Below are 144,179 nucleotides of genomic sequence, written 5' to 3' on the forward strand. Positions count from 1 at the left end.
CGTGGTATTTTGTGGAAGAGCCACACTCAAGGGGCCAAAGAACCGCATGTGGCTCACAAGCTGGGTTTGCCAGCCACGGGTCTGGGAGAAGCAGCGTGTGGAGACAAGGGAGGACCGTGGTGGTGCGCTGCCCTGGGCCCAGGGTACCACCCATTCTTCCACTTGGATCCCAAGTGCCGGAAGTGGGCTGGTGGGGAGGAGAGAGGAGGGAGAGAGTTCTGGTGCTTCGAGACAGGGGAAGTGATGCCTCCCAGGCAGTTAGGCTTCCACCAAGGCCCTCAAATAAGGTTAAGTTCAGTAATTTCATTATAATGGTGATGAGGTGCCCTAGGAACTTAGCTCCGGTTGATAGCAATTAGCCTGTGTAACAAGGGGTTTGCTATGCCATTTTGCTGAAAGTTGTGGAGCCTGTTGAGGACATTGAGTGAGGACCTACTGTATATAGGTATAAAGTATAAAGAACAAGATTAATCCCCTATGCTTTTCAAATAAGTATTTTTAGAGTAGGAGCAAGAACACAGAAATTAAGTAACTTGACCATAACATTTTGAATCTGTCCTATTGTGACAAACTGCACGGGAATTCTTCCTGGTGGTGCACTGCACCGGGCCCTGGGTGGACTTCGGGGCTGTGGAGCCCTCGGCACTGCTGTTGTCTTTGGATTCTCCCTCTGTAATGTCTCCCCGGGCAAGAGCCCTTTGCTTTCAGCCAATTCTGTTACTCCACCGTGGATTAGAATTTGCCTGTATTTCCAATTTTTGAAAACATTTTGAAAGGAGACTAGTGCTGACTGCGTATGGTCTCTAGCGTGGGCATTTTTTTTTGCAAAGATGTCTACAGAGAAAGCCTCCCAGGCTGTCAGGCTACAGCTACAGCTACCTAACCTTCGTCAGTCTGGCAGGCAAGTCAAGGTGAAGGGAAGCAAATCGAGGAGCAGCCCTAGGAGAGAGAACGAACTCTGACCAGGCAACCACGCTGCAGGGAGAAAATCCCGCTCGCGCGCAGACCCAGGGGAGTCAATGGGCATGGCCTTCTCAGGAGGAAAAGGGCCTGATAAGCCGGAGGGGCTGTTGAAAAGAATGAACTGGCTGCGAATATCCACGTCACGTGCCTCTCCAAACACTGCCTGTGGTCGGCGCTCACTATCTCCTTGAAGCAGTTTCGACTTTTTGGGTCAACACTGGGAACAGCTGTGTGCCAAGGGCTGTCGGTTCTGGAAATTCTTTGATAAGATTTTGCTCAGTGTTGAAGTAGTTTCTATAGCATGGTGTTCAAATACTACTTTCAATTTTTAGCCATGAGTTTATTGTGTTTTGACCAAAGGCTCAGAATAAGAGAAAGTTCTGTAGCCCACAGTCATTCACCAAAGGTGGCGGCAATGCTGAAAGACCATTTACTGATGACTTACTTCTGGTCTCTGGCATGCAAATTCTGTGGAATGTGCCACGGCCTTTCTGCTGGCGGCACCTGACTCCAGTATCTGTGAGGGACAGCGCACTGACCCCTCCTTGTCGTGTCTGTAAGTCCCCGCTGGCCGCTGCCTCTGTGGTCTGCTGGCTGTGAGAGGCTGGGCACAGGTCTGGGAGGCTCCCTGCATCAAGCCCACCTACAGATTCTAATAGATGTGGAGACACTGGGTCCATGACATCACAGTATGACCACATTCCCATCATGCTTTGTTTCGCTGCTGTCCAGTCAATGAAGTCAGTGCTACCTGAAGAGAACACAGGAACCGCCTGTTCACCATCGTATTCCCTCCCTCGCCAAACTCTTGACTGCTGTCCACTTCTGTTTAACCAAATGACAGGGACAAGGAGGGAAATTTTTATGAGAACCCACACCAACCTTTACAGAGCACTTCCTGCGGGCTGTGCTGCTCACCTGCATTTACGGGACGCTTGTCAGCCTTGGAGAGGCGCTGCCATTCTCCCCACTTCATGTGAGCAGTCAAGGTGCAGGGAGGTCAGCCTGCCCATGGCCTCCAGAGACTGCTCTGAACCTCCGTGTGGTCCGCGGGAAGGCCTTTTATTTTTGTGTATCCTACAACAGCACATAATAAAGACCGTATATACCCCACGGGGAGGGTATAACGAAGTGGACGCCCACATGCCAGCTTAAGATAAAGGCCATTACCAAGGCCCTTGCTCGCCACTCCTGCCGGGTGCAGGCCCTCTCATCACAGCGTCCTACCCACACCTGCTCTGCTTTCCCTGCTGGAGTCACTGTTGCACCCAAAAACCAGGCTTATTTTCCTTAAAAAACAAAACAAAACAAAACACACACACACAACAAAAAAACCCTCCTTAAGCCAGTGGTTCTGGGCATATGTAAAAGCAATGAATCGACAAGAGGCCAGCAAAAACCCCCACATACAGAACACTCTGGAAAGTAGTTCAATGTTTCACACATCTCCTAAAGCTACAAGTGACCATGTGCCTGACGTCCACACCAGGACACTGTGGGGAGTAGCCACACTGAGGGGCAGGTGCCGGCTGCGGCCAGCGGGCACTGCTGTCATCGCCTCACGCTGCTCACGGCAGCTCCTACCTCACCAGTGCCTGCTCCTGCAGTCCCGTGGCCCTCTGGCTGTCCCCAGTGCTCCCGCCTCGGGGGTGGGCTCACTGTCTGTTTCCCAGCCTTATGGAAGGACAGTTAACCGATAAAATGGTAACATATTTGAAGTGCAGTGTGACAGTCTGACATGGGTATAAATTGTGAAAGGAGCCCCGGCCCTCGAGTTAATCCACACGCCCATCGTTTCATAGTTATCCTTTCTTTGTGTGTGAGAGGCTTAAAGATCTACCCTCGGAACAAATTTCAATACCACGCAGTATTAACTACAGTGACCATTCTGTATATGAGAGCCTCAGCATTAACTCGCCTTATAACTGAAAGTTTGTACCCAACCTGGAGGGCATTGTGCAAAGTGAAATAAGCCAGACAGAGAAAGACAAAACCTGCATGGTATCAATTATATGTAGACCGTATTAAAAAAACAAGTCAGACGCAGAGGAGGATGGTCCTGCCAGGGGTGAGGGGTGGGGAAACTGGCGTGTTGCCTTCAACAGCTTCTGGGCAGCTCGCGTCTCTGCTCCTGAGCTCCTAGCTTCCCTCTGCTCCTGAACAAGCTCGCCCCTCAGTGTGAAAACTGTGGGCCACTGCCCTGCGGGCAAACAAGTCAGGAGAGGCGAGCTCAAGCCCAGTCCCACCAGGAACTGCAATGCGCTTCACCTTCAGTGGGCCTGGGCTTTCTTGTCCACAAAACGAGGTTACTCGATGGGGATTTGCTCAATGTTCCCTCAGGTCGATATGCCAAGATTCTATGAATTTATACTTCTTCTAAAACTACCTCTGGAAAAGTTTACAAAAAAAAAGCAGCAGACTGAAGCTAACATTTTTATTTTTCAAAATATATTTTATTGATTTTTTACGGAGAGGAAGGGAGAGGGATAGAGAGTTAGAAACATCGATGAGAGAGAAACATCGATCAGCTGCCTCCTGCACACCTGCTACTGGGGATGTGCCCACAACCAAGGTACATGCCCTTGACTGGAATCGAACCTGGGACCTTTCAGTCCGCAGGCCGACGCTCTATCCACTGAGCCAAACCAGTTAGGGCAGGTAACCTTTGCAAAAAAGTAGCATTTGAAAATAAGCTCTCACAACCCAGTGTCTGATTGTGGCCTTCCCCCTGGCCAGCACTTATTGATGTGTGTTCGCCACACGCAGGTGCACGCGCCCCCTCCTTTCCTGGCAATACTCAGCGCTTCTTCCAGGTAAACTTCCTGCGGGCTCCCTCCTGGCCCGGCTTCTTCCGTTCGCGGACGCGCGGATCAGACGTGAGCAGTCCAGCTGCAGCACAGAGAGAGAAGCTGAGATAAACCATGGGAAACGCACTCTTTCAGGATATTTTCCCAAACACCAGCTACATTATTTGGTCTGCTTTCCTTATCGAGTGAGGACTGATTCCTTTCAGGTTTTCAAAACTGTTTAACTTACGCGAAAGCTGCTCTTGTGTGGGAGATTGCTATGCATGGCAGTGGAACTCCTGCTCACATCATTCCAGATGTGAGCGAACGAGTTTACTGAACACAAGAGGCAGAGAAGAAACACTTACACAGGGAAGTAGGAGGTATGTGGACACCAGATATTACTAGTATACAAGAATATACACATACTTAAAATATGATTTACTGAACATATTTGAGGAAAAAAAATCTTAAATCTTATTCTAATTTATGTCATCATAATATCCCTGGTATTTTGTTTCAGAATCTACAGAGTGAGTTTTAGGGTTGCATTCTCACGATAAGCAGTTTATCCCAGAAGAACAGTCTGTGTGAATTAAAGGCTTCCATGCTCCTAGTTAGTCTCCAGGAGCAATATGCTTCCCCCACAATTAAGGAGCTGCTCCTAGTGCACGGCCAATGAGGACCTGACGTGGACGCAGTCAGTATATCAGCAAAGACCACAGATTTCAAAACTTACGGCAATAAGAAAGCGTTTATAAATATATAAACAGACCACAGTGTTTCACTGTTTGTCTTTTTTTAAACTCTTCCAACACTAGTACGTGCTTAAGTATTTCATGAGGGGTCTTGTAATGACCGTCCAGCAAAGAAAAACTTCAAGTGCTTATCATGTACCCACAGCTTTTGCAATTTACTTGTATTTAAATGGCAGGGAATTAAAAATATTTTGAACAAAATGCAGAGAATTATAAGTGATAATGCTTTATTACTTTTCAATATGCACAGTAACTCAAACTAGCAGAATTGTTAAGATCCTATAAAATGATTTTAATGACCAGATATGAACGTCACAAAATGGTGAACTGTTGATGAACAAATGGATTGTGAAGAGGCTGACACATTTAACGAGGCTCAGCCGTAGGTGGCGCTTGTCTGCAGCACTGCTCCGGGAGCCAGGGGCTGGGGGAGGTGGTGAGTGAGGAGCCGCTGCACCCACAGCACTGTCACAAACAGCGTAAGGAAAATCTTCCACCAGAGCCACCTGATTGATTGTAAATGTCAAAGCAGGGCCCTAACGAACAAGTCTAGTGCATATTCATTCTCACACTTGTATCCACGACTATGTGGGTTACATGAAGCGAGAAAGATGAAATTCGAACTTAACATCACCATGGAAAAATGGAAATCTCCAATAATTTTGGAAAGAAATACATAACCTTAAGGGCTTCACCATTAAATGAAATAATTACTATAACTTTCCATGATAAAACAAAAACAACCAATCCATCTGCTAAATACAACTGAGCAGCACTGGATAAACTGGTTATGCCTTGAGATCCAAATAAATTTCCTCTGATGCTGGCTGGCAATGCCTCCCTTTTCTTTTCCCAACTCAAGTTCATTTTGTAGAAATCAAAACTGAGTAACAATGCTATAGTTCTGGGGCAGGAAAAGAGAAGGCAACGAATTGCAATATTGCACAGTGAATTGTTTTCTCACTGAGTTCAGGTAAGTAGCACAAGAATAAAAGAAACACTTCCCTCCCCCAGCAATGCATACCTTGTCTCATCCACTCGACCTCTTCCTCAGTGACAAAACTGCACAAAGCTCTGGCCATTGCCAAGCGTATGGCTCCAGCCTGCGCCGACCTCCCGCCCCCGGAGACGGTGCAGGTCACATCGTGCTTTCCCAATCGGTCCAGGAAGTGAAAAGGGAACATCAACTGTTCTCTAAAGCACAGCACCAGAAATGTGGTTAAGTTCACTACAGCACATGACTTTATAAACGGTTCACATTCTGACCATTTACAAAAGCCATATTGTGCACTAAGTGTTCATACTTCTGGATGAAGCCATTGCTGTATTTTCATCCTTTTTAATCAATCCATTGTGAAGAAACACTAATATTTCTTTTTAAAATATATTTTTATTGATTTTTAGAGAGAGAGGGGGAGGAAGGGGGAGGGGAGAAAGAGAAACATGGATGAGAGAGAAACATTGATCAGCTGCCTCGGGCATACTCCCTCCTGGGGATTAAGCCTGCAACCCAGGCACATGCCCTGAGCTGGAACTTAACCAGCAACTTTTTGGTACATGGGACAATACCCAACCAATTGAGCCAACTGAGCCACACCCATTAGGGATTTTCTTTTTCTTTTCTCTTTTAAAAATCCTCACCGGAGGAGATGTTTCGAGAGGAAGGTAGAGGGGGTGAGAGAGAGAAACACTGATGTGAGAAACATCAATTGGTTACCTCGTGTACATGCCCTGACTGGGAGTTGAACCTGCAACCTTTCGGGGTACAGGACAACACTCCAAATACCTGAGCCACATAGGCCAGGGCCACTGATATTTCTGATATTTAGAATGTTTTGCTAAGAGGAAGGTTTATTTCTCTTTTTCTTGGAAAAAATACTATAATTTACTCAAGATATATCACTAGAGTAGTCCAGGTAAGAAAGAACCATTAAGAAGAATCTAGATAGTTGAGAAATTGGTATATACTGAGGCACAATCCTAAATTTATAAGTAGATGAAAAAATACCCAAAGGGTAATAATAAAAAGTAATTATATAGCTATTGATTTAAATTAATCTGACTACAAACTGGTACATGGCTTGAAAATATTTCACAATTCATCTCTCTACTCAGGAATCCCAGATAAAATCCTGAGTTAAAAGAATCAAATTTATTTTGTTCCTTGTTATATAATAAAAGTTATTCTGGAAAAAAAAAAAAAAAAAAAAGCCCCACAACTTTCTCATTTCTATCTTCTCTGAACACTACTTCTAGGGCATCAATTCTATTAGCATGTAACTTAAAATACATATAATTGCATAGTCCGTTATTTCTCTCCTAAAGGCCAGGTGCATGAATTCGTGCACAGGTGTGGTTCGGCTGGCCTGCCCTGATCAGGGCTGATTGGGCCGGGCAGGCTGGGGGGAGGAGCTCTGGGTGGTTGGCCAACTGGCCCTGCCCCCTAGTTGAACTCCTGGTCGAGGGGACAATTTGCATATTAGGCTTTTGTTATATAGGAGGATAACTGCCTGAGCCGCTAAGTGTATCTCCTTGTCTACATGGCTCATGTCCTGTGAGGAATGCACTCCTCAGTACAGAGTGATGATCACTTAGAGCTGCTTTATTGGTTGAATGACAGAGCAAAGGCCTTTCCAAATCGGAAAGGTATTGATCTTTGCATTCCACAGTGCCACGAATATTGTAATAAACGGTGGTTGTGTGAGTGGATGAATGAATAAAAAATTCCTGAGGCTGCTGGGAAGGCAGCAGGATCAACCTTCCCAGTGATCTGCTGCTGTTTGTGTAAAGGCAGCCTAAAGAAAGGCCCTAGAAAGCAAGCAGTACAACCAACTTCAGCATTATCTTATGATCAGCACCTTGGCTAAGGTCCTGCAGCTGGGAAGCATCAAGCTCACCCTCCTCCGGTTCAGTGGTCCTGCCCTGGCCAGCACCCTCACTGCTGACCTGCAAGCTCCTGGGCTGCTCCGTCAGGAGGAGAGGCAGTCCATGCCAGTGTGGCCGCCGGGAGCCCTCCAGCTACTTACAGATGAGGTGGTTTAGCCACCCATTCCCACCATGACTAGCTTAGCTGTAGGTTTCCCAACAGAGTTTCCTAATGACAGAAATAAGATCTTAGATAGCTGTAAAATCTTCACACTATCCAGAACAAGCCTCGACTCAGACAATCCTTATTAAAAGTCTGTTGAATTCTAAATGAATAAGTTCTAAGAATATATTTTAATTGTGGTGTGTCTGTGTCTGCTCTGACTCCATTTAATGTGAATTAAACTAATTCTGCCATCATCCTCGCAGGGGAACAGATGAGGAAGTTCTTTTTCTCTTCATGAAAAGCCAGAGAGACCCATCACTTCAGCACTGGGGACTGCTAGGAGGAATAACATTTGACCGATATTTGCCTGTTCATTTATGATGATTTAACATACATCTCCTGAAGAAATTACTCTGCCCAGGAGCTTACACTGCATCAGCAGGTCCCCTTTCCCTACTGCACTGACCTCAAAACCTCTCCCCATTCAAGAAGCAGGAGGAGGGTTAGGAAAGGAGGAGCAATCATGCAGAGCTCTGTTCCTTGTGGATGACAGTAAATACTGGAAAGACAATAACAGTCTCAAGAACAGGCCTTTGCAGGAGTTCAGAGACCTGAGAGGAGCACATGTGGAGGCTCTGAACTGTAACACCCACTAATGATTCATGTGATTCGTGTCTGTTTCCCATGGGATACAAAGCTCGAAAAGAAAACTGCCATACTTAGCACTGGGGTGCAGCCAAGCCTCATGGGCTCTTATTTAAGGTGGAAGTGGTTGCTCAATCTATATATACTAGAGGCCCAGTGCACGAATATGCAAATTGTCCCCATGGGATTTCAACTGGGAGACCAATTGCTCGCTACGACGTGCACTGACCACCAGGGGGCGGCCCAGAAGGAAGGAAGGCCCTGGCAGCTGGGGAAGGGAGGCCCCAGCTGGCAGCCAGAAGACCCCGATCAGCCCTGATTGCCGGCCAGGCCTACGGACCCTACCGTGCATGAATTTTGTACACTGGTCCTCTAGTATACATATAATTTATTTCCTCTGAATAGGAAAAAATCTGAAGTGACAGAGCAGACTTTTTCTAATATGCATGATGGCCATGGCTGATTTTTGTTGTTGTTTATGCCCACCCCTAAACAAGGGAAACAGAAAGTGGAAATCTACTTTTCTTACATTTTGGCACAGTCTGCATTTCAGAATGTAAGAGATATCTGTGGAAAAATATTACAAAAGAGTGATAGCTTCCCTCTAGCTAGTCTGATAAATTATATTAGTAAAAAAAGAAAATCATTAGCAAAGACAAATGCAATCAGAAAAATCACAAGCCTTAATGAATTAATCATGATGAAATATATTTTCTTTAAAAACAAAAAGCAAAAGCAAAAGCAGACACTAACCTGTCCTGTAGCACAGGGAAGTAAAGCAGGTAATCGATGCCATTAATTTTTATTCTTCCATTTCCATGTTCATAAACAACTGCCTCTGCTTTGGCACTCTTTCTTCTGCCTTTAAAAAGATAAAATTTCTAATAGTAAAAATCTGAAAGAGCAGGGCTTTGAGACAATAAAGTCACATTAAAATTTTTTCTTCCAAATAACAATATATAGCACTACACAGGAAACTCTACAACTACTATACAAGTCAACCAAAAATAAACAGGTAAACTATGCCATAATCAATGTAATAGAGCTTATTATGTAGTAATTTTGAACACTACAATGACTTTAAGTTAGTTAAATATGAAGTAATTCATATTTATTTATATTACTTTAAAAAATCAACCAATTTACAGTGTTCTTTTATATTCAATAAGAATATATTTAATCATATAATTTTTAAATATTTGAAAAGTATAAGATATAATTGATAGAAATGAAAGTAATGACGAGGCAAGATGTTAAATTTGTAAGAGTTGCAGGTATATCATTTAATACTTTAATTTAAAAAATATATATTTTTATTGATTTCAGAGAGGAAGGGAGAGGGAGAAAGAAACATCAATGATGAGAGAGAATCACTGATTGGCTGCCTCCTGCACACCCCACTAGGAATTGAGCTGGCGACCTGGACTTGTGCCATGGCCGGGAATCGAACTGTGACCTCCTGGTTCATAGGTTGATGCTCAACCACTGAGCCATGCCAGCCAGGCTAGTACGTTAATTTTTAAAAGTCACACCATGTCAAATGTCTGCACACCTACAAGGAGAAGGTGAGTGAGGGCCTAAAGTTCTCAAGTCTCATAGTTTTAGCTTCTGATATGCAGACTGATGGGCACTTTCATTTTTTTATAAGAAACCTTTATTATAAATGTTTTAGTGTTTCTACCAGTTGAAAGTGTAAAAATAAAAAGATTTAACAAAAATATGTGAAAATAAAAAAGGGTTAATATGACTGTGTAGGAATGTGTCCACATTTTTTCTTAGGACATTATAAGGTCTTGCTTTTTAAAATTTCAATAGAATCTTAAAAATGAGGAATTCCAAGGTAGCAATAGCAAAAATAAACAAACAAACCAATCGAATGAGTCCCAGAGAGCAACAGCAAATAAAAATGCCTGTAGATTCACAGCCGTCATGGAGCTCCCTTCTCTCCGTGGAGCGCCATTACCTTCGCTGGTGCTGAAGGCCATTCCCTGCGCGTCATGCTGCACGGGCTCAATCGGCTGCTTCTCTGACTGCACAGTGACACTCCTGCGGAAGCTCTGCACAAACTCTCCGGCAGCACCGCCCTGCAGCAGCCTCTCCATCAGCCGCACGAACTGCGCGTACTGCACACAATACAACCTCATTAGAAGATGCAAGTGTAATTGCATTTGCTAAATTTTTTCTATTTTGATAGACTCGATCTTTCCAATGTTGCTTTCATGATGGTTTTGACAGGATGACACGTGGGCACCTTCATGCTGCTTTTAACGCAGCGTGCAGAGACGCAGCACTTACCCGTGGATCTTCAGGGCTCACTCACTTCTTTGAGAAACAAAGAATATGTCATTCAAAGAAGTCAACGTCTCCATATTTTGAAGACGTGAAATTGAGATTTAAATTCATTTTCAAAAAAATATTTAGATGATCTTCAAGAGTAATTTCTAGTTCTTATTAGAACCGTATTTAGAGGGGCTTCATAAATAATTTCCAGTAAGTTATGTGTAGTAAAATGGGAAGAGTTTGATTTTGAGAAAATGTACTCTTAAATTATATTTCATAATACACTTGGCAAATATATCTTTAGCTGTTCAAGCTGTGTTACTTTAATGTTTATGATTTCCTTTAAAACCGAACAATCAAGCTATTTGAAAATTCAAGAGATACTTGACTTAAAGGGCAACCTCTTGAAATAAATTATCCTTGCTACTCTGTGCATTTTTTTTAATAGTTCTTGAACATGTGATTAGAAAGTAAACAACTTGGTATTAACCCCTTAAAATTAGAAGTCAGAATAATCATTCTAAAGTGTTTTTGCAGAAGGAAACAACTAATACTTGAGATCCTCAGGTATGTGTAGTATGAAACCAATTCTGATCATCTTATTTATGTTTTTGCCAACCCTAAAAGTCACAGTCGTCTTTGTTACCATTGCCTTTAGTGTGAAAATCTGCTATTGGTAACCTGAATTATAGAAGAATCTCACTGGTAAGATCAAAAGCACTGCTTCCATTCCTGCTCCCTGTGATGTTACAATAAGAGAAGGCCATTTTCCGAGTGAGGGTGAAGCACTCAGCCTCCAGTGATGCTGGCCTGATAAAGCTCCATTCTTCCCTCCAACTACAGGCCTATATCCTTGGTCCTCAGCGATTCTCTCAATTCCACTGCACACAGTGTGACTACTGGTGAACCTACCAAGGGGGTAACATAGTCATGCTCATGAGCTAAGAAGTTTAGGAAGCCACTGACTGTTCCTGCCTCCTTCTTCTTGATACCAGACTTCAGCTGATAGCCACTCCCCAAAAGGATAGAAGACATACACATCTATGCACACCTGTATAAAGTCTGAGATGTTTTCAAAATAAAAAACACAACCCTGCAGTATGAAAATCAAAGCAACCAGAAACAGGAAACCATGAAGTGCCGTGTTCCATGGAGAAGCAAAGGGAGATTTCCTATTGAGATCCGAGTTCAACAACACCGACTTGGCAGTCAGGTGGACATTACCTCCAGACCTACCACTCACTCACCGAATGCCCGACACCTTGGTTAAGCAACGTTCTAATTCGTTAATTTATCCAATATGTTCAATGAGAAGAAGGGCACTGTCAGTCCATGACTTAAAATCTACTTGGTGGCAAGGCACACCACTGTTAGCCACTGCCAGGTAAGAAAAAACACTCTTGGAACAATTTTGAAATTAATCTACACTGAAATCTTCCAAAAATAATCTAAATTTAGAATATAAAAATATGTAAAACATCAAATTTCCTCTGATGATACTGGCATATATTAGGACATTTTGTAAACAATCTGACTGCGACCTAAAGCAGGAGTCAAAAGCAATAGGATAGCATTCACCTGGAAGCTTGCTAAAAGTATTGATTCCGGGTGACTCCCCTAGAAATCCCGAGCTACGTCTGAATATGAGGACTGCATTTTGTAAGCAGCATTCCAAATGATTCTGTCACAGGGGTTCTCCAGATCCAGCATGAAAAGTAGTGGCCTCGAGATACTGCACATAGGTCAGCCAAAAAGCAGGAAATTGTATGAAGGTCACCACGGGCTTCACTCCTTTCCTACTTTCCCTGTAACAGCACCTTACACTTATCATGAGCTTATAAAATGAGCTACCTGCTTTACTGAGACAAAACTGGCATCAACAGACCAGGCTTCCCTAGAATGACAAGCAGAGGACACGAGGGCACGTACACAAGGAGGGTCTGGAGACCAAGCATGTCACCTTCCTGACCACAGGCAAGGTCCTGACCCATGGCAGAAATCAACTATAAATATGTTTATCAAAGGAAAACGGTCTTAGGAACAACTACCTCTGAGGAACATCACTATTAGGGTTCTAAATACAATATTGTCTGCATTGTTAGGGCACAGGTGCCCTTAAAGTAAAATGATTAATTACTCACTTTTTTTTGTTGTTAATCCTCATTGAGGATATTTTTTTATTGATTTTTTACAGAGTAATTACTCACATCTTGATCTGACAGTTTTTCCACCAACATTTCTTCTAGTTCCTCCTTAATCAGCCATCTGCTGCCAATCAGGTCTCTGTTAAAATATCACATAGATTCTCTTTTAAATTAACCATGCAATTAGAGTTATATCACAAAGGATCCCACATGTAGTAGCAATTCTTGATTGGGAAACAAATTTTTGTACTATATAGCTGTAAAATTTCACCCAAGTAAACTAATTTTCAGATATAATTTTTCACTTCCTCAATCTACTCTAGGAAAGATACTCAAGCTAGCAAATGTTTTGTTTGAAGAGTTAACATGCCACTGTGAAATTAATTTGATAATTAAAGCCATCATATTTCTTAAAAATTAAAAGTTCACTTGTTTTTCATAATTTACTTCACAGAAGATGCTTTGAGTGCACTGTGAATCTGCCAATGGGCTGAAGTAGTAACACATCCAAAAGAAGGGCCAGGCGTGGTATTTACAACCTCAACAAGATATGCTCAAAGATTTGTGTCTTGTGCATAAGGATAAGTATGTCAATAACCAGGCCGAAATGTAAAAATGGTTGCTCAGGATGATGGATCTAATCTATCACTGTTTGCTAAATGAAAGCTCAAACCTTAAAATACTAAAAAAAATTTAAAGCATGTAACATTTAAGTGTGTAGCTATATACACAAAAATTCTGAGGCTGCCATACTCAAGTATAGTTATTAAATACCATTTAGTATATAAATATGGAAAGAAGTACCATAAGAATATAATCTTAATATTTACTTTCTCTCAAACAAACAAACAAACAAACAAAACAATCACCTACTATTTTGACCTCTAACTTTAATGATAAATGCTGAAATACTGAACCAATTTTTAGGCTTAAGGTATGCTTTAAAAACACCAATGATAAGTGGCATGTTAGTTCAAATTTTTCATCTATTTTAATAGAAGAAAAGAACTTACGTGGTTTTATCTTTTTCTGAAAACAGACCTTTGGCTTGCAACTGATTTTTATGTTTTTCTATATCGAGTATCTTTCCATATGTGTCCTGTGGCAAATAAAATACACATGCTAAAATAAGGGAGATGGTACATTATTACTTTTACTTTACATTTTCCCTGAGCACCCCTTACTTCAAAAGTGACCTCTTCAAATAATCTAGCTGCATAGCAAGTAATACTGAAAATGCTTTGTAAGAATACTATTTCTCATTCAAACTCAAGAATGGAAGAGTAATTTCAATGAGAATTTAGTATAATGCATACATTAACTAATTTTTAAATAACTAATTTTTAAGTAACTGTCAGACACAACTTCAGTGAAGTTGGTAAAAACTATTTTCCTTAGAGTCCCACAAACAGGAACAAAAATTTTCCTTAGAAAAAAATCTTCATTTATATAGCAGCATGTACTTTAAACTTAAGAGAATTAACCAGTAAAAGTTATGGCATTTACAGCTGAAGTGCTTATCTCATGTATATTTATATAATATTTAAGTCCTCACTATATACTTTGTATCTTAAAAATAGTGTTCTATTATATTTACTTTTCATTATCTGTTTTCTTTTATTAATTTACTTTCTAATAAAGTCTGCGAAATGTATGGCACTTGTTAAACTGTAATACAAATAGGGCAAAATTTTCCATTTTGTTAGAACTTGGCAATACAGGTTTACCAACAAAATACATTTTCCAGGAAATGAGTTTACACAAACAAAGTAATGCAATTGTTTTCCAATTTTTTGTTTGAGCAAACTTATTTGGATTCACATCCAATATGTGAGTATTCATCTATAATTACACATAACCTACTTTACTAATACCTAACAAACAAAGAGGCATTTTCAAAGAGTGAGTTAGACATGAGTGACGTTTTTCCCCTCGCTACTCACGACATCTTCCAATGTCATTAGCGAATGTCGGAAGACAGCTTGTTGCTGATAGAGATGCTCACCCAGATCACAGACAGTCTTAACTAATCATTTCAGATTTGAGGGGCAATTTCTTATGGGCTTTGATTATACTGCCATGTTATATCACAATGCTGCTAGTTTGTTCTAAAAGGAAGTATCCCTTTGCCACTGTCTTTGTATTTACCACTGCTTTCATTTTATTATTAATTCAGGAACCTATTTTCAGGAATCCATTTCTCTCATGGGGGACAAAAATGTTAAAAAAAGAAAAAAGAATGTAGCGGGGACAGGGGACATATGTAACATTTTCAATAATAAAGAATTAAAAAAAAAGAGAGGAATGCAAACACAGAGCCTTTGAGTTTCACAAATACAGGTGAGAAAAGCCGAGGCTAACTCTGTGGGCTGAGACTTCCCATGATAAGGATGTAAAAGTTCATTTCTCGTGGCCGGGGAGACTCAGCAGAGCGCTTTTGTTCTGTTTTCAGCAGGACTAGCAGAACTGACAGCTCATGAGAGACAAGAAAAGCAGCAGAAAGGAGAGAAGCAGCAGTCTGAAGCTATGACACGGGCTGAGCTACAGATTCTAACGGTGGACACGAGTATTCCAGAGTGAAACACCTACTAGTTCAGGAATTGTAAAGGTCAGGACAGCAGTAGCATCCAAGCCTAAGACTGGTTAGAAATGAAACTTCTCGCCCTCGCTGGTTTGCTTAATGGTTAGAGCGTTGGCCTGCAGACCAAAGGGTCCTGGGCCCTGGTGGGGGCTCATACAGGAGGCAACCAATCGATGTGTTTCTCTCTGTCTTTCCCTCTATTCCACTCTCCCTAAAAATCAATGGAAAAATATCCTCAAGTGAGGATTAACCAAAATAATTAAAAAAAAGAAATGTCACTTCACAGGCCCCTCACCAGACTTTCTGAAAAGGAACCTGGTAAGGCCAGCGATGTTAATGATGCCCCCAAGAGATGTGTGGTCACGCTTGGATCTGTACACTAGACCTGTCGAGAGCAGGGTTCAATGCGACAGCAAGAGGACAAAGTAAATTAATCTGCTTCTAGTGTCCTATTAAGGATAACTATCTCTACAACCACAGCCAAAGTACAAATCCATCAGCTGTAGCAGCAGCAGAACGTATGTGAACCATCTGTCCAACTAAAGAAAGCAAAACCTAACGTGAACCTTCACAGATAAACATGTCCCTGCTATTCAACTTAAAATTTTACAACTGCCTCCCACGCACTGGTAAGCCTCATTTGACTGTGGTTAGGGAACCTTTGACTCATTTCTAAAGGATCAATAGTGGGTTGTGACCCTAACTGAATAGTATATCAGAAAAACTTCTATGCACTTTTTTTGTGAAAGCAATTCTCAAGTGCCCTGAACAGGTAAAATAAAAGCAAAAGTGTCTGAAGTGGACAGACACTACAAACAGCATCACACGGGGCGCCGGACCCCAGCCAGACTGCCATGTTTGGGGACACTGGTAAAAGGATGGTGCTAGTTAAGATTCTGAGTGCAGGCCTAACCGGTTTGGCTCAGTGGATGGAGCGTAGTCAGCCAGTTAACCGAAGGGTCTGGGGTTCGATTCCAGTCAAGGGCATGTACCTTGGTTGCAAGCTCAATCCCCGGCCCTGGTCAGGACACGTATGGAGGGCAACCAATCGAAGTCTCTCTCCCACTCCCTTCCACTCACTCTAAAAATCAATGGAAAAATATCTTCGGGTGAGGATTAACAAAAAAAGAAGAAAAAAAGATTCTGAGGGGGTAAGTCACAGATGTTGTGTCTTTCAGATCTAGCTAAGGAAACATAAATCCAAGAGAACACCACCAACAGTAATAAGATACTCTCCCCTTTTTGTGAGGGTCTATTTAATTTCCTGGAATAACCAGGCCAACGAAAATAAAAATAACTGAACTGCTTCACAGTAAAGTTTCAAGTCAAAGTTTGGGCTGCTAAATTCATCATCATTTTCAGGTGGCTTTTAAGCAATTTTTACTTTAAGTCCATATTTTTCTTACTGTTTTCTTTCACTATGCCATTACCATCCAGTGTTCCACTTGGCTCCATAATAATTTATAAATAGTGCAAGTAAAATAATTAGAAAAATATGAAAAAATAACAAAGTTCATGTCAAATTTCAAGCACGGTAAATTTTGTTCATTTATGACAAATGTTAACACTTTGATGGCTGCAATCTGTCAAATTACATAATACTCATAACGTGTACTTCTTCAAATAGGGCAATATATGTAAACTAGTTAGCACAGTGCCTGACCTATGCTAATGGGCAAGAAATGGCAGCAGTGGTGACGTTTGACATCTGGGAGCCTAATAATGGAGAAATGATCTTCCTGGTGCACCATTTCTATTTTTCTTTTTTTTCTACATAATACAACCATTCCTGAAATTCTATCTTGGTTAGAAACAACAGTTCTCTGGAAAGTAGACTCTATAGCCTCAACTCCCTGAAGATATGTGTACTAATTTACATAAAAAAAATTCTTGAGGGTATAAAATATGCCAGGAACTGTCAATATCACAGATTATCACTGGTAGCTTTTGGTATACTGTTAAATTTCCACTTAATTTTTAAGGGACACTAGAGAATTAGTATGACACTAAGTTTGTATACTGTATTTAATAGTATCTTTTTAAAATATGACAGGAATAACCCAGATGTGAAATGCTGAATCATTAATCACAGTTATGATTAATATTTCATAAAATCAAAGTGAGCCTATCTACCCTTGTGCCATCAGATTTCCATAATGCATGAGTCAAATTTAGAAGGTGCCTAATTTGAACATACCAGATGCTCAGGTTCAGGAAAGAAGTGCTTAAACTAAACCCTCCTGAGCAGTATGATTTTTGGTCTAAAAAAAGCTGATTTTAGTCTTCTAAAACCTGATTTGGCTGTATTAATCATGTAGAAATTCCAAATTTAGGAAGGGTAAACAAATAACGTTTCTTGGGAGAATGGCATAGGAAAAGTCAACTGAATTTTGACGAACTTATTTCCAGTTAACATACTACTGATAATTACTATCTTAGATACTAGACACAAACAAAAAAGCAACACAGTTAAAATTATATATTTGTGTTTTTTATCACAGAAAATCAATTTCCTAAATAACAGTTTTCTAGATTTTATGGCTACTGGCATATACAAAATCAAATGAGATAAATATAAATATAATTCATTTATCATAGTTTCTGCTATTTATCTAAAGTTCCAAGCAACATAGTTCTTTTGTATGCTCTTGCCATCACTCTGTGAAAACAATATGCTATGTAGTTTACACATCACACAGTGCTAGTCAACATAAAAAGGGAAATAGACTCTTATACATGGCATACAGAAAAGTACTTTGGGAAAGCACACACAGGAGTAATTACATAAAAAAGCTTGTAACTCTCATACCATATACTTTTACTATTCAAAGTAAGGCTTCACCACATATTATAATAACAATTATACCATTATAAGAGTAATCTGATTAAAACCACAGAGGCAATAAGTTGAATCAGCTTTTAAAATTTAATTTTTAATCGTTACATTTAGTACATGCAAGATATAAAATGGTAATTATTCTAATGCATATTAAAGGTACTTCAGGAACAGCAGTTTCTGTTGCCGAGCTAATTCCTGAATTGACGCCTGCTGTCAAGAAGTCTTAGAAGAGCCCACGAAATGCCAGCATCCGTCTGTAGCTTTCTAAAACCAAGCCCTTTGCATAGCGTAGGCATTCCATAACGCCTCACGGTGAGAAGGCTCCCTGTTTTAATTCCATTTTTACAGATACAAGCAGAACATCAAGAGCTTTCAATATTCATCGCAAGGTTACAAAGATGTGAAGGAGGTGAGGCCTGTGACTGCAGGTCCCAGGAGAGGGCTTTCAGAGTCTGGAGTCTTCGCCCGAGGAGCCCCACGCCGCTCCTGGCTGCTCTGCACACGCCTGCACACGACCACAGAAGGCCACGCCAGTCACTTAAAACAAACTGGAGGATTTTTAAAAAAGCCTTCTTTCAAAAGGCAGCAAATCTTGATTATGCGTAAGTTATCGGAATTAGAATTACTTGGTTTTGTTCCAGATTTTTTTTTAATTCAGCAGAGTAGTTTAAGTATATAATGATCTACGTATTCCCTAATTTTATACTTTTATTGGAGTAAAAATTTCATCTGTGACCATGTGATTCCTTCAATTTATAAAAATACTTTGAAAATACTCCATTGTTTACTGTAAAACTTGCCCTAAACTATCAATGAGATTTCTATAAGATGATTATTCCCACTGCAGTTTTTAGAGCTGACTAATCTTACCTTAAAGACTGGGGAGGGGAGCGCATGTAAAATTTCAATGAACTCTTACTGCACTTGACAGCTTAGCGTTTTAATACGCTTTCCGGCCTTCCCCGAGCACTAGTTTCCCTGAATTTTTAAAAGGCGTTCTGGGCAGAACGGGCTCCGGACCCAGCATGTTTCAGCAGCAGTGCGTTAACGCCACACGTTTCTTCACTGAAGGACTTCACAGAGCTGCTCACACTAATAAGTATCTTCTTATTAGTTTCTCAGTCTGCCGCCTTCCCACACTAACTTAACTTCAGAGACCCTTTCTTGGAGATTATTTTATAACCTGTGTGCCTCAGAAAACACGTTGGGAAAGCTGCATATAAACATGGGGACATAATGAATCATATTTTACAAACGGGTTCCCACTTCAGAGTGAAATAATCACCCCCTATAATGAGTTTTAGATAATTTCCAACTCATTGTTTTGTGAGTGAATTTTAAAAATTTCAGAAATGTATGTATTAATAAAATGAGTCAATCTGAATTAACATTTTTCTGAAAATCTAAGGACCTGAGGTCAAACTCAACCATAGTGGCCTTGCTCAGGATTGCAGCCCACTGTCCCCTTCACCACTGGCTCGGTTGGCCCGGACAGGCTGCAACTGCTGCGGACAAGGGCTACCCCTGGCAGGCTGGTGCACCCAAAGAGCACATCCTTCTGGCCTATCCCTTACTGGTCCCTCACCTAGACCCCAGCCACTCACAACGCAGTTGCTCAATGGCCTAATAACATTGCACAGACATCCCTCTTCAACAAGTCTTCCCTTTCCTCTACACTTCTGCTCAGCTGTTCTAGGAAACTTCTTTTCTTCTTCCTCTAGTTCTTCATTCTGCTCCTGAAACCCTAAACTGAAACTCTTAAGTCACGTCTAAAAAGTATACAAGTTCTATTGGCAAGTGGCTGTGAAAGAAACAGAAAGCCGTCCATTTGGGTGAAAAAGACAGATGAGCAGTGCCGTCAGGGCTGGAGCTCCCTCTTCAGTTCTCACCACCCTTCGAGAGACTCTTGAAGTCTCCTGCTTCTTCTTACCTAAAGGACGGTTTATTGCTTAAGGAATCAGCTGCTAGCACTGTTTTATACTTCTTTTCACTACACATGGACATCATATTCGCTACATTATAAGTGGCATGTTACCAACTTTCCCAGGAATGTGAAGCAGTATATCACTGTCCATAGGAAAATGCAGTTCTAACTCACCTGCTAACGAACCTTCAGAAAGTAACACACAAGTCAGAGACCCGATGGATCAGCAAACTTTCCATCACTTTATTCTTTCCTATACTTCATTTCAATGGAACAATAAATTGCTTCTTGCTTTTCATCTTCATCCTCCCTCAAAAATCTCCCTGCTTCTCCACAAAAATTAGATGGTCCAATTATAGGCCAACTGGACAGTGTTCACCAAAGCATTATATATCCTTAACTGTAAGCTGTATCAGGACTCCCTTCTATTAGTTGCTATAATGTAATATATAGGCTTAACATGCAAGCAGGGACTAAATACTAAAAGGAAGACTGGCACAGAGGACAGGATGGTTAAATGGCACCAGAAAGGTCTCCTTTTAGAACTGCACACATGCTCTAGGCCTGTGTCTTTGTGTCAGAAAGCTTGGCCGATGACTGCCATGCTTCAATTGGGAAAACTGATATGGCTCAGTATCTTTTACATCGTCACATGAAAAGCAATTGCATCAACAAAAAGAAATGGAAACAACCAACAATCATTCATTTCCAAGTGCTTAACGCCCATAGGCTCTGGGGCCTACCCCCTTGCTGCAGCAGAGGGCAGGAGTGGACTCACATAACAGAGAATGGAACAGCAGCCCCACCACCAAGAGAGGGCAGAACAAAGGAGAGAGCAAACACGTGAAGCAATTTCCATTTACATTGTTTTACTTTATGTGCAGTAAGCCCACCAGTCCTGTAAGCCCACCAGCAAGCACTGAGTCACATGCTATTTAAAGCAGCAAACCGAATCTGAGATGATGTTGGTCTGCATGATCTTGGAAACGAGACTGGTGTGACTAGAACTGTAATTAATAACAAGTGCCACAGATGATGCTAAAGTGATGGGCATACATTTAGGAAAACATTTATCCTTTTCCCCATACATATAATTACTTTAAAATTCCATAAAACACATTGTTGAAAATACAAGGTTTTATGATAATTTGAATTAAAATTAAAATGCTCAAGTTAACCCCAAATATCTGTAATTCCTATCTGTAAACTGTTCTGATCAGCATTAAACCAAACCTAAACCCCATACAGTTTGGGAAGTTCAAAACACCCAAAAAAACAAACTGACCTAAATTAAATTACAGAATTTAACTGAAATATAAAAGCCAAAGAACTCTCCTATATGTAACAGGAACCACATTACTCAAAAATTAAGTTTAGTAATCAGATATAATTTGACTTTTCAGTCAGAGTGTGCTATTTTATTCACTGAGAAACTAACCAGTTTCTTGAGCAATACCTTTTTAAAAGACATAAACAAAAATAAAGTTAGGCCTCTCTTACAATGTGTAATTTCTTCATTATGATGGAATGCAGCAAAACATCTTGCCCTTGGGTTGCTCAGTTTCAGCCAAAACAAATGCAAATGGCTTGTGGGCTGACAGCTGTTTGATAAGGCGCCTGCACAAGACCTGCATGCTTTACTTTCTCCCGTGAAACTTGGGATGAAAGGCAGGAGGCAGGAAGGGAATTAATGTAGCATACAGTCTAAAGGCAATGCTACAGCCGTGATTAAGTAGAAAAGTTAAAAGGCACAGATTTTCCACAGCTTCGCTGCGTGCAACCCATCCGTGTAACAAGTTGACAGGCCTAGCGCGTCAGCTCCATCATCCCCTCCGACAGCTAAAACGCAGCACTGCATCCCTTTTCAGAGGAAATTTGCGTCTGCACCATGAAGCGTTGTACATTATTTCTTAGCACTGCAGGGGGCTTAAGTCCATATGGAACCTTCACAAATATTACCACAGATCAAACCAGCGGCGTCTGCAGGCAGATTTGACATACCTATTTAAATGAACAGCAGGGGTCCTCGGGCAGCCTCGGGCTGTGCAGAGACAACCTCAGCGGAACGCCTGCGCCTCAGCTCCATTACTCAGCAAAGATACACTCCACATTTATCATTCATTTCATTTCTGCCAGGGCAAGAAGCTCATTTGCCCAAGGTCAACAAAAATGAAAATAAGGTTTTCTTTTTTTCTCCCCCAAGAAATAAATGTACCTGACAAGTGAGGATTTTGTCCTTTGGGTTTCAGTCCTAAAGAGCAGAGGAAATGTGTGCATGGGATTCAAGCAACCTGAAATCAATGGGGGAAGTAGGGGAGGAGGGGACGGGACCCAATAAATACTCTAAAAAGTCATACAGTGAATAAAGTAAAACTTGACATGTTCTAAGAATGAAATGGGTTCTGTTGCTCAAACCTGGATATTGGCATCCAGGTCACCCCAGTAGTTATTCTGGGGAATTCCTGAGTTTACGCACTATCACACACTTTGACTCTGAAAAGGAAACTTCCAGGATACTCCAATGCAGGTGGAAGTCAACGTAATAAAATAATTTCTTGGGTCTATTTTCTAGTCTTGCTAGACTCATACACTGCATAAGTCTATGAGGAGCAACAACTGTACCTAAGTAACAAGTACAGTTAACTGTCTGGCTCTCTCCCAAGGTGCCTTGCAGCTCCCACCACACTCCATAGACATCCACACAGACTCGGCCTTGCCCAGCCTCACGTTTTACCTGGACTGCACTGCACATACACGCACTATGGCTAAGGGAGCATCTATCTCCTATCAGTAAAAGCATTTGAAAGACAAACCACTCTGTTATAAATTCTATAATGTTTACCTTTAGAAAAATGAATAAAATATAAAGCTTTTAACATACTGTCTTACCTCTAAAAGTCTTATTTTTGTCGATTATGAACCATTCTAGGTACACCGTGAAGCTTAGCAAAATCTCTGGTATAATCAGTTACTTAGCTTACAGTTCCTATTATTTATCGTAAATGTAATATACTTACATGCATTAATGAGTAGTATGACTGCTTGCCAGTATAAAAGAGATAATGAAATGGACGGCCATCTTCTCCCCACTGGGTTGCTGATAAAAAGCCAGAGGAAAACAAATAAATGAATAAAATAAAATTCATGGAAAGGGACCAAATAGATGTATTTAACTGCAGTTATGAGACACATTAGTAATTCTGATTAACTTTCAAAGTAACAAAAACATTAATATTTAATATTTAGTTTAGCATGTTTAACATGTAAATATTTAGGCTACTTATTTAATACCCATTGACATAAAACAATGTATTTGAGTAACTATTCTAAATATCTCACCATAAGAATTTCTATAACTTCTTTGAAATAAACACACATAAAATAGCTAAAATCATCCTGTTAGGACAAAAATATTTTGGTGTGACTGCAAATACAATGCACTCCCATATTCTTAAAACCAAAAACTGCTAGTCAATAATGTACTTCATTCAGAAAATTAGAAACAGGCATAATAAAAAAAAACTAAGTGGATTTTTCCATGCCACATGATTTATTTCAACTGTGACGACATACCTCCAAACGTTTAAAATGTCTAAAACTGAAGCGGCCCCCAAAAGGTGCTTTGTGTAATTCCCTTTAAAATACAGATGGCCATTCACCTCTAACAAACACCAAACAAACTGCGAGTGGAGTCCCTGTAGTAAATAAATCAAATACCAACTCCATGCCCTTTGCCCATGTTCCTCTTGTTTCTGTTAACAAGTTGTAGGAACTCTAATACGTTAAAAATTATACTCCTCTGTCCATTACATAAGTTGTAAACTCTCTTCTCCCAATCTGTCACTTGCCTTTTCATTGTGTTTGTGGTGTCTTTCATAATTGAAAAGTTTAACATATATGTTTTTGTAGAATCTGTCACTTTTTCTCTATTGCAGTGTTTCTCAAATGTTTTTTCATTATCAACCCTATTAAGGAGCCTTTTTAGACTTTTTTTCCTAATTGCCTCCTTCTCTATGAAATTTTAATACCAAACATACTGCATATCGGTTGATGTGTATTGTGGTGGCCCTTCAGAGAGCCGAAACCTTGTAATAGCTGAGATTTTTTTCACTTCCTCTGAACCAATTTATTCCCCTTTAGGCTCAACATCACTCCCATTGAGAAAGCATGCCTTTAAGACCGTGTGCTTACTAAAAATTATTTTCCTATACTCTGAAATTTTTTTCATGTTTAGAAATTTAATCTACCTGGAATTTACATTTGTGAGACAGAAATGTAACTATTTTGCCCACCAAGGTGAGTCATTACTCATTAGTTTTTAAAATACTATACTTTCTGTTGAAATGCCACCTGCACAACATATAAGTAATCTTTCCTTTCTGAGGGTAACTGGTATTACACATGGGCCACTTTAAGTAAATACACCTGAAAAGAAGACCAAACTTTCACAGTAACTGGTGAAAAAGAAATCCTGATAGAGTTCAGCTTGAAAAAATAAAATAAGATTCTTATTTGTCAATGTCTTGAGGATGAATTAAATAGTTCTCCAACATCTCTATCATAGATTGCAAATTTTTCAACATTTATAACTTTACTATGCAATACATTTTCACTATACTGTTAAAGCAATCAGTTAAAAAAAAAAATGACCAAGAAAGACAAACATCATGGCTACATATGAGACTTTACTGTAAAGCTTGGAGGAATTTTGAGTTGGGTTTCATTTCATGTGAGTGTTTGAATGTGTATGTGTATATTTGATTTCATAAAGTATGCATGTATATACACATATGTATATACATATATAAGTATGTATCCTATATAATAAAAGAGAAACATGCAAATTGACCATCCCTCTGCTACACTCAAGCCATGCCCACTAGCCAATCAGGAGCAAGTATGAAAATTAACACAACTAAGATGGCGGAGGCCACGGAGCGGGAGCGAGCAGGAGGCTTGGGTTGCCCCCGGCAATGGAGGAAGCCAAGCATCCCGCCTGCCCTGGCTGGCCCTGGGCTCCGCTCAAGGCTACAAAGTTTCAATTATAGAAGATAAATAAATCCCAGATACCTGCTTCCAGCCTGCCCTGGCCTCCACTCAAAGAGGGGCTGGGAACCTGGGTTGCTAGGGGCAACCCAGGCTTCCAGCCAGACATGGATTCCGCTCAAGGCTACAAAGTTTCAATTATAGAAGATAAATAAATCCCAGATCAAAAAAAAAGAAAAAAGAAAAAAAAAAAGGAGAGGCTGGGAGCTTGGGTCGCCAGGGGGCGTGGCCAACCTGAAAACAGCCATCAGCCCATCACCCAGGCTGGCCAGGAAACCCAGCAGGACTCCCTCACACTGAAGGGGCTGTGGGCAGCCTGAAAACAGCCCTCAGCCCCTCACCCAGGCTGGCCAGGCACCCCAACAGGACCCCCGACCCTGAAGGGATTGTAGCCAGCCTACAAACAGCCATCAACCACTCACCCAGGCTGGCCAGGCACCCCAGCGATAACCTCCACTCTGAAGGGGGTGTGGCCAGCCTGAAAACAGCTCTCATCCCCTCACCCAGGCTGGCCACACCCCTATGGGGTGAGGGTCCCCGCTGGGGGGCTTGGCCAGCCTGTGAAAAGCCATCAGCCCCTCACCCAGGCTGGCCAGACACCCCAGTGGGGACCCCCACCCTGAAGGGGCTGTGGCCAGCCTGAAAACGGCCCTCAGCCCCTCACCCAGGCTGGCCAGGAACCCCAGCGGGACCCCCACCCTGATCTGGGACACCCTTCAGGGCAAACCAGCCGGCCCCCACCCGTGCACCAGGCCTTTATCCTATAAAATAAAAGGGTAATATGCAAACTGACCCAAACAGCAGAACGACTGGGAATGACTGGTCACTATGACACACACTGACCACTAGGGGGCAGAAGCTCAATGCAGGAGCTGCCCCGTGGTGGTCAGTGTGCTCCCACAGTGGGAGCTCTGCTCAGCCACAAGCCCGGCTGCCAGCTGCCAGCACAGCGGTGGTGATGGGAGCCTTTCCCGCCTCCTCAGCAGCTCTAAGGATGTCCGACTACAGCTTAGGCCTGCTCCCCACTGGCAAGTGGACATCCCCCGAGGGCTCCCGGGCTGCCAGAGGAATGTCTGCCAGCTTAGGCTCGATCCCCCAGGAAGTGGGCCTAAGCCAGCAGGTGTACATTCCCCGAGGGGTCCCAGACTGCAAGAGGGCACAGGCCGGGCTGAGGGACCCCCCCCCCCCCCCCCAGTGCTCAAATTTTTGTGCACTGGGCCTCTAGTGTATATATATAGACTTGATTTCATTCAATCTATGATGTCACAGATTTTAAGATGTCCCATTATGCATCTTTTACAAAGAGAGAAGAAAACCTGATGGCATGCTTCATAGTTTACATTAATTGTATAATGAATCCTGTTATCAAAGATTAGAGGCCCAGTGCACGAATTCTTGCACAGGTGGGGTCCGGCCAGCCGGCCCCAATCAGGAGGATTGGGGTTGAGCCTGTGGGGAGGAGGAGATGGCGGGAGGTTAGCTGACTGGCCCTGATCAGGGTAGGGGGCCGATCTGGGGGGAGGACCTTCGGGAGGTTGGCCGGCTGTCCCCAGCCCCTATTGGGATGGGGGGGACGATCAGGGGCAGGGCCAGCCAGGGGGAGGTGCTGCAGGCCTATCTGGGTGGTGGGAGCCCATCAGGAGCAGGGCCAATTGGGGGGAGGGGCTGCGGAAGGTTGGCTGGCCGACCCTGCCCCCTATTGGGGTTGGGGGTGCAATCAGAGGTGTGGCCAGGTGGGGGGAGGGGCTGCGGGCCTATCATGGTGGGGTGGGCCTATCGTGGGCAGGGCTGGTGGGGAGAAAGGCAGGGGCGGCGTTTGGCTGCTGGCCCTGCCCTTGATGGGGTGGGAGAGTCCAATCAGGGGTGGGGAAGTCGGGGGGAGGGGCTGTGGGAGGTTACCCACCAGCCCCACCCCCTGATCAGGCCGGTTTGCTGGCCACAGCGGACGTTATAGCGACAGGTCGTTACAGTCGTTATATAAATATATATACATATAACATATATATATATGTTAAAATTTGAAAAACCATGTCTTAGAACTCACAAAATAAGGCATAAACAACTGTTGACACCGAATACTCTAATTTGGTCTTCTCTACACCACTACCGCCATTTAATTAAAATTAGCTTTTTGCTGCATTTTGATACCTGGTAGGCTAAGCTCCTATCATTATTCTCATTTCTTTTTAAAAACATCTTGCTGCTTCTTGCACATTTACTCTTTACAATAAACTTTACAAGTTTCTCCCAAAAGTCCTATCAGGACTTTGATCATGAAAATTATATTAAAGTAGCTTGCAATCTTTTTTTACACAAGCATGAAATTATTTCCCATCTATTTAGATTTTCACTTATGACTGACCTTTTAAGTTTTATAATCTATATATATAAAAGCCTAAGCGACCGTCTGACCAGTAGCTATGATGTGCACTGACCACCAGGGGGCGGACGCTCAACACGAGATGACAAGCTGCAGTGACTTAGCAGCTGCAGTTCTTGGGTGATGCACCTGGAACTAGAAAGGAAAGAGCCCGATTCCGGGGTGCATCACCCCAGAACCACCCTCTCGCAATCCGGGACCCCTCAGGTTTCGGCCCAATCCCCACAGGCCAGGCCAAGGGACCCCCACTGGGCCTCTAGTTTTCTATAATGCTCTTACATATTTTTATAAGTTTTACTTGTATTTTAGTTTTTGTTGCTCTTGATATGGCTTTCTTGGTTATCTACATTTTCTAAAGCATTAACTTTAATTATATAAGTAATACACTCTTTTATTATTATTTAAATAGACTTATTTCTCAAAGCAGTTTTAAGTTCACAACAAAACTGTGAGGAAGATATACAGATTTCCCACATACCACCTCCCACCACACATGCACAGGCTCTTCCGTTATCAACACCCTTCACCAGAGTGGTACATTTATTACAACTGATGAGCCCACATCAACACATCACAATCACCCAAAGTCCACAGTTTACATTAGGGTTCACTCTTAATGTTGTAATATATAATGACGTGTCTCCAACATTACAGTATCATAGAGTAGTTTCACTGCCCTAAAAACCCTCTGTGCTCCACCTCTTCTTCCTTCCCTTCCCACTGAACTCCTGGTGACAGTGACTTTTTTACTGCTTGCATAGTTTTATCCTTTCCAGAAAGTCATATAGTTGGAATTATACATGTAACCTTTTCACTTAGTAATATGTATTTTTGTGACTTGATAGCTCATTAGCGCCGAAAATATTCCATTATCCAGTTATACTAGTTTAACTATCCATTCAACTACAGGACATCTTCCAAGTTTTGACAATTATGAATAAAGCTGCTATAAACCTCCATGTGCAGGATTCTGGGCAGACAAGTTTTCACCTCCTCTGGGTAAATACCAAGGAGCACCACTGCTGGATTGTATGGTAAGAGTATGTTTACTTTTGTAAAACTGCCAAACTACCTTCCAAAGTGGCTGTGCCACTTAGCATTCCCAACAGCAACCTGTTATTTCTTTTTAAAAATCTCTTGCTGCTTCTTGCACATTTACTCTTTAAAATAAACTTTACAAGTTTCTCCCAAACTTGTCAGAACTTGTGTTGTCAGTGTCCTGGAGTTGGGCCATTCTAATAGGTGTGCAGGAAAATTTGGATTTTCCTAATGTGGAGCATCATATGTTTATAGCCTCTGTAGCGAGGGGTTTGTTAAGGTCTTTGGCCCATTTTAAAATCAGGTTGTTTTTCTATTGTTGAGTTTTAAGAGTCCTTTCCTTGTATGCTTTGGATAATATAGTCCTTTATCAGATAGTTCTTTTTCAAATATTTTCTACCATTCTGTGCTTCTTTTTTCATTTTCTTAACAGTATCTTTTTCAGAACAGAAAATTTTAATTTTAATGAAATCAGCTTATCAATTCTATCTTTTATGAATCATGCCTTTGGTGTTATATCTAAAAAGTCATGGCCAAACTCAAGGTCTTCTAGATTACTAATTACTGACTGAATTTTTTAAAAAATATGTTTTTATTGATTTCAGAGAGGAAGGGAGAGAGGAAAGACAGAAACATGAATGATGAGAATCCTTGATAGGCTGCCTCCTACAAACCCCCTACTGGGCATGTGCCCTTGACTGGAATCGAACCCAGGACCCTTCAGCCCTGCAGGCTGACGCTCTATCCACTGAGGCAAACCAGCCAGGGCAGATTGACTTTCTTTATTAGATACAGGCCTATTCAAATCATCTACTTCTTCTTGTGTAAGTTTTGGCAGATGTGTACTGTGGTTTTCAAGGAAGTGGCCCATTTCATCCAGGTTATCAAATTTGTGGTCAGATATTAGAATTCCCTGGCCAGAGGCAAGGTTAGAGTTTATTGTTCTAAACTCCTTTGCTGAACTTACATATGTATACCTATTGAAATATAGAAGATTCTTTACATGTTTTTAAAAAACAGGTTTTAACTTGTGTTTAAACTATGTACTTGCTATAGACCAGCGGTTCTCAACCTGTGGGTCACGACCCCTTTGGCGGTCAAACGACCCTTTCACAGGGGTCGCCTAAGACCATCCTGCATATCAGATATTGACATGACGATTCATAACAGTAGCAACATTACAGTTATGAAGTAGCAACGAAAATAATTTTATGGTTGGGTCACAATATGAGGAACTGTATTTAAAGGGCCAGAAGGTTGAGAACCACTGCTATAGACTGAATGTTTGTATCCTCCCCAAAATTCATATATTGGGGCCTAATCCCCAATGTGCTGGTATTTGGATGTGGGGTCTTTGAGAGGTAATTGGGGCTCTGCTCTCATAAATAGGATTAGTGTTCTCATAAAAGGAATCCCCAAGAGACCCCTAGTCCCTTCCACCATGTGAGGACACAGGGGAAGACAGATGTCTATGAACCAGGAAGTGGGCACTCAGAAGGCACTGAATCCCCTACTACGTAGAAGGAAGGAAATATAAAGGTCAGAGGGGAAATAAATAAAGACAAAAGGAACAATTAAAAAGATCAATGAAACTAAAAGCTGATTTTCTGCAACAATAAACACAATTGACAAATCTCTAGCAATACTCATCAAGAAAAAGAGAGCCCAAATAAATAAAATCAAAAATGAAAGAGATTACAGTTGACTCCACAGAAATACAAAAGATGATTAACATATATCAGGAACAATTATATGCCAACAAATTGGACAATATAGAAGAAATGGATAAATTTTTAGAGACCTGCAATCGTTCAAGACTAAGCCAAGAAGAAAACAATAATCTGAACAGACCTATTACTAGCAATGAAACTGAAGCAGTAATTAAAAAACACATAAAACTCCTGCCTGGCTGGTGTGGCTCAGTGGTTGACTGGTTGATCTATGAACCAGGAGTGCACAGTTCGATTCCCTATCAGGGTACATACCCAGGTTTGGACTCAATCCCCAGTGGGGGGCACGCAGGAGGCAGCCAGTCAATGATTCTCTCTCATCATTGATGTTTCTCTCTCTCCATCTCCCTTCTTCTCTGAAATCAATTAAAAAAAAAATCCCAACAAATAAAAGTCCAGGACCAGACTCCTTCACAGGTGAATTCTACCATTCAAAGAAGAATAAATACTTATCCTTCTCAAACTGTTCCCAAAAATAAAAGAGAAAGGAACTCTTCCACACTCATTCTATGAGACTGATGTTACCCTGATACCAAAACCAGACAAAAACACTACAAAAAGAATTACAAGCCAATTTCCCTGATAAACATAGATGTAAAAATTCTCAACAAAATACTAGTAAACCAAATTCAACAATATTAAAAAGATCATACTCCATGATCAAGTGGGATTTATATCATGAATACAAGAATGGTTTGTTATCCACAGAACTATTACTGTGGCACATAAAATCAACAAAACCAACAATAAAAATCTATGATCATCTCAATAGATGCAAAAAAGAATTTGACAAAATACAATATTCATTTATGGTAAAATCTCTCAACAAAGTGGGTACAGAAGGAACTTATTCATGATGATAAAGGTTATATATGACCATCCCACAGCTAACATCATACTCAATGCTTTTCCTCTAAGATCAGGAACAAGACAAGGATGCTCATTCTCACCACTATTATTCAATATAGTACTGGAAGTACTAGCCACAGCAACCAGACAGGAAAAAGAAGTAAAAGTCATCCAAACTGGAAAGAAAGAAGTAAAAGTATCCCTATTTGCAGATGACATGATACGATATAGAGAAAACCCTAAAAATTCCATACAAAAATGTGATTAGAATAAATGAGCTTAGTAAAGCTGAAATATATAGAAATCTACAGAAATCTGTCATTTCTATGCACTAATAATGAATGATCATAAGAGAAATTAACCCCATTTTTAATGCATTAAAAAGAATAAAATAATAATAAAAAAAAACCCTAGGAATAAATTTAACCAAGGAAATGAAAGACCTGTACTCTGAAAACTGTAAGACATTGAATAAAGAAACTGAAGAGGACAAAAATAAATGGAAGAATATACCACACTTAGATTGGAAGGATTATTTTCATTACAGTGACCATACTACACAAAGTAATCTACAGATTCAATGCAATCCCTAGCAAAATACCAATGGCGTTCTTCTCAAAATAAGAATAATTCTAAAATTTATATGAAATCACAAAGGACCACAGTAGCCCAAGCAGTCTTGTGAAGAACAAGGTTGAAAGTATCACATGTCTTGATTTCAAGCTATTCTACAAAACTATCTACACTAATAAAAGACAAACATGCAAACTGACCGTACCTTCGCTATGCCTTAAGCCACACCCACCAGCCAATCAGAGCAACTATATGCAAATTAACCCAACCAAGATGGCGGCAATCAGCCACGGAGTTGGAGCAAGCAGGAGGCTTGGTTGCCCCAATGATGGAGGAAGCCAAGCTTCCCGCTTGCCGCGGCCTGCCTCTGAGCTCCACTCAGAGCAACAAAGTTTCAATTATAGAAGGTAAACCCCAGATACCTGCTTTCAGCCAGCAATGGCCACGGAGCTGGAGCGAGCAGGAGGCTTCCCTCCCAACAACCCTGGCTGGCTCTGAGCTCTCAAGGCTACAAAGTTTCAATTATAGAAGGTAAATAAATCCCAGAATAAAAAAAAAAAAAAGAAAGAAAAGAAAAAAAGGAGAGGCTGGGAGCTTCCATTGCCGGGGGGCTTGGCCAGCCTGAAAATGGCTCTCAGCCCCTCACCCAGACTGGCCAGGCACCCCAGTGGGGACCCCTCCCACCCTAAAGGGGGTGTGACCAGCCTAAAAACAGCCATCAGCCCCTCACCCAGGCTGGCAAAACCCCCATGGGGTGAGGGTCCCCACTGGGGGGCGGGGGGGGCCTGACCAGCCTGCAAATAGCCATCAGCCCCTCACCCAGGCTGGCCAGAGACCCCAGTGGGGACCCCTACCCTGAGGGGGTGTGACCAGCCTGCAAACACCCATCAGCCCCTCACCCAGGCTGGCCAGGAACCCCAGTGGGACCCCCACTCTGATCCGGGACACCCTTCAGGGCAAACCAGCCGGGCTCCACCCATGCACCAGGCCTCTATCCTATATAATAAAAGAGTGATATGCAAACTGACCCAAACAGCAGAACGACTGGGAATGACTGGAACTATGACATACACTGACCACCAGGGGGCAGACGCTCAATGCAGGAGCTGCCTCATGGTGGTCAGTGCGCTCCCACAGGGGGAGCTCTGCTCAGTCACAAGCCAGGCTGACGGCTGCCAGTACAGCGGTGGTGGTGGGAGCCTCTCCTCCCTCCTCGGCAGCGCTAAGGATGTCCGATTGCAGCTTAGGCCTGCTCCCCACTGGCAAGTGGACATCCCCCGAGGGCTGCCGGACTGCCAGAGGGATGTCTGACTGCCAGCTTGGGCCCAATTCCCCAGGGAGCACGCCTAAGCCAGCAGGTGGACATCCTCTGAGGGGGTCCCAGACTGCAAGAGGGCATAGGCAGGGTTGAGGGACCCCACCGAGTGCACAAATTTTTGTGGACCGGGCCTCTAGTAATAATCATAACAGTAATGTTGTGACACAGAAACAGACACAGCCTTAAAATAAACCCTTGTTTATATGGTCAATTAATCTAAGACAAGGAGGGAAGAATATGCAACAGAAAAACAGTTTCTTAAGTGGTGTTGGGAAAACTGAACAGATCATGTAGAAAAAACGAAACGGAACCATTATCTTATACCACATAGAAAAATAAACTCAACATGAATTAAAGACTTAAATGTAAGACCTGAAACCATAAAAGTCCAAGAAAACATAGGCAGTAAACTATTTGACATCAGTCTTAGTAATATCTTTTTTGATATATCTCCTCAGGTAAGGGAAATAAAAACAAAAATAAACATATGGGACTTCATTAAACTAAAAGCTTCTACATAGCGAAGAAAATGATCAACAAAACAAAAGGACAACCTATAAAATGAGAGAATACATTTTCAAATGACATGTCCAATAAGGGATGTTGATATTCAAAATATATATCCTTTGAAAAACTAAATCTACCATAAGACTCAGCAATGCTTCTGTGTATGAAAGTGAAACCACTAATTCAAAAAGACATAGGCACCCCTATGTTCATTGCAGCATTATTTGCCAAGATGTACAAGCAACATAGGTGTCCATCAACAGATGAACAGATAAAGAAGTGGCACATATATACAATGCAATATTACTCAGCAATAAAAAACACCCCAAACCTGCCATTTGCAACACCATGGTTGGACCCATATGTAACATATTAAGTGAAATAAGTCAGACAGAGAAAAACAAATACCACATTATTTCACTTACATGTGGATTAAAAAACAAACAAACAAACAAATAAAACAAAACAAAAACAGACTCACAGAAACAAAGAACAAACTGATGGTTGCCAGAGGGGAGAGGGGTGGAGGGATGGGTGAAGAAAGTGAACGGGAAAAATCAACAATACAGTTCTGAGTATGCAAAACAGAATTTATTTTTGTATTCTTTATTTATTAATAATTATATTATTTTCCATATGAACAGTATAAATCTACTTTTGCCCGCTCTGTATTTCTAAATAGTCTGAAATAGTCTGAAATCTCAATTTTGGTTTACTCTTTAACCCAATATTTTTATGGTTCTGCTAAGTTTTAAGTTGGAAAAATCTAATCTATACAACACCTACTTTTGAGAATTTGTTAGGTTTTTTCTATCACCTATTACCTGGTATTTCTATTAATATTCCATTGGCATCTGCATAGCAAATGTATTCTTTGCACTTGTATCTGTAGCTATAAAATCATGCTGTGTTATTCAAATTCTTTAGAGATTTAGTTAACAGCTTTTGCTTTAAACATTTCAATGCTAAATGCTTGGTGCAAAAAGGTTCATGGTCATCAAATCCACTTAATAGATATTAGGTTTTATCAACATAAACTAATGTTCTTGTCTCACTGAACCATTCCCCAGTATCCCTGAATTCCATTTTGTCTAGTATTAGGTACCACTCCTTGCTTCTGTCATCAATTCATATATATCTTTGCTTATCCTAATACTTTTGTCATTTGCTTTAAATAGTAAAGCAGGATTTTTATGTTAACTCAATCTATAAGCTTTCGTCTTTTAACCAGGGAAGCAATAGTGTATTATAAGTGTAATAATCTATTCAACTCTAAAATTCACTCACATTTTTTAACAGAAAAATCATTTTGTCCTATTATTCACAAAATAAAGCAAAATTGGTACGTAGGTAGGTGGCAAAAATATTTTTCTGATTCTATGGGATTCTATGTTTATTGTTTTATTTTTCTTTTTTGTTTAATTTATTGGGGTGACATCCTATATAATAAAGACACAATATGCAAATTGACACACAAGATAGCCGCCACAAGATGATCAGCAGGGGAGGGCAGTTGAGAGGGACCAGGCCTGCAAAGGAGGGAAGTTGGGGGCAAGCAGGCCTGCAGGGAGGGCAGTTAGGGGTGACCGGGCTGGCAGAGGAGGGCAGTTGGGGGGGACCCAGGGCTACAAGAGAGGGCAATTGGGGGAGACCAGGCCAGCAGGGGAGGGCAGTTAGGGGCAATCGGGCTGGCAGGGGAGGGCAGTTAGGGGCGACCAGGCCTGCAGGGTAGGGGAGTTGGGGCAACCAAGCCTGCAGGGGAGGGAAGTTAGGGGCAATGGGGCCGGCAGGGGAGGGCAGTTAGGGGTGACCGGGCCAGCAGGAGAGGGCAGTTAGGGGCAATCGGGTCGGCAGGAGAGCAGTTAGGCGTCGATCAGGCTAGGAGGGGAGTGGTTAGGGGGTGATCAGGTTGGCAGGCAGAAGCGCTTAGGGCAGGGGTGGGCAAACTTTTTGACTCGAGGGCCACAATGGGTTCTTAAACTGGGCCAGAGGGCCGGAACAAAAGCATGGATGGAGTGTTTGTGTGAACTAATACATGTTAACACTGCTGCTGGTGAAGGAGTGGAGGGGAGAGCAAGAGAACCCTCCGCTCTTTCGGCTCCGTGGGCCGGATAGAACAGCCGAACGGGCCGGATCCGGCCAGTAGGCCGTAGTTTGCCCACGGCTGGCTTAGGGGCAATCAGGCAGGCAGGCAGGTGAGCAGTTGGGAGCCAGCAGTCCTGGATTGTGAGAGGGAAGTCCGACTGCCCACAGGGACCGGGCCTAAATGGGCAGTGGGATCAGGCCTAAACGGGCAGTCGGACATCCCTCAAGGGGTTCCAGATTGGAGAGGGTGCAGGCTGGGCTGAGGGACAAGCCCCTGCCCCATTCACGAATTTCGTGCACTGGGCCTCTAGTCTATATATATAAAAGGCTAATACGTTAAGTGTCCATCTGTTTGCTATGACATGCACTGATCATCAGGGAGCAGATGCTCAATGCACAGGCATGGAAACATGGAACAGACTGATGAATCTCAGAGGGAAGGGGGGAGGGGAGAGAAAGGAGGGTGAGAGGAGATTAACCAAAGATCTTATATGCACACTAGAGGCCTGGTGCATGGATTCATGCACTGGTGGGGTCCTTGGCCTGGCCTGCGCCCTCTTGCAGCCGGGGATCCCTTGGGGAATGTCAGACTGCCAGTTTTGGCCCGATCCCTGCACACCCTCTACTGGGGAAAGAGCCTGCAATTCGGGCATGTGCCCTAACTAGGAATCAAACTATTCATGGGTTGATGCTCAACCACTGAGTAACACTAGCTGGGTACCCCTTTTACCTTCTGTTACTTCCAGTTACCCTCCTTTCCCTCTGGTAATCACCACACTGTTTTCTGTGACTATATTTTTGTTTGTTTTTGCTTAATTCCTATGTAAGAAAATCCTACCAACACTGACATATTCTAAAATAACATATGGGCACTTGTCAGGGACGAACAGAAGTTCATAGGTTGATGCTCAACACTGAGCCTCACAGGCCAGGCTAAAAAAATGATTTCTTGCTTTAATAATACTTTTTAAATTAACTGACAACTACCACCCCAGTCCACTCTAAATAAGAGGTTTCAAATGTAAAGGAAAAAATAGTAAATGTATTACTTCCTGGCAACCATAAAGCCTGTGTTTTCTTTAAGATTTTATTTTATGGATTTAAAAGGTAAAATCATAAAGAAGCCAGAGAAAACATTGGCCAGATAAAAATGACGGTTAAATGCTCATTAGAAACAATACCTGACAAGAGATGATGGAATCACATCAATAAAGTAACGAAAGACCAAAAAACGGAGATGGGGGATCTATATTCAGTGAAAATATTCTTTCAAAATAAAGATAAATGTAAAATTTTCATATAAACTCAGGAAATCTGTACCAAACTCTTCCTCACAAAGTCATATTAGAATGCAAGCAAATTGGTATGACATTAGTATAAGCATAAACTCTAACCTGGTCTAATTTTAGTATTTTTTAATTTAAAAAAAATCAGTTGTAAATTCCATTATTAGTTATAAAATATTTTTGACCTACCACACAACCACCATGATATACAAGAGTTCATTTCCATACTATGTGAATGACTGCTGACATCCTAATATATAAAAAGCTAGAGGCCATCGAGCCAAAATGACCGGATGGACGATAGAACAGCAGGGGGTCCGCAATGGGGGCAGGGCCGTGGTGGACGCCTCTCCGCATGCCTGCACCCGGGGTCTGGTTCAAATCCTGGATTGTGAGAGGGTGAGTGAGAATGACATAGGCTAAGGGACCAACAGGGGGCTAGTGGGGGTGGAGTTGATCTTGGATGAGCAGGTAGGTGAGACTGAGTCTCAGAGGGCAGAGCCCTGGCCAGGAGGCCTGTGGTCTGGGTAAGGCAGCCATAGGAGGGATTAGTCTTGGGGATGACACAGGACTTTGGCATTGTAGAAAGAGTAACTTCAGCAATCAACTGTACACCCCAAATGCTTTTTCTTCGATGGTCCAGGTGGTAGTGGAAAAACGTTATCTTTATAAAACTTGAATACATTGTATTAGAGGTCGTGGTGGTACTGTTTTACCCACAGCATCTACAGGAATTGCTGCAAATTTATTTCTCGGTGGAAGAACCTTTCATTCCCAATATAAATTACCAATTCCATTACATGAAACTTCAATTTCTAGACTTGATATAAAGAATGAAGTTGCTAAAACCATTAAAAAGGCCAAACTTCTCATTATTGATGAATGCACCATGGCATCCAGTCATGCTATAAACGCCATAGACAGATTACTAAGAGAAATTATGAATTTGAATATTGCATTTGGTGGGAAAGTTCTCCTTCTTGGAGGGGATTTTCGACAATGTCTCAGTATTGTGCCGCATGCTATGTGATCAGCCATAGTATAAATGAGTTTAAAGTATTGTAGTGTTTGGGGATGTTTCAAAAAGTTGTCTCTTAAAACAAATATGAGATCAGAGGATTCTGCTTATAGTGAATGGTTAGTAAAACTTGGAGATGGCAAACTTGTTAGTAGTTTTCATTTAGGAATGGATATTATTGAAATCCCCTGTGAAATGATTTGTAATGGATCTATTATTAAAGCTACCTTTGGAAATACTCTATCTATAGATAATATTAAAAATATATCTAAATGTGCGATTTTTTTGTCCAAAAAATGAACACATTCAAAAATTAAATGAAGAAATTTTGGATACACTTGATGGAGATTTTCACACATATTTGAGTGATGCTTTCATCAATTCAAAAGATAATGCTGAAAAGGAAAATTTTTCCATTGAATTTCTTAATAGTATTACTCCTTCGGGAATGCTGTCTCATAAATTAAAACTGAAAGTGGGTGCAATCATCATGCTGAGAAATCTTAATAGTAAATGAGATCTTTGTAATGGTACTAGATTTATTATCAAAAGATTGCGACCTAACATCATTGAAGTTGAAGTATTAACAGGATCTGCAGAAGGAGAGGTTGTTCTGATTCTAAGAATGGATATGTCCCCGTCTGACACTAGCCTCCCATTTAAATTAATTCAAAGACAGTTTCCCGTGATGCCAGCATTTGCAATGCCTATTAATAAATCACAAGGACAAACTCTACAGCAGTGATGGCGAACCTACGACACACGTGTCAGAGGTGACACGCGAACTCATTTTTTTGGTTGATTTTTCGTTAAGTTGCATTTAAATATATAAAATAAACATCAAAAATATAAGTCTTTGTTTTACTATGGTTGCAAATATCAAAAAATTTCTATATGTGACACGGCAGCAGAGTTAAGTTAGGGTTTTTCAAAATGCTGACACGCCGAGCTCAAAAGGTTCGCCATCACTGCTCTAGAGAGTAGGAATATTCCTACCTGAACCCGTTTTTGCACATGGTCAGTTATACGTTGCTTTCTCTTGAGTTCGAAGAGCTTGTGATGTTAAAGTTAAAGTTGTAAATACTTCATCACAAGGGAAATTAGTGAAGCACTCTGAAAGTGTTTTCACTCTTAATGTAGTATACAGGGAGATATTAGAATAAGTTTAATCAATTTATCAGTCATTGTTTGTATCAGTGTTGTTTTCACATCATGTTTTGTTGTTTTTATATCATGTCTTTGTTGTTGTTATATCATGTTGTGATTATTAATAAATTTATGCATTATTTTCATATACATTTTACTAATTTTTCTTTCATCTCTGACACTTCTATTATAGAAAAAGGGCAAATAGCAATATTAAAATATTTCCTCTAATTAATTCCCTTTTAATGTGCATGAATTTCGTTCACTGGGCCACCAGTATAACATAACAATATAGCAACAATAACTGCTTATTTCATTCTTAACAAACTTACCTTTCTGTTTTGGAAAAATCTGTTCAGGATGCTGTAAAATAAATTTAAAAATGCATTAGATAATTATTGCAACATATAAAACTAAGTGAAATTTTTAAAAATATGAATTAAGATAATTACCTTCATTACTGGTCTGGCTCGCTTCTCAAACAAACCACTGGGAAAAAGATAAGCAATAGCTCTCTGAAAATACACATAAAGGTTAATTAACAATTGTTATAAAAACCAGTTAATGTCACGATTAACAGTTATTGAGTGCAAATGTGCCAGATATCACATTAAGAGTTTCATATATATTATCTCATTTCAACATAATCAAAATGAAAGAATGTTACCACATACACATCCTCCAAAAGAAAAATTGTAAGGAAAGTAGTCCATAGTTCTACAACCCCCAGTAGATGCCTGAAACTGCTGATAATCCCCAACCCTATGTATGCCATGCTTTTTCCTATACATACATATATACCTATGGTGAAGTTTACAGCTTCTCTTTGGCATAACTGAATTGCCAGCACCATTACTCTTGGGATCTGGGGCCATTGTTAAGTAAAATAAGGGTTACTTGAACATAAGCACTGTGATACCTCAACAGTGAATTTGATACTAAGTGACTAAGAGGTGGGGAGTGAATACAGCTTGGAGACAGAGGACAAAGGCTGATTCACATGCCGGGTGAGATGGAAGGGACAGCGATTTCTGGAATTTTTCATTTAATATTTTCAGAGTGAGAAAGTCCACAGGTAGCTGTAACTGAGGAAAGCGAAACTGTGGATAAGGGGGCATTACCGTATTAAACTAGTTATGAACAATTTTCAAGTGTCTCCTCAAACATGAAAGTAATAGCACACATACAGATCATCTCTTCCTTTTAAAGGAACCCTAGACTGGCCGCTACACAACTGCTGAGCTAATGTGCTCCAACGCAACCCTAACACCCAGCTGGAAGTGCAAATATCAGGCAGAACACTGAACAGAGTAGGCTGTTCAGTGACACCCACTGATTTTCTGGCTGCTCTTTGAACTTTTCCTAGAAGTTGTAAGTGATTTTAAACTACATATTCCCAGATGAGGATGCTATTGGCACTTTGAGTGTGATAGCTCCATTGTAGGCAACTTTCTTCTACACTGCAGATCACTTAACATCCCTGGCTCTTTATTAAAAATCTGTGCCATGTCATCCCCAGTGCTTGTGACAAATCTCACGCACACACATTTAAAATGTCCTTTACCTCTGAAGGAGCAGCACTGCGGGAAACTTGAGAACGGCTTTAGCCATTTGTGTCTTCTCCAAAAGCCCTGTCACAATTAAAAGCAAAAACACCCCACAAAAAGCACTCATTTTGTTGAGCGATGTCAGGTGAAGTGAGGCCCTGGGGCGTGTGCCCTCTGAACTCTAAATGAACTGGTGGCCCGTGTGAGCACTGTGCTACTCTCCTGGAGAGCCTGTTCTCAGGATGGGCCTGCTCCTCCATCACCAAGGACGTGTGCTGGTCCCAGTTCTCTCCTGAAAGTAGGGGCCTATAATTTGGGGGTACAAATTCAATTATAGTAGGAGCCCAGCTGTGTCTCTGAGTCAAGATTATTCTCATTAAAGCTTTTGCCAATAAAATTGACACTAAAAAAAGTGAAATACCAGAATGTTAATTTTGTGAACTTTTCCTTTTTAAAACCAGGTACACCTGTCCTTTTCTTCTGATGCAGAAAAGGTGGAATTTTTAATAAGCAATGTGAATAACTGCAATAGGCAAAAGATAAACTAGATCCAAACCTCAAACCATACAGTAAAGGAAACTCTACATGAGTCAGAGAGCTAAACATAGAAAATGGCAACAAAATAAAACTAGTACTAAACATCAGTGAATTCTTTATAATGTAGCTATCCAAGTCTTCCTTAACTATGACTCAAAATTCAGAAGCAAAAAAGACTGACCAAATTAAGCTATATTAAAAAATGAAAAAATGTGGCTCTAATGTATTCATAATAAGAGAAGTACAATTAAAACCACTGAGTTAATGCTTTTCACCCAACAGAACTAGCAAAAATTCAAAAGCCTGACAGCACATTGCTGAAGGATAGAAAGCTCTGGCAGTGCCTTGCTGGTGGAGTGTTAAATGGTGCCACAAACATGGAAAGCTTGACACTATTTAACAAAACTACATATTTCTCCCAGCAATCCCATTTCTATGAATTGCTCTTAAAGATACACCCCCTCACAAATACAAAACAACATAAGCACAGGTTATTCATTGATTTATAAAAGCAAAAATTAGAAACAACCAAATCCCCAGAAATGAATTTGGTTGAATAAATGATGGTACATCTATGTGACAAAGTACTTTAGAGCCATAAAACAAAAAAGATTGAGAAAAACAAGATGCAAAAGAAATGTACTTAGAATGAGACCACTAGTGTGAGAAAGAGAAACAGAAATAAGAAAATACATACTGGAATAGAAGAATAACACACACGTTTCTTTTTGGCAAACATAAACACAGAAAGAATTAAGCGGAAAATAATAAAAATCATTACCTATTAAAGGACTAGAGGCCCGGTGCAAAAAATTCATGCACTCAGGGAGAGGGTCCCTAAGCCCGGATTGCGAGGGGGCGCAGGCCAGGCCAATGGATTGTGAGACATTTAGATATCCAAGTCTTCCTTAACTATGACTCAAATTCAGAATCAAAAGACTGACCAAATTAAGCTATATTGAAAAATGAAAAAATATGGCTCTAATGTATTCATAATAAGAGAAGTACAATTAAAACCACTGAGTTAATGCTTTTCATCCAACAGAACTAGCCAGGCCAATGTCTCGCAATCCAGGACCCCACTGGTGCATGATCGGGGCTGGGAGGGAAACGGGAGGTTGGCCAGCCAGGGAGGGACCATGGGAGGGATCCAGTGTGTGTCCAGCCTGTCTTGCTCAGTCCCCATCAGCCAGACCCCAGAAGCAAGCTAACCTACCGGTCAGAGCATCTGCCCATTGGTCAGTGCATGTCATAGCAAAAACGGTTGAGAAGCCTTAGCATATCATTAGCATATCATGCTTTGATTGGCTGAACAGCTGACAGGACGATTGGACACTTACCATAATAGGCTTTTATTATATAGGACTAGATGCCAGGTGCACGAAATTCATGCATGGGGGCAAAGGGGTCCCTCAGCCTGGCCGGCACCCTCAGGGGATGTCTGACTGCCAGTTTAGGCCTGATCCCTGTGGGGAATTGGACATCCATCTCGCAATCCAGGACCGCTGGCTCCTAAGCACTCACCTGCCTGCCAGCCAGATCGCCTTAACTGCTCTCCCCTGCCAGCCTGATCGCCCCTAACAGCCTCTGCCTCGGCAATGCCACCATGGCTTTTGTCTGGAAGGTCGTCCGGAAAAATTCCTGTCTAATTAGCATATTACCCTTTTATTAGTATAGACTAGAGGCCCGATGCACAAAAATTTGTGCACTCGGGGGGGAAGGGGCGTCCCTCAGCCTGGCCTGTGCCCTCTCGCAGTCTGGGACCCCTCGGGAGATAACGACCTGCTGGCTTAGGCCTGCTCCCGGGTGGCAGAGGGCAGGCCCAATCCCTAGGTGCAGCCCCTGGTCGGGCTCAGAGCAGGGCTGATTGGGGAGTTGGGGTGCCACCCCCTGTCATGCACAGAGCAGGGTGGATCGGGAGGTTGCGATGCCACCCTCAGTCACGCTTAGGGTAGGGTCGATTGGGGGGTTGGGGCACCGCCCCCCGTCACACTCAAGGCAGGGCTGATGGGGAGGTTGTGGTGCCACCCCGTCACGCACAGAGCAGGGCCAATCAGGGGGTTGGGGCGCTGCCCCCTGTCACTCACAGAGCAGGGCCCATCAGGGGGGTTGGAGCTCTGTACCCTGTCACGCAGAGCAGAGTCGATCAGGGGGTTGGGGCGCCGCACCCTGTCACACACACAGCCGCAGGGCGATCAGGGGGTTGGGGAGATCCCCCCTATCACGCACAGAGCAGGGCTGATCAAGGGGTTGGGGTGCCTTCCCCTGTCACGAACAGAGCAGGGCGGATAGGGAGGTTGTGGCCCCGCCCCATCACACACAGAGCCGCAGGGCGATCAGGGGGTTTGGGCGCTGCCCCCTGTCACGCTGATCCCGGTGCTGGGAGGCATATTAGCATTTTACTATATAGGATAGAGGCCTGGTGCACGGGTGGGGGCCGGCTGGTTTGCCCTGAAAGGTGTCCTGGATCAGGGTGGGGGACCCACTGGGTGCCTGACCAACCTAGATGAGGGAATGATGGCTGTTTGCAGCTGGTCACACACCCTTCAGGGTGGGGGTCCCCACTGGGGTGCCTGGCCAGTCTGGGTGAGGGGCTGAGGGCTGTTTTCTGGCTGGCGGGTGACTGAAGCTCCCAGGTGCCAGGTGGACGAAATTCATGCATGGGGGCAAAGGGGTCCCTCAGCCTGGCCGGCACCCTCGGGGAATGTCTGACTGCCAGTTTAGGCCTGATCCCTGTGGGGAGTTGGACATCCATCTTACAATCCAGGACCGCTGGCTCCTAAGCACTCACCTGCCTGCCAGCCAGATCGCCTTAACTGCTCTCCCCTGCCAGCCTGATTGCCCCTAACAGCCTCTGCCTCGGCAATGCCACCATGGCTTTTGTCTGGAAGGTCGTCCGGAAAAATTCCAGTCTAATTAGAATATTACCCTTTTAGTAGTATAGACTACAGGCCCGGTGCACAAAAATTTGTGCACTCCGGGGGGAGGGGGGGTTTCTTCAGCCTGGCCTGTGCCCTCTCGCAGTCTGGGACCCCTCGGGAGATAACAACCTGCTGGCTTAGGCCTGCTCCCGGGTGGCAGAGGGCAGGTGCAATCCCTAGGTACCGCTCCATTTTTCTTTCTTTTTTTTTTTTTTATTCCGGGCCAGCTTTAGCTCTGAGGTTTGGCTCCAGCTCTTATGCCTTGGCTGCTGAAAGCAGGTATCTGGTTTGTTTGGGTTCTATAATCGAAACACTGTTTCAATTCCAGCTCTGAGATCCCAGCTGGCTGAAAGCAGGTTTCTGGGGTTTTGTTTAGCTTCTATATTTGTAACAATGGTTCAAACTGCAAGCTCAGAGGCTGGCAGCGGCAGTCGGGGAACGTTGGAGTCCTCTGTCACTGAAGCAAGCAAGCCTCATGATTGCTGCAAGCAGCCTGGCTGGCGGCCGCCATCTTGGCTGGAAGTTAATTTGCAGATCGCCCTGATTAGCCAATGGGAAGGGTAGCGGAGGTACGGCTAATTACCATGTTTCACTTTTATTAGATAGGATAGGTGGGAGCACAGTGACAGGCACAAGGATGAGATTAACACTTCTCTAAGTATACCTTTCATTACACTAAACTTTGTAACATGTAAATGTTTTAAATATTCAAGACTAAAATTTTCAAAAGAAACTAAAGCTTAATATAAACAGAAACAAATAAACCTAACTTCTAACAACAAAAATAACTGCAAATAAATCTTCAACTTGGTGGGCTTACTGTTAGTAGTAATATTAATATTATGACTCTGAAATATTTTGTATATATTATAGCATAAAGGAAGTAAACATATTAATTTTATAACTACCAAAATTTTATTGCAGAAGAGATACTAGTATAAAAGAAATATGTTAAGTAATGTTATGTTTGAATTAGGCAAATCAATATAAAATCACTAGAGGCCCGGTGCACAAAAATTTGTGCACTCGGGGAGGGGGTCCCTCAGCCCGGCCTATGCCCTCTTGCAGTCTGGGATCCCTCAGAGGATGTCCACCTGCTGGCTTAGGCCCGCTCCCTGGGGGATCGGGCCCAAGCTGGCAGTCAGACATCTCTCTGGCAGCCTTCGAAGATGTCCACTTGCCAGTGAGGAGCAGGCCTAAGTTGCAGTCAGACATCCTTAGTGTTGCTGAGGAGGGAGGAGAGGTTCCCACCACCACGGCTGTACTGCCAGCCGTCAGCCTGGCTTGTGGCTGAGCAGAGCTCCCCCTGTGGGAGCACACTGACCACCAGGGGGAAGCTCCTGCATTGAGCGTCTGCCCCCGGTGGTCAGTGTGTGTCATAGTGACCAGTCATTCCCAGTCGTTCTGCTGTTAGGGTCAGTTTGCATATTATCCTTTCATTATATAGGATAGAGGCCTGGTGCATGGGTGGGGGCCGGCTGGTTTGCCCTGAAAGGTGTCCCGGATCAGGGTGGGGGTCCCGCTGGGGCCTGGCCAGTCTGGCTGAGGGGTTGATGGGTGTTTGCAGGCTGGTCACACCCCCTTCAGGGTGGGGGTCCCCACTGGGGTATCTGGCCAGCCTGGGTGAGGGGCTGATGGCTGTTTTCAAGCTGGTCACACCTTCTTCAGGGTGGGGGTCCCCACTGGGGTGCCTGGCCAGCCTGGGTGAGGGGCTGATGGCTGTTTGCAGGCTGGTCACACCTTCTTCAGGGTGGGGGTCCCCACTGGGGTGCCTGGCCAGTCTGGGTGAGGGGCTGAGGGCCATTTTCAGGCTGGCCAAGCCCCCCGGCCACAGAAGCTCTCAGCCTCTCCTTTTTTTTTTTTCTTCCCTTTATTCTGGGATTTATTTACCTTCTATAATTGAAACTTTGTAGCCTTGAGAGGAGCTCAGAGCAGGCCAGGGTGGGTGGGAGGGAGGGAAGCCTCCTGCTCGCTCCAACTCCATAGCCACGGCCAGCTGAAAGCAGGTATCTGGGGTTTACTTTCTATAATTGAAACTTTGCTGCTTTGAGTGGAGCTCAGAGGCAGGCCACAGCAAGTGGGAAGCTTGGCTTCCTCCATCATTGGGGCAACCAAGCCTCCTGCTTGCTCCAGCTCCGTGGCTGACAGCCACCATCTTGGTTGGGTTAATTTGCGTATAGTTGCTCTGATTGGCTGGTGGGTGTGGTTAAGGCATAGCAAAGGTACGGTCAATTTGCATGTTTGTATTTTATTATTGTAGATGATCCTCAAAAAAATTATTTTCTATATTACTTCTGTAGTATTTAAAACATATTAAAAAATGTTTGTATTGATTGCAGAGAGGAAGTGAGAAGGAGAGATTGAAACATCAATGATGACGGAAAATTATTGATCGCCTGTCTCCTGCACAACCCCTACTGGGTGATTAAGCCCACAACCCGGGCAAGTATCCTGACTAGGAAGCGAACCATGACGTCCTCACTCATAGATCAATGCTCAACCACTGATCCACCTCAGCTGGGGCAAAAGATATTAATTTCCTAGTTGTATCCTGAACAAGCACAGAAGCAATGGGACTCTAGGAGCAATGGGTGACCCCTAGCATCTAAATCTTGGTTTCTAATAGTTTCCTGGTATAAGGAACAGAGTGTCAGAGAAAAGGCAGATTCTAGACCTTAGGTAGGAAAAGTACAAAATGAGCCTGAGGCTTCTTCATGGGCCAGAAAACAGGCAAGTGTTCAAAAGGTCACAGAAGCCAGCTTCAAAGGTCTCCCACTGTCCAAACTTGGGACAATGTGAACATAAAAAACAACATTGCCTTATAACACTCAATATATGAGTTTGCATATGTTCAACAGTGTGCATGGACACACTGGCGGGGGGGACGAGGTGGGGAGATGGCAAGGAGAAACAGAAAGCCTCTCTATAAAGCAATACCAGTAACTAAAAGTAGAAAGAATGACAGAAGTAGAAAATCATTGTTTTACAACTTCTAAGGTAATCATTACTTTTAGGCAAGGATCATCAATGGATGCTGAAGTCATCTGATGAAAGGTTATTGGGGAATAGAATATTCACATGGAGTTAAAATACCCCACTAATTACTAGTTTCAAAAGGAAAAACTACTTTTACAGTAAAGAGGTCTAGTGGTCATCACCTTCACCAAGGATCAGACATACAATCAATAGTGAGACAAATTATGTACTTTCTGGTGTGAGGCATGAGAAGGCTACAGTATCATGTAAGTAGTTTCAGTTAAACATCCTAAGATGTATCATGAGAAAGCAATTAGAAAGCCAGAATGTGGAACAATTGTACAAAACCCCTAGCTAGCTATAAAGACATTTTGCAGAAAACTGGGAAAATTTTCTGATACTAAATATATTACAGCATTGTAACTGTACAGATATACTAGTGGTATTGTGGGAGACAATATACATGTGGTTTTATAACTCGGCTCTCTAGTCTGTTCTATTGATCTGTGTGTCTGTTTCCTGGCCAATACCATGCTGTATTAATTATTGTAGCTCTGTAGCATAATTTGAAGCCAAGCAATGTGATACCTCCAGCTTCGTTCTTCTTTCTTTGGCTATTTGGGATCTTCTATGGTTCCACACAAATCTTATGATTTCTCATTCCTTTCTTCAAAAATGACCTTGGGATTTCGATGGGGACTGTATTAAATCTGTATATTGCTTTGGACAATATGGCCATTTTAATTATTGTTGATTCTTCCAATCCAAGAACACAGGATATTTTTCCATTTTGTTGTGTCTTTTTCAATCTCTTTTAATAACGCATTGTAATATTCAGTATATAGGTCTTTCATGTTCTTTGTTAAGTTTATTCCTAAGTATTTTATTCTTTTGGTTCCAATTGCAAAAGGAACTGTTTTTTGTTTTTCCCTCCATTTCTTTTCCTGAAGTTTTGTGATTAGTATACAGGAAGGCAATGTATTTTTGCAAACTGATTTTCTATCTTGAAACTTGACTGTATTTGTTTCTTGTTTCTAATAGTTTTTTGGTAGCGTCTTTAGGGTTTTCTATATACAGATGACATATATGTCATCCACAAAAAGTGACAGTTTGACTTCTTTCTTCCCTATCTGGATGTCTTCCGTTTCTTTCTCTTGCCTTATTGCTCTGGCTAGGACGTCCACCTCTATCTATACATATAAAAGGCTACTAAGCTAAGTGCCCATCCAACCAGTAACTATGATGTGCACTGATCACCAGGGGGCAGATGCTCAATGCAGGAGCTGCTAAGACTTGGCAGGGACAGTTCTTGGGTGACGCACTCTAAAGCCAGAGAGGAGGGACCCCGATTCCTCGCGGGGCCACACTATTCCAATTTCAGCCGTGGGTTATGTTGTTGCCGGGGCACTATTGGTCCCGAATCTGGTTTACTGCATACTTGTGTCTATGTTCCACACCCAAAGTACTACAGCAACTTTGCAGAGTGCCCTCTTGCACTCCTGGACCCCTCGGGGGATGTCGGAGAGCTTGTTTTAGTCCGATCCCTGCAGGCCAGGCTGAGGGACCCCACCTCCCAGAGAGAACCCGCTCACTCTGCAGACGCCCTTCGAACCACGGCGCCACCCCAGGTGTGGCGAGCCAGGGAGGGATCAGAGGTTGGCTCCAGGGCATGTCTGGCCTGTCTCGCCCCATTGGCCACTTTCTAATTAATTTTCTTTCAATGTGCACGAATCCACACACCAGGTCACTAGTGTGGATTAAGAGTGGTGAGAGTGGTCATACTTGTCTTGCTCCTGATCTTAGAAGAAAAGCTTTCAGTTTTTCACCATTCAGTATATTATCCGAGGGTTTACCATATATGGCCTTTATTATGTTGAGGTACTTTCTTTCTATTCCTATTTTATTGAGTGTTTTAATCATAAATGGTTAATGTATTTTGTCAAATGCTTTTTCTGCATCCATTGATAAGATCATATGATTTCTATGCCTTCTTTTGTTAATGTGGCGCATTACATTGATCAATTTGTGTGCGCTGAACCATCCTTGTGCCCCTGGAAAGAATGCCACTGTATCGTGATGAATTATTATTTTTTAATGTACTGTGGTATTCGATTTGCAAGCATTTTGTTTAGGATTTCTGCATCTGTGTTAATCAGAGATATTACTCTGTAGTTATCTTTTTTGTGTGTTATTATTGCCAGATTTTGAAATCAGGGCTATATTGGCCTCATAGAATGTTAGGAAGTAAAGCTTCTTCTTCAATTTTTTTTGAAGAATTTGAGAAATGGGTTTTAAATCTTCTTTGAACATTTCGTAGAATTCACTGGTGATGCCATCTGGTCCTGGATTTTTACTTTTTTGGGGAGGTTTTTGATGGTTGTTTCAATTTCCTCACTGCTGACTGATCTATTAAGATTTTCCAGTTCTTCATGACTTAGTCTAAGAAGGTTATATATTTCTAGGAACTTATCCATTTCTTCTAGGTTATTAATTTGGTGGTATATAGTTTTTTATAATATTCTAGTACGATCCTTTGTATATCTGTGATGTCTGTGGTGTCTTCTCTCTCATTTCTGATTTTGTTCATATGGGTCTTTTCCCTTTTTTCCTTAGTGAGTATAGCCAGGGGTTTGTCAATTTTATTAATCTTTTCAAAGAACCAGCTCTTCGTTTTAAATTTTTGTAGAGTCTTTTTATTCTCTATTTCACTCAATTCTGCTCTAATTTTTATTATTTTCTTTCTTCTGTTCATGTTGGGTTGCTTTTGTTCTTTTTCTGGTTCTTTAAGATTTGATGTTAGGTTGTTTACTTGGGATATCTCTTGTTCCTTGCGATAGGCTTGTAATGATGTAAACTTCCCTATTACTGCTTTCACTGCATGGCAGAAGTTTTCATATGTTGTATTATCATTCTCATTTGTCTATGTCTTTTGATCTCACCTTTCATTTCTTCTCTGACCCAGTCATGTTTTAGTAATATGCTGTTTAATCTCCACACACTAGGCGTTTCTTTACTTCCTTTTTGCAGCTGGTTTCTAATATGTCAAGGCATCATTGTCGGGGAATACGCTTGGTATAATTTCAATCTTCTGGATTTGATGAGGCTCGTTCTGTGACCCAACATATAGTCTATCCTTGAGAATGTTCCATGTGCACTGGAGATGAATATATAATCTGATGTTCCAGATGAAAGGTTCTGTAATTGTCAATTATGTCCATTTGGTCTAGTGCTTCATTGAAAGCAGATATTTCTTTTATTTATTCATGTATTTTATTTTTAAAAAATCTTTATTGTTGAGAGTATTACAGATGTTCCCCCTTTCTCCTTTTTGCCCCCCTCCACCTGGTTCCCACCCTCACCCAAGCCTTCACCACCCGACTCTCTGTGTCCACAGGTCATGCATATATGCAAATAAGTTCTTCGATAATCTCTTCCTTCCTTCCCTCTGAAATTTGTCAGTCAGTTCCATGTTCCCATGCCTCTGGTTCTATTTTATTCATCAGTTTATTTTGTCATTAGATTCCTTGTTCATTTACTTTGATTTTTAGGTTCAATTGTTGATAGACATATATTATTGCCATTTTATTGTTCCTATTTTAGACCTTTATTTTTTTCCTTCTTCTTCTTACTGTTTTTCTCTTGCTGTTTTTAAGATTCTTTGTCTTTGGCATTTTAATTATGATGTATCTTGTTGTGGGCCTCTTTGAATTCCTTTTGTTTGGGACTCTCTATGCTTCCTGGACTTGTAAGGCTATTTCTTTCACCAGGTAGGGGAAATTTTCTGTAATTTTTTCACATAGGTTTTCAATACCTTGCTTGCTTGTCTGCTTTCTTCTCCTTCTGTCAACCCTATAATGAGAATGTTCGTATGCTTGAGGTTGTCCCAGAGGCTACATACACTAGCTTCATATTTTTGGACTCCTTTTTTCTCTTTGCTCTTCTGATTGGGTGGTTTCTGCTTCCTCATATTCCAAATGATTGATTCTCAGAATCCTCTACTCTATAGTTGAATCCCTGTAAATTATTCTTTATTTCAGTTAGTGTATGCTTAATTTCTGAAAGATCCTTTTTCATGTCTTTGAAATTCTTACTAAGATCCCTGAAAGTCTCACTATGTTCCTTGAAGCTCTTATTAAGATCCTCGAGCAATCTTATAACTATTGTTTTGAACCCTATATCTAGTAGTGTACTTGCTTCAATTTCATTTAGTTCTTTTTCTGTACAGTTCTTCTGTTCTTTTGTGACATGTTTCTTTGTCTCTGCATTTTGGCTGCTTCCCTGTGTGTGTTTCTATGTATCAGATAGGGCTGCTATGTCTCCTGGTATTGGTAGAGTGGCCTTGTGCAGTAGGTGTCCTTTAGGGCCCAATGGCTTAGTTTCCCATCACCTGAGCTGGGCACTCTACGTGTGCCCCTGTGTGGGCTTTGGAGGTCAGAGGGAGTGGGACCATATAAATTCATGAACCAGGAACTGCATGAGTCTCCAGCAGCCTCTGTGTCACTCAGCCACAATCCCTGCTAGTTTTTATGGCCCAAAGTTATAGGGACTTCTCTTCCCAGCTCTGGAATCCTGGGCTGGGGATCTGGGAAACCCTTGCTCCTCATGGGAGGCCTCCACAGCTGAGATATCCCTCCCAATTTGGAAAAAAAAAAGGCACATGGGTGTCAGACCAGCCCGTTCCATGACTCCACCCCTCCCACCAGACTCCATGTGCTTTCTTCTTTACTTCTCTAGTTGTAGGCCTTCCATTTCATCAGCTTTCAGGTGGTTCTGAATGATAGTTTATCAGTATTTTAGTTATAATTTTGATGGAGTTGTGGGAGGCAGCGAGTATCAGCATTTACTACACCACCATTTGGCTCTAGGGCTGATATTTCTTAATTGAATTTCTGTTTGGTTGTTCTGTCTAGTGCTGTCAATGGAGTATTAAGGCCCATCTTTGTCTCTTGTTATCTTTAAATCTATTTTGAAGATATAAGTATGGCTACACCTGTTTTCCTGTGGATGTTATTTGCTTGGAGAATCATTTTCCACCCTTTTATTGTGAATCTGCCTTTATGTTTAAGGCTTAGATATGCCTCTTGTAGGCAGTATACGGTAGTTGTTTTTTTTAATCCACTCTGCTACTATTGGTGAATTCAGACCATTTACATTTAGGGTAACAATTACACACCTATTGAAACAACCCATTCTTTCCTGACACAATTCAATCTAGCCTCACAGTAATTCCAATCCTGCAACTGCTTTGTCAGGAATCACCAAGACTTCTTTTTAGATCTCTTCCATTTGAGGTCATTGTCTTCTCCTCTCTTATAGCCATATTCCCCTCCTAGCTCTCTAGAAACACACAGCTAGTGGCAACCATACAGCGCTTGACTATTTTAACCAGAGCTTTCATGCAGTATAGCTAGCACTGTACTGATGTTACTGTTGTATATTTTGACAAGGTTTTTAAATGTCATTAAATGGTTACAAAGTTTGTAATTAAATTGTACTGGTCTAAATTAATAAGCATATACTGTCACAAGAGAGTATTAACAACCAAATAGTCTTTGAATAGAAGATTTCTGCAGTGAAGCTGGTTGTGAGCATTCCTAATTTTGTCTTCTGTGTGAGGTAAGAGGGTTGGACAGTGGCATTCTGATACTTCTGACCTATGACTTGTGGTTCATTGGGGCTTACATGGGTAATGCTATCACAGGAACCATCTGGAACGCTAACTTTCCTGACAACTCTCTTGGCACTATTGAGGCCATGTGCTACTGACCAGACGGCCTGAATTTACCATGTCTAAGGCAAGAGAGCTTGGATTAACTACCCCATTTCAACCTGAGTTTCAAAGCTGGGGCAGGAGTGGGAAACATTTATATACTGATAGCGCTAAAAAATGGACATGCCCACAAACATACATCTGGCTGAAAATGAGGGTAACATCCCCAAAGTCTCCAGGTCCCCAGTGAGCCTTCTTGTAGTTTTAATAATTCAAGGGTCTTTATTGGCACAGCTCCAGTTGTCCCCCCAACCTTCTGTTCTTTTCTGTAGTTAATTTTAACCTGCTACTGGAAAGAAAAAGCTGTGTTGCTTTTTTGTTGTTGTTACTGTTGACAAACACTGAAAACTGCTTCTGCATGTTTTTGTAACTCCTTCCTCCTAGAAACAAAGCACTGAGGAAGACACAACCAAACACAACAATGACAAAAATGACAAGTGTCCAGCTACTCGTTTCCTAGGAGGCTCACCTGAAGACACATGATCCTGCAAGAACAGGGCTTTGTTTGCAACATGCCCGCAAGGGAGTGCCCTCCTCGCTCTCCATTGTGACTTTCAGTCTAAGTCCAGAGTAACTCTTTCCTACCACCATCTTCAAAGTAGGGATGGGGATGGTAGGAGGAGGAAGGGGCTTATCATCTTTCTTTCCAAAGCCTGCTGCTGGTGGTGATGCAGCTACTGGAAAGTCTACATGTCTACACAGCATGAAAATACGTGTACTGCAGTCATCTGTTTCAGCACCAATGTCACCAGCACGATCTTGTTGGAGTTACTGCAATCTCTTGTTACTGGAAGCTCTGTATGAGCTACAAGGGCACTGATCCCAATTTGCTTTGTAATGGGAGGAAGACCCACTAAAGGAGTACAACAGCTTTTCTCTTTTCCCACCCCACAAGTCCCAATGTTAAGATTTCACCTTACTTGACCAGGATTACTGGGCCCTAATTCAAGGCCAACCTAGGAGAAATTAGGTCAGTGGCAAGTATACTCCATGGCCCTAAGTTGGCTTATTAGGGCATTGACATTTATTTTAGTAGAAAGGAATTTGTTCAAGCCCTTCCAAATATAATTTTAACTCTCCACCTCTACCCTTACCCCTAGTAGTTTGCCCCTTTGGCTACCTCAAGCAGTTCCTCTCAAAAAGCTCAAGAGAGTTCCCAAGCTCTGCTTGCAGATGGTAGACAACTCTGCCCTCACTCCTTACACCGGACAGCCTCTGTCCCACACTGGGAAACATTTCATGGAAGATAAAGTTTTCCACAGGCTGATTTCTTGAGTCCTTGGGGCTTCTCAAAATTACAATTTTCCAATTCAACATAAAGTTAAAGAGAGTATTTCAGATAAGAATTATAATAATGAATAAGTAACATGGTTGGGAATAAATGAACTATTTCATATATAATTTTAAATTAAGGTAAAGATTTGGTTAGGAAAGGTTCAGAAGTACAGCTGGAAAAGAAAATAAGAAACAAAGGTAAAGAAAGTGTAAAAATATTTGGGCTTTTTTAGCAGTTTTCTGGCAATGTTATTCAAAAAGACCTATCTCAGCACAATAAAAATGCAGAATTGAAATAGTATGATAGGTAAAATTAAGTCAACCAGAAAGCCACTGGAGGAAACACTTGACTCTTTGCTAATGTTCACCTATCTGTCAACTGCTCTGTGTTATCACACCCTGGTTCATATGTGGCACCTCCCAGGCACAAGGGGAAAAGAATCAGCAGGAAACAGTATAGGCCGCCAGGTGCCTTAATATTACAGGAAAATTGGCATTCCATATCCGAACTGGGGTTTGGCCCACTTGGACCAAGTTTATCAACCATGACAGAATTAACAGAAATTTCATAATTATCTGAAATAAATACTTTTTCACTTCTGAACAATCTACCCAATCTTTTCTTTAGACTAAGAAACCTAATCCTTCCACAAAAATAAAAAATATGTCTATCAGTTGGAACTCAATGATTTTTCAAGAAGCTTGAACACAGTATTACTAGCCTAATATTTTTGTTTAAGAGTTATCATTTGTGTGTCAAGAGACCTTTTCTCAGCTTAGGAACCAGACTTTAGATGTGGCCTGCAGTTAACACACTGGTATTCAAATATCAACATCCATGAACAGGTAGAAATATATACAAAATTATTACTTTACTCTGATTTAAGGTTGTTGATGCCTTAATCTTTCAGCTTTAAATTCACAGAGAAAAAAATCTGAGCCACAGAAATAGAAAACAAAGGATGTTTTCCTATAATAAGTTCAACCTTAATAATTCCTATATTAAGTTCTTCAATTTTTATGGAATTCAACTTAGCAAAGTTCTTTTAAACTTTTCTCACACTTGAAAAAATTGTTAAATACATGGCTTTGGTTGATGACTAGTTAGCACAAAAACAAAACAAAACGCAAAAAAACTCCTTCTTCTGAGAAAAAAAATGGTGAAGTTCAGATGGTCCCCAACTGATGATGGTTTGACTTACAATTTTTTGACTTTACACAGGTGCAAAAGCAATACACATTCAGTAGAAACTATACTTCCAATTTTGATCTTTTCCCAGGCTAGCAATATGAGTATGATACTCTCCCCTGAGGCTGGACAGTGGCAGTGCCCACAGTTCCCAGCCAGCCAGACCATCACAAGGGTAAAGCTAACACACTCCACAGTATGTTCACTGTGTGATCTGATTTTGCCCAACTACAGGCTAAGGTAAGTGTTCTGAGCACTTTTAAGGTGGGCTGGCTAATAAGCGATGATGTTCGGTATGTTAGGTGTAGTCAATGTCTTTTTTTAAAACATTCTATTTCTGACATGATATTTTCAGCTTATCAATAGGTTTATTAAGATGTAACATTATCTTACATTGAAAAGCATCTATATACATTTAATGATAAGTATAGATAGAATCCTTTAGAGATTTATTAGACTACAGTAAGACTTACTTGAATCTAAAACAAAAAGTACTGACAAACGTAAAGAATTTTAAAATTTTTGTAAATTAATTCGAATAAGTCATGGAGTAATTCTCATTTGTAAACATAATTCTTACTTTTTTAGATTTTAACTAGAATATTGGTAACTGAATATTGGTTCCCTGAAATTAAGACAAAATATTTAACTATATTCTTAGTTTTATGTCAAAGTATAAAAGGACTGCAGGCTGAACCCAGGAGAAGCTCTGGGTCAGGAATGCAATCTCAATTAATTAGGTATCCCAGCTGGGCAGTGGGTTTGCAGCTGTTAACTTGATCAATGACTTACCTAAATGTCATCTCTACTGATGCGCTTATAAATTACCAGCAAGTGAGACTAATGTACAGGTGCTAATTTATTTAAACTGTTCTCTACATTTCTACATTACTTTATAAACTGCATCTGGCACCTAATGTTAGCTGTCAGTTGTACTTAGACATGCCTGTCCTAACGACTCTGTTCATTAGAAGTGAGCACAAATTATGAAATATTGTGAAAAATGATACATCAAATGGAATGGGCACAGCAAATCAATTAGGGAAACTTCATACAGCATATTCACACTTAGGAGAATAAAACATTCTGGTTTCAGAATGAGGTCTACAGTACCAATTAAAAAGTAATTGGTAGACTTCAACAGTGTTATATATCAATTTGCTGGCTTTTTTCCTGAAATTCTGTAGTAATGTAGAAGTTAACTTTTAATTCCCAAATAAAGACATTAGTATATGTAAATGCAATTCTGCATTCACATTATTTAATATAACTGAAATGTCTCCAAAATATTTATAACTGATACTGCCTAATTCAAAAAAGAAAATGCAAATATCAGTGACCCTCAACTTCTCTGTTTACAGCATGATTTTGAAAAAAATGATTTTTGATGGTACATGTGAAAGGATTAAAAGACTAAACAATACTAAACATGTTAGCAATCACTGTAACCTGGAATCTACTCTAGTATAACAATGAGTTATAATGTCTATAAAATTCTATGGACACTGACTATTCACTGGCCAGTCTTTAGCCTCGGTCACTCTTTAGCCTCGGTCACTCTTTAAGGACAAGTGTTTTCTGCCCTGCCTCTGTGACAGACTATGAGGCTTATTTCTTTACTAGAGGCCTGATGCACCGAATTTTGTGCAAGGGGCTCAACCCTTGCAGCCCTGGCTTCGTCCAAGTTTGTGTAGATCAGTGGTTCTCAACCTTCTGGCCCTTTAAATACAGCTCCTCATGTTGTGACCCAACCATAAAATTATTTTCGTTGCTACTTCATAACTGTAATGTTGCTACTGTTATGAACCGTAATGTAAATATCCGATATGCAGGACGGTCTTAGGCTACCCCTGTGAAAGGGTCGTTTGACCGCCAAAGGGGTCGTGACCCACAGGTTGAGAACCGCTGGTCTAGATGGTTGTCCAGAATGTCATCCGGACGTTCTGCTGTTCAGTCTAATTAGCATATTAGCTCTTTATTATATAGGATGGTTCTTGTTTTGACCAAAGTGTAACGGCTTTACATTGAATTACAAAACCCACTCAGCTCAATGTTCAGTTGACAGGTTCCCCCTCATAGTAATATAAACTGTTACAGCCAAAAATACTTCTTTTATATACACTAATCAGCCTTTGGCAGTTACCAGTGAACAGTTTATAGAACAGGAGTTGAGAACCACTGTATTACGATCTATTTTCAAAATATTTAGCTTGTATTTTAAGCACTTCCAGCAAGACACCATATACACTACTCATTGTTAGAGGGACCTGTGTTTTCTCTTATTAGATTTTCTGAAGGTTATCAGTAACACCATAGTGGTTTACCGTGAAAGAGCAATAAAAATGGTTTCTTTCTTTTCAATATACTTCAAAAAATCAGCCAAAAATTAAACTTTTTGAAATGGAGAAAATCTATACCTGTCCATGACCAATTTCTTTTTAGCTAATTTGGTATTTTACCAACTAAAAATATTTTTTTCATATAAATTTAATATCAAGATTGAGCATTAAATATAGCAAATTCTGCAAAAAAATTGTAGCAGATACACAAGCTGTAGGTTTAATAATTTAAAATCTTCTAAATAATGTAACAACTCTTTTTAAAGCCTTATTAAGTTAAGGCTATACTAGCATGTAAGATTAGCTAAATACTGCCAAAACCGGTTTGGCTCAGTGGATAGAGAGTCGGCCTGTGGACTGAAAGGTCCCAGGTTCGATTCCCGGCAAGGGCATGTACCTGGGTTGCGGGCGCATCCCCAGTGGGGGATGTGCAGGAGGCAGCTGATGGATGTTTCTCTTTCATCGATGTTTCTAACTCTGTTTCTCTCCCTTCCTCTCTGTAAAAAAATCAATAAAATATATTTAAAAAAAATAAAAAAGATTAGCTAAATACAATTTTCAGATGTAAGTTATATACGCTACACTCAGTGAGGCCAGAGGCCAGAATTCTATCCAAGCTCAATCTTCGGGAACAAAGTTGTAAACTTAGAAATCAACAACAAAAAAGCCAATGAAGAGCAGAAATAGCTGACATAAATTCATGATTTTACTTCGCAGGAAGGTCACAGAGGTCCTCATGCTAAGGCCGATGGCCCTTAGTTTTAACTCACATACCTAACAAGTCTAGTTACGCTAGAAGGCTGGAAGTCATGAGGGAGGCTAGAGGCAGACACACATACATGGACATTTTGATAGGAAAGGAGATGGCAGGATCCAGAATAAAGCACAGCCAGGCCATTCAGTACAGGAATAAACATTCACTACGAGCCACAGTCGGGTGTCATTGTTTAACAACCATACTATAAAGGAAAACCCCAAGGCACTGGAAGATTAAGTTATACTCACTAAACTCTACATATAAGGTTGGGGAAACTACAACTTATCTTAGAAAATGTTACCCAAAACAATAATCTTTGAAAGTATAGAAAAATAGCCTTGGGTTCAGAAAGACCTTGTATAGCCTTGGTTTCTTCAACAATGAATACTTACTACCCCACACGGATTTTATAAACATTAAATGTGATAATGTGTATCAGGTTCCCAGACAGCAAACTGAACATGTATAAGCAATGTTTAGTAAGTGGTGGCATTTTTCATTACAAATCATTAAAAATAGGATTCCCTTTTCAGAAAAATTCCGTTATGTGGACTAATTTCATGATCATATTAAATAAAAGAAAAATTACTGAACCTGGTTTTAATTTATATGTTAAAAGCCAAACACATTATACAAAGCATTGTAAATTCAATATAACAGCAATTGCAATGCTCTTCCAAAAACTATTTGGAGGCTTAACGTATTTTCCTGATTTTGGATATCAAACCATTTATTTTTGTGTTCAGAAATAATTAAACATTATGTCAGTATGGAAATTAAATAAGACTCATCAGTTATGTCTTTCAAGTTATTACACACAGCCAAAACCTCTTACAAAAATAGTTTTGAAAATAGGAACCATAATGGGTGTATAATTTTAATGCCTTGATAACAGTTGGTTGTCACTGTCCTCTTTGCTTTCATATCTACTCAGATGCCAACCGGGGTCCACTAAATTTAATAAAATGCCAAGAGTTAATTGATATAATACGTGAGACTTAGTGAGGCAGATCAATCACTTGAGGAAGGTCTAGCACAGCAGAATTAGGTCACTGGTGTCAGGAAAATGGCAACACTCCCTCACACGGGCTTTTAGTGAGGTGAGACAAAATACCAACCCATTATACAACACAACCTCCAGTTTATGTCACTCAGCGATAAATCAATGTACTCAACAGTATTTCAGATTATTCTCCCCAACATTCAGTGTCAGATGGCATGGAAGATTTGTGTTGCAAAGGAAATTAGAAAACTAGGAAGTGATTCAGGCTATGGTAGATTTTATTTATTTATTAATACACTGCATTAATCTCACATTCCTATATTCTTAGTTAGGCAAGCAGCTGGTATTACTTTAGAGACCAGAAAAACAAGTGACAGAATGCTGTGACTTGCTAATATTACAGTGCTAGTTAGTGACACCACAAAAAAATCTCCTCATCCCAGGTTTTGCATCTTCCTGCATCACTTCAACAACAATGAACTTATTTTTTAAAAAATCCACTTAAGTTGCACATGTTCTGCATCTATATTCTTCACAATACAAGAAATTAAGCTTCATTTAAGAAGATCCTCTATACTGTACACAAGTAGAGATTTTTTTCATATTAATTCATGATTTCATTACTTTTTTTGCTAAATCTAAGGAAGATTTTTAAAAGTTATATTCTATTAGCACAATGACACAAAATTACATCAACTTACTTTCGCCATATATACATACACACACGTGCAGTTTTAAAAGTATAGAATAGCTAACATCTACTACATTTACATAGTGATGTTTAACATGTCTTCTCTGGAAAACAATTCTATATTTTAAAAACCAGAACTAAACATATTGTCTCTAACTGAATGATAGAATCCTTTAAGATTTCTCTAAATAATATAAAAAGTATACTCTAGATGGAAGTACCAATGTATGTCTGTTGTAAACACCTTAACAAAAAAAAATTTAAAGATATTTTCATATATGAAAATAGATACTTAAGAAAACCTTTTTTGTTGTTGTTAATCCTCACCCGAGGATATTTTCCCCACTGCTTTTAAGAGCCAGTGGAGAGGAGGAAGGAAGGGGAGGGAGAGACATACACACCCAGGTTTGTGCCCTTGACCAGGAATTGAACCCATAACCCTTTGGTGCATGGACCGACACTCTGACCACTGGCCAGGGCAGAGATTTTAAATCTTAAAAATATTTACTTAAATTCATTTCATAGATGGTTTTGGCTATCATTACTTTAGCAATTGTTAATAAGCAGTATAAAAAAACTTGCCAATATATAAAAGAATAAATGGTTTAATCTAAATACAATGGCACCTAATTTACCTACATGAACATTATACAGTGAGCCTAGACGTTTAATGAGTTAACTGAATTGAATTAAATTATAGATTATGTCTACTTTGTAGAAATTAAATTCTCAGGAATTTTAACACCCCTAAGTAATATTCTGATTAAATATCCAAGCAATGAACTAACCATTCCAAACAACCTAATTCATTTTTATACTTAGGTTGTGAAAATGTTTATCCCTTCAGATAGAATTACAAACCTGTTGACTGATTCTGTTTCTCTCAGTGAGCTAAATATGCGATTCGTACATCCCAAAAGGTTGTAAAGGCGGGTAAAGTCAGTTAGATAGTAGGATCTTGCAGAGGACTCAGGAACACAGAGGCCACAGGAGAGAGGGGAGGACCATTTTAAAAAGCAAACAACAAGCCCTGGCCAGTGTGGCTCAACTGGTTGGAGTGTCCTCCCCTGCACTGAAGGGTCGAGGGTTCAATTCCCGGTCAGAGCACATACCCAGGTTTTGGGTTTTATCCCAGTTAGGGTATATATGAAAGGCAACCAATCGATGTTTTCCCCTCTCTCCCCCTCTCTTCATCTCTCTCTAAATTTAATAAAAACATATCCTCGGGTTTAAAAAAAAAAAAAGCAAACTAATTTTAAAAGTAACTTTAAAACCAGTTTTATCCTCCCTACAAAACTGCCAGGTCCAGATAGCTTCACTAATTAATTCAACCAGATATTTAAAGAATTACTACCAATTCTTCACAAACTCTTCTAAAAATGGAAGAGATCATTTCCCAACTCATTCTATGAGGCCAATATTACCCTGATGTCAAAATCAGACAAAGACATTAAAACTACCGACCAGTATCAATTAGAAGTAAAACTTAGCAAAATGCTAGCAAGCCTAATCCAGAAACACATAAAAAATTATTATCCACATTGACAGACTGGGGTTTATTCCAGGAACACAGAGTTAAACACCCAAATCAATCAACGTAAAAAAAAAACCCACCAAAAACCCAAATAACCTGTATTCTTTAAAGCAGCGATTTTCAACCATTTTTATATCATAGCACACATACTAGTAAACTAATTACTAACATTGTGTGGCACACCAAAAACCATATTATATTTTTTGCCAATCTGACAGAAAAAAAAAGGTATAATTTTGATTCTTTCACATCGGACAGCTATTGTTGTGTTGGCTGTTGTCATTTTTTTTTAACAATCTAAAGGAAAAAGTCAGTGCCCCTGACTAAATAGTCAGATATCATAGGCTTTAAAAATTCTTGTGGAAAATCACTGTTTTAAAGTATTAATTAAGTTTGATACAGAATAAAAAAGAAAAGAAGGTAAAGGCAGTCAAATATATGGTGACAGACATCATATAGTGAGCACACAATGGAGTATGCAGATGCCATATTATAAATTGTGCACCTGAAGTTTATATAACCCCAAATACATTTTAAAAAATCTAATCTAAAAATCTTCTTGTTAAAAAATCCTTACATGTTTATGAATAAAATGTCTAATATACGTATATGAGCAAAAAGTTTGATTCAGAATAAAATATGATTCTTATGAACCTTAACTGACATCCTATACTTTGTGTTAGGTCCTATTAGAAGTTTTACTATTAATAAGTAATGTTTCATTGAGCAATGTTAAAAAACAAACAAAAATCTAGATTTGCTTCTATCATTCCTAGAACAAATCTATAGGTAACAACATAAGACTGTGCTTTATGACTGACTCTATGATTTGTTATGTCATAAGCTTTTGGGGGGGCTTGCTTGTCTCTTCAATACTAACAATATGAAAGTAATTGATACTATTTCAATTTAATAAAGATAAAGAAAAAATCAATTAACATGATATACCATACCAATAAAAGAAATGATCATCTCAATAAAAGCAGAAAAAGCATTTGGCAATATTCCACATCCTCCTATGATAAATATGTTCAACAAACTAGATATGGAAGGAATTTCCTGTATCTGATAAAGAGCATCTACAAAAAAACCCCTGGCACATAATATTTAATGGTGAAAACTGGAAGCTTTCCCCTAAGATCAGAACAAGATGAGGATGTCCACTCTCACCATGTCTACTCAACATTGTTGGAGATGCTGGCCAGGGCAATTAGGCATCCAGACTGAAAAGAAAGAAAACTATACCTATTTCTATTTGCAGGTGACATTTTGAACACATAAAATCCTAAGGAATCCACTAAAAAACTATAAGAATTAGTAAATGAATTCAGCAACGTTGAAAGATTCAAGACCGATATTCAAAAATTAATTGTATTTCAATCACTTGCAATAAAGAATCCAAAAAGAGCCCTAACTGGTTTGGCTCAGTGGATAGAGTGTTGGCCTGCAGACTGAAGGGCCCCAGGTTCAATTCCGGTCAGGGGTATGTACCATGGTTGCGGGCACATCCCCAGTAGGGGGTGTGTAGGAAGCAGCTGATTGCTGTTTCTCTCTCATGGATGTTTCTAACTCTCTATCCCTCTCTCTTCCTCTCTGTAAAAAATCAATAAAATAAATTTAAAAGAAAGAAAAGAAAGAAAACAATTCCACTTAAAATTTTAAAAAAGAAATTAATGATTTTAATTTAAGCATTAAAAAAACAATGCCAAACTTAAACTCTGGAAACTTAAAATATCACTGAAAGATATTAAACATCTAAATAAACTGAAAGACATCCATGTTTACAGATCAGAAGATAATATTAGGATGGCAATACTCCCAAAATTGATCTGCAGTGATGGCGAACCTATCACACGAGAGGTGACACGAGAAATCATTTTTTTAGTTGATTTTTCTTTGTTAAATAGCATTTAAATATATAAAACAAACATCAAAAATATGTCTTTGTTTTACTATGGTTGCAAATATCAAAAAATTTCTATATGTGACACGGCACCGGAGTTAAGTTAGGGTTTTTCAAAATGCTGACACACCGAGCTCAAAAGGTTCGCCATCACTGACCTAGAGATTCAACACAATCTCTTTAAAAATACTAGCTGGCTCTTTACAGAAACTGACAAACTCATCCTAAAATTCTTAAGGAAATTCAAGGGGCACAGAATAGCCAAAATGTTCTTGAAACAGATGAGGAAAGTAGGAGTACTTCCTATTCCCAATTTCAAAATTTATTACAAAGCTACAGTAATCAAGAGAGTGAAAACTGGTGTAACTATAAACATACATATCAATAAAATATAACTGCGAGTTCACAAGTAAACCGTTATATTTACAGCTAAGTGATTTTCATTAAGGGTGACGAAACAATTCAAGGGCAAAACAACAGTCTTTTCAACAAATGCCACTGGACAACTGGATAGCCTCATGTAAAAGAGTAACACTGGACCCCTATCCCATACTACATATAAAAATTACCCCAAATGAACCAAAGACTCAGGTGAGAAACTAAAACTATAAGCCTCTCAGAAAAAAACATGTGTAAATCTTCATGACTTTGAATTAGCAATGGTTTCTAGGTACATACCCAAGAGAACTGACATGTGACCGCCACAAAAACTTTTACACATGTTTATAGCAGCATAATTTAAAATAGCCAAAATTTGAAACAATCCAAATGCACATCAACTGATGACTGGATTTAAAAGAAATGTAGTATATCCAGACAATGGAAAAGTATTTGGCAATGAATAGGAATGCATAACTGACACATGATAAAACATAGATAAATACTGAAAACAATATGCTAAATGAAAGAAGCCAAGCACCAAAGACCAAGAATTATATGATTTTGTTTATATGAAATGTCCAGAGTAGGCAAATCTATAAAGATATAAAGTAGAAATTAGTTGCCCAGAGCTGAGAGGAATGGAGGAAGTTGAAAAGTGGTTGCTACAGGTTACAAAGTTTTGTTATAGGGTGATGAAAACGGTCTATACTTAGACTGTGGTAATGGCTGTAGACCTCTGTAGACAGACTAAAAACCAGTGAAGTACACCTTGAGATGGTATGTGAAGTATGTCTTGATAAAGCAGCCACCAAACAAAAAAAACACACACACACACAAAAAACAAGTAAACAGCAAAAGTTAGCTCAAGAGAGAATATCTAGAGGCGCAGAGATACGGAAGTGTATTTCTCTTTGAAAAACATAATTCTGTAGCATTACTACCATGCTAAGATGCTCATTATTCCCTTATCTTTTAGAAGGACACATGTTATTAAAGGCAGAAGAAGACCTTATTTAGTTTTTGGTCCTTTAATTCTTCTTTAAAAATTAAAAAATTTTTGAGTATACAAACACTAGTTACTTTTTGCCCCTTTTTAAAAATAAATCTTTATTGTTGAAAGTTGCCCCTTTCTTCTTGAAAATCATATTTTGAGTATGTAGCTAAAAATTACGTAATACATCTGGATACTGTCAGCTATCCATTATCTATGAAATGAGGCAGATATGAAGGAAGAATAGAAGGTTCACGGTTTGAAGTTTTAAGTGTTTCCCCTTTATCCATACTTAGATATTTAAATACGATGCTTATTTTTTGTGCCTCAGTTTCCTCTTCTAAAAATGGAGCACGACCCTTTGATTAAAATCACTCTTATAAAAATACAGGTTTCTCAATATCCCTAAATACTGTCCAGATTACCATAAAATTCAAAAAACAGGACAGCAGCTAAGAGGTCCATAACTCTAAGTCACCTGGACCTACAAGGGCAATAAGAAATCCCTCTAGCTTAGTCAAACATGTTGGTCTGGTGCCTCAGAAAGATACTGAAGTACCATTTACAAATAATTAAGAAAGGCATACAAAAAGATGGGAAATAAACTAAAATGCCTAAAAACACAAAATGATTAAAATAATTATATATTTGAAATAAAATAAAATGTTAAATTTATACAAAGATGTTATTCTGTTAAATACAGATCACCATTGGATATCATATGTTACTTTTTATAAAATTAGAACAATCTTCAAAATTGTTAAATTGTTAAGTTCTTTTGCTAGCTATTTTGGCATGTCTAGCAAAAAGATAATATTATTACTACTTTTCTCAGGATTATAATTCAAGAATGGCATGTGACTAGCATTCTAACCTATTCTCAAATCACTTAGGACATGCTGTTACTTTAAAAATTCAAATATATAGTTAAGTTGATAAAAAACATTGGGCTTAGATTTATTTATGGAATTTCCTATAAACCTGACTCTATTTCCATTACCATTTGTTTTATCATTTTGTAAGAAAGCTAAATTTCAGACTACCTACAGGATAAATGTTTCCAAACTCTGTATAAGCATTCATAGTGGCTCCGATGACCTTAAATCAAGGAAAACATCCATTTCTAGTTGAAATCTAAAACTCACCACACTTTATTATGCTTCAAATACAGAGTAGAATCTCTCTTTGAAACCATAGTTTCCACTTGCAAAGTACTTTTCCATATTCTGACAGTTTGATTAAAATTTACACAGACCTAAAGGGCTCCGGCTAAAGAACAGTGCCGTCAGCATCTAAAAGTTTACAGCAATTACTTTTCCACAGAGCAACTGTACTTACATCAATATCCTCTTGCGTAAAAGTTTCTGGATCTTCTCCCATCATGTTGGCTAAATGTCTCTTCCCTATGTTGAACTCCTCAATCTGCTTTTTAATAAAATCCACTGTGTAGGTTTCACGTCTTAAGGCTTTAACGTTTTTCTTGGTTGTTACAACTGTGACATGTTTTAGCCTCAATATCTAGCAGAAAATATATGTGGAAAGAAAAGAAAAAAAAATTATATTAAACAATGATCTGTAGGCCATTGTCTCTAAATAAAATGGGATATTCAAATAGTTGTCTTCTTTATTATAGTACTCAGTTGGCAGGAATCTGCAAACAAGGTAAAAGGCCTGTGAAGGAAGCTGTCAGAATTGTCCCTTGCTCAAAAGCTTGTTTTTTAAAGCCTATGCTTACAAAGTAGTTTAAATTATTAGCATTTTAACGCAATAAAAACAAAAATACTACCCACATCCGTATTTGATACTGATCCATCAACTTCAGCTACTTGTTCATGGGTTCGATTCCGGTCAAAGGCACATACCTCAGTGTGGGCACCTCGGTTACGGTTACCTTGGTTATGGTTCGTCCTGGCTGGGTGTGGGTGGGAGGCAACCAGTCAATGTGTCTCCCCTCCCCTCCCCTCCCCTCCCCTCTCTCTCTCCTCCCTCCCTCCTTCCCTCCCTCCCTTCCTTCTTCACTCTCACTTTCTCTAAAAAGCAATGGAAAAAATATCCTTTGGTCTGTGGGCCACTAACCACTGAGCAAACAGGCCAGGGCTACTTGTGATACTTGACATACACGAAATGAAGAGTGACCGTGCCACTTACTTAAAAAGAGGCAAAGGTACCAGCAGACAGGAACTAACGAGCAGAAGTGGGGGTAAAGGGACATGCACCCTTAGACCAGCGGTTCTCAACCTGTGGGTCGCGACCCCTTTGGCGGTCGAACGACCCTTTCACGGGGGTCGCCTAAGACCATCCTGCATATCAGATATTTACATGACGATTCATAACAGTAGCAACATTACAGTTATGAAGTAGCAATGAAAACAATTTTATGGTTGGGTCACAACATGAGGAACTGTATTTAAAGGGCCAGAAGGTTGAGAACCACTGCCTTAGACTATAGGCACTCACCTTGTTTAGGGTACAAATGCAGCCTATCTTTAAATGCCTTAAAAGTAATAGGTTTAGCTTAGTTTGAAACTTTATTCCATGGTCCTTATTTTAAATTGACACAATGAAGAAACTGCTTCACTAAAAATAAAGACAATTTCTTAGTAATAATTTGATTCAATATGCTCTGTAGAAATAAGGGCTTTCACATCCTTTTAAACTATCAGTAATGATATCACACTTGTTGCTGTGAATCCTTTATGCTGTGGCAATAGGAATCCCCCCCCCCCCCCGCCCCCCGGCCAAAGGAAAAGAACCTGAAAAATGTTTTCAAATGGCCATTCAGTTGCTGGAGAGAATTAGAACAGATCTTGTCCTGGCTTTTCTCAAAATCTTTAATCTGTGGTTCTCAACCTGATTCTTGCCTCAACAATTTTAAACACTCTTAAGCAATATTTAGACTTAGTAACTCATTCATTCCCTTTTCATAAACATAAAAATCTCTTTTTAAAGCCTGTGCTTACAAAGTAGTTTAAGTGACTAGCATTTCAACACATTAAAAACAAAAATACTACTCACATTCATATTTGATACTGACATATCAACTTCAGCTACTTGTGATATATGTATGTATACATTTTAATCCTCACTGTAGGATAATTTTTTCCATTGCTTTTCAGAGAGAGTGCAAGGGGGGAGGAGGAGGGAGAGAGAAGAAGGGAGGCAAAGAGGGAGGTAAAGAGAGAGCGAGACAGAAACAGAGACAAAGATGTGAGACACCACCAGCACCATCCCTCCCTCATCCATTCCCTAACCCTTTGAGAATCAGAGATTCAAATAACTCTATAGTCATTTGTCACCACAGTTACAATAGAAAAGGAAAAAATATTCAGGACAAATATTAAAATATCCAATTAATAGAAAAATTATGTTCCAAACTCTCACAAATTTAAAGTGATAAAATAGTTTCTTATTATTCTTTGATGAGTAAGAAAGAGCAATTTAAAATTCCATGAAACTTTATAGTTCACTTTTCCTTGGGAAAGCACAGAGCAGTTTCTCTTGGTGTTATGAATAGACAACTGTTTTCTTACAATGCTCTATGAAGACACAATGTTACTACCAATGAGGAAAACCATGACCCAAACTGGCTTATGTATATATATAGTTAGACTGCCCTTTTATAGAGAGCCTGTTTTCACACCCCTGCTGCCTCTCCCCACAGCCAAGTGCCACCAGCCCCAATTCCCTATGTCAATAGTTTTATCATCTTTTCCCAGGCTTTTCTTTAGATCCCACTGTCTTCTCTGAACAGTGGAGAAAGTTACTTCCCATACTCAAAGTGAAAATGCTTCTCTGCCCCAAGAGACATGGTAAAAGGTATGAATTTGGGGAATAAAAATAACAGTCACAGAGTAGAGCTAATTCTTCCAAATGTTCATTGCCAAAATGATGATTACACTGCTGGTGTTGTAAATAATATGACAAATGCTTTTGTCTATAGCTAAAATAATCCATTCATAATACAAACAAATCCACTATGGCTCCCACCAATCACCAACCACAACCCTCAGGAGGAGAAAAGGAGTCTTCCAGTGAACATGGCTCCATTCACTGACATAATGAATGCTAGAGGAAGAACATTAGGGTGGAAAGGGATGTGTTCCATTTGGGCATGATGGGTTCCAGATGCCTACGGGCATCTCAGGAGAGGGGTCTAGGAGGCAGATGGCTCTGTGTGTGTGTGTGTGTGTGTGTGTGTGTGTGTGTGTGTGTGTGTGTGACACAGGAAAGATCTGCGCTAGAGATGCGGTCTGTTAATCACATAGGACATGAAGCAGGGGAAATGGCAGGCATTAGTGTTCCAATGAGAAACATCTCTTCTATGCAAAGAAGCAAAATAGTTTGTGAGGGTGAGCAGGTGGAGAAGTAAGGTTACTTATATCTTCTGGCCACTATTTTCTTTTGTGAGATAGGTCATGAGGTGTCTATAGGGTAAGAAGTGATAGGTTTGATGGGCTGCACACTTCATATCCAAAGAGTGGCTGTAAAGGGTAGACAGAGCAAGGGGGAAAAAGTAGGAAAAAAAACAACAACAGAACTTATATGGCTATTTATACTGAATATTAGCCAAGGGAATAATATCAAAGAAACAGAAATCTACATGGTTTACACTATGTGCAAATTTTTTTCACCAGTTATATATTTGTTTCCTATATATTTCCTTTGTTTCAGTGGTATACTCAATGCACTACTTAGTTGAGGAGAGTTTTATCTGAAGGCAGACTGTACCCTTCAGCATTATAAAGTGTGCCATTCCCACATAACACTTCTCTCCTGAACTCAGTTCTACTGGGTCACAGTACTGCAACTCTATTTTAAACTGCCATTAGCACTACCCTTGAATATCATTGCCCATATTTTTTATTTAAATTTAGTCATCTTAGTTTTTGTTCTTTTGGCCCAATATGAGTTTTTTAAAAATATGAGATTATCCCATTTAAATGGGCTTTAATAGACATTGTCTTATTATCTTATTTTATCTTTACATTTTTTATGCTTCCTTCCTGTTTTCATTCTTTTGCTATATGGTCTGTGCTTTTTAAAATTCATCTTTTGATCTGGAAATTTAGACAGTACATAACCTGCTTTTATTTTACTGGTTTCATCTACATCTCTGATAAAATGTTTACATGTATTTGTTCTACCAACTTCAGCAATAAAATACCCAATGAACTCTTCACCTACTTAATCTCCTTTTTCAATCACAGTAATTATCTATTATTCTGTCTTATTTCTTGTCCCTTTTTTCTGCATTCTGTATGATTTATAAACATTTACTCCTTGGTTTCTTGGTGTGTGTTTTTCCCCTTTCTCTGCAGTGCCAATTCTGCAGTCATTCTGAGTTTTTTAGCTTCTTACTATATATCATTAGTCCATCTTCAAAATTCTTTCCATAACAGTTTATTTTAATCATATCTGTTTCACAGAACTCTCCCTCACCCAACATTTTAAAAAATGTTCTCGGTAGTGTTAAGTAATTAAAATAACTTCCATTTTGTTGAGTAAATATTCCTTTATCTTTTCTTTATCTCTTTTTCACATTGCTCCTCTTTTGTTCCTACATTTTAGCATCATCTCAAATAAAAGAGTTGATTGTTGGCTTGAAAACTCAATTCTTCACTTGATTTAAAATTACTTTTTGCCCTGGCTGGTTTGGCTCCGTGGATAAAGCATCAGTCTGTGGACTGCAGGGTCCCAGGTTTGATTCCTGGGTTTTGGGCTCAATCCCCAGTAGAAGGCATGCAGGAAGCAGCTGATCAATGATTCTCTCTCACCATTGACATTTCTCTCTCTCTCTCTCTCTCTCTCTTTTCTTTTCCCGTGCTCTCTCTCTCTCTCTCTCTCTCTCTCTCTCTCTCTCTCTCTCTCTCTCTCTCTGCCTCTCCCTGTCTGGAATCAATAAAAATATAAAATTACTTTTTGTCTTTCTCTATTCTCTGAAGTTTGTGACATGAGGTAGTAGTTTATGTACTTTTAACATAAATGAGACTTTAAAAAGGTCTGTAAAGTGTTTATTGTTGTTCATAGAGGGTTTTTTCTTTAACATGCTCCTAATTTGATATTTTTCAAACAATTTCTTTAGGATCTTTTAAAAAACATTTGTACATATTGCTGAAGATTATGACGAAGTTACAAAGCCATCATAGCATCAGCACCAGACTACTAAATATATTTATTAAATGTTGTGAATTATTTCAGCAACGAATTCACACAAAAAATACTTACATTCAAAGGCATCCATTATTCATCAGTACAAGCCATCAAGTAAGATGAGGCTTCAAGCAAACCGACTAGACCTTTAGCTGAGGACAGTAAGAATCCCTGGAGAGATTCTGGTTTGCCACTAAGTACAACTCCCAACAAAATTTTCTGCAGGTTCTATTTCCATCTGAGAAGCTATGACAGAGAATTTCCCTCAGACTTTGTTTTCATGGAGCTGTATTGATACAACTTGACAGATATGTTTCTTTTTAAAGATAATCAGTATGTCAGGCAACTGTAATTCTAATCCAGCAGGTTGCCAAAAAAGCAGACACATCCTGACAAAGCAGTGATGTCCCAAATTTGGCCAAATGCCACATTACCTTAATGGTATTACAGAAGTATTAAGTATTTTTTTCAATTGGATAAACATGGAACAAAAAGAATCTGTTGCTAATTTGAATAGAAAAGGCAAAAAAATACTTTGAGGAATAAAAGAAAAGGTAAAGGACATATACAGATTAAAGAAAATGTGTACAAATATAGGATATTACAACCTCCAAGAGGCCCTAAGATGAGAGATGAGAAAAACAGATACTTAAGACAAAGATAGCAATGATTCTACGATAAAACCAAAATATACAAGATCTAAGCAACCATATGCCATCGATCATTCTGGCAGACAGATCAATTCAACAAGAGCATACTGGCTCAGTAAAAATGGAAAGTTCAAGCACTAAGAAATTGCTTAGTAGAAAATAAAAGTAAGAGGGAATATTACCAAAATTTTGTAGTAATATTTTTCAAAACAGAAATTGGTCTACTGCTTTTTCTTTTTATAAATAATAAATATTATAGAAAGCTAAATTAGCATTCCTAAATTATATTGATACATGATTTAAGAACTGATGGGTAACCTTTATAGGACACCATGACTGTAAACTGCTTATAATATACTAGAGGCCCAGTGCACAAAACTTGTGCACCGGGGAAAGGAGTCCCTCAGCCCAGCCTGCACCCTCTTGCAGTCCGGGAGCCCTTAGGGGATGTCCACCTGCAGGCTGACATCCCTCTCGCAGTCTGGGACCCCTCGCTCCTAACCACTCGCCTGCTTGCTCCTAACCACCCGCCTGCTCACTCCTTACCGCCCACCTGCTTGCTCCTTACTGCTTGGCTCGCCACTTTTCGACGCTGCTGCACAGGCAAGAGAGGTTCGCTGCTCTCGCCAGCCGTGAGCCCGGCTTCTGGCTGAGGCGCTCCCACTGTGGGAGAGCACTGACCACCGGGGGCAGGTCCTGCGCTGAGTGCCTGCCCCCTACTGGTCAGTGCGCATCATAGCAACCGGTCATTCCACCGTAACGGTCGCTTAGGCTTTTATTACATAAATAAAAATCTAATATATGAGAGAGTTTTAAAAATTTTCAACTTCCTTAGTATAGCAAAATAGTATGCCAAACATTCCAATCCTGTCTCTCACCATTATATCAATTATAATTGATATAACAAATCATTTGTTGTTACGAGAATCCAATGACTCTGTACAACTCTGTCCCTTGTGTACCTATTACATTCCTAGAACAGAATACCTCTTTTTTCATGAAACTCCTAATTGCTCCTAAAGACTCTACTCTCACCTCCTCTGAGAAGCTGCCCACCACTCTATTGATCACAATTCCTTTGAATTAGGCATTGCACTTCTGTGCTCCCCTGTATTTACCTCTGTAAATCTTACAGTACACTGTATATAGATCCCTGATAATCATGGGTTTATAATTCAAAAAGTTTAGCCACTCACGAACAAGATTCCCTCCTCCACCCAAAATTTGGGACATTGAGATATTTGCAATTATATATTGGAATATGAAACATGCGTGCCACAAGATTGGTATGCAAGAGGAAATCTGCTAGTGAGGTCCCAATTGAGCACTCAAAAGTCACTGCTTAACGAAACTTGTTTCTTTTTCCTTGTTGTATCAGTGTTTCTCACTGTGACCCACAATATTTACTGTTTATATCACCACCTAGTATACACCAGCACATTAAACAAATGTAAAAAATATTTATCCTGTACAAGAAGCACTTTACTATTATTATGCTAGAGGCCCAATGCATGAATTCGTGGCACGGGTGGGGTCTGGCTAGCCCTGTCCGAATCAGGGCAGATCGGGGCTGAGCCTATTGGGAGAAGGAGATGGTGGGAAGTTGGTTGGCTGGCCCACGCAGATCAGGGTCAGATCAGGGCAGGGCCAGCTGGGGGGAGGAGCAGTGGGCAATTGGCCAGTGGGCCCCTCCCCCAAATGGGGTAGGGGGTGCTGATGGGGGCCAATGGCCTGGGGGAGAGGCCATGGGTGGTTGGCTGGCTGTCCCTGCCCCTGATCGGAGTAGGGGGGCTGATCTGGGGTGGGGCCGGGCAGGGGTAGGGGCTGCAGGAGATTGGCTTGCCAGCCTGCCCCCTAATGGGGTGGTATTTAGGAATCTGGGGATTGCTAAGGGTCCATACTGTCTGGTATTTGTTTGATTTTTATTTATTTCACAGTGTCTGGCTCAAGTAAAGTGCTCAGTAAACATTTTCCATATGGACTAAGAAGGCTTTATTTCAAGAATAATCAGGGAAATGAGAATTACAGTAACAAGGAGAAATTGTCACCCATCTTATTGAAAACACAGTAATACCTAATGTCGATAGAAAAAGGGGCACACTCATAGTTCAATGATGGAATGTGAATTGCTACAGCCTTTTTGAAAGCTATGTAAGAATATCTGTTAAAATTTAAGATGTAGCCTGGCTAGTGTGATTCCGTGGTTGAGCACTGACCTATGAACCAGGAGGTCATGGTTTGACTGCAGGCTCAATACCCAGGAGGGGGCATGCAGGAGGCAGCCAATCAATGATTCCCTCTCATTACTGATATTTCTATCTTTATCGCTCTTCCTCTTTGAAATCAATAAAAACATATATTGCAAAAAATTTAAGATGTATACATCCTTTGTAGCAATAACCTCAAAACTCGAACTCTCTTCCACTGAAATAAAAGCATCAGTCAGTACCTAAGAACTGTACCAGGATGTTTACTGAATACTTTGCTAGTGGAAGAAAATGGAAACAAAGCAAATGCCCATCAATTGTTAAATTAACACTGACACACTCACACCAAGAATATTAGGCAGCAGTTAGATCCATAATGACTTGGAGGGATTTCTACTATATATGTAAGTTTAGAGAAGCAAAAATACAATGAGATCCAGTTTTTAAAAAGTATACATATGCATGTATGTTTGTGTATGACTAAAGGACACAGAGAGGCCAGAGAAGACCACTAGGTTCAGGAGTCCCAGGGGAGGAAAGTTAGCAACTCCCCCACATGGCACACACATGAAGTGCTAACGAATAAAAATATTCTAATATTCTGTATGCTTTAGTCCTTTTTAGATACTTGTGTTTATAACAGTAAAGACATACTCAAAAGAGATGCAAGAAAAATTAACTCCCAGAATATTTTCCAATAAGAAAAATAAAGAAAGGTTGGTGGATAAATGAATGGATAGATGGGTTGATTTAGGTTAAAGCAATTTAAAAAGATAGAAAAATGATAGTCTTCTTTTTCAACATAGTTTTTAGGCCATAGTACTTAACTTCACAGCATTTGGTAAGTTAAGCACTCTCCTTCCGGAAACACTTTCCGTTTTCCACGCCGCCTCGCTGCCTTCTCTTCGGTCCGCGCTGATCCATTGGGGTTCTTCTGCGCTGACAGTCTGCCTTCGGGGCCCTGTCCTGCTGGCTCCCCGTCAGCACCCCGGCTCGGCGACCTACCGTGGCCCGGCCTCACTCACCCACAGGGCGACTCAGGGCCCGGGGGCCAGTTCCCTCCTGAATAGACTTCCCCACCTGGCCCTCCGGTCACGGCGAGAGCCCAGGTCCGCTCACCGCCCGGGCCGGCCTCCTCCCTCGGGGCAGGGCGCGCGGAGGCCGGGACCGCCCCCACCCACGCAGGGACCCGGCGGGCGGGCGGGGGCGCTCCAGGTAACTCTCCTCACACCCCGCGAAACCAGAAACCACCTCGAGAGGCCGCGGGACCAGTGCCCGCGTCCCTAACCTCACAACTCCGCGGCCAAGCACCGGGGACCCGAGGTCGCGGGGTGGCCCGCGCGCGCGACAGCAGGGCCCGCTCCCTATCCTCGCGCTACAGGCCCGGCACTCCCTCCGCCCAGCCTTACCTGGGGCCCGGGAACCGACTGCAACTCCGCGGCTCTCCAGAGGACCTGCCTCGGGGCCAGGCTAACCCTTGGCCGGAGAAGGAGCCGCTGGGAAACCACGGCACCGCAGGACACACAGGACGCCGCCATCTTGGCTGAGGCGGGCCCGCCGGCGAGCGGGGGCGGGGCCCGGGGACTGCGCAGGCGCCGGGGGCGGTTCAGGGCTGGTCGCGAAGCTCCAGCCAGAAGAGACAGGGGGCGTGTCCTGCGGCCCGAGGCGGCTGATAGGGCGCGTGAGCCCGCGGGGCGTGTCCGGCCCCACCCCTGGCCCACGTGGAGCCGGGCGGGGAGGCCGTGGGTGGTGCCTGCAGTTGCTTCTGCTGCGGACCTCGGCTTAGGTCGCTGGCCGAGTCTCCTCGGTACCGACTGACTTCCCGGCGCATCGCTGCACCTTCTTCCCTGCGCAGCCGCCCGCACCGCCCTCCATCCCGTCTTCCTCACGCAGGAGTGGGCTCCAGGTTTTGCTCCCTCGCATGGGTTTTCCCTGCTCTCTGCCTTTCCCATTTCCCAGGGTCCAGGGTCTCCACCTCCTCCAGCAACCACCAGACCGCTAGGTCCAAGGCATTCGCTCCTCCGTTGTTTTTTGACTGTAATCACGCTACCAGGCCCAGCCGGACACCGGTGAGGACGAAATGCTGCCTTACTCATCTTTGCACGTCACTCCCCATAGTGTGGGTACTGAGCCTCACCTGAAACCCAATCAGAATTGAGTAAGTAGGTGTTAACCAGAGATGAGTATGCTTTTCCTTCTGGGACACCGGTCCTCCTGGCAGTAGCTCCAGGTTGCTTTACACGGAATACATAGTAAATGATGTAGTCAAGGGCTCTGAAAGGATTCTTAAACATTCAGATTTGAAGGACCAGTAAAATTAAAACACAGACATACAGAAAATCTGAAGTCATACAAAGTTATCAAGTAAATAAATACCATCTATTATCATTTCTTAAAACGCAGAGCATTTCAACATTAAAAAGGTAGAAATGACAATCTCAGAATAAAGAGCAGTCCTTTAAATGGAATGCATTTAGTTGTACAAAAAGCGCACTCTGTTGTTCTTTCTTTTGTTACCTTTTTTAAAAAATATATTTTATTGATTTTTTACAGAGAGGAAGGGAGAGGGATAGAGAGCTAGAAATATCGATGAGAGAGAAACATCGATCAGCTGCCTCCTGCACACTCCTACTGGGGATGTGCCCGCAACCAAGGTACATGCCCTTGACCGGAATCGAACCCGGGACCCTTCAGTCCACAGGCCAATGCTCCATCCACTGAGCCAGACTGGTCAGAGCTTTTGTTACCTTTTAGGATAGTGAAACTTACATCCAATTGGCAGATGTCCAGGAACCAAAGGTTATAGGTTATTGAAGTAGGTGTCTTAACCTAGCCAGTTTGGCTCAGTTGATAGAGCATCAGCCTGAAGAGTCCTGGGTTCGATTCTGGTCAAGGGCACATACATACCTTAGTTGCAGGCTTGATCCCCAACCCCATCTGGACAGGGGCGGGGGGGAGAGGGGCAACCAGTCCATGTGTCTCTATCACATCAATGTTTCTCTCTCTGTCCCTCCTTCCCCCTTCCACTCTTTCTAAAAAATCACTGGAAAAATATCCTCAGGTGAGGATTAACAATAACAAAAATAGATGTCTTTTTTTTTTTTTCAATTCAAACATCAGACTTTGTGGTCTGAATTTTGAGCTAATGATTGCTCTCTTTTTCTGATTTATTTTATTTGTTTAGTATTATTTATTTATTTATTTTTGTTCTCACCTGAAGACTTTTTCCATTGATTTTTTTAGGGAGAACGGAAGAGGGAGGGAAAGACAGAGAGAAACATTGATGTGAGAGAAATACATGGATTGGTTGCCTCCTGCACCAGCCCCGACCAGGGCCCTGGCCTGGGAGGAGCCTGCAACCAAGGTACGTACTCTTGACTGGAATCGAACCCAAGACCCTTAGGTCTGCAGGCCCACGCTCTATCCACTGACTACCACCATACTATTATGTCTGTGTTATATATATATATTTTTGCTTAATCCCTTTACCTTTTTTCATTCAGCCTCTCCCCCCCACACACACCCAATATATAGCTCTAAATAACAGTTTCTATACATTGTAAACATTTTTTAACCTAATTGTGGAAGTTTAAGTAGAAACAAACAAATAAGTTTGTAGAAGCAGAATTTTTTTTTTTTTAAATATATTTTATTGATTTTTTACAGAGAGGAAGGGAGAGAGATAGAGAGTTAGAAACATCGATGAGAGAGAAACATCGATCAGCTGCCTACTGCACATCTCCAACTGGGGATGTGCCCGCAACCAAGGTACATGCCCTTGACTGGAATCGAACCTGGGACCCTTCAGTCCGCAGGCCGACGCTCTATCCACTGAGCCAAACCGGTTTCGGCAGAAGCAGAATTTATACCATAATTTTTTCAATTGGCAAATGAGATTTATTTAAACAAGTCAACAGAAACAGGAAATGGTTCAGCAGCCCTAGTGACAGGTTTCTCAAGTGTGCGATGGGCTGATAGACGGGGCCTGGCCATCACTCAGGCAGCTCAGTGTACCAACTCGGGGGAGGCCAGTGGCTATAGCTTCTGGCTCAGCATGAGCCCGAAACGGATTAGTCCCTGATCTTCAAACCTAGCATACTTCCTCCTCTGGTCGCCCAGCACGGGCAGTAATGCTGCATGAACTGCTTCGAAGCTCCATTTTTTTCCAGGATTCAAGGGGCTCTATTCTGCTGACTTTGGTCTGTAGTAATCTGCTGCACAATTCCAGAATATTCATGGTTGATGCTGTTTCCCACCCATTCAACAGGAGCCATTCTTTTTGAGACTTTAAGGCAGGGGCCCTCAAACTACGGCCCGCGGGCCACATGCAAATACAAATATTGTATGTGTTCCCATTTTGTTTTTTTATTTCAAAATAAGATATGTGCAGTGTGCATAGGAATTTGTTCATAGTTCTTTTTTTAAACTATAGTCTGGCCCTCCAATGGTCTGAGGGACAGTGAACTGGCCCCCTGTTTAAAAAGTTTGAGGACCCCTGCTTTAAGGACTTGCAGGTTTCCACCCCTGCCAGGCCGCACTACTGTCTCCGCAGGTGTCCCAGCTGGTCATCCATGTTCACCTGTTCATAGTTTATGACTGTGGCAGTCCCAAACTGTTGGCTTCCTGCTTGATTAGGTTTGCAGACCACCCCGGAGTCTTGTAAACCAGCACATGTTCAGTTATGATGGCAGTCACAATTGTGTATTCATATTACTTTTCTTTACTTTCTCTTCAGTTAAGGCAGTGGTTCTCAACCTTCCTAATGCCGCAACCCTTTAATACAGTTCCTCACGTTGTGGTGACCCCCAACCATAAAATTATTTTCCTTGCTACTTCACAACTGTAATTTTGCTACTGTTATGAATCGTAATGTAAATATCTAATATGCAGGGCGTATTTTCATTGTTACAAACTGAACATAATTAACACATAGTGATTAGTCACAAAAACAATATGTAATTATACATGTGTTTTCCGATGGTCTTAGGCGACCCCTGTGAAAGGGTCGTTCGACCCCCAAAGGGGTCGCAACCCACAGGTTGAGAACCGCTGCTATAAGGTCAATCTTGAAGATTTGCTCCAATTATGGCACATCTCTTTGAATCCAACATGAGTCCATCGATTTGAAATGTGTCCTTTGAATGTAATTCTGAAATGGGTTTTGATAGGAGAGGTTTGAATTTGATTCTGTGTAGCTTTCTTGTGACTGTCATTGGAAAGTCACCTTGAAAATATTTCATGCCTGTATAAATGCCTTTGCAAGCTGACCAGTGCCCTGGACTCAAGCAAAATAACTGTTAATTTCAGGGCCCTTCCTTTCTTTAAACAGTCTCACAAAATGCTGGATGAAAAGGTCATCCCAGAAGCCAATGCTTACTGCAGACCTCTTGCATGTAGACACATTTTCACTGATGCCACGCATCCCCTCATCTATTCTGTGAAGGAGGAAGAGCAGGAGTTGAAAGTGGGCCTCTTGAGTCTAGTGGCCACGGGCATGGAGGTTCAAGGAGTGCTGTGCCCACCATGACATAGAAGCGGGGTTGACAGCCACTGGGGGACGGTTATACCATTTTTTTAAATAAGTATGTTGGAACATGTAAGAACTATGTTAAGTACTGAAATTAGGTTAAAAATTTTGCAGATTTTATTCTTTTTTTTTTTCTCTAAAATTCATGTTACAGTTTTTTATTAGATTGCAGTAAAGCAAATATAATACATTTCCCACTTCTATGAGCAACACATGGACTGTTGCATTACATTTCCTGTGTAGCCTTTGAGTTTGGGGACAGATACACCGTTAATAGGTTGATATTGGGTACATAATTAGGAGAAGAAGGAATGATTAGAATAATAATTTGATAAACATTTAAAATATGAAAAATCCATAATTTTACCAAACACCTAAAACTTAGATTCATTTCATTTTTAAAATATATTTTTATTGATTTCAGAGAGGAAGGGAGAGGGAGAAAAAGAGGGAAGCATCAATGATGAGAGAGAATCATTGAATGGCTGCACATACCCTACTGGGAATTGAGCCTACGAACCATTCATAGGTGTGCACTCAATCACTGAGCCACACTGGCTGGGGCTAGATTCATTTAATTTTTCTGTCATTTACTGAGCATCAAGCATCAGATCCCTAAAGTCCGATATGGTGGAGTCACGTCCAATGTGAGGATTTGGTTCTAAAGTCACCTGGTAATATATACATAGGAGAGTCAAAATGTTGGGCTAACAGCAAGTGTTGCTAAGATGTGTGATAGCAGGAACTGTTAGATGCTGCTTGTGGGGGAATAAATTGGTACAGCTCTCCTGAAATCAATCAGTGAATCAATGACCTAAAGTTAAGATGAGCAAACCCTACAATCCATCAATTACATTCCTAGGTGTATACACTGTAGAAATTCTTGCACAGAAATTTTGCAACAACAAACATATCTGTCTGTGGATAAGAGGATGGGTGGATAAGAGCACCATAGAGAAATGACAGTAAATGGACCAGAACTACAAATATGAATATAGATGAGTTTCACCAGGAAGGAAAAACAGACACATATACTTACATAGTATGATTCCATTTATATAACGTTCAAAAACCAAGCAATATATTGTTTAAGGATTTATTTATATGTAGTAAAACAATAACGAAAAGCAAGAGAATGATACACCCAAACTTCAGGACAGTGAATATCCGGGGAGGAGGGGAATGAAGCCATGAACAAGGCACACAGGATGGCATCGCTGCTCCTGCCAGTGCTCCTCATCGTTAGATGACTGTTCTTTTTGTGCCTGGCTTATTTCACTTAGCATAGTGTCTTCAAGGTTCTTCCACAATGTAGCATGTATCAGAACTTCATTTCTTTTTAAAGCTGAATAAATATTTCTTTGTATATATCACATTTTGCTTATCCATCCATCTGTCCACAGACACATGCGTTTGTTTCCACCTTTGGGCTATTGTGAACAATGCTGCTATGGATGTGGGTGCATAAGTATCTGTCCAAGTCCCTCATTCAATTATTTCGGGTCTATACCTACAAGTGGCATTGCAGAATTCTTGTTTTTAATGTGACAAGGTTTCTAACTTAATCTACACAGGCAGGTGCCCACAAAAGATAACTTGAAGGGAATTTAAATATGCAACTTGAAAAGTCTTTAATTATCTAGACCATACCCAGCTAAATAAACGGTATTCATGGGTATGAAAAAGAGTAATGTAAATTTCACTGGAGTTTGAAAATATTTATGCGAAGTAATTTTAGTACATAATTGCTATATATCAAGCTTCCATAACAGAAAACCCTCTCAGCCTACAAATTAAATCTATTCTGCCAAGATGCATATATTTTACCATATTAGTTGAATTTTAATAAATAACAAATAGAACAAATATCTTCTTTGTTTTTCCCCCATTACGGACTCAATCTATCTACATGTGCTCTCCACCTACAAGCTGTCAGTTATGCTTGCTGTGAAAGAGACAGCACCAAGGGAGCTGTCAGTCAAAGCTGTTATAATGCTTCAAGAATCATTTCTCCAAGCTTCGTTATCAAAAATAAAACAAATTTACATGGAACATAAAGATGGGTTGATCACACCATTCACTGTGCATTGAAAATGACTTCCAACATGCACAAGTTCAGGGCAGTGTGCTTAGGGCTGGTGTGTTCCTCACCACACTTATACTTACTTTGCATAGATTCGTTTTTTAAAAGTTGCATGTAGACAAAGTAATTATTTTCTTAGGGTGGTTGGAGTATGAGTGGTTCCCCTATTTGAAATAATAGTGTATAGGAAATATTCTGTGACATTATGGCTATTTCTTTTACCCATGCCCTAAGCATAGATTTGGGTTCAAAACAGGAGCCCCTGTGATGGATGCTGCATGGAGGTAAAGAAGATCTAGAAACAGAACTAAATAGTCAAAGTATAAACTGAAGATAGTCAATGCACTAGGTCTTCAGAATGAAAAAAAATATACAATTGAAATCAATATAATCACTAAGAGCCTGGCTAAAATAAACAGACTTAATAATTCAATTCCATAACCCTAGACCCAAAGTGAACTTCTGGAGGCATAAAAGAGACTATTTTAGGACAGAGGAAATATAACTTTACACATTAGGGAGACTCCAAAGAATGACACAGCCTGAAAAATGTAAATAAGGAGAAGAAGATTGTGATCTGACCTGAAAAATGAGAAGTGTGATTTTCATTCTTACTCTTTTATGGAAGGAAGTAATGGTAAGAGCAGCCTATCTCTAGTGTCCCTATTAGAAAGAGTCTGGATTTAGATGCATCATGAGATACAAGTCTAAGAAATAGAAATGAGAATAAAATTCTGCATGCATATATACACGAACACATATAAAATATTTAAAAAGTCAAAGCACTATATAACATTAATGGCATTAATTGAGCGCTGTTCGAAGTTTCATCTTATTTAATCATAGCAAGAGCTCTATGAGGAAGACACTACTATTATCCTCTTATTAGGAGGCATGGAGATGTTAAATGACGTGCATAAGGCCCCACAGCCAGGGAGAGATGGAGCCAGGCAGCGAGACTCGGGGGTCCACACACTTGGCACCACTGCTCTCTACCATGCCCAAGACCACAGAATTGTGAGTTAGGCAAGGGTGTCTTAAGAGCCTTCCCTCTCGCCTGTGCCCATGGCCTCTACTCACTATTCCCACTCACTTCAGGACCCAGCGCACTTGTGCTCTTGCCTCAGCACCCAACCCCACTTCCCTGTGTCTGCTGCTCTCACTGTCCTCACCTCTCCCATCTCCTGGGTAAGCACAGGAGGTCACAGCTGTCTACGTAGCTTTGCAGAGGTCCCAAACTGTCCTTCAGGAAAGTTTTCTTTGGCCGGCACAGTGTGTGTGTGTGTGTGTGTGTGTGTGTGTGTGTGTGTGTGTGTGTGAAGTTTAAGAGTGCTTTAGGTTGACCGCACCCCCATTTATTATGTCCCCATCACTCTTGGTGCCCTACTTCCACTTTCCTGTTATATCCCAGCTCTCATGGTGCCCACTCTGAGTGCTACACTGTGCACACGACAAATACTTCCTGATACAAGCATGAGCCCCAAACCATTCCACCTTCGCCTACTCAAAGATGGCTATGAATGCTGGGGCTCTAGTACCCAAAAGATTCTTCCAGAAAGGCTAACCAGGGACTTGGGTATTTCATGACTCAGAGACATGGTTCAACCTGCCCAGCATTGCTGCTGAATTTGTTGCCCAGCTGGGACTTGAATTTTGATACTTAAGAGTTTAATTTACATAAAGACTGTTTTATCTTTATCATCCAGTATTTATTGATACATGCTTTGCAAGGCTCTGAAATGGGTATTCAGAGGGTAACTCTTTCAGCAGCTTATAAACTTAATAGAGGCCCAGTGCACAAAATTTGTGCATGGGGGGAGGGGTTGTCCCTCAGCCTGGCTGCACCCTCTCCAATCTGGGACCACTCTGACATCCTCTCACAATCTGGGACCACTGGCTCCTAACTGCCCACCTGCCTGCCAGCCTGATTGCCTCCTACCCGCTCCCCTGTTGGCCTGATGATGCCTAACTTCTCCCCTGCTGGCCTGATCACCCCAACTGCCCTCACCTGGCCTGTGGACCCCCCCTGGGCCTGTGGTGGAGGTGTGCAGACCCCTGGGCTGGCGCAGGGGGGGGCGGGGACGCGAGCTTCACATCCTGGGGCCCATTGCCAGTGTCGGGGATGTGAGCCTCATGTCTCCGAGCTGGTACAGGGGACGGGGACACGAGTCTCACATCCCAGGACCCATTGCCGGGGTCGGGGACGCAAGCCTCATGTCCCAGGACCCATTGCTGGGGTCGAGGATGCGAGCCTCACATCCCAGGGCCCATTGCTGGGGTTGGGGATGCGAGCCTCCTGTCTCCGGGCTGGTGCAGGGGACAGGGACGCGAGTCTCACATCCTGAGGCCCGTTACTGGGGTCAGGGATGCAAACCTCATGTCTCCGGGCCGGTGCAGGGGGCAGGGGGCAGGGACGCAGCCTGCTGATCGGTCATTACGTGACGGCACCCCGACCAATTTGCACATTATCCTATTATTAGATAGATTAGATAGATATGGGGGGGGGGGAATACACAAATATGATTATTTTAGAAAGACTGTGATATAGTCATGAAAGCATTGTAAAGTAATGTGGGAGTTTGAAAAGGAAAACATTACTACTTGCCAACTGGGTCAAGAGTTCCTACAAGTTTTATAGAACTGAAAATCAAAATAAGGAAACCATCTAACTCATTTATTTACCATCTTGCAGAACCACTTCCAACCTTGTTCTGAAAGCAATTAACCTACCCCATCTTATAATACCTACAAAGTTGAATTTTCTATCTCAATTTAATGAATCAGGTGATTTAAAATTATCCTATATAATAAAAGGCTAATATGCAAATCGACCGAATGGCAGAACGACTGGTCACTATGACACACAGTGACCACTGGGGGCAGACACTCAATATAGGAGCTGCCCCCTGATGGTCAGTGCGCTCCCACAGGGGGAGTGCCTCTCATCTAGAAGCCCTGAGCCGGGCTCACGACTGGCAAGCACAGTGGGAGCCTCTCCCGCCTCTGTGGCTGTCGGACATCCCCCGAGGGCTCCCAGACTGCAGGAGGGCGCAGGCCGGGCTGAGGCATGCCCCCACCAGTGGATGAATTTCATGCATTGGGCCTCTAGTTCCTAAAATTCTTAAACTACAGGCCCAGTGCGTGAATTCGTGCTCCAATGGGGTCCCTTGGCATGGCCTGTGGGATCGGGCTGAAACAGGCTCTCTGACATCCCTCGAGGGGTCCCAGATTGCAAGGGAGTACATGCCAGGCGAGGGACCCCACCAGTGCATGATAAGGACCAGGGAGGGACATGGGAGGTTGGCCAGCTGGGGAGGGTCTATGGGAGAGCTCCAGAGCATGTCTGGCCCATCTTGCTCAGTCCCGATCAGCCAGACCCCAGCAGCAAACTAAGCTACCAGTTGGAGTGTCTGCCCCCTAGTGGTCAGTGCATGTCATAGCGACCGGTCGACCGGTCGAATGTCTGCCCCATAGTGGTCAGTGCACATCATAGCAAGCGGTTGAGAGGCCTTAGCATATCATTAGCATATTACTCTTTGATTGATTGAATGGATGATTGGACACTTAGCATATTATGCTTTTATTATATAGGATGACTCTTAAGGATTTGCATTCCACCTTTTCTACTTTCACTGAAGAAACGTTCTTGGCCCATTTTCCAAGTGTTTTACAAAATAAAGTATCATATTTGAAATCTGAATTTTGTCCAATTTCAACAAGCATGTCACAGCCTCGTGTGTGATTAAAGTATCTTATCTCTTTATGAATAAAGCTTGCTATGATTAACTTGTAAACACCTGCATGGTGTTATTTTAACTTTAGACTTAAAGGAATATTTTATCCTGCAAAAACAGATTCCTAAAATAAAAACATCAGTTTTCAAATGAAGCTATAAGAGTTACATTTTTAATGACTTTTAAAGCTTAGAAATATTTATGGCTAAATGGTATATCCATGATTTCTTATCATTTCATTTATATAGCCAGCTCTCTTTAGATACAGATTTCTGACCTCAGGCATACACTTGTCAAATAATCATAGTCTTTATAGCTTACTAGTGGCCTGGTGCACAAAATTCGTGCACATTGAAAGGGAATTAATTAGAGGAAATATTTTAACATTGCTATTTGTCCTTTCTCTATAATAGAAGTGTCAGAGATGAAAGAAAATTAGTAAAATGTATATGAAAATCTCTCTCTTGTCAGAGTCTGGGCTGTGCCATGGGACCCAGAGTCAAATCCCTGCCCATCCGCGCGCACCTCAAAATTGCACAAGACCCAGACCCGGCTGGCCCCAACCCCGTCAAGCCCCGCAGGGCAGGGGGTGCAGTCTCAGGTCCCCAGTCAAGCCCCACCAGGAGGGGGGTGCAGCCTCAGGTCCCTTGGCCCAGTGCTGGGTGGGGGGCGTGGCCTCAGGTTCCCTGGCCTGGCACTGGGGTGGGGGGCGCAGCCTCAGGTCCCCCTGCCTGGCCTCAGGTCCCATGGCCCCAGTGTGAGGGCGTGAGGCCCCAAGGGTGCAAGAGCGTGAGGGTGTGATGACCATTTGTATATTAGCTCTTTATTATATAGGATTTCTTTATGTCGGAATCAAGAGTTCCGTTTAAGAATTCAACAATTCATGCAATTCATAACAGGGAAGGTAAAATTAATAGTATAAGTTTCAGATTTTAAAAAATACATTTGGCCCATGTTGGAAAGAGAAAACAGAAGGGAAAAAATGGGAATTTAGTTTTCATCTTATGTCTTTTGTTACGTGAGCAATCAGAATTGTAGGTTCATACCTTCCTATCAGCAGGGAGGAATTTCTGCTAAACAGTGGGCACAAATACTGGGTTAGGAATACTGTATTCATCTGTGCTCAATTGCACAGGGATTTTTTTAAACCAGGCATTAACTAATTTATAAAATGATTGAAAGAGTAGATGGGTCAAGCTGTAGCTGAACCTGGAGGAACAAGTGGATGCCTCATGCTCTGCCCATCTGTCCCTACTTATCCAGTTACAAATTTATGTCTCACGTGGATACCTCTGATTGGCAGAAACTAAATCCCACATGGAGCTCTAGCTGCAAAGGAGTCTAACATTCTAGCTTTAGCAGTCAGGAGGGAAGTAATTTTTTAACTGTTTTGCTTCCTGCTCTATTCCTAACAGTTTTCTACACAGTACCCAGTGTCTAGAAGCTGGACCACACATGTTTATTGAAGGAAAGAAATAGAAGGAATGCTGAGAAAGCTAATCCATGGTTTTTGCAACAACTTAATGAGGATATTGCTTTAAAGGGGCCTTAAGTGTCTGGTAAAAGCTTATATGAGATAAATTTAAAGTCCTTTTCAAATCCCGTGAGAGCAGGGTCCTTGTCTTTATTGTTCATATTGTATCCCCAGCTGGACTGTGCCTGGCACAATACTAGGCAATCAATAAATGCTTGTTGGTTGAATGAATGATTACATAAGATGTAAGTTGTCTTTTCCTCCTATCTCCACGTTTCTTCAGTGGCCAAAATTTATATACAGATTATTCTCCAATTTTGTTGATATCACATAGCTATTATATGTGGTAATTTTATCATTTGATTTCCTTTTCCTAAATTTAGAATGTATACAAATGAGGATTTGTGAGTATGTTGTGTGCACAATCTCATCACCACAAACACTAAGCTCAATTTATTTTCATGCTCAGTTAACTCAGTGGAAAGCTGGTATTCACAAGAAGAGTGTAGTTGTCTAAGGGTCCATTTTGATTTTTGTTGCACAGAAAGTATCATTGAAAAGTTATCCCTGCAGAAGATGCCTTCCTTCTAATCACAGAAAATAACATGTTAGCTTTAAAGCAAGGCAAATGCAACATGACTAATCAGAAAACAAGTCATATCAGTTTTCCAAATATCACGTTCTTGATGCGGCTTTATTTCTGTGGTTTGGGGTGAAGGACAATAAGAAGAACCAATAGTTGTTTAGCAAATGCCTCCTTCTCTTGTTTCCATATTAATAATAGGGGTTTTTCACTTATTTTTGTATTCATTATTTTAAAAACTCTAATTTTTCTTTTCCTGAAAAAAAAATCATTGCTGTTTCATTTTCTGTTCAGAATTTATAGAAACCTCAATTTTATTTTATGTGTAGACCCAGCACTTGCATATTTTTATAAATGGATTATTATAATAATTACTTAATTGAAGTAAAATGAAAATTAATTTATTGTGCATTATACCCAACTCCATACTTTATTTTACAAATTTGCATTTTGTAAGACTTGTTTCTTCCAAAATTAGATTTATAACCATATCTATAACAAAATGTATACCTTGTATTTATTCAGTAATTTATGTTTTCCTAAGTGTTTTAAATGTTTTTGCCTTATTTGATTCTCATAACAGCCTAATTACATTTTAAGCATCCTAGAAACTATGTCGAGTTTGGATAAACTGGCTTGCATATTTTTTTTTCATATGTTATTGATTTTTTACAGAGAGGAAGGGAGAGGGATAGAGAGTTAGAAACATTGATGGGAGAGAAACATCGACCACCTGCCTCCTGCACACCTCCCACTGGGGTTGTGCCCGCATCCAAGGTACATGCCCTTGACCAGAATCGAACCTGGGACCTTTTAGTCCAAAGGCCAATGCTCTATCCACCGAGCCAAACCAGTTAGGGCCTGGCTTGCATATTTTAAATGCTAAAATCACATATTAACAGTGGAACAGTGGTATTTTATCTTAAGAAAGAAAAAAAGTGTTAATACCATGAAAGTAAAATACTTCAAAGGAAAAATGAAGTATCTAGGTAGATTGGTTTTGGAAAACAGAATAAACTCTTAAATTTTCTTAAATGTTCTTAATACCTTCACACACACACACACACACACACACACACACACACACACACCATAAATAAAATTACCCTGAATAATATTTTTTAAAGTCCTTTAGTGATTTTTGAAATAATCTTATCACCACAAACACTGATTTGCCCTACATGTTTATATACAGGTTTCATGAAATTCTCCTTTGGCCAGGGCCTCAAGCTTATTCTCCAAATTCAGAGTAAGAGTGACAAAAAATAAAGATTTAGAAAAACAGCTGGCTAAGATATTCCTTCTATCACAGTCTTGCCATTTCCCTTCATTGATTTCATACTCTCCACATCAGCCTTCTCTCACTTAGCTTGGTAGGGATGTCCCTTCTTTTCCTATTGTAGTAAAATACACATTATATGATGCTTGTCATCTTAAGTATTTTAAGTCTACAGCGCAGTGGCATTAAGTCCATTCATATTGTTGTGCAGCCATGACACCATTTGTATCCAGAACTCTTCTCAGCTTGTGAAACTGAAACTCTGAACTCACAAAATAATAGCTCTCCATTCCTCTGTCCCCCACCCCTGACACCCACCACTTTCTTTATGAATTTGACTACTTAGGGAATGTCATATACCTGGTAAGTAGAATTATATACTGTGTCTTTTTGTGGCTGGCTTATTTCACTAGGCATAACATCCTCAAGGTTCACTCATCTTATAGCATATGTCAGAATTTCCTTGCTTTTTAAGGCCAAATAATATTCCAATTTGTAAATATACCACATTTTGCATAACCATTCATCTGTCAGTGGACCGTGGGTTGCTTCCACATTTTAATGATTGTGAATAATACTGGTATGTAGTTACTATTTGCACGGGATATTTTTTACCATCTTTTCACCTTCAACATATTTGTGTCTTTGATGTAAAGTGAGTTACTTGTAGATAGCATATAATTGGATCATTTTTTTAAAAAATATGTTTTTTTATTGATTTTAGAGAGAGAGGAAGGGAGAGGGAGAGAAAGAAACATTGATTGGCTGCCTCCTGCACAACCCTGAGCCCACAACCTGGGCATGTGCCCTGACAGGGAATTGAACCCTCAAACTCTTGGTACATGCCCAATCAACGGAGTCACACCGGCCAGGGTGGATCATGTTTTTGAATCTATTCTGCCAATCTCTGTCTTTTGAGTGGAGAGTTTAATCCATTTATACTTAACTACTGGTAAGTTGGACTTACTTTTGTCATTTTGCTATTTGTTTTCTATATGGCTTATAGCTTTTTTGTCCCTCATTTCCCATATTACTATCTTTCTTGAGTTTTGTTGATTTTTTGTTGCAGTAAAGTGTTTTTTTAAAATATATTTTTATTGATTTCAGAGAGGAAGAGAGAGGTAGAGAGAGAAACATCAATGATGAGTGAGAATCATTGATTGGCTGTCTCCCGCGTGCCCCACACTGGGGATCAAACCTACAATCTGGGCCTATGCCCTGACTGGGTTTCGAACTGTGACTTCCAGTTCATAGGTTGGTGCATAACCACTGAGCCACACTGACCAGGCTGCAGTAAAATGTTTTAATTCCCTTTACATTTCCTATGGTATATATTCTATAGGTATTTCCTTTGTGGTTACCGTGGGGATTACATTTAACATCCTAAAATTATAACACTCTAATTTGAAATCAAACTGGCTTAAATTCACCATCAGTTAAAACTCTGTCCTTGTATAGCTCCATCCCCACTGACTGTTAGTTACTGATGCCACAAAATTATACTGTGAATTTTTATACATTGTGTCCCAAAAACAAAGACTAATCATTTTTGCATTAGATTCTTAAATTATGCAGAAAACAAAATGTGGAGTTACGAACCAAAGTTAAGGTGATACTGGCTTTTAGACTAATAATTTTTAAGGTATAGTCTCTTAAATCATGTAGAAAACAGAAAGCATTGTTACAAACTGAAGTTACATTAGTACTAGCTTTTACAATTGCCCCTGTATTTAACTTCACTGAGCTCTTTATTTCTTCCTATAGCGTTGAGTTACTGTCTAGTGTCCTTCATTTCAACCTGTAGGACTCCATTTAGCGTTTCTTGCAGGACAGATTTAAAAAGACATGACAAACTCCCTCAGCTTTTGTTTATCTAGGAATGTCTTAATTTCTCTCTCAGTTTTGAAGATCTTGCCGAACATTGGATTCCTTTTTTAAAAATATTTTTAAAATATATATATTTTTATTGATTTCAAAGAGGAAAGGAGAGGGAGAGAGAGATAAAAACATCAATGATGAGAGAGAATCATTGATTGGCTGCCTTCTGCATGCCCCCTACTGGGGATTGGGCCCACAACCTGGATATGTGCCCTTGACCGGAATAGAACCGGGGACCCTTCAGTCCGCAGGCCTAAGCTCTATCCACTAAGCCAAACTGGCTAGAGCTTTTAAAAAAAATCTTTATTGTTGAGAGTCCCTCTTATTTCTCCCCATTGCCCACCTCCACCTGGCTCCCGCCCTGCCCCAGGCCTTTGCCACCCCACTATCCATATCCATAGGTAATGCAGATATACATATAAGATCTTTATTTAATCTCTTCCCATCCCTCCACCCCCTTCCCTCCAAGAACCTTTAGTCTGTTCCACTTCCATGCCTCTGATTCTATTTTACTCACCAGTTTATTCTGTTCATTAGATTTATTATTCATCTATTTTGATTTTTAGATTCAATTGTTGATAATGTATTTATTGCTTTTTTGTTGTTCATATTTTTTATCTTTTTCTTCTTCTTCCTCTCCCTAAAGAATTCCACATTTGATGTAATACTGGTTTGGAGGTGATAAACTCCTTTAGTCTTCTTCTTGTCCAGAAAGCTCTTTATCTGACCTTCAATTCTAAATGATAGCTTTGCTGGTAGAGTAATCTTGGTTATAGGTCATTGCTATTCATCACTTTGAATATTTCTTGCCACTCCCTTCTGGCCTGCATAGTTTCTGTTGAGAAATCAGTATGGGTTCTCCCTTGAAGGTAACTAACTGTTTTTCTCTTGCTGCTTTTAAGATTCTCTTGGTCTTTAGCCCTTGGCATTAATTTTAATGTGTCTTTGTGTGGGCCTCTTTGGGTTCACCTTGTTTGGGACTCTTTGTGCTTCTTGGACTTGTAAGTCCATTTCTTTCACCAGGTAACAGAAGTTTTCTGGCATTATTTCTTCAAATAGGGTTTCAATATCTTGCTCTCTCTCTTTTCTCCTTCTGGCATACCTAAAATGTGAATGTTGGTATGCTTGAAGTTGTTCCAGAGGCTCCTTACACTATCTTCATATTTTTGGATTCTTTTTTCTTTTTGCTCTTCCGATTGGGTGTTTTTTGCTTTGTCATATTTCAAATCCTTGATTTGATTCTCAGAATCCTCTATTCTATTGTTGAATCCCTGTGTATTCTTTATTTCAGTCAGTGTATGCTTAATTTCTGACTGGTCTTTTTCCATTTTCTTGGCATTCTCATTAAGTTCCTTGAAAGTTTTGCTAAGTCCCTTAAAGGTCTCATGGAGATTCTTGAGTAACCTTATAACTGTAGTTTTGAACTCTATATCCAGTAGTTTGCTTTCTTCCATTTCTTTCATTTGTGACATGTTTCTTTGTCTCTGCATTTTGGATACTTCCCTGTGTTTGTTTCTAAGTATTGGGTAGTGCTGCTATGTCTTCTGGAGTTGGTAGAGTCGCCTTGTGTAGTAGGAGTCCTCAGCCTCCCCAATCACCTGAGCTGGCCACTCTAGGTGCACCCTTTGTGGGCTGTGTGCACAGTCTTGTTGTAGTTGAGAATTGATTACTGTTGGTGTCACTGGGAGTAATTGATCTCAAGACTAATTTGCTGTGAGAGCCAACTGCACTACAGTGAGAGAGCTGCTGTGCAGGAGATAGCCCTATGGAGTAGGACTTGCTTCAGTGGGGGTTTGGTGTGCACTGGAGTGTGTTGCTGATAGATATATAGAGTTGCAATCTGGTATGGTCTGATGCTGACCACTGGGTGCACTGGCTCTTGGGTCTCTAGGGAGGTGCAAAGTCACCACTGCCTGAGGCCACCCAGCAAGAGCTACAGAGAGATCTGCAAATTCCTCCTATTTGTATTGGGTTTGGAAGTGCCCAGGCAAGGCCCAGCTGTGAAGCAAGGTAGGCTGGTGCTAGTGCTGGGTTTTGGGGCTTTTATATCAATAAAAGGTTTGGGGCTTTCTGACCCAGCTGCAGCTTGTTTGAGAGATTTTATCAGTCTGAAGCCTGACCAAGGACAGGCCATTCATATGCAAAAGCCGTTGCACACAGGTTGAGTGGGGTTACAAATTGGATGGGGCAGGGTCTCAGGGAATCACCAGGGTGGAGCAAACAGAAAAGGCTGGCAGTCAGCCTGCAACCAGGAAGGTCCCAGCACAGGAACAATGACTCCTGTGAGTGCCTCCCTTTGGAAGAAAGCTGCCCCCTAATTCCTTCCCCAATGCCAGACAATCCAGTATCTCCTTGTATATGTCTGTGTCCCCCCAGAGCCTCGCCCTGGCACTGGAGTTCAGAGGAAGCAGTACCTTGTAAGTTCAGTTCCTGTGCTGGTCCTTTAAGAGAAACAGCTGGCTCTCCAGTGGCATCTGTATCACTCAGCCCCCATCCCTACTGGTTTTCACAGCCCGCAGTTATGGGGACTTCTTTTCCTAGCTGTGGGGAAAAGAGCTGGGGGTCTGGTGTGGGAGCTGGGACCCCTTGCTCTTCAGGGATGGCCTTCGCAGAGATGACCTCCCTCCTGATTATAAAAGCAATACAGGTGGGTGCCAGTCCAGCCTGTTCTGCACCCCTGCCCCTCCTACCAGTCTCAATGTGCTTTCTTCTTTTCTTCTCTGAATGGAAGTTGTAGGACTTTCAGGCAGTTCTGTATGATGATTGTTCTGTATTTTAGTTGTAATTTTGATGTGGTTGTGGGAGGTGGTGAGTATAGACCAGGGGTGGGCAAACTTTTTGACTCGAGGGCCACAATGGGTTCTTAAACTGGATCGGAGGGCCGGAACAAAAGCATGGATGGAGTGTTTGTGTGAACTAATATAAATTCAAAGTAAACATCATTACATAAAAGGGTACGGTCTTTTTTTTTTTTTTTTTAGTTTTATTCATTTCAAACGGGCCGGATCCGGCCCGCGGACCGTAGTTTGCCCACGGCTAGTATAGACATTTACCTACATGGCCATCTTGGTTCTCCAGATTCTTTAAAAGAATACATATTTTATTGATTTCAGAGATGAAGGGAGAGGGAGAGAGAAACATCAATGATGAGAGAGAATTGGCTGCCTTCTGCATGCCCCACTCTGGGAATCGAGGCCAAAACCCAGGCATGTGCCCTGACCAGGAATTGAACTATACCTCCTGGTTCAAAGGTCAACACTCAACCACTGAGCCACACCAGCCAGGTCAAACATAGGATTCTTGATGGATGGTTTTTTCACTAAGTATTTTGAATATGTCAGCCCACTGTCTTCTGTCTTCAAAGTTTCTGATGAGAAATCTGCTGAGGATCATTGTGAAGAGTCATTTTTCTCTTGCTGCTTTCAAGATTATCTCTGTGTCTTGGTTTGAATTTCTTTGAGTTTATTCTGCTTGGAGTTCATTGAACTTTTTGGATATTTATAATCATGTCTTTTATCAAATTTGTGAAGTTCTGGCATTATTTCCTCAAATTATCTCTCTGTCTCTCCTCCCTTCTCCTCCCAGGACTCCCATATGCATATGTTGAGCTATTTATGGTGTCCCTGTGGTTCCTTAGACTGTTCACTTCTTATATATATACATTTTTTCCCTCAGACTCAATATTTTCAATTGCCCTATCTTAAGTTTACTGATTCTTTCTTCTGCCTGCTCAACCCTGCCTTAAAATCCTGCTACTGACATTTTTATTTTAGTTATTGTACTTTTCAGTTCCAGAAATTTTTTCCTTTTTCTTTTGGTTTTCTATCTCTTTGTAATTTTCATTTTGCTTATACATAATTTTCTTTTTTAAAAATATGTTTTATTGATTTCAGAGAGAGGAAATAAGATAGATAGATAGATAGATAGATAGATAGATAGATAGATGAGAGAGAGAAAGAGAGAGAGAGAGAGAGAGAAACATCAATGATGAGAGAGAATCATTGATTGGCTGCCTCCTGCACACCCCACACTGGGTATCGAGCCTAAAATCTGGGCATGACTGGGAATTGAACTGTGACCTTCTGGTTTATAGGTTGATGCTCAACCACTGAGCCATGCCAGTTGGGCTATACATTGTTTTCTTCATTCTTTCTACATCTTCCTTCAATTCTTTGAATATTTTTTTTTAAAAAAATAGATTTTTATTGATTTCAGAGAGGAAGGGAGAGGGAGAGAGAGATAAAAAACATCAATGATGAGAGAGAATCATTGATAGACTGCCTCCCACACACCCCAAACTGGGGATCAAGCACACGACTCAGGCATGTGCCCTGACTGGGAATCAAACCGTGACCTCCTGGTTCATAGGTTGACACTCAACCACTGAGCAACACTGGCTGGGCTCTTTGAACATCTTTAAAACAGGCATTTTTAAAGTATTTGTTTAGGTATTTCTCCAAGTGGTCTTTCTCAGGGACAGCTTTTTTTGGTTTATTTTTTATTTATGGCCATACTTTTCTCTTTCATTGTATGCGTTACAAATTTTTTGTTGTTGTTGAAAACTGGACATTTGAAGCTAATAATGATAACTTTGGAAAGCAGATTCTTCCTCTTCCTCTACTTGTTGAATTTTGTGTTTGTTATTGTTTATTATTTTTGATTGTTGTAGACCATCTCTGCGCTGGGGATCAACCAGAGGTGTAAACTTAAGGTCTTCTCGGGTCTTTTTTTTGAACCTGCGCCTTTCCCTGGGCATGCATGATGATTTCCTAAATTCCTGTATGTGTTTGATTTTGAATGTCCTAGACCTTAAATGCCTGGCTTTTAAAGGCAGGGGGGGAAGGAAACTGAGAAGGGGAAGAAAAACAAAAGAAATTGTAAAAAGACACTGGCCCTTTAAACCCTCTAAATGACATTTCAGCCTGAACAGGAGAGGCTTATGACAGTGGAAGGAGAACAGCGATGATTCTGTGTCACACTCTGTGTTTGCACCTCTATGATCAGAAGTAGCAGAGATCAGAGCACAGGTCCCTGATATTTGGAGGCAGGGTCCTTATTATCACCCTGGATCACTCAGCTGTGTGCAAGCTGCTCCTGAAACGTGTGCACAGATGCCTGTTGTGGGCCCGGGGTTGGGACATGGGTAGTTGTTACCATGAAATTGATGGAAATTATGTGCAATTTACCACCCAAGCCTTCCCCTGGGAGTTGGTAGCCTTCAATTGATTCTAGTTACAAAATTGTTATATCAGACAGATTCTGCCAGTGCAATTGTTGCCCAGTCAGGGAGATAGATTCCTACTGCTTCCTATTCTGCCATCTTTCGAGAACTTGCCCTTTATTAAAAGACTAGAGGCCCAGTGCACGAAATTCATGCAGGGGGTGGGGGTCCCTCAGCCCAGCCTGCACCCTCTCGCAATCCGAGACCCCTCAGGGGATATCCCTCTCAAAATCCGGGACTGCTGGCTCCTAACGGCTCACCTGCCTGCCGGCCTGATCCCCTAACCGCTTGCCTGCCTGCCCGATCACCCCTAACTGCCTCTGCCTGCCTGCCTGATCACCCCTAACTACTTGCCTGCCTGCCTCATCTCCCCTAACCACTCACCTGCCTGCCTCATTGCCCCTAAATGTCTCTGCCTGCCTGCCTAATCACCCCTAACCACTTGCCTGCTGCCTGATTGCCCCTAACCACTCACCTGCCTGCCTGATTGCCTCTAACCACTTCTGCCTCGGCCCCTGCCACGGTGGCTTAGTCCAGAAAGATGTCTGGAATGATGTCAGGAAGTTCATTCAGCTGTCCGGTCTAATTAGCATATTATGCTTTTATTATTATAGATAAACAGTAGCTTATTATTTCTTGAAATAATCCTCTTTGTTTTATATTTTAAAATAGTAAAAATATTTTCTGTATATTTCTGCAAATCTCTTAATCGCTTGTCCTTGCACAGTTAAACAATTTTAAAATAAGTGCACAATAATTATTAATGGGGGGGAAAGGCTGATGATTTTGCCCAAAGCAAGACATTTTCCCATTAACATGTTAGTATATCAAGGAGCAGAATGTTGTGTTTACAAATAAAAACCATTTTAAGTAAGGCAGCTACACCTTTTGGGGGTGCCATTAATATTGTGTTTATACTCTATGTCAAAGGTTCTTTTTTGGGGGGGCGCGAATTACTTTTTTTCTTCTCATTGTTATTGAAATGATTAAAAAAGTGCTGATAGTGTTACAAATGCCCCCCATTTCCCTCCCATTTTCCCCTCTCCACCCAGCCCCTTCCCCCTGCACAGGCCTTCACCACACTATTGTCTGTATCCATGGGCTATGCATATCCTATCTAATAATAGACAAACATGGTAATTGACCATATCTTCTCTACACCTCCCATTGGCTAATCAGCGCAATATGCAAATTAACTGCCAACAAAGATGGTGGCTAATTTGCATACTGCAGGCAGGGTGGGACAGCATGAGCCGCCAGCACGAGCCACCATCCAGGCCCCCGTGTGCGACCCCAGAAGTTGCCTGCCTGCCGCCCGTGACCGGATCTGGTCCCAAGCCGCAGGCCAGCACCTGTGTGCAACCTCAGAAGCCCCGAAAGCCCCAGAAGCCACCTGCCTGCCGCCTGTGACCAGATCTGATCCCGGGCAGCTGGCTGGCCCCAGAAGCCCCAGAAGCCACCTGATATGGCAGTAACTCTATCAGTAAGCACTCTGAAAGTCAGTGGCATAAATGCACCAATTAAAAGACAGATTATGAGGGTGAATCAAAAACAAAACCCGTGAGAAACCAAGATGGCAGCATAGGTAAACACCAGAAATTGCTGCCTCGCACAGCTACTTAAAAAATACAACTAAAAGACAAAACAGACATCATCCAGAACCAAGGAAGGCTGGCTGAGTGGAAATTCTACAACTAGCAGGAAAGAGAAAAGCACACTGAGACTCAGAGGAGGTGCGGTGTGGAAGTAAAGTGCAGAGGTACAGAGGCGCACGTGGAAAGGGCTGGCGACTGAGGACACGGTTGTCTTTTTCAATCAGGAGGGAGTCTCAAGATCCCAACTCCTCTGAACTCCAGTTCCGGGTGAGTCTCGGGGGACCCAGACTCATACGGGGAGAAACTGGACTGTCTGGCATCGGTCGGAACTCGAGGGTGGCTTTCTCTCAGAGGTGCTTGCGGTGATTACTGGGACACTTAGACATGGGGCCTCTTAGGGTAGGACTGAGGAGCAGCCATAGCTGTTTGCTCCACCCTGTTGATTCCCTGAGACCCCGCCGCATCCAAGCTGTGCACAGAGGCTTTTGCATATGAAAGGCCTGGCCCTTTGCAATCTAAAAATTACCTAACAAACTGCAGCTGGGTCAGAGAGACCCAGAACTTCCAAAAGAAGGTCCAAGGCCCCACAGCAGCTTGCATTGCTTCACAGCTGTGCCTCATCTGGGCACCTCCAAACCCCAAACAAAGAAGAGGAATCTGCAGATCTCTCCATAGCTCCTCCCAGGTAGCCTCAGGCAGAGGCTAAATTAGCACCTCCTTAGAGATCCAAGAGCCAGTGTACCCAGTGGTCAGAGTGGGACCATCCAGATTACAACTCCTCAGATCCATAAGGGACACACTCAGGGGGCAGACTCAGTGAGCACCAAAGCCCCACTGATGCAAGTCTTGCCCCAGAAGGGTGTCTCCAGCACAGAAGTTCTCCCACTGTAGACACAACTGATTCTCACAGCCAATTGGCCCAGAGGTCAATTCCTCCCAGTGATCCTACAACAATCAAGGCTTACCTACAACAATGCTGTGCACAAAGCCCATGAAGGGGAGCACTAAGAGTGTCCACCTCAGGTAATTGGGGAGGCTGAGCCACTGGGCCCTATAGGACACCTAACACAGAAAGCCACTCTATCAACACAGGGAAGCATAAAAAATGCGGAGACAAACAAACAGGTCACAAATGACAGAAATGGAGGAAAGCAAACTACTGGATATAGAGTTCAAAACCACACTTATAAGGTTTTTCAAGAATTTTCTAGAAACCACCGATAAATTTAGTAAGACCCTCAATAAGTCTAGTGAGACCCCCGATAAATTTAGTGAGACCCTCAAGAAATCTAGTGAGACCCTCGAGGTTATGAAAAAGGACCAACTAGAAATTAAGCATACACTGACTGAAATAAAGAATATTATACAGAGTTCCAACAGCAGACTAGAGGATTGCAAGAATCAAGTCAAAGATTTGAAATATGAAGAAGCAAAACACAACCAACTGGAAAAACAAAAAGAAAAAAGAATCCAAAAATATGAAGATAGTGTAAGGAGCCTCTGGGACAACTTCAAGCATACCAATATCCGAATTATGGGGGTGCCAGAAGAAGAGAGAGAGCAAGATATTGAAAACCTATTTGAAGAAATAATGACAGAAAACTTCCCCTACCTTGTGAAAGAAATAGACTTACAAGTCCAGAAGCTCAGAGAACCCCAAACTAAAGGAATCCAAAGAGGACCACACCAAGACACATCATAATTAAAATGCCAAGAGCAAAAGACACAGAGAGAATCTTAAAAGCAGCAAGAGAAAAACAGTCAGTTACCTACAAGGGAGTACCCATATGACTGTCAGCTGATTTCTCAACAGAAACTATGCAGGCCAGAAGGGAGTGGCAAGAAATATTCAAAGTGATGAATAGCAAGAACCTACAACCAAGATTACTTTACCCAGCAAAGCTATTATTCAGAATTGAAGGTCAGATAAAGAGCTTCACAGATAAGAAAAAGCTAAAGGAGTTCATCACCACCAAACCAGTATTATATGAAATGCTGAAAGGTGTCCTTTAAGAAGAGGAAGAAGAAGAAAAAGGTAAAGATACAAATTATGAACAACAAATACACATCTATCAACAAGTGAATCTAAAAATCAAGTGAATAAATAATCTGATGAACAGAATAAACTGGTGAATATAATAGAATCAGGGGCATAGAAAGGGAGTGGACTGACTATTCTCGGGGGGAAAGGAGTGTGGGGGTGCGGGAAGAGACTGGACAAAAATCGTACACCTATGGATGAGGACATGGGGGCGGTGGTGGTAAGGGCAGAGGGTGGGGTTGGAATCGGGTGGAGGGGAGCTATGGGGGGAAAAAAAGAGGAACAACTGTAATTATCTGAACAATAAAGATTTAATTTAAAAAACAAACAAACAAACAAAACAAAAAACAAAACCCACTTTAAATATAAAGACACATATAGCTTAAAAGTAAATGAATTAAGCTGCAGCCTGTTTTGCTCAGTGGATAGAGCATTAGCCTGTGGACTGAAGGGTCCCAGGTTCGATTCCAGTCAAGGGCATGTACCTCATTTGCTGGCTTGATCCCAGTTCCTATCAGAGCATGTGCAGGAGGCAACCAATCAATGTGTCTCTCCCTTTCCCTTCACTCTCTAAAATTCAATGGAAAAATATCCTTGGGTGAAGATTAACAAAAACAAAGTAAATGGATTAAGTAACATTAAAGAGATTATAAGAAAAATATATTCCAAATTTTGCTAGTTGTATAATGGTTATGTTTAAATTATTAACACTTAAGAAATTGGGTGAAGAATACATATAATATGCTGTAGTATTTTATGTTTTTTTTACATGTATGAGATTATTTCAAATTAAAATATTAAAAAATTAAAAATTAATAAAATATTAATTGAAATGTATCTGCATTACATGAAAAATCTCCTAATTGCTTCTAGCATAATTTATTAAATTGTGCTAAAATTTACAAGGGTTCAATTTAAAAATATCTTAATTCTAAATCATATAATAGAAAATATATAATAATGCAGTTATAAGCACTTATCTGAAAATAAAAATTTAAAGAAGTGAATTTAAAGAATGGATTAGCCAAAGAAAATATATTCACAACCCATGGACACAGACAACAGTATGGTGATGGCCAGAGAGAAGTGGGGGGCAAGAGTTGGGTAGAGGGGACAAAAGGGGGGAAATAGGGACATTCTGTATAATAATAATAAAAGGCTAATATGCAAATTGACTGAACGGCAGAATGGCCGGTTGGTATGATGTGCACTGGCCACCAGGGGGCAGACGCTCAATGCAGGAGCTACCCCCTGGTGGTCAGTGCACTTCCATATGGGGAGTGCCACTCAGCTAGAAGCTGGCTCATGGCTGGCCAGTGCAGAGGTGGTGGCAGGAGCCTCTCCCACCTCCGTGGCAGCACTAAGAATGTCCAACTAATGGTTTAGGTCCAATCCCTTGGGGGCCTAAGCCTTTAGTTGGACATCCTCCAAGGGCTCCCTGGCTGCCAGAAGGATGTCTGACTGCAAGCTTAGGCCTGATCCCCCGGGGAGTGGGCCTAAGTCAACAGGTGGACATCCCCCAAGGGGTCCTGGGCTGCAAATGGGTGCAGGCCAGGCTGAGGGACCCGCCCCGCCCCCCCCAGTGCACAAATTTTTGTGCACCGGGCCTCTAGTATGCATATACTGTATGTTCTTTGGTTAATCTCTTCCCACCCACCCTTCTTCCCTCTGAGATCTGTCAGTCTGTTCCATGCATCCATGTCTCTGGACCTATTTTGTTCATCAGTTTATTTTGTAGATTCTACATATAATTAAAATCATGTGATATTTGTCTTTCTCTGACTGGCTTATTTTGTTTAGTATAATAATCTCTAGTTCCATCCATGCTGTTGCAAAAGGTAAGAGATGTTTCTTTTTTTTACAGCCACATATTATTCCATTATGTAAATGTACTACAGCTTTTTTATCCACTGATCTACCAAAGGGCACTTGGGCTGTTTCCAGATCTTAGCTATTGTAAATAATGCTGCTATGAACATAGGGGTGCATACATTCTTCTTAGTTGCTTTTTGGGGATTCTACAGATATATTCCCAGAAGTGGGATCACCAGGTCAAAAGGCAGTTCCATTTTTATTTTTTTGAGGAAACTCCATACTGTTTTCCATAATGGCTGCAACAGTCTGCATTCCCACCAGTAGTGTACTAGGGTTTCCTTTTCTCTACATCCTTGTCAGCACTTGTTGTTTGTTGATTTACTGATGGTAGCCATTCTGGCAGATGTGAGGTGATGCCTCATGGTAGTTTTAATTTGCATCTTTTTGATGATTATTGATGTTGAGCATTTTTTCATCTGTCTATTGGCAATCTGTATGTCCTCTTTGGAGATGTGTCTATTCAGGTCATTTACCCATTTTTTAATTGGGTTGTTTGTCTTCCATTGAGTGTATATGTTCTTTATATATTTTGAATATTAACCCCTTATCAGATGTATCTTTGGAGAATATGTTCTCCCTTTTAATTTTACTGATTGTTTCTTTTGCTTTGTAAAAGCTTTTTAGTTTGATGTAGTCCCATTTGTTTATTTTTTCCTTTGTTTCTCTTGCCCTAGGAAATGTATCAGTGAAAATACTACTACCTGAGTTGTCTGAGATTTTGCTGCCTATAGTTCTTCTAGGATTTCTATGGTTTCACGACTTACGTTTAAGTATTTTATGCATTTTGAATTTATTCTTGTGTATGGTGTAAGTTAGTGGTCTAGTTTTATTTTTTACATGTATCTGTCCAATTTTCCCAACACCATTTATTGAAGAGACTGTCTTTACTCCATTGTGTGCTCTTGCCTCCTTTATCAAATATTAATTGACCATTGATATCTGAGGCCTCTGTTCTGTTCCATTGATCTAAATTCCTATTCTTGTGCCAGTACCAGGCTTATGCCAAAGGTTTTTAATATTGGCCACATGTTGAAAAAGCACTGATGTCTGCTCCCATGCCCAGAAATTCTGGTTAAGTGGTCAGGGGTATTGAATGACCTGGGCTTTGGCAGTTCTAAACACTCCCCAGGTGATTCTAATGAGCATGGGAATCTCTGCTCTATTCCTTCTTTCCCTCATGGCAATAAACATGCTATTCAGAATATGACTGCTCATTTTTATACTCTAAGATGGAGCTCATGATTTCTGAATGAGCATTCATTTTTCACTTTACAATTCAGGCATATTGTCTAACATTTAAGTAGGTCAGGTAGTTCAAACATCATTTTTGGGCCACTTTCAGATGGTAAGACATAGTGGGTTCAATCTAAGCACTACTATAAGAGTTGCATATCTTTACACTTTAGGCTGCAACCGTAGCACAGAAGCAAATGCTAGATTAAGGTTAAAAGTGACTTGAGCCTTGGCCGGTGTGGCTTAGTTGGAGCACTGTTCCATGCACCAAAAGGTGCATTTCCGGTCAAGGCACATACCTAGGTTGTGAGTTTGATTCCCAGTCAGGGCACGTATGGAAGGCAACCCATTGATGTTTCTCTCTCACTTTGATCTTTCTCTCTTTCTTTCTTTCTCTCCCTTCTTCTCTCTCTAAAAATTCAATGAAAACATATTTTTTTAAAAAGTGACCTAAGCCCTCTCTTAAGACCTTGTCTCTCTCGTGTGAAATTGAGGCTAATAGTAGTGTGAAGGCAGTTCTTTTCTGAACACATGGATTATAGACTGAATAAAAGGCTTCATTTTCCAGAACTGTCAGTTTGATGCCTTTCTCAATAATTAGATTTACTAAAGAATTTTATAGAGAAAAAAACGAGAGAAATTAAGCAAAATGTCCAGATGTCATCTGTTAAAAATGTTTTATTGAGACAATAAACAAATGACATCAAGTACTAAAATTTTAATTAAAATATGATTTACAATGTTGCTACACACCACTCGAAGCATCCTTATTGATGGGAAATAAGATTGCACTGCTTGTATCCTTAGGACACTGGAACGTCCCATTTGACTTTGTGGCCTCCCCGCCAGTAGAGTGCTCTGATGATGTCTTCTCCATGCCCACAAGCGTGAAAATTTTCAACACTTTAAAACAATAGCAATATCAAACATTGCCTTTCACTGCTGGCTACATCACTAAATAGATGTATGTTATGTTTTCTTGCCTTCTGCTCAGAAAAATCTAAGTATTGCATTTCTGTCAATTCATTGATTGAAGAGCTTCCCCCTCAGAATGTTGACAGCTGTTTCAGACCTTTAGAAAATAATTTGATAACAGCTGAAATGGATTGGCTAAAGAATTTGGAACTAGGTAATTAGCATTCATCAAATGCACACATTTCCTTTGAAAAACCTTTTCAACCCAAAAGTTAACTATCAGGAAGCTGATAATTCTTAAGTCTCAAAACAGGCCTTGGTAATGCTTAATTCTCCATTAGCTGATTTAAAATATAGTGACTCTTGGATAAGTTATTAGTGAGTGCTAACTGTAACTACTGTTGTTTTAATTTTTGCTTTTTATCCATCAGACAAATAGCCATGTGAGAATGGTGGGCCATCTCTTAATGGCACAAGGTACTGATAAATTCCTTGTACTTGGTGAGATGTAACTCCAAACTATAAAGTGGAAATAAACCCAGTAACCCAGTTAATTATCTTTGTAGACATAAAAATATTCTTTGCAAGAAACGACGATGTATATGTGTTGTAGTCACCACTGTGTTGAGAAGTGTTAAAGTTCTTGCAGTAAAAACCGGAATGTTAATAGTGGCTAAGCAGTCTGGTGTGACTGGGAGATTTTCCCTTCTTCCTGTAGATTGTAAATGTCTTATTTGAACATCTAATCCTTACATAATTGAAAAATGCAACTCTATGTTAAAATGCTTTGAATATGTAAAGTAAACTATAGCCCAGCCAGCGTGGCTCAGTGGTTGAACGTCGACCTATGAACTCCGAGGTCAGGGTTCAATTCCTGGTCAGTGCACATGTCTGGGTTGTGGGTTTGATCCCGAATGTGGGGCGTGCAGGAGGCAGACGATCAATGATTCTCTCTCATTATTGATGCTTCTATCTCTCTCCCTCTCCCTTCTTCTCTGAAATCAATACAAATATATTTTAAAAAAATAAAGTAAGCTATAAATGTACCTTCAGAGCCGACTGGGATCACTCGTCTTACTTATCTGAAGCCTCAGTTCACAAAAAGCCTCCCAGGAATGAGGTTCCTGTGGATAGATGAGTAGAAACTGCTGTGTGTGCTGTGTCAACATTCCAGTGACAACAAAAGGGCCTTCAGTGCGTTCTTCATTTTGTTTTCTAGATTCATTTCATTAGCTAGACTGTCCAGAGCAGTGCCGAATAGCACAGACAGGGAGTGCACTCGTCTTGCTCCTGACATTAGTAGAAAGCCTTTACCTTTTCAGGATCGGTCACTATTGATTTCTGATGAACGCTGTTTAAAATATTTAAGAAAACTTTTTAATTTTATTAAACACTTTTAATAAATGGATACAAAATTTTATTAAATATTTTGTATCTATTGAAAAAAATAAAATCACCACAAGTTATTTGGCTTTTATTTTTGGTTCAGTGACATAATATTTTTAGTTTTCTAATGCTGCTAAGTTAAAATGGGCTCATTAGTGTGGGGGTCTAGTCCGATATGACTGGTATCCTTATGAGAAAAGGAGATTAGTACACAAGGTACAGAAGGAAGACCATGTGGAAACAGCGGGAGAAGGTGACCACCTTCCAGCCAAGGAGAGAGGCCTCAGAAGAAAGCAACCGTGCCCACACCTTGATCTTGTTAGACTTCCAGACTCCAGAATTTTGAAAAAATAATTTCTGCTAAGTCACCCAGTCTGTGGTACTTTGTTACGATAACCCTGGTGAACTGTTCTATTTCCCAAACTGTGGCGTGAATAGCTTAGTAGGTGCATAAATCCGTGAATAGTTTATATGCATACATCAGGGCAGGCCAGGTGCAAAGCAGAGGCAGCCCCTACAAAAGCCGAAGTCTGAGCTCAGAGTCATCCTGAGAAACCTTGGGACCTGTGAACACGGGGCAGGGGCTGGACATCCACAGGAAGATCAGGCCCAGGTGACCCGGACCCTGCGCTCTGCAGGCCTGCACGACGCTGCACGTCCCAGGAGACTGGTCATCACTGGCAGGTGCTTGCTTAGCGCACACTCAGGCGTGTGGGCCAAATCCTCTCCTCACCTGCTTTTGTAAATAAATGTTGCTGGAGCACAGCACAGCTATCTGCTTACACATTGCTGTGGTGCTTCCACACGAGATGGCAGAACTGAATAGCTGCGACAGAGGCCATATGGCCTGTAAGATCTAAAATAGTTGCTAAGCATTACAGAAAAGTTTAAGAAGTCTGAAATGAAGTGAATAGTATACCAAAGTACCCCTTTTTCCATGCACATGATGGATTTGTAGACCTGAGTTCAGGGAAGTTCCTGTATACTAGCACTTAACATGAAACTGTGTGAGCAGTGGCTTCTCAGGCGGCCTCATGAGACGACAAGCTAGGAAATGAGAAGAGCCAGGCTTGAGGAACCTTAGGAAAATGCTTGGGAAACCTTGGGAAAATGCTTGGGAAATGCTTGGGGACCTTGGGAAAATGCTTGGGGAACCTTGGGAAATGCTTGGGAAATGCTTGGGGACCATGGTGAAGGCTTGGGGAACCTTGGGAAATGCTTGGGGACCTTGGGAAAAATGCTTGGGGAACCTTGGGAAATGCTTGGGAAACCTTGGGAAAATGCTTGGGGAACCTTGAGGACCTTGGGAAATGCTTGGGGACCATGGTGAAGGCTTGGGGAACCTTGGGAAATGCTTGGGAAATGCTTGGGGACCTTGGGAAATGCTTGGGGACCATGGGAAATGCTGGGGAGACCTTGGGAAATGCTTGGGGAACCTTGGGAAATGCTTGGGAAATGCTTGGGGACCTTGGGAAATGCTTGGGGACTGTGGGAAATGCTGGGGAGACCTTGGGAAATGCTTGGGGAACCTTGGGAAATGCTTGGGAAATGCTTGGGGACCTTGGGAAATGCTTGGGGACCGTGGGAAATGCTGGGGAGACCTTGGGAAATGCTTGGGGAACCTTGGGAAATGCTTGGGGACCGTGGGAAATGCTGGGGAGACCTTGGGAAATGCTTGGGGACCTTGGGAAAATGCTTGGGGACCTTGGGCAATGCTTGGGGAACCTTGGGAAATGCTTGGGGGCCTTGGGAAAATGCTTGGGGATCTTGGGAAATGCTTGGGAAATGTTTGGGGAACCTTGGGAAAATGCTTGGGGACCGTGGGAAATGCTTGGGGAACCTTGGGGAAATGCTTGGGGAACCTGGGAAAATGCTTGGGGACCTTGGGAAATGCTTGGGAAATGTTTGGGGAACCTTGGGAAAATGCTTGGGGACCTTGGGAAATGCTTGGGGAACCTTGGGAAAATGCTTGGGGATCTTGGGAAATGCTGGGGAGACCTTGGGAAATGCTTGGGGACCTTGGGAAAATGCTTGGGGACCTTGGGAAAATGCTTGGGGACCTTGGGAAATGCTTGGGGAACCTTGGGAAAATGCTTGGGGACCATGGGAAATGCTGGGGAGACCTTGGGAAATGCTTGGGGACCTTGGGAAAATGCTTGGGGACCTTGGCTTGGGGACCTTGGGAAATGCTTGGGGAACCTTGGGAAAATGCTTGGGGACCTTGGGAAATGCTGGATTTTGACAAAAGGAAGGGGATAGAGGCATGCTAATCAAGATGAACAGCTGGGTGTACGGCAGTTAACTGAGGAAGGTCTAAGCACTAGAACTAGAGAAAAGAATGTCAGGAGATTTCTACAGAAAGATCCCACGGCACAGGAGCCACTGTGGAGAGTTTTGTTCTGGAAGTGGAAGGCTACACAAACCAGATTTCAGCTATAATGAAGTCTCCCAGGCCCTGGTTATCCAGACAGGGTTGGCTCAAAAATCTGTGGAAGTTCTTTTCTCTTTCCTCTCAAGATTTCTAAGAGTTCTCGGGAACTTACATCCTTTCGGTCACCTCTGGCTCCAAACTCCTTCTTCAAGTGAGGCTGTCTTATCCACGCACACCAATCCAGATATGACTGTTCAACCTCTTCCATGCGTTAGGTCTACACACACTCACACCCACAGAAAGCACTCAGGAGAGTGGTATATTTTACGTTTCTGAAGCGAGGGGGGTTGGGCCTCGGAGAGTAGTTTCCGGAGAACAAAGTAAATCACCTTAGGTTTAATCTTGAAAACTGTGTCTTTAAATATTCTTTGGCTACTTTGCCAATCAGAAAATTTCTTCTGGCTGCCTCTTAGGGCATCCTCTCCAGCCGACTGTCTTGCGTTATCCACCACTATCTTCTCTCTCTACACCTTTCTTCTCTTCTTTTCCTCTTCTTCAGAAGCAAAAAGAAATTTCTTCCTATGTTTTATGCAGACTCACTTAGCTTTCCTCTTTGGATATCTTTAAATTCTCACCACTGTCTTCGTGATGCCAAAGATGCTGCCGAGAAGTCTGATGTACTTTGGTTCTCTGTATGTGATTTGCTTTGTCTACGTAAGTTTTGAGAATTCTCAGTCATCATCAGTGTTCTCCCATGTGTCCTTCCCTGTTTTTCCTTCTCCTTCTGGCACTCCTATCATCAGCATGTTGACTCTTTATTACTTCCTAGTGCCTGATGGGAGGATTTCTTAATCTTATCTGATCAAGAAGCCTCCCCCCCCCCCCGCCCGGAGAATACTCTCTGAGATTCACACCCTCCATCCAGTTTTTTTTTTATGTCAGCAATTATAGTTTCAATCATTATTTCCACTTGGTTTCTTTTTTTTTAATGACTGCCTACTATTAAATAGAATTTAATATCCTATTTTCTAGAATAAGAGAAATATGAACGACATTACAGAATGAAAGAGTTCACAGAATGGGTAATAAAATCCTACATCTAAGTACAAGATAGTAAAATTAAAGAATCTCAAAGACAAAGAAGAAAATTCATGTACCTATTCAACTATACTTATTTTAACTTCTCATGGGTTCTATAAATCAGTCTGGTAGAGTTGTTTAGTCTATTTTCTTATTTTACTCTTACACGAGAGTAAATAATCTGTGGGAAGCAGTCATCATTCTTCAGTGATGACCCCTTGGGTGATTTGTGGAAGTATGATATTGGCTGTTGTTTTAAGTTAGATTTTCTTTATTCTGTCCAGGAGATAGCTTTCTGTTTTTGGTTTTCTGAGTGTTTTTGTATTTTTTTCATCATAAATATTAATTTTCAACCATATACTTTCTAAAATATATAAAATCTGCATATAATAGATTATTTGTGTAAGTACTGCTTATTTGTAAGGATTGATTACCATAAACAACTTCTAATTCACACTCTTCAATTTACTAGTAAATAAATGTCTTGAATTCTTTTGTAGGAAAGAGCCAAGACATTTTTCTTTAAGCCTAAATGAAATTTGATAGTTTTCTCTTACATTCATTTCTTAAAAGCAATGCAAATATAAGATTTCTCCAACTCTACTAACCTTAGTCTAATTCAATATTATAAGCTTTTTTTGTGTGTGAGAGAGACACATCGATTGGTTGCCTCCCACATGTGCCCCAACCAGCCTGGGAACCTGAAACTGGGATGCATGCCCCTGATAGAATCAAACCCAAGATCTCCAGTCTACAGGCCAACGCTCTAACCACTGAGATACCCGGCTAGGGCAGCTTTCATATCTTTTAAACTCACTTTCATACTTTCCCTTCTCTATCGCTCTGCACTTCATTCTATAGCATTTATTTGGTTCTCTCTTCCAGGCAACTCGTTCTTTCCTCAGCTGTCCATCTGGTCTGCTGCTGAATGGTTCAATTGGATTTTAAATTCCAGTAATTTTATTTTTCACTCCTGAAAATTATGCTTGTTTTTTTCAATATTGTGCTTTTGTTATGTCTTCACACGTCTTTAGGAAACATTAACATATTTATGCTACATATTGGGTTTTTAAATTTAATATTTAAAGCAATGGTTTCTAAATGTAGGTATACATCAGAATGACCTGAGAACGCGTTAAAACACAGCTTGCTGGACTTGCCGCTACAGTTTCAGTGGGTATGGAGTGGACTCTGGGAATGTATATTTCCACATTCAAGGTGACACTGATGCTGTTAGTTTAGGGATCACATTTTGAGGAAAACTGATCTCAAGTATTTGTAGGTGAACTTTTTCTAGCCATTGTTGTCTCTCTCTGTCTCTTTCTCTGCTTGTGTTTTTGTTTTTTGTGGTTTTGTTTGTTTGTTTGCTTTGAGGGAAATACTTGGGACATGGGATGAAGCTGCATTTCTGAAGGAAGGATTTGAGTTTGCTTTTGCCAGATTTCTGGGGACACTACCAGCCCAGGACCATTGTAAATCAAATTCTTGGCTGGAGGCTTTTTGAAATCCCGTTTAGATGAATTCAGGTTATGTGGTCACATTAAGAATGGGTTTAGTTATGCTACTTGACAACCACTTTTGAGATTGGTAGTATCTTTACGGTTCAATGTAGTAGGGCCGGTGTTAGTTTCAGTCTAACTCTGCAGTGAATGTGCAGCCCTTTGGTGCCCCTTAGGGGAGGGTGGGGGGGAGGAGGGGGAGAGAGAGGGTCCTCCTTAGCTCCCACCTTGGCCCTTTCTTCGGCTCCTGCTCTGCTGAGCTGGTGGAACCTGGGTGGGTTCACCAGGTGCATGGCGTGCCCTCCAGGTGAAAGCAGGCCCAGGGCCCAGCTGGCCACTCTGTGTTCTGAGAGTTGCAAACATTCTCTCCTGATCTGTCATTTCCTTTTCACTTTGCCTATGGTATTTTTCAGCCGAGAGAAAATTAAATTTTCGTAGGAGACCCTAGGAATTATGTTCAATTTTCTTTAGCTAATACAGACAGCACACTTCTCTTGCTGCTGGCATTAGTCAGAATGCCTTTAAATTTTCAGAATTTTTTTACTATTGATTTCTGATAAGTAATGTTTAAAATAATTAAGGAAATATTTGTATTTTATTAAACATTCTTAAATAGATACAAAATTTTATGAGCTCTTTTGTGTTTATTGAAAAAATAAAGTCACCACCTGTTTCTTGGCTTTTATTTTTCATTTAATAATGTAACAGTTTTAGTTTTTAGTGCTGAAGCATCTATCAATTAAAAACTAAATCTGATTTAGTTTGCTGCTTGACTCCATTTGCTAATATTTTCTTGGGGTTTTGGTTATTACTTTTATGTTGTTGTCTCACATAGGAATGGGCTGTATTGCAGAGCTTGCCGACTGCGTTCAGGACTGCTGCTCTTCCTGGACCAGTTGTCTATGGAGGTGTGTGCTGGAGGCAGGCAGGGCCCCGCTCCAGGCGGCGAACCCCGTGATGGAACCGTGCGAGTCTCTGTTGGTGCCGCCTGCCTGGACCAGGGACCTCAGCCCTGCAGTCAGTTCCTGTGGCCGAGCCTCCTCCCTCCCTCCCACTTCCAATCATGGCCTATGACTCAGTGATGGCGAACCTTTTGAGCTCGGCGTGTCAGCATTTTGAAAAACCCTAACTTAACTCTGGTGCCGTGTCACATATAGAAATTTTTTGATATTTGCAACCATAGTAAAACAAAGACTTATATTTTTGATATTTATTTTATATATTTAAATGCCATTTAACAAAGAAAAATCAACCAAAAAAATGAGTTCACGTGTCACCTCTGACACGCGTGTCATAGGTTCGCCATCACTGGCTATGTGATGGTGTATCCGGCAGCACCCTCCCTGCTTCTGGAAGCCTCACTTCAAACTCAGGTCAGGGCCGCCCATCACCCAGCCCCCAGGAGTTACTGATTTTGCCCTTCACACTGTATTACTCTAGGTCAGTGGGCAAACAGAATTCCACCAGTTATTTTAACAGAGCGAATTTATTATAAGAACTCGATTAAACAGATTCTGGAGGATATAAAATGGAAAAAGGACCACTGACCTCACCTAGAGACAGTAACTGCAGGAGGCAGCCACTACTTAGTCCGGGAGGAATAAAGGGACAGCTTGGAGTTATTCCAGTCTAGAAGCTTGGTGGAGTGGGAGGCAGACCTCTGCGGATAAGCGTCAGACAGTGGTTACTGATATTTCAGAGGTGGTCAGATGAGGCTGATGTCCTGGGAATGTAGAAACAACTGGAAACGGGAATCAGCTGTTTCTGGAACCCACTGCCACCCCTGGGATGAGCTGCAGCCCTTGAAATTCTCTTCCAGCTTCTGGCTTCCTCTGGCCCCGCTCCCAGCAGGATCTGGGAGAGGAATGCGATGTGCAGAGTCCCCGCAGCGCAGAGCGCGAGAAGGGCCTTGCTTTTGCGGCTGAGTGGCTTCATGCCCTGCCGTGCCGCCGCCTGAGTTCTGCACGGGGAGCCTCCCTCTCCCTTCTGCACTTCTGTGTGACCTCTATTTTCCTCGTATGTTGTGGTTCAAGGTCACCGATGTCTTCCAGTTTCATTGAAAATGGATTTGTCTTCCTTTTCTTATTATTGTAATGCTCTTACACAAACTATTCTCTGAGTACCGGAGGAGGATTCCTAAGGAGGGAAGTGCAGTCCTCCTTTACTCCATCATCTAAAAACTGGAAGTTATAGATGTGCTATTGGCCGTGTGATTTCCTCGAACACTTTCTTGTCCCTCCCAGCTTTCTTTTCATCTTGGTGTAGCATTTGATTATGACTTTCTTTTTCTGGTGTCATTGAGGACATGGTTGTTTTTAACCCCAATAAAGACGCCCAATTATTCCTTAAACTGTCTTCTGATTTCCATAGTTAGTCATTTTTAGGAATAGATTCTAAGTTTTCAGAATGATGCTCTAGCTCCCTGACGAGCAATAAAAAGGTGTGTCTGACATACATGCTCTTCCTCCTAGAATGAGAAGAGCCAATCCAGGAGCTGGCGTCCGCCCATTCCCAGGCGTGCAGAGTTCCCTAGGCCCCGGGCAGTGATCGTTTTCATTTTGCTGGACGCTCATTCTCATACATATCCCCGAGTTTAGATCGACAGTCACTGCACAGACCAAGCCCAGATGCCTGGCAGCTCTTAGTTAATGTCACTGAACGGACAGGTGACCTGCTAGTTGTGTGGCCCTGACTCCAGCTTTTTCCAGGGATGCCAGAGGTTTTGACCCTCCCTGGCTTGAAGACCCTCTCCAATACTGACATGGGGATCTGTTAGAAAGATCTGTAAGAAGTCTGAGGTACGTGAGAAGTGAGCCCAGGTCTATGTGCCAGGACCTACCTGTCCTCACTGCTGAGGTTGCTGAGTCGGGAGTCACCCGGCTGACGGAATGAAGCTGCACTGGAGAATGGGCGCCATAGGTCCAACCAGCGGAAGGCCTCCATGAGTGTACACCTTTCAGCCTCACCTCCCTGACCCATCCGGAATGAATGCCAGGTGTATGGGAAGGAGCATGTGCCTGGAGTCATGAGGCCTCATCTTTGCTGTTTCTGTGTGTGCTGTATCACCCATCCTGTATCCATTTTTGTTTGTTTTATTTAAAAATTTTTACTGATTTCAGAAAGAGAGAGGGAGGTAGAGGGAGGAAGAGAGAGAAACATGGTTGTGAGAGTGAAACATCCAGGGGCCGCCTCCTGCACATGCCCCAACCAGGAATCAAACCCAAACCCAGCAAACTTTTCGTGGCCAGGGCTGAACAGTTTTTTACGTGCTCATTTGCCACCTGTATGTCCAATTCCGCAAAATGTTTGTTCGTTGTATCTTACCCATTTTCCAACAGGTATTTTTTAATGATGAGTTTTGAGACTCCTTTATATATTCCAGATCTGAGTTTCCTACTTTGTGCCTTGTCTTTTCATCCACTTTCACAGAGCACATGTTTTTAATTTTGTTAAGGTCTAATAGATTACATTTTTCCTTTGTAGATCACACTTTTGGCGCCAAGTACAAAAACTTGAAGATTTTGTCCTATGCTACTTTTTTCTCAGTTTTATAGTTTTATGTTTTGTATTTAAGTCTGTGATGCATTTGTATCTGTTTTCAAAGGTAAGTAAATCTGGTGCTAAGTGAAGTCTGTTGTATCTCCTGCCGTATTACCAACACCAGCCCATGACTGTTACTGCAGGTAAAACACGTTGGGTGTCATCCGGACGCCTTCTCCTCCCTCTTCCTGCCTGGCTCTCTGACATACAGGACTGATGTGACTATGGAAACATACCCTCCCAGCAACATTTTGGAGATTACTAAGCTCAGAAATAATTTGCCACCTCTGAGCCAGGTGATGCTTTGATTCTTTTTAAGTTGCAGGCTTAGGACATCAAGAACAAAAGGGAGTCAAAGAAAATACGAGTTTCCTCTCTCAAATGCGGTGCTAAGACAGTGTGTTTATCACCTACACTAGTTCTGGTCCTTACTGGGCAGGAGAGGTGTAGTGTCAAGCCTAGGAGTGGATCCCTCTGGTGTGCCCTCCTGTCTACAATAGCTGTCTTTAAACTTGAATTAATTGGAAACTGCCTCCCCTCCCAGCCGTGTCTTCTACAGGGAGGCAGGAAAGGAGCATGATCCTTTTCTCTCCCTCAGCTCCGTTCCCATTGCTCTCCAACGTGGAGTGGAGCACAGGCCCCGGCGTGGGCAGGGAGCGCGGCCTCACTGGGACACCCCAGGACAGCCTTGTGCTCTGATGCTGGCAGAGTTGTAAAACTTAGTCTTTCTTTTGGGGTGCATTTCTGTTGGTTCCTTGGGGATTCTTGTCACCTTTAATTTGAAGTCTTCTCTACCCAGGAGAATGCTTTTCTTTGGATTTTATATGTACAATAGAGTTATTTTGTTGTTGTTGACCAGCATACCTTATCTAGATAAACCTTTTGCTTTTCACCAGTAAGTGTGTCTTCCTACGGCAGGTAAAGCAGGTGCTGATATAATGCCTTTGGCAGATAAGCATCTGTTAGAAATAATCTTTCTTCAGCTAATATTCAAAATGCATCAAGAACTCATACAACTCAACAACTACAAAAACAACAAAGACACACAATCGAATTAAAAAATGGGGAGAGGATCTGAACACTTTTCCCAAGATGGCCAATAGATATATGAAAAGATGCTCAACCTTAGTAGCTATAAGGGATATGCAAGTTAAAACCACAGTGAGGTATCCTCATACCTGTTAGAATGGCTATGATAACTAAGACAAGAAATAACAAGTGTTGGAGAGATTGCCAGAAAAAAAGTCATGCTTGTTCACTACTGCTGGGAATGTAAACTGGTGCAGTCTCTGTGGAAAACAGTATGGAGGCTACTAATGAAATTAAGAATAGAGCTATCCTACAACCCAGCAATTCCTCTTCCGGGTATTTACCCTAAAAATGTGAAGACTCTTAATTGTAAAGATATATGTGTCTCTATGTCAGTGATGGCGAACCTTTTGAGCTCGGCGTGTCAGCATTTAGAAAAACCCTAACTTAACTCTGATGCCGTGTCACATATAGAAATTTTTTGATATTTGCAACCATAGTAAAACAAAGACTTATATTTTTGATATTTATTTTATATATTTAAATGCCATTTAACAAAGAAAAATCAACCAAAAAAATGAGTTTGCGTGTCACCTCTGATACACGTGTCATAGGTTCACCATCACTGCCCTATGTTCGTTGCAGCATTATTCACAATGGCCAAGACATGAAAACAACCCAAGTGTTTTTTGATGAATGATTGCATATATACAATGGAATGCTACTCAACCATAAAAAATGATAAATTTTTTCCATTTGCAGCAACATGGATGGATCCTGAGAGTATTATGTTAAGTGAAATAAGACAGAAGAGAACAAGGAGCTTATAATTTCACTCATATTTGAGATATAAAACTGAAAGCAACAACCTAACAAATAAAACAAACTCTCAGACACTACAACAGTATGATGGTTACCAGAAGGGAAGGGAGACTAGACTTTGGGGGGTGAGCATACCTTATACAGATGATGTATTAATAGAATGATACACCTGAAACTTATGTAATGTTTTTAACCAATCTTACCCTGATACATTTAATTTTCTAAAAAAAGAAACAATCTCCTTTCAATGGAAAGGAGAGAGGAGACAGAATCCTAAGAGGGCTGGTATGGGGCACACCTGTTTTGCAGACAGTGCTTGTAACAGTTATCGGTTGCTGTAACAGATTACCCCACACTTAGGCCATTGGATGGAGCCCATTGAGGAGCCTGTCTTGTCTGTTCCCGGCTTGGATTTTCTAGGCTAGGCCCACTCACATGTCTGGGCCCCCAGCTGGGAAGGCGGGCACCACTGTGATGACAGGACCTCTCCTTCCTCAGGCCCGTGCAGGCTTGTCTACGTGGTGGAACAGAGGTTCCCAGCAGCAAGAGGAGCAGCAGCAGGGCCTCTTGACACCTGGGCTTGGAAGGTACACACCTTAACTCCACTGCATTTTATTGATCAAAGAGGTCACGAGCATCCCAACTTTAAGAGGCAGAGAAGAGGCTCCACTTCTTGACAAATGAAGCTGCGAATAATCTGTGGCTCCATTTAGCAATCTGCCACGATGCCTGAAGACCTGTATCCCTCTTCTCAACTGCCCCAAGAGAATAAGACAAGTAACAGTAAACAGGGACCAGCAGTGCCAAGCCAGTGATTAAGAGAAGTCACTGACATCGCTTCTTTGACCACCTACAACATCCTGAGTAAGAGTGCCAGGTAATGAGACAGTGCTGCCCTGGACCAGGGGAGTAAGTATAGAAAGATGATGCCACTTGTATCAATGCCACCTACATCTTTTATTTTGGGTTCATGATATCAAATAAACAGACCTTTTCGTTCCTTGTAAGTACCATATTCTAAGACTGTTTAATTTGGGCTCAGGAGAATTGAAATAGGCTTTATGTAAACAGCCCAAGTTGTTACCAAGGCCATTTTGCAATGAAGTGTAAGTTTAACTACTGATACTGTATGCAGATGGTATGTAACACTTCCCATTTGTCTGGCACTTGGTGTGGGGAGGGAAGGTGTTCATAGTGAGATTACCATTTCCCAGCTGTGTTTTCAAAAATTCTTTTGTTGCCCTGGCTGTTTTGGCTCAGTGGATAGAGCATCGGCCTGTGGACTGAAGGGTCCCGGATTTGATTCTGATAAAGGACACATGCCCAGGTTGTGGGCTCAGTCCCCAATGTGGGGTGTGCAGAGAAGGCAGCTGATCAATGATTCTCTCTCATCAGTGATGTTTCTATCCTTCTCTCCCTCTCGCTTCCGCTCTGAAATCAATAAGGATATATTTTTAAAAATTATTTTTTGCCATAAATTCTCTGCACTCGAGTTTAAGAAAATATTTGAGTTTTTCCTGACCTTGCACCTATAACAAGGGATTTTTTTGAAAAGCCAAGTTTCAAATGTACTAAAATGGTCTTAATCTAATTTTCATTTATACAAGTGAAGATTCAATGCAAAAGAAAAGTAAGACAAACATTTCAGGCTATTAGCCTAACTATTTAGGGCTGTTTACTTTGAAATGTTTTCAAGGTTTCAATAATATAAACATATCTGCTGGAAATGGTACATTTCTACCCATTTCTATCCACCCACTCAGAGGGGAAAGCCAGTATATTTTTATAACTTAAAAAAGTCAGTTAATTTCCCAGACAAATGCACGGTGGAACTTTCAAGACATTTTTCCAACGTTACACCTGTGAACCAGAGAACAGAATAAGCTCCTTTGTGTCACAGAAGACAGAAAATGCCAACCACTGCATACCTCTTGGCTGTGGCACAATGACACATTTAGTATGATATGTATTTAAACTACAGATCCGGCCCAGCATTTAGGCGCATAGCCAGTCTCTAATCACGGACATTACTGCTGAAGCAGTAGTGTAAGGGGGTGTAATATGATGATGGGAACTTGACTCATTCCATCTAGGTTTTACTACTCTACCGAATATTACCTACATTTGTTTCTCTGGGTAGATTACAGAATTGCACCAATTGTTAAAAATGATAAAAATGGCACATTAGCCCTAGCTGGTTTGGCTCAGTGGATAGAGTGTCGGCCTGTGGGATGGAGGGTCCCGGGTTCGATTCCGGTCAAGGGCACATGCTTGGGTTGTGGGCTCGATCCCCAGTAGGGGGCTTGAAGGAGGCAGCCAATCAATGATTCTCTCTCATCGTTGATGTTTCTATCTCTCTCTCCTTCTCTATTCCTCTCTGAAGTCAATAAAAATATATTTTAAAAAAAGAAGGCTCCAACGTTAAAAAAAAAGAAAAGAAATGCCACACTTTTTTCTTTTATCTTTTCTTTTCTTTTCTTTTCTTTTCTTTTCTTTTCTTTCCTTTTCTTTTCTTTTTTATTTGGCTACAACATAGTTACAACTCATAGTTAACTCAGAAGGGGAATGTTCAAATACCTACAGTCCTCCCAGCTGAATTCAAGCATTGGAACATGTTCTCTTGTTCACCACTGTTTTTGGGACTTCGTTTGAGCTCTTACATTCTCGAGAATGAACAGAATGCATTCAACACTGGTGACTCACCTTTATTCACTCTCCTTTAAGACACTCAATTCTCATTTTCCCCAGGAAGATTTTTGTGAGTAATGAACAGAGAGTTACTTATGGCTGTTGGTGGTGGTGGTGGTGGTGAGGTACTGAGGTGCAAAGGAAAAAGCATGGGCTTTGCTGTCAGACACTGGCAGTTCGGCTCAGAATCCACCATGGCCACTGCCTAGCTTCGTGATGGCGAACCTATGACACGCGTGTCAGAGGTAACACGTGAACTCATTTTTTTGGTTGATTTTTCTTTGTTAAATTGCATTTAAGTATATAAAATAAATATCAAAAATATAAGTCTTTTTTTACTATGGTTGCAAATATCAAAAATTTTTTATATGTGACACAGGACCAGAGTTAAGTTAGGGTTTTTCAAAATGCTGACACGCCGAGCTCAAAATGTTCGCCATCACTGGCCTAGCTGTTTAGTTACAATCGTCCTTGAACCTTAGTCTCTGCTTCTGCATCATCAGGGCAGTTGTCCCAACTATGCAAGTGGTTGGTGATACTTAGCAACCAGGTATGTAAATTTCTTAGCAGAGCAGGTATGTAACAAACAGTAGATGCTGTTATCATTGTATTTAGCATGGCTAGCACATGTCTGTATTTGTTTGTAGTTCCTCTGCAGTTATACGTTTTTAAAATGTCTTTCACAATAGAAGGCCTTTAGTTACACATTGAACTGGTTCTCAGCCTGCTGGGCACATTGCTCCGGTACCGGCGAGTCAGCAGCGCCTGGGTGACGGCCTTGCCTGTTCTCTCCCCGGTGTCCCTGTGGCAGAAGCGCAGCCTAGGAGGTGGCACACTGGCACTTTTGTTTTTATATTATAAACTCTAGTTGATAATATTGACCCCGACCTGCCACAGAACAGTATATGACAAAATATGATGCTTTTCAAAATACTACTTTTAAATGCACTCCTAAATTATTTTTTAAATGCTTTAATTATTTTTAAAATCATACTTTACATGTTATTACTTTAGATACCTTGCCTAAGTGGAACTGTGCAGTATTTGTCCTTTTGTCACTGATTTTTTTTGCTACGCATAATGTCCTCAAGGTTCATAGATATTGTTGCCCATGGCAGGCTTTCCTTCTTTTTAAGGCCAAACAGTATTTCACTCTGTGTATAGACCACATTTTCTTTACCAACTAGAGGCCCAATGCACCAAATTCATGCAAAGGGCTTGGCCCTTGCAGCCCTGGCTGCCTCGGCCCTCACAGCCCCACCCTGTGGCCCCGAGGCCCTGCCTCCCGCGCACTGCTCATTCTAGAGGTCATCCTGCAGTCGGTCTAATTAGAACATTACCTCTTTATTGTATAGGATGCACATGTTGATGGGCATTTAGGTTGCCTCCACATCCTGCCTTTTGTGAATAGTGTTGCGATGACTATGGAATGCTAATATGTTTCTGAGATATCCTGATGTCAACTTTTGGGGACACATACCCAGAAGTTGGGTTGCTGGATTATACGGTAGTTCTATGTAATTTTTTAGAAACCTCCATACTGTTTTCCATAGTGGCTGCACCAATTTGCATCCTCACCAACACCTGTTATCTTTTGTTTTCTTGATAGCAGCCAAACTCATGGAAACAGGGAACTGGTGGTCAGCAGGGACGGAGGAAGAGGGAAGAGGGAGCTGCACGACTGACATAGCGTTTCAGTCACACAGAGCCCGCCGCACAGCGCTGTGCCCATGGTTAACAGCCCTGTGCTGCGCGTTCAAATTTTGTTAAGAGGGCAGATCTTGTGCTGAATGTTCTTACACAATAAAAAGCCATCACCACATTAATTTATTAATTAGTGTATTTGTCAAAAACCCATGGAATGTATAACACCAAGAGTGAACCCTAATGTAAACTATGGACTTTGGATGTTAACGATGTGTCAGTGTGGGTTCATTGGTTGTAACAAATGTGCCACGTGGTGCGAGATGCTGATAGTGGAGAGGCTGTGCATGTATGGGGCAAGGGGTATGTGAGAAAACCTGTGTTTTTCTGCTCAATTTTGTTATGAACCTAAAACTGCTCTAAAAATAAAGTCTATATTTAAAATGTTATTAGTACATCAACTCCTTGTTCCACCGTGTCAGCGTATCATATCGGACTCTAAGTGCTCAAGGAACCGAATGTAGGCAATGTTATATGCACATCCCCTTCCTCGTGCCTCTTCCATTTGAGCTACTGCGACACTTTTCTGTTCTCTTTCATGGTGTCATTTGTCAAGTGCTCTTCTCCTGTCCTGTCTTAAACCCATTCTACTGACAAGGCCGGCAATGATTGCCACCTGGGTGGTTGCAATATTGATTTTCAGTGGTTATCTTCCCTGTTGCAAGCAGTAGCGTCTGTCACAGTTGATTTGTCCCTCCTTGAAACGCATTCTTCACTGGCTTCCAGCTCAGCACAAGCGCCTGGCTTTCCTTCTCCTTCTGCCGGTCCCTCCTCATTGCCCTGCTTTTAAAAAAACTGTGTCTTTATTGTTGAAAGTATTACAGATGTCCCCTTTGTTTATGCCCCCCCCCATTGACCCCCTCCACTTCAAACCCGCCCCTCCCAGGCCTTCACCACCCTGTTGTCTGTGGCATGGGTTATGCATACATGCATATACATTCCCTGCTTCTTTACGTTGGAGTGCTCAGAGCACAGTCCTGGGGCCTCTGGTTTTCAGCCTGCACTCAGCTCCCTTGATAACCTCATGTAGTTTTATGACTTTACATTTCAAATGTAAATCTCCAGTTTTGAACCCCCCTGAAATGCAGACTGGCAAATCCAACTGCCCACGTGGCCTCTCCACGTGGGTGTCCAGGAGACACCTCTAGCTCACTGCACCTCCAAGCGAGCTGCTGACCTCTGTCCCCCCACCCCCACCCCAGCCCATTCCAGTTCCACTCTCCCCAGCCTTCCCAGCATTCAGACCAAGCACCTGGAGTCAGCCTTGATTTCTCCGTGTCTCACATGCCACATCCAATCCACCAGGAAGTCCTGCTGAGGCTCCCTTAAAATTATACCTAGAACCCACTCATTTCTCACCTCCCCCACTGCTCCCAACCTGGTCCAAGCCACTCTGACCCCATCTGGTTGATGCAATAACCTCTAAGTGATCTTTCTTCCATTCCTGTTGTCTTGGAATGTCAGTAGGATCATGTCCTTTCTTCACTCAGAACCGCCCAGTGGCCCCCACCTCACTCAGCGTCAAAGGCGAGTCCTTACAGTGACCCGTGACCCGCAGTGGCTCTACAGGACCTGCCGACCCGCCAGGCTGCACTCACCCCTCCACCTCCTCTCCTGCCGGCTCCTGGCTCATTCTGCTCTGGCCTCACTCAATCACTCACTCACTCACTCACTCACTCACTCACTCACTCTTCTTTGCTCTTTCTCAAATACGCCACAGATGCTCCCAGCTAGGGTCTTTCCCTTGCTCCTCCCTCTTGCTCTAGACAGTAACTGCTTTTCCCAGATACCCATCTTCCTTCCTCAGGAATATTTTCAAATGCCTTCTTCATGAGACTTTCTTCAACTACATTATTTAAAGTGCAGCCCCCGCTCTTCCTCCTCCTCTACTTTATTGCTTATGTCAACGTAAGAAAACATTCAAACCTGTAAAGTATTTTTTTGAGTTTATTTGAGCCAAACTGTCAACAACTGCTGGGAAGCAAAATTGCAATGTATTGGGATAATCCTCTGAAAAATGGCAACTTTTCACTTAGTTTTATAAATTTCCATTGAAGGAGGAGACAGAAGAGGGTTACATGAAATCCATTGGCGATAGATTAGGGAGGTGGGAGAAACCTCTGGGATTGGATAAAAAGTGACATGATAGACACATGCTTCTTTTACCCAGGTGGGTTAACAGTGGACAATTAACACAATAACAATAAAATGAGGGAATCTGTGGTTTCTGCCCTGGTGTCATTAGTAGTACTCTGAGGGGCTACAAGTTACAAGTTACCCTGACATTCCACAGGTCTGTTGTCTTAGATGCAAAAAGACAATAGGCTCGGTAAAGATCGAGTTGACCTTTGTCAGGGAAGATACTGGCCTAAGACATGTGAATATATAGAATAAACTGCTTTTTAATGAAAGGTTTTAATTTCAGACCATCCTTTGTGGTTACTTTAGGCCTCTTGAGTTTGCAAGGCTGCCACGCAGGCCTCCCCTGACTTAGGTTAGTATGTGGCCCCTTTCCTCCACACTTCCACGGCACTTCTCACCTTCTGTTATATACCTATTCTAGCCCCAGCTAGAAGGTATGAGACTTGTAAATGCACCATTTCCCCTCCCTGTGATAGCCTTAGTTCCTAGACCACACAGTAGGCACGCAATCAGTATACGAATGGATGGATCAGTGAGTGAAAGCACACATTTCCTTTGACTGAGTGACCCCTTTCCTTCGCAAATGAGTGGTAAGTATGTAACGGTGCTCTTGAAAATGTGTCCAATGCTAAAACATTTTAAGTCAAAATTCCTAGAATGATTATTGCTATAAATATAACCAACATATTATGCTACAGTTTGAAATGTAAAGTCAATGTTATTTTCACCAGAAAGAAAGGTAGTTATTGGCGTTAAGCTCTTGCTCACCTAGGTGCTGAAGGGCAATCAAGGGCACATAGAAACCGAAAGGCAAGATAAGTCTTATTTTTGAGTCTCTGGCTTGATTTTATCAATTTGTCTTCCTTTTATTACTCACTGAATTAAAAATGAACTGAAACATTTTTTTTACAATAATTTCTTGCATTTAGGAAGTTTTAAAATTTAGTAAGAAATGTGTCTTAATTTTTCAAAGCTCTCCGTAAGTATAGAATTCTTAATCTTACTTTAATTTGAGTTCAGGATGGAATTTCAATGATGCTATTAGGGCTGGAGGCCACGTGTTCTGGTGGGAAGGGATTTTGTTTGCTTGGTTTTATTTTTCTCCCCCTTCTGCCTTTGCCAATAATTTGCTCTGAGATTTCTAGGAACTCCCATCACTTTTCTGTTTTCAGGATGCAAAATATGAAGAAAAATGACTGCTCTTGTGTAAGAATGTTCTCATGTTTTATAAACTAATGTTGGGAAAAGCAAAAATACTTTAAAATCTGAGGAAGAAACTTATGAATGAGTGTAAAGAGCTGTATGTGCCCCGCGCGTGGAGGGAGAGCCAGCCTGCAGGACCAGGGTGGGGGCACAGCGCTGCAACGCACCAGCCATGTCCACACGAAGCCTGTGTTTGTACATGTTGCAAACTTTGTTATAGGAATGCAAGATATTATGTTATCATTAAATTAAATTAGTTATTCTCTTTACTCTAGACTCCTTTAATGTACCTAAACATTTACAAAGCATTTTCTAATCTATTAATCTGCAGTTGAAAGGAACAAGGATTTTAGTGAATCTAGTTGTTAGGTCTGATGAGATAATTGAATGGATACCCCTCCCCTTCACAACAAACATTCCCTTTCGCTAAGACCACATTCCACTTGCTAAGACCATTATCTCTCCACTTGGGACCTTCTCAGGATACGGACCTGCACAGAGAATTCTCCACCCAGTAAAAGCCCGCCTAGAGTCCTTTAAAATCTCTGACTCCCTGTCTTTGGGTACTGGCGCCATTTTGGGGCTTAGCCCATCTGTTATCCAGATGACCTAATCTATAATAAAAAAAAGTGTAGTATGCTAATTAGACTGGACATCCTTCCAGACGAAGCCAGGGGTGTGAGGAAAGCCCGGGTCCCGGGTGCCAGAGGGGAGCCGGTGCTGGTACCCGGGGGAAGGAAGGTCTATTCTTGTATGAATTTCGTGCATTGGGCCTCTAGTAAATTTATAATCCCTCACCACTTTGGCCTCCTGCATTCCTCCTTTGGCGACATTTGGTGCCGAAACCCGGGCGGGTTCCATGGGGAAGGCAAAGCCAGTGCCCTGGCTTCGGTCACCCCGAGTTTGTTACTCAGAGAGCAGTAGGCAGTGGCAGTTTGACCTGGGCTTACCTCCCAATCCTACTCAGGTTGCTTGCTTGCTGGCCTTGATTAGGCCTCCCTGTGTTAAGGGCCCTCCCGAACCAGCCAAGGAGGATGCCAGATCGGGGATCTCTCCTTCTCCATTGCTGACCCTCCGTCCCACACCAGCCACTATTCTCTAGGTGAGTGAGTGTGCAGAAGACTCAAGACAAGGGAAATTATGGAACGTCACTCACCTAGAGAAGATTGGCCGGTGTGGACAGTAAATGCCTGATCTCCTCCATGACTGTCCCCTTGTCTAGACAAGAAATACTCTCCTTTCTTGGGCTCACTGGGTACTTTTGCTCACCTCTGATTCCCAACTTTAGTCTTCTCACAAGCCCCTCTGTGAGGAAGCAAGGGACCCCTCACTGAGCCTTTAGATCCCAAGGCCAGCATTCTCATGCCCTGAATTAATATTCACTCATGGGTGTTCTTGAAAAGCCACCACCTCAAATCCTTCCAGAGAAACGAACATAGATATTATACAAATTGTGCAAATTCCAACTAAAATGTTGTAAAATCGCCTCGTGATTGTGACTGTTATTAGAGAGCATGCTTGGCTACAAGGTCTCTGGTACTGTGTATCTTCCGCTCAACCATTGCCTGACAGATAATAGTCACTCCATACTGTTTTGGAATGTACAGTAAGAAATACTGTATTCCTCATTTGTATAGATGTACCTTCTCAATGTGTTGGCCTGCACTGTTAGTTATCATTGCTTATGCGCTATGTCCTGCTTTCCCTTCTCGGGAGCACTGTTCTGTTCTTGTTTCCTGTTCCATCCCGCGGTGCACCACCTCCGTCAGTGTCCCCAAACCTTCAGCAGGGCATGTTGCATAAAATAGTTGGGGACAGTGAAGGGGGAGGGGCTGTGCCCATGAGGAAAGAGGTCCGGAGGAAGCTGCTGAGACACCAAACGGGAGCCAGTGAGAAGGCTTGAGAACTGAAACGGAAGTGGGGATTTGGAGTCCTTCCTCCTTCTCCCGAATCCTTGGGCACAGGAGAGAGCACTGGGCATCCCTTAATATATGTGACGGGGGCTCCAGTCATTTTATCTACATGCTAAAGGGCAGGATGACCCCACTGGGCTAGAGGACTTGACGTCCTGTGGGTTACAGGTGGCTTACTGCTAGTTTTGGACCACAGTCCTGTCACAGCAGCCTTACCTGTGTGCTAGCTCTGTAAACCCTCTGACCGTCATCATGTGAATGGCGTCCCCGTCACCTGGTGTGACTCGGCGCTGAGACATTCTGCTCATTTGGGGAGGAAACAAACCGAGATGAGGTTTCAGCCAAGACAAGGGAAACACTGTTTTGCTTTCATTGGGGCTTGAACAGAAGCTCAGTTGGTGGCAGATGCTTCTTCAGGCCCTGCCGGCTCACAAAGCTGGTCTGGCTCATCCTAAAGGGCCAGATGTCAATGAACGGCAGCGATCAGAAGCGCTAACACTTTGGATCTCAAAATTCGGACATATTTTAGAAATGGGTAGGAAGTGGAATCATTAGTGAAGGAAGCTCACTGATTAAAGTATTTTGAAATTATTTTTTTAAATCTAGTAGTAAATTGGCTAAACTAACCTGAAGGTTTCTGAATAATAAAGACATGTTTTATGTTTGACACCAGTAAGCTGTGTGTGTGTGTTTTTTTTACATCCATTATTCCCCCTTATTCTCTCTCTGTCTCTCTCCCTTTTACTTACTCTCCTTTTTTCTAATTTACGGACTAATCAGAAATAAACTGATATTGATAAAGTTTGCCTCTGAGCTCCTCTCCCTGGTCAGTGTGACTCGGCGAGTCCCGCAGGTGTGTGGCTGTGCCCACCCTCCCCATCAGTATGCCCTCAGTGCTTGGCTCTGTGCGGGGGCCAGCATGCGGTATTATTTACATTTATGTTGGCTGAGAAGTAGCTACTATTTCAATTTGGAAATAAAACAGTTGATTACTTCCTGAAGTACCTCTTTAAGTCAGGAAGCCTGATAATAAAAAAAACCTTTAAAAAATGCCCTTAGATTGCAGAAGGTGGATTAACCAGCTTCCAGACACCAGTTGGGACTCCTGGGCTCAATTCTGAAATTCGCCCTTTCTGCTCCCTGAGGCCGAGGAACTGGGGAAGGCAGGTGCAGCGAGGCCTGGCCAAGCTGTCTGTGAAGGTAAGACACGTGCCCTGCCTCCCACTCAGCTGCTCGGCAGGTGCCCTGCAAGAACCACCATCTTTCGCTCTGCTCACATTTTCTACACAGCGAGCAGCACAGCCAGAAGAGGGCAGAGCCCTTTGACAAAAAGGTGCTATGGAAGTTCCAAGGACGATTGTCCCATATGGATTCTATTTTTTCTGTTTTAAGTATTTAAACTAAAAAAAAAAAAAGCCAAATTACTTGCAGTGGCCACAGTGAAGACTCCCAGGCCTTTTGGACGCTGCACCAAACATCTCCATTTTGCAGTGCTTTGAACAGAATGGCAGTCTTCCTTTGTTTTCAGGTCTGATGGAGTCTGTCCTTGCCCTTGCTGCATTTAGGGTCCAGGCCACAGCAAGTGCACGGGCAGTTTTCTCACGGAGGGCTTGCTCCTGTCGCTGCGATTCCGGTCGCGCTCCCCTGGAGCTGTTACAGTCAGGCTGCATCCGCAGAGGAAAGCACACCTGATTAGTATCAGTTACTACAGAGGTGTTAATTCTGCCTTGGCCAGAATTAACAAAATTACAAATTAAATTACAAAACGTTGAACTCATGCACCTTAAACTCTTCTTTTTGGAGGGATAGTCAGCCTGCCAGCTACCCACAGAACTAGAGAAATTGTTACAGCTGTTGAGGCAATGAACATACTTGGTGTTTTTTTCTTTATGCGTATGCACCTAATTCTTCCTTATCCAGGGTATCCTCCGCAGCATCTATGTTAACTAGGATATTTAAAAATAAGAGGTAAAATATTTATGACATAAAGCATACAGTCCTTAGTTTAAAAATATTTGGTCATATTTTAGGGAATTTCAACAGCGAGGCGAATCCCTTGCTGTCAGTTGGAATTTCTGTTTCTACCAGGCCCCTCCCTGATTCCATCACCGACTAGAGGCCTGTGGAGAAGCAGCCAGGTCTGTTCGGAACGGTGCCAGGCATTGCGAGTGGGTGAACCCACTCCACTCCCAGTGGCCGAGCTTTTCTCAGTTCTGGGATGAAATCCTTGTCCATGACCAGCATCCAGCTGACCGAGTCCGGCCCCCTCTGTGGACCATACATCTCACGGGAAGTAAAATTTTTCATGACTCTGTGAGGTTGCTCTGGAGAGTAAAAAAGAAAAATAACAATAATTTTTAAAAAACACTAATTTTCTCTTTATTTACAGAAACTAGTGTTGAGGAACCACAGCTAAAAGACTGTTTAGGGGCTCTCCCGGTGGTGTTTAAAGGTGAGACCCAAAGAGTGAGTGATGAATTTTTTAATGTGGACCAGCAGATCTGGGGCTTAGGTTAGGATCCTAGGTACAAAGCTTATCTGAGACAGAGAATAAATTAGCATGACTTTGGACATTAGTGGCCAACAGTCATGATGAGGGACAGGCAGCAGGGATGCCCCAGAGGAAATGGTAAATTGAAAAGCTACCAAACAAGTTGGGCCCCAGAGGGATAAACTTGTCCTTCTCCATGGCAGGGATGACAATAGCTTTTGAGGACAGCTATGTCAGGAAAATATTATCGCACCACTATCAGTATTTATTGAGTACTTGTATGTTAGTTACCAGGAATAAAACAATTATTTTATTTTATCTTATTTCTAGAGGCCTGGTGTATGAATTTGTGCACCAGTGGGATCCCTCGGCCTGACCTGCGGGATCAGGCTGAAACCAGCTTTCCGACATCCCCCAAGGGGTTCAAGCTTGCGAGAGGGCGCAGGCCAGACCAAGAGACCCCACTGGTGCACGATCAGGGCAGAGGAGGGATGTGAGAGTTGGCCAGCAGGGGAGGGACCATGGGAGGGCTCTAGGGCATGTCTGGCCCATCTCACTCAGTCCTGATTGGCCAGACCCCAGCAGCAAGCTCACCTACCAGTCAGAGCATCTGCCCTCTGGTGGTCAGTGCACATCATAGTGACTGGTCAATCGGGTGACTGTCTGCCCCCTGGTGGTCAGTGCATGTCATAGTGAGTGGTTGAATGGCCTTAGAATATCATTAGCATATTATGCTTTGATTGGTTGAACGGCTGACCAGCTGACCAGACACTTAGCATATTAAGCTTTTATTATATAGGATTATTTTTTAAAGAATTATGAATTTATTGGATAGTCTGGAAAATCATATGGGCTGGGTCTCAAAATGGCGCCAGCACCCAGGGACAGGGGGTCAGAGATTTTAAAGGACTCTAGGCGGGCTTTTCTGAGCAGAGAATTCTCCGGGCAGGTCCAGATCCTGGGATGGTCTGGAGGGGAAGGATAATGGTCTTAGCAAATAGAATGTGATCTTAGTGAAATGGAATGTGGTGTAAGCAAAAGGTAATGTCCTTGTGAAGTGGCCTAAAGGTCAGTTCCCAGGGGACGGGTATTGATTCAATTGTTTGATCAGACCTAACATTCCAACCTTTTTGTTTTATGGAATAGGGACAAAGGTCACATCTTCTATAGTTACTGCCTGCGGAGTGGTGACGTCAAGATCATAGAGGATGGACTTCGATTGTGGTTGGCTGGAACACTGTATAGATTCCTCGTGGTTAGAGCGAGGGGTCACAGCAGCACGATTTCTCAAAGAGACTGGTTGAGTGACTTGGGAGGTAAAAGCTGGTCCTGAGGCTGCCACAGGGTCACTTGTCTGGTTTTGCTGCTTTTCTGGGCCTGGAGCTGAAATACAACTGAGGCCTAGATGTTATCTTTCGGGAGGAAAAGATCAGGGGTCTAAGCTGACTAATCTGATGGAGACAAACTGTTTATAAATTTTAGTATTATTAAGGCAAAAGCTAGAACAAGAATTATGACAGATGGTCTGGTGAAAGGAAAGAGAGTTTGGAGGGTTGTAGTCTAATATACCAAAATGAGGTTTATTCTCTTAGCTTCATTTGTCCCTGGGTGTGGTCAATAAATGGCACTAATTGGATTTCTGCTATCTGTATCTCTGAGTAGGTTGATTTAAGCTATTTACCCTCTGGTTGGGGAGGAATAATGCAAATCATTTACTCTTAAGTGTCCTTGGTTTAGAGAAGATAGGATTTTCTAGATGGCTGAAAATTGCTGTTTAATTATCTCAGTTTCCCTATTTTGCTTGTCCTGGCTTACTGGCCTGTCATTTATATAACTTCCTTTTACTGTTTCTTCCTACAAACCTTCTATAACTTTCACAAAACTTCTTACAACTTTAACTCACTTTCTTTTTCCTTCAAAATGCATGTCCATGCCTCAGGCCTTCTATTATCAAAACCATGCAATTTACAACTAATAGCTCTTAGAAGTCTCAATTTCCAATAACCAAGAAAAGCAAACAACCAGTATTTTTTAGAGTGACCCTTATGAACATATTTTAAACACACTCAGTTTCAAGACACACTCTCAACAAAGCACAAGTCATTACATTAACAGTTCCAAACCTACTTTATAGATTTTCTGTAACAAAAGCTAGAATCAGGCAAACTGAAAACTCTTTGAAATATTTAGATGATTATCATTTAACCCAGCAATGCTCCAAAGCTCTTAAGTTAGCAAAGACTTTGGAAAAGTATGCATAGGCCTACGAGGCTGAGAAAAGGCAGAAGGGGCGCATGGAGCAGGCCCAGAGCCTGTTCTAGGACTGCAGCTGCCAGACTTCCCCGCACTTAGATTTAAAACTGCCACATTTTCCCATGTTAACCTTTCCTAACACGCTAAGGTTTCGGTGATAATGAGTTCAGCTTCTGATAGTAGCAGAACTGTAAGCATTTGCAGTTTTGCAGTAAAAAAAAGTTGTTCTTTGGGAAGAGGGGGGGTGTCTAGTGAGATGCAGTGTAGAGGTGAGGTGACTAATGGCTGTGAGACTAACCTGTCAACCCCCATGACAGAGACCGAGGAGGGCTCAAGGGTCCCAGCAAATTTGAGGAGGGCAGAATAAGTGGCTCCAGTGTCAATTAAAAGGGAGATGGGCTTACCTGCCACCACAAGTGTTACCCGAGGCTCTGTCTTGGTGATATAAGTCTGTGGGACCTTGTCAGGGCCTGGGCAGCTTCATTCTTTGGTGGCCAGTCCCAGATCTGGAAGCTCAAAACCAGATCCAGAGGGTGGCCTTGCTGGACTGGCTGAGGTCCAACTTGGAGGGGTCAGAGTGCAGTCTGATTTCTAGTGGCCTTACCACCCACCCTCCCCCTCGCTCCTGCACCCTGGGTAGGGCCCAGGCGGGGGCCTCAGGACGTTTGGGCAGGACTTGGCCTGTGTCCTTTCTTGTTGCATGTGAAGCATGGGCCCAGAGGAGGCTTAGCCCCTGACTTACCCTCAGTTGGAGGACTGGGCCTCAGCCTTGGCCTGATGTTGCTTTTATTTTTTAGATTTGGGTCTCCTGGTCTCTATTATTAAAGACCTTAAAGCAGCCGTGGGCAAACTACGGCCCGCGGGCTGGATCCAGCCCTTTTGAAATGAATAAAACTATTGAAAAAAAAGACCGTACCCTTTTATGTAATGATGTTTACTTTGAATTTATATTAGTTCACACAAACACTCCATCCATGCTTTTGTTCCGGCCCTCCGGTCCAGTTTAAGAACCCATTGTGGCCCTCAAGTCAAAAAGTTTGTCCACCCCTGCCTTAAAGGCTAGGCTAACGAGGTCTTTTTGAGGGGTTTGTGGACCTGTGTCTATTTTTTGAAGTCTGTGGCGTATGTTGGGGGCTGATTGGTATCTAAAATGGGTGTTCAGAAGAAGAGTTCCCTTTGGGGAGGTGGGGTCTAAGGTGGTAAACTTCTGTAAGGCCTCTGTCAGGCGGGAGAGGAAGAGAGCTGGGTTTTCGTCAGGGCCCTGAGTAATTTTATTGAGTTTGTCATAGTTGACTGCCTTATGGGAGGGCAGAATGAGTGGCCCCTTTTTGAGTCCGGCCATGAGACAGGCAATTACATGGCTATGGAGCCTGCACCCTGGAGAAGTAACCTGATAATCCCATCTTGGGTCAGTTCGGGGGACCTTGTCAGCACAATCCGGGATGGCCGCCACATCCTGTCTATGGAGGGCCTTGGCATGATCCTGAGCTGCTAGCCAGAGCACTCCTTCTCCTCTGTGGTGAGAGAGGAGGACAGGATGACAGATGTTGTGCCAGGTCAGGTCATAGGACTGGGTCAGGTACTCAAATTTCTTAGTAAAGGCAGTCAGGTCGGTGGGAAAAGACCCAAGATGCCTCTAAATATGTGCGAGGTAAGACATGGAAAATGGGATATATACCTGGACTATACCCTTGGCCCCAGCCACCTCTCAGAGGGGGGCGATGGGGGCTGGAGGCTAGGCTGTCTGGGAAGGTGTAAGAGGGCTGTGAGTGGAGAAGTAGGATTTGATAAGTAGAGCAGCTTTCACACAGAGAAGTTCCAGTACAGAGTGTAAAGAAGGCCTGGATATAGGGGACCTCTGACCACTTCTCATTGCAGTGACAGAAATTGCTTATGTCCCGGAGAATGTTAAAGGTGAAAGTTCCATTCTCGGGCCAGTGTGGATAATTTATATTGTGGATAAAGTGCTTTGGCTGGACCTCCATGGGAAGGCCGTGCGTTAAGATTATGGAGGAGACATCCCAGTGGAGTGTTTTTTGGGGTATGGTAGTGGAGTGTTGGGGGGAGGGGGACAGAAAAGAATTCCCCATGGTGTAAATTAGGAAGAGGAGGTAAGCAACAAACGGAGACCTGGGAAGCTAGACTAGAGGGAGGGCGTCCCCATGGTCTGGTCAGGCCTGGAGTGAGGGGCACAGTCTAATCCGAGTGGTGGGTGTCCCCTGCGACTAGGAGGGCTGTGGGACCTGGACCCGGGGCCGAGGCTGGACTGGAGAGGATTTCTGGCCTAGAGCTAGGTTTTTGGTCTGAGACAGCAAATCAGAAGTCTGGAGGGGTGACCCAGTCGTTACTTACCGGCGATTAAATGAACTGGTGTTGAGTGAGGGGTCAGCGATAGGGAGGCGGGGTCCCTGTGGCTGGTTCAGGAGGCCCGTAAGGGAGGAAGGCCTAACTGTCGAGGCCAGCAATAGGCTGGCGATCACGTCACCTGAGGGGATTGGGAGGTAAGGCCAGGTCGAGTAGGAGCTACCTACTGCTCTCCGAGTAGCAAACTCGGGGTGACTGAAGCCGTCACCACCATGCTGATTAGAGGAGAGACAACGGGCATTAGAGCAGTCATCTGGATGGAGAGTGAGCAGGCAGATTTCTTTCTTTTTTTGATGAGCCGCTGCCCACAGGGTCCCCTGCCTCTGCTCACGCTGCTTTTAGAACAGATGCACACGGAGTGCCTTTTCTCTGCTTGGCATCTCCCTTTCCACTTGGAGTGCTTGAGCTGCTTTGCTGGTCTATACCTTTTCACTCCCCTTTTCAGGAACCACCCACCTTTACTATTATTTTCCAGGCCACACATGGCTGGGCCTCCTCCTTTCCCATCATGCATCAGGGTTTCCTTATCAGATCGATCCAGAAAAATCCCCAAAATTCCACGGTAAGAATGTGGAGTTGAAAGCAGGGAGGCTGTGAAAATACCACACTAGTGCTAGTAGAAATGTAAATGGAAAACAGTTACCAGGAGATGCCTTTTATAGCAGCAACATTATTATGCTAACAGAAGTAAATTGTATTTTGATGATGGCCAGTTGAAAACCATATCCTACATGTATGAGGTGTATAATCAGCTTAATCAGTTGCTGATCCCAGGACAATTTCATCCCAGTGTATTGGGAGAGTGCAAATAACACAGAGTTTATTCCATTCTTCTTCTTAGTAATTTAAATGTCACTTTGTTAAATGAACTTGAAGACAGATTTGCATTACTTGAATGCAGGCCTTTCAATAATAAAGTAACATTTTCTTCCCTTTTGGTACCAAGGCAATGGCTTTAGATAAAAAGTAAGTGGTTAAATTCAAAACATGTTCCCAAATGAGGATCTTTGATGGCATGATTTTGGGGAAAGTGTTCTGATGTCAACTTTATATTCTAAGTCTTGTTAACTGTGCCGGTTATTATGCTATTATCTCCTCTCAAACCCACGTGCCTATTATTTATGGCACCAGGGCTGGGCCTCTGCAAACCACACACTGGCTTTGCCAGCTGCTTCCCTGGTCCCTGCCAGGAGAGGGTGCTAGAGGAAGGTGGTGTGCTTTGGAGTGAAAGGGGGTGCTGGTTCCTTCCTGTTGGCTCCCTGCTCTTGTACTGTCACCCCAGTCTCACTCGTCACTGACGGCAGCAGTTTATTGAAGTGGTAGCATTTGTAGTTTCCCAGCTCTCAGAGCCCTCGCTATCCCAACCCGCAGAGGTGGCTGCCCTGTGGGAAGGCCCTGCGACTACATGGAGAGGAGAGAGAGCAGCCACCCAGTGAGCCGGGAAACCTTTAGGACTGGCTCTGGCTCCGTACTGCGGTACTGATGCAGCTACAGGAGAAGCCCCACTGGGAGCGCAGCCCTGCAGGGCGGAGCTCAGGTGCTGTCCCAGGTGCCTGCTCTGGGCTTCCTCCAGGTACTCGTCAGCTCCCCAAAGCGAGCAACCTAAGGGACAGGAAGTAGATGCGGCCAGTTCCTTAGGCTCGAAAACGGGCACAGTGTCTCGTCCACTGCTTTCTGTATCAGTTAAGCAGCCACAGAGCCCAGGCTCAAGGAAGGGCACACAGATCTCCTCTCTCCATAGAATTCTCAGAGAATTCGGGGGCCACCTCTACAAACTGCTGTAAAAGTAACATAAAATGGGGCGGGAGCTGCCATGTCAGAGGAACTGCCTTGCACGACTGATGCCTCAACCCCTTGAAATGTTAAGCAGGGGAAACAGATCTTTGGACGGGGCCGAAAGCAATGTGTCCCCGAGAACTGTTTGCAAAGATAACAAGAAAGCAGACAGTACGACTACTGGCCTGGCGACCGCTGGACTGACAATTAAAGACAGTGATTAGAAGTAATCTCACTCTGTTACCTGCACCAATAGAAGTGTCTTCCTTGTACTGATGCAACTGCGCCCCTCTCCTTCTCGTAAATGCCACTGCCTTGGTCTCTTAATCAGAACACTATTTGGGCTTCTGTCTCAATCGAAGCTTCCCAAATAGCTATTCTTTTTTATCTCAAATAAGTGCTGTTGCCTTGCTTTGAAAGGCCTTTCATTCTCAGGTTAACACTGGCACAGTCGGCTCTCTGGCCAGATTATTTATGTTCCTCTCATGTGCACTCCTACCACTGCAGGCACCACACAGTTTTAATGAATTGTTGACATGCTTGCCCACCATCTGAACTTCCTTCAAGACAGATAGGGTGTCTAGTTCACCTTTGGATCCCTTGTGGCTGGTAGTCTTATTACACAGCATATAATGTATAGCCAGTAAATGTTGAACCACCCTAAATTACACTGTACACACATAACAGTAAACAGGTTGTAATCAACATAAATGGAGAAAGGAGAATGTCAGCTAATGGTTAGATTAAATACTGCATTTCATTACATATTTTCCAAAGAGATATCTCCCTCTTTTCAATTCATTATGACTACCTTGAAAATCAAAAGTTAATTTGAGCCCTGCCGGCATGGCTCAGTGATTGAGCATCGACCTATGATCCAGGAGATCACAGTTGGATTCCGGGTCAGGGCACATGCCCGAGTTGCAGGCTCGATCCCCAGTAGGGGCCATGCAGGAGGCAGCCAATCAATGATTCTCTCTCATCATTGACGTTTCTACCTCGCTCTCCCTCTCCTTTCCTCTCTTAATAAAAATAATACATAAAAAATTATTTGAAAAAATTTGGAAGTAGAAATGGAACCAGCAGGAGTCGGCTCTTAAGTCTTGTTAGGGGAGCAAATAATTATATTAATACTCACTATCCTGTCTTACCTGCTTATGTTCACTTTATTTTTGCTGTCTTTTCCTGCTGAGCTGGAGTCAGAAAGGCCCAATGCCCTGGTGCGACCTTCCTCAGCAGGCAGGTAACTCACCACTCCTCCGGCCCTCTGCATCCCTCGTCAAAAGCACTTCTATCCAACATGTAGGAAATATAACCAAGGCAGTAGGTCAGTCCTGGCCCTGAGCCATCATGAAAGGGGGGGGGGGGATATGTGGACCAGAAAGACAGGGTAAAAGCTTTGACTTAGTTTAAAAATTTAAAACCAAACCAAACCCAGGAGGCATTCCTGTTGGCCCTGAGACTTTTCTAAGTTGGCAACAAAGGCGAGACATTCTGCACTTGGACTGTTGTGGGGTCAGCCCCACCGCTGCAGTCTGGAAGAAAGCCCGTCTATGCCTCACGGTCAGTGCAGGACCTGGCGCAGGACCGCATTTCCAGGAGGATGCTCTCAGAAGGGGTAAGGTTCAGTGGTGAAGGACCTAGGGAGAGTCAAGAGAAAGAAAGCCATTGTTCATCCACCCACTCCCTCACCAACAAGTACTTATGTACAACCTAAACTGTGGGAGGCCCGAGGAACTGCATGGAGCACAGGACAGCCAGGGTTTCCACTGCAGGGACCTGAGTTCCAGTGAGGGAGACACATGGTGAGTATTAGGTTAAAAATCCACACACTGCTTGTTGTAGTGAGTTCTGTAAAGATCAGTGTGAAAAGTAGGTGGAGGAGGCAGTATTTTAGGCAAGGCGGCCAAGGAAAACCTTTGTGAGGAGGAAACATTTTAGCGAACACATGACGGGTGAGAAGGAGTCAGCCACAGAAAGCCCTGAGAGCAGAGGATGCAGCCCAGAGACCCTGAAGCTAGAAAGAGCCCCACAGGTCTAGGAGCTGATGGAGGTGGGTGGGGCCAGATTCTGCAGCCCTCAGAAGCCAAGTTAGAGGGCGCGGGTTTTATTTTAAGTGCAATGGGAAATCATTAAAGGTTTTTAGTCCAGGGAGTAAAATAATTGTGCTTTGAAAACATCAGCCTGGATGCTATATGGAGAACAGAATAGAATCGGGGAGACCAGTTTTCAGATTATTCCAGTGGTTCAGACAAGATATGAAGGTGGCTTAGATACACAGAGTGACAATAAAGATGATGAGAGATTGATAGAGTTAAGGAGTATTTTGGCAGTTGAACCAACAGGTCCTACTGATAGATTGGATGGGAAGAGGGAGGGTGAGAGAGGAGCAAAAGAAGACCCAGATTTCTTCAGAATGGCATGGCCTTTATTGAGAGCCAGTTTGAGTGTGGTCATCTCAAGGGGCCTATAAACTCCCAAATGGAAATGTCAGGTCAACAGTTGGATATATGAACCTAGAGCACAGAGGAGAGTTCTGGAAATACCACAGAGATACAAATGCACAAGGTCAGACATGCTTACTAATGAGGGCGCATGATGGAGGAGAGGTAGAAGACCACTCGGGACCAAGGCCAAGGGCCTCTCATGTCTGAGGTTGGTATGGAAGGGAAAAACTAGTGGTGGGTTGGCTAAGGCATATCTTTATGCCTTTTCCCTTGGTCTGGAATGCCCTGTGTTACTTCTTCCCTTTCTATTTCTTCTTCTTACAACAGTCCCTTTAGCATTTTCTTAGCATGCCTTGATGGTAATAAACTCCCTTAGCCTTTTTTTTGTGTGTCTAAAAAGCTCTCGATTTCACCTTCAATTTTGATTGATGGCCTTGCTGGATAGAGTATTCTTGGATTCAGTCCCTTGCTTTGCATCACTTTGTATACTTCATTCCATTCCCTCCTGGCCTGATGTGTTTCTGTTGAGAAATCATTTGATAATCTAATGGGAGATCCCTTGGAGCTAACTTTCTGTCTCTCTCTCACAGCCCTTAAAATTCTTTCTTTGTCATTAATGTTTGCCATTGTAATTACGATGTGTATCAGTGTGGGTCTTTTTGGGTTCATCTTGCTTGGGACTCTCTGTGCTTGTGTGACTTTTTTTCTTTCCCAAGTCAAGGCAGTTTTCTGTCACTATTTCTTCAAATGGGTTCTCTAATTCTTGCTCCTCTTCTCTACCTCCTGGCACCCCTATTATGCAGATGTTGCTTTGTATCATGTTGTCCCAAAGCTCCCTTAAACTCTCCTCCTGCTTTTTAATTTTTTTTTCCAATTCTTGTTCAGACTGGGTGTTTTTTACTACCCTGTCTTCTAACTCACTGATTTGGTCCTCTGCTTCTTCTAGTTAGTGTTGAAACGTTCCATTGTGTCTTTTATTGCAGCTATATCATTCTGCATTCCCTCTTGATTCTTACATATGTTGTTGATTTTCTCATCCAGTGGTTTAGAAACTTTATGATCCTTACTCTGAATTCTTTCTCTGACATATTGCTTACCTCTATTTCATTTAGTTCCTTTCCCTGTGATTCCTCCTTTTTTTCCCTTGGGGGTTGTTTCTTTGTCTACCCATTTTTTCTGCCTCTTTCTAGCCCTGGGCACCCTGCTTGGGGTTTGAGAGGTTGAAGACCCTATCAGGCCAGTGGTCTGGAAATTGTTAGCCCAGAGGCTGGATCTGCCTTGACTCTCATGCCTTTATTGTTTCTTCTCTGAATTACATCCTCTTCTCCCACAGATCTGGCCCCTCAGCTGTCTGCTTCAGATGCTCGGGATGGTGGGTGCATGTGTGAGGTTCCTCTGGTGTGCAACTCCCTCTGAGGACCCAGAGCCCTCTGGCATGAAATTTGCTGTGCATCCCTGGCACCCATGGCAGGGTGGCACCCTAGGTCCTTCTGGCAGTGAACTTGCATCGTGGTCCTGTGGCCCCTGGCTGGGCACACCAGATTGCTCTGAGTTGTCCTGGCAGTGCTCTCCTGTGGCCAAGAGTGGTGTGTGCTGGGTTACTCCAGGTCACCTTGGCAGCAAGTCCCTGTGCTTGGGTTGCTCTGGGTCACACAGTCCTTGCTCTCCTGTGGCCTGAAGTGTGGCGCATGCTGGGTTGCTCCAGTTTGCCCCTCCCCGGTATGGAGTGGGTGTGGGTTTCTCTGGGTTGCACAGTCCACACTCTCTTGGGGCCCAGAGTGGGGTGCACATTGGGTTGCTCTGGGTCACCCTGGCAGCAGGTCCCAGGAATCAGGGTGGAGTGGGCACCAGGTGGCTCTGGGTTAGAATGGCAGCACAGTTCTGGGGCCTGGGGTGGGGGTAGGGCACAGAGGTCCCCCTAGCTTGCACTCACTGAGGGGTCCTGGAGCCAGCTCCTGGGACACTGTGTCCCAGCAGGCTGGTGAGGAAGCCTGGTGCAGAGGTCACTCTGGTGAGCACTCACTGCAGACATCTAGGAGCCTGCCAGGAGGTACTGTGCCACTCACTGCCAGGGCACGGTGGTGGTTCCAAGCAGGTTATGGCTGGCAAGCAGTATTCTCTAGGCATCCTCTGCCCTTCCTTATTGAAAATTGTCTCATCAGCTGTGTCTAATTTGTTCTGATTTCTTTCTTGATCTCATTGGAAACCCATTCATTGTTTAATAACACACTATTTAGTCTCCATGTGTTTGAATGTTTTTGAGTGTTTTTACTAGTTGATTTCTAATTTCATTCCATTATGATCTGAGAAGATACTTGATATAACTTCAATCTTCTTGAATTTGTAGAGACTTGTTTTGTGTCCTAATATGTGGTCTATCTTTGAGAATGACCCATGTATAATTGAGAAGAATGTGTTTTCTTTAGCTTTGTGGTAAAATGTTCTATACATGTCAATTAAATCCATCTGATCCAGTGTGTCTTTTAGAATCATTGCTTCCTTGTTAATTTTTTGTCCAGAAGATCTATCCAGTGACCTCTGTGGGGTGTCAAAGTCCTCTGCTATGACTGTGTTGTTGTTGATCTCTCCCTTAAAGTCCTCTAGAATTTTTTTAAAAAACATATATTTGGGGACTCCTATATTCAGTGCATATATATTTACCAGGGTTATATATTCTTTTTTTAAAAAATATATTTTATTGATTTTTTACAGAGAGGAAAGGAGAGGGATAGAGAGTTAGAAACATCGATGAGAGAGAAACATCGATCAGCCGCCTCCTGCACATTTCCCACCGGGGATGTGCCCGCAACCCAGGTACATGCCCTTGACCAGAATCGAACCCGGGACCCTTCAATCCGCAGGCCGACGCTCTATCCACTGAGGCAAACCGGTTTCGGCGGGTTATATACTCTTGTTGGATTGATCCTTTTAGTATTATGTAGTGACCTTTGTAGTCTCTTATGATGGCCTCCATTTTTTTTTAAAAAAAATATGTATTTTTACTGATTTCAGAGAGGAAAGGAGAGGGAGAGAGAGATAGAAACATCAGTGTTGAGAGAGAATCACTGATCAGCTGCCTCCTGCATGCCTCCCACTGGGGACCCAGCCCGCAACCCAGGCATGTGCCCCTGATTGGAATTGAACCTGGGACCCTTCAGTCTGCAGGCCAACACTCCATCCACTGAGCCAAACCAGCCAGGGGAGATAGCCTTCATTTTGAAGTCTGTTTTGTCAGATATGACTATTGCTATTCCAGCTTTTTTTTTCCTTTCTATTTGCATCAAAATTTTTTCCCCATCCCTTCACTCTCATCCTGTGTGAGTCTTTTGTTCTGAACTGGGTCTCTTGTAGACAGAATATATTTTGGTCATGTTTTCTTATCCATTCAGCTACCCTATGTCTTTTGATTGGAGCATTTAATTCATTTACATTTAAGGTTATTATTGATAGGTACTTATTTATTGCCATTTTAATTCTTAATGCCTCTATTTCTCTTTCTATTTCTTTTTATTACAGCTGTCCCTTTAGCATTTCTTGCAATGTCAGTTTGGTGGTGACAAAGTTTTTTAGCCTCTTTATTGTCTTGCAAACTCTTTATTTCACCATCTATTTTGAATTATAGCCTTGTTGGATATAGTAATCTTGGTTTCATATCCTTGCTTTTCATTACCTTGAGTACTTCATGCCCATTCCCTTTAGGCCTATAGATTTTCTGATGAGAAATCAGCAGATAGCCTTATTGGAACTCTTTTGTAGATAACAAATTGCTTTTCTCTTACTGACTTTAAGTTTCTCTCTGTCTTTAATTTTTGGCATTTTAATTATGATGTGTCTGGGCATGGGCCTTTTGATTTCTTCTTGCTTGGGACTCTCTGTGCCTCCTAAACTTGTGTGAACTTCACCAAGTTAGGAAAGTTTTCTGTCATTATTTCTTCAAACATGTTCTCTACCCCTTGCTCTCTTTCTTCCCATTCTGGCACACCTATGGTGCACATATTGTTCCTTTTCATGTTGTCCCACAGCTCCCTTAAGCTGTCCTCCTGTTTTTTAATTGTTTTTTTCTTTTTGGTTCTCTGATTGAGTGATTTTTTTGTACCCTGTCTTCTAATTCGCCTATCAGATCCTCGGCCTCCCCTAATCTGCTGTGTATTCTTCCCACTGTGTTCTTTATTAGTGCTATGTCATTTTCCATAGTTACTATGTCCTTTCTCATGCTTTTGAGCATCTTTGCCATCATTACTCTGAACTCTATGTCTAATAAATTTCTTATCTCCATTTTATTTAGGTCTTCATCAGGGGAATTCTCTCGTTCTTTCATTTGGTAGTTTTTTGTCTTCCCATTTGGGCTACCTGTTTGCGACTATGTATTAAGTAGATCTGCTATGCCTCCCAATCTCTAAGCAGGACGATGTCAAATGCTGTTTCTGACTAATGAGATCAGGTGAAGACTCAAAGCCTCCAGAGACCTGCTTCTGTCTGCAGACTGATTGGATTCAGCCTTGAGTATCCTCAGGCAATTGTCCAACAGTGTGGGGCAATTGCTTCTGCCTGGAGGCTAATTGTTATTCTCAGTCTGTTAATGGGCCTCAGAATCTCTGCACAGTGGGGTGGGGAAACAGCCTCCCCGCAACCCCCTGGCAAAATCTGACTGGATAGCAAATGTCCACCTGAGAAAAATGTCCTCTGCAGAGTGAGGGAATGACTCAGCACAGGAACCCGTGGTGTCTGCCTTCTGAGCTCTAACCCTAGAGCCCCCAACCCTGACTTTTGCTTACACAGCTTCAGTCCACTCTGCCCTCCCTCTGCCAGAGCCCAAGGTGAGTAGCTGCATATGAAATTTTGTGAGTTGGCCCTTTAAGAGGATGCTTGCATTTTCAGCCATCTCTTCCAGGCAGACAGCACCCTGCTGCTTTTCACAGCCAGATGTTATGTGGGCACTTTTCTCAGTTCTGGTGCTCTCTGCTGGGGGCCCAGCTTTGGGTTTAGACCTCAGAGTTCTCAGTGGGAACCCCCCAGAGCTGAGATGTCCCTCCAGACCTTCAGCTGCTGCCTGTGGGAGCCTGGCCAGCCCTTTCACACTGCTACACTTCCTTCCAGTCTCTATGTAGTCTCCACTTTTTGTCTTTGGTTATCAGGGTTCTCTCCAGGTAGTCTTCAGTTGATTACTTCAGTTGGCTTTCTGTATTTTAGTTGTGATGCCAGTTTGTTCCTGGGAGCATGTCAGTGTAGTATCCCCTTACTCTGCCACCATTTTTGAATCTTTCAACAATGAATATTTACGTGTTCAAATTCTATTCAACACCTCTAATCCTGACTTGTGTCTTGGCAGTTTTTAAGAATGCTATCAACCGCATGGTCATTCCTGACCTTCTGTATTGGTTCGGATGGTTTCCATTGCAACAGAACCCTCAAGTCAAACTAGCTTTAAATAATAAATATTTTTACTTCCAAAGCAGGAGATTCATAAAAAGGGGCGGGGGGGGGGGTGTCTCTGGAGTTGGTTGATTCAGCAGATTAATAGTGTCATCAAGGACCAATCTCTTCAGGTAGTAACTAATATCACCCATTCCAAATGCTACTCCAGGTATGACATTGTTCAGAGGAAAGAAAAGTTAACTGTCACTTTCTGTGGCTTTATCTGAGGAGAAATGACCTTTCCCCAGAAGCATCTCAGGAGGCTTCCTTTCTCAAGTGACTCATCCCGGAGGGTTGGGTCCCAAGCCCACTCCCAAGTCAGTTACTAGCATGATTGGCTTGTGTGCTTCCTCTGAAGGTGAATGGGTTTGGAGGGATCAGTGCAGAGCCATGCATTTGTATGGTGACTTCAGCTACCAAATGCTTTTTGCATCTACCCAACAACATTTCTATGATGTAGGTAAGGCAGGTGTTATTATTCCCATTTTATAGCTGAGATGAGGGAGGATTCTAGAATCGTGCCTTGTTTTTAAGAAACATATTTTTGCAAGAAATAGTTGAAATACTAGTAGAATATCACTATTTTAAAACTCCAAATAAAAGAATCAGTCTAGTCAATGATCATTAATGGCTTTACTACCAACTTAAGTAGGCAATACACAGTTCGTTTTCTAGACTAGAGCTGTAGTAAATGCTTTTCTTGAGTACACAGTTTCACTTTGCTTTTTTTCCTCCCATTTGGTCACCTGTCTCTCCCCATGTGGAGTCATCTGTCAGAAAGACTTGGTAGGAAACCCTTGTGGATTTGGAGGGTAAGATGTTCAGATACAGGAGCCACAGGAGAGTAGATGGTCAAAAGTGATGAAATTGAAAGGAGGACATCAACAGCAAGAGGTTAAACATTCAACCTGTTCTCTTCTTTTCCACTTTCCTGCCTTCCCTGTCCCCAACGAGCAACACCTGTGGTCCCTGATCCTGGGCCTTTCCGAAACCTGAGGCTTGATATGTATGTGCAAGTGTGCCAGGTGTCAGGTTGTTCAGTGGCTTTAACAGGTAAAATAACTCCTGGGATCTCTTTCTGTTTGAAGCGTTTGTGAGTTCTCTGCCAGGCAGACAGTAAGCATGCTTGGGGATGACTTCTGAGTGCAGGGCGTTTTGTCATTCACTGGAAACGTCACACTCCAGACTGGTTTGCACCACTGAGCAGGGTTCAGTGACTCTTATTCTTAGTCACACAGTGCATAGTTTAAACTTAAATTCGGTTATGTGGCTAGAAAAAAGGCATGAGGGGCACTGATGTTGCAAAATAGTGATTAATAAGAAGCATTAAATAATGAGTCTGCAAATTTCTCTTAAGATTCTCTGCTTGATCTGCAGAATGTCTTATATTGCACACAACCATGCCACTAGCTCTTCAAAATTCAATGTTTAAAGGCTAAAACTACATCCAACTTGGTTTTTAATTGACTGAGAGTTAAAAATCCAAAACTACTTATACACTCCATGTGTTATTTGCAACCCTTTTACAACTATTAGTGTAAAATGTTCTCCCTCATCTTATCATTGACAAAAGAAGCAAAAATTATAAAAATAAGCCAGTTAATTTTTAAAGGGCGATAGGCAAAATTTCTAAATGTCAGGCCACAAAATGGATTTTTAAAACATTTGATACAATAATGTTTGGCTAAATCTCCACCTACAGTATCAGCTGGTTTGGTTCAATGGATAGAGCGTCAGCCTGCAGACTGAAGAGTCCCGGGTTCGATTTTAGTCAAGGGCACATGCCCAGATTGTGGACTTGATCCCCAGTAAGATGCATGCAGGAGGCAGCTGATCAATGATTCTCTCTCATCATTGATGTTTCTATCTCTCCCTCCCTCTCCCTTTCTCTCTGAAATCAATAAAAACATATATATTTTTTAAAAAATCTCCACTGACACCTTAACATACATTCCATCTCCAAGGATGAGACAATATATCATTTAAACATTGATGGAAGCATCAATGATGAGCAAGAACCACCAATCAGCTGCCTCCTGCACGCCCCCCTATTGGGGATCAAGCCTACAAACTGGGCATGTGCCCTTGGCTGGAATCGAACCCAGGACCCTTCAGTCTGCAGGCTGATGCTCTATCCACTGAGCCAAACCAGCTAGGGCTCCATTGATTTTTAGAGGGAGTGGAAAGGAGGGGGAGAGATAGAGGGAGAGAAACATTGATGTGAGAGAGACACATTGATTGGTTGCCTCCCGCACATGCCCCGACCAGGACCAGGGATTGTGTCTGCAACTGAGGTACATGCCGTTGACCAGAATTGAACCCAGGACCCTTCAGTCTGCAGGCTGACTCTCTATGCACTGAGCCAAACCCAGTAGGGCCGTGGTCGGCAAACTGTGGCTCACAAGCCACATGTGGCTCTTTGGCCCCTTCAGTGTGGCCATGATGTTTCAATCGCACGGTACGTGTGCGCCTGCACGTGGTATTTTGTGGAAGAGCCATACTCAAGGGGCCGCAGTTTGCTGACCACTGGCCTAGGGCTTTAAAATGAATTCATTAACAAAATGTGCTTTTTCTTAAATTGTTATTTTAAAGTAAATAAACACCCCATGTCATTTACATCTTGACAAAATTAAGATGTGATATATTATAGGTAACTAGAGGCTTGCTGCACGAAATTCGTGCAAGAGTAGGCCTTCCTTTCCCCGGCTGCGGGCACTGGCTTCCCTCGCAGCCCTGGCTTCGTCCAAAAGGATGTCCGGAAGGATGTCCAGTCTAATTAGCATATTATGCTTTTATTATTATAGATAATATTTAAAGATTGTAAAATATGAATCTTAGGATATGATTTAAAAAATATTGATATAAAATAT

At 42.0% G+C, this 144,179-nt stretch overlaps 1 protein-coding gene and 1 pseudogene across 2 annotated transcripts; both read right to left on the reverse strand.

Annotated features, from left to right (window-relative positions):
• Positions 1–3,494: 3,494 nt before the first annotated feature.
• On the reverse strand, positions 3,495–75,326 carry MRPS9 (mitochondrial ribosomal protein S9). 2 transcript variants are annotated; one of them, XM_036355390.1, is made up of 12 exons: positions 75,158–75,326; positions 66,080–66,259; positions 39,380–39,442; positions 39,260–39,290; positions 22,969–23,048; positions 13,621–13,706; positions 12,671–12,746; positions 10,147–10,306; positions 8,937–9,045; positions 5,532–5,701; positions 4,000–4,085; positions 3,495–3,852 (listed from the first exon to the last, which is right to left on the reverse strand). In XM_036355390.1, the coding sequence occupies exons 1-12, from the start codon at positions 75,284–75,286 to the stop codon at positions 3,703–3,705; spliced, it is 1,320 nt and encodes a 439-aa protein (XP_036211283.1). In that variant the 5' UTR covers positions 75,287–75,326; the 3' UTR covers positions 3,495–3,702. The 2 variants fall into 2 exon arrangements, with proteins under 2 accessions (XP_036211283.1, XP_036211284.1); XM_036355391.1 differs by lacking the exon at positions 4,000–4,085 and having other exon boundaries at positions 75,158–75,325.
• Positions 75,327–77,818: 2,492 nt separating this feature from the next.
• On the reverse strand, positions 77,819–112,465 carry LOC118679021 (annotated as a pseudogene).
• Positions 112,466–144,179: the final 31,714 nt, after the last annotated feature.

This window comes from Myotis myotis, unplaced genomic scaffold (assembly GCF_014108235.1).
Source record: "Myotis myotis isolate mMyoMyo1 unplaced genomic scaffold, mMyoMyo1.p scaffold_m19_p_22, whole genome shotgun sequence".
NCBI lineage: Eukaryota > Metazoa > Chordata > Mammalia > Chiroptera > Vespertilionidae > Myotis > Myotis myotis.

Excerpts from the sequence above, each read along its gene's own strand:
- MRPS9 (XM_036355390.1), bottom strand. The coding sequence starts at position 75,286 with ATGGCGGCGTCCTGTGTGTCCTGCGGTGCCGTGGTTTCCCAGCGGCTC. Across the intron at positions 66,260-75,157 it reads AGTCGGTTCCCGGGCCCCAG|ATATTGAGGCTAAAACATGT; the intron begins GTAAGGCTGGGC and ends ATTTTCTGCTAG. Across the intron at positions 4,086-5,531 it reads GGTCGAGTGGATGAGACAAG|TAAACTCGTTCGCTCACATC; the intron begins GTATGCATTGCT and ends TCTTGTGTTCAG.